Source organism: Tetrao urogallus (genome assembly GCF_951394365.1).
Source record: "Tetrao urogallus genome assembly, chromosome: 15".
NCBI lineage: Eukaryota > Metazoa > Chordata > Aves > Galliformes > Phasianidae > Tetrao > Tetrao urogallus.
This window is the reverse complement of record NC_136828.1, coordinates 2,482,124-2,603,351: the sequence shown is the minus strand read 5'-3', so window position 1 is coordinate 2,603,351 and position 121,228 is coordinate 2,482,124. Positions and strand designations below refer to the sequence as shown.

The 121,228-nt window shown below is 47.5% G+C and overlaps 2 protein-coding genes across 2 annotated transcripts; both read right to left on the bottom strand.

The window, feature by feature from the left end:
* Positions 1-8,690: 8,690 nt before the first annotated feature.
* Positions 8,691-26,893, bottom strand: TRAP1 (TNF receptor associated protein 1; the record flags this gene model as incomplete). Its single annotated transcript, XM_079542665.1, has 18 exons — positions 8,691-8,792; positions 9,074-9,146; positions 9,531-9,676; positions 10,245-10,330; positions 10,642-10,780; positions 11,317-11,502; positions 12,012-12,159; positions 12,518-12,587; positions 12,717-12,837; positions 13,143-13,298; positions 15,299-15,372; positions 15,553-15,662; positions 16,688-16,848; positions 17,412-17,483; positions 22,660-22,800; positions 23,200-23,282; positions 24,282-24,449; positions 26,815-26,893. 18 exons carry the CDS (start codon positions 26,891-26,893, stop codon positions 8,691-8,693), a joined length of 2,115 nt encoding a protein of 704 aa, XP_079398791.1.
* Positions 26,894-30,405: 3,512 nt separating this feature from the next.
* Positions 30,406-106,804, bottom strand: CREBBP (CREB binding lysine acetyltransferase; the record flags this gene model as incomplete). Its single annotated transcript, XM_079543076.1, has 31 exons — positions 30,406-32,580; positions 34,088-34,369; positions 34,638-34,799; positions 38,161-38,328; positions 38,929-39,094; positions 39,502-39,615; positions 40,118-40,264; positions 41,067-41,217; positions 44,928-44,995; positions 45,457-45,534; positions 47,423-47,479; positions 48,201-48,281; positions 53,471-53,559; positions 54,032-54,271; positions 54,397-54,515; positions 58,506-58,692; positions 58,924-59,103; positions 59,735-60,148; positions 61,320-61,508; positions 62,076-62,200; positions 63,306-63,359; positions 63,534-63,726; positions 65,867-65,984; positions 66,432-66,578; positions 67,056-67,155; positions 67,764-68,006; positions 74,175-74,288; positions 74,802-75,051; positions 82,335-82,511; positions 97,676-98,388; positions 106,720-106,804. 31 exons carry the CDS (start codon positions 106,802-106,804, stop codon positions 30,406-30,408), a joined length of 7,386 nt encoding a protein of 2,461 aa, XP_079399202.1.
* Between the last annotated feature and the right edge of the window lie 14,424 nt (positions 106,805-121,228).

Genomic DNA, 121,228 nt, shown 5'->3' with positions numbered 1-121,228 from the left:
TATATAAGCAAGAAAATGATAGCTAGGAACAGGTTGTAACAAGCAACCTTAGCACTGGCCAGTGTCCACGTCTGCCTGCCACCACCCCTTACATTACTTTAGATCCCATCAGGGCCCTGTGCTCACACTTCTCAAGTCTCTGCCTCCCCCTGCTAGTGCCTGCTACATATGGTAAAGCACTTCAGACCCAATAAAAACTCCATCACACGTTAATTTAAGTCGCTACTTACATGACAAAATGTCCCTCTACATTTTGGACGCTGTAGAAACCAACCCGAGTTTATAAAAGCCTTCGCCAAGAACAGGTTTTTATTTTATACCTCCTAAGGAAGGATAAAGGGGAAGTAACGTAAAAATAAAGAGTAACGGTTGCTCAGGTGCAAATGCCCTCTGCTTGTATGCAAACACAGCAGCACGCCAATCAGCGGCACACGCAGCTGGGGCTCCAGAAACGGGTACTGATAGGACTGAAATCAACAGGAAAGTTATTGATTTAAACAGAACCCAAACCAAAGGACTTGACAACAACATACCGCGGAGGTTCCAGCAAAGGGAACGGTACTGAGTAAGCAGTAAAATTACATAAAATAAACATTCTGCTTAGAAAAGGGCTTTCAAGAAGAGTCCTTGCTGTGCATGAAAACAAGGAATTAAAAAAAAAAAAGGGTATTTCTATTGGCAGGGTCGGAGCTTTTGGAAGCAGAAGTCACGGCTCCTCACACTGTTAACTGGGAGTCCTCAGAGGGACGGCTGGGGGGTGAGCGCCCTTCCTTCCAACACGGGACCGTTAAAAGAGGAGCCGACGACTCGGGACCGACAGCCGCAGCTCCGCACATCGCGCTCGGATCTGTTCCCGCCGCCCGGCCGGGTGACGTCACCCCCCGCACCGCAGTCACCCCAAAGGCCGACACCGCCGCCTCCCCGCCGGCAGGTGGCGCCGCGCCGACGGTGGCGCCTCAATGACGTCATGACGTCGCGCCGTCCGCCCGCCCGCCCGCCGCCACCGCTGAAGCGCGGTTCGGTCAGCCCTGCCCGCACGGCCCGCCGCCCCTGCCCGGCCCGCCGCTGACCTCCTCGCCGCGGCACGGCGAGCTCCCGCCGATCCTCGCGCCCCACCGCCACGGCGGGCAGCACCGCCGCCCAGCCGCAGCGCATGCGCGGGGCGCCAACCGTCGCCCTTACTCCGCGCCGGGCGCGGTGCGCATGAGCGCGGCGCATGTCAGGATGCCGCTGGCGGTGCTGCGCATGCGCAAATGATTAAAATTCCGCACTGCGCGCATGCGCGTGGCCTTCCCGCCACTGCTTGCTGCGGTGTCGAGCGGCCCTCTGCCCCCCACAAACAGCCCTCCTGAGGCGAATTGGGGCTGCGGCGGGCAGCGCCCTACGTGTGTACGTGTTTCTACACTGGCTTTGGATTTTATTCCATTATGGGGGCAGAAAGAACCAAAATCACTCCCGTACCACCTCTTAGGCGCAGAAGCAGGGCTGGAGGTCACAGGCTGTCAGTTACAGTCAGCTATCCTGAAAGCCACCACCACACAGCACTGCTGGCTGCGCGCGGTACCGTGACTCCTTCATGCATTACAGATGAGCAGCTGTACCTCGCTCCCTAATTTGACATAAAATAAATGGACAACATCATAGCGTTGCCTGTTTAGAAACCTTACAGCGCACACACAACAAAACTGCATAAAAGTTAAAGCAGAACACGCAGCTGGGACACCATGCTTTTTCACTTCCAGCAAAGCAATTTCTTTTTTAAGCTGTATTAAATACAATACTAGCTAGAAACCTTTGAATTCTGAGCGAAGGACTGGTGGTTATTTTGGAAATACTCATCAGTGTGCTTTACGCAGTGCCAGGAGGTGCCGTCTGCCCACACCAGCACAAGAACCCAGAAATGAGATGAAGAAATCCTTTGGTTTGTGTCTTCTGACACTTCCGCTGGTTTATTCAGGTTCTTTCTCAAGTTACTGCACCGTATGGGAATTAGAAGCACTCTTCAGAGAACTCTGCAAGAACTTGCAAGCAAACATTGCACAAACACTGAAGAATAGTCCATGTCTGGTGCAGGGGGGCACTGTGAGAACCGCTGAGCTGAGGTGACATTGATTGCACAGTACCATAAATGTAAAAGCACTAAATATGTAAAATGATAACCCTAACTAATCAGTAGAGAAGCAGAAAACTTAATTTAGGCAAGAAAGCTCAACTATTCCAAGCAACTCAAGCTTTGCCTGGTGTTTCCAAAGAGGTGATGCAAAGCAGGGACCAGATGGGTTCATTGAACTTGCTGAGCAGCCCACAGAAACTTCAGAGCCTCCTGCAAGCCTCAGCGCACATTCCTGTCCCCCAGCTATGGTGCAGCACTGCTGGCATTGGAACTGAGTGGCCACGGCCTGGAGGGTGCCACAGAGTAGGAACACTTGTGGGAGGAACTCTGTGGGCTGTAGGCCCTGTCACATGGATGGGGGAACAACACACACAGCTCCAGCAAAAGCAGCCTCAGCACCACAGCTGCCAGGCAACGCTGCAGCCTCCTCTCCTCTATTGCATTTCCTGTAGACAAACACAATTTTCTATTCCAGAATTGATGAGCACCAAAGAACAGGGCTCCTCAAAGGTGTGAAACATGTAACATGTGCAAGCACTTTTTTCCACTATTTGAATCCTTTCAAGCTTATTGTGTTCAGTGCAAGGAATGCAAACACCTTGAGCCTTGGTGATGTACATAGTGCAGACTTACACAGTCTACACTGCACAGAACAACGTGAATTGTGCTATTTCTAATATAGACCCGTCCAAAGGCACAAATGTTTACCAGTATGTGCCAGCTACCAAACTGGTATCTATTTACAGGACATTTCCAGGCCTCTCGCTATTCCTAAGGGCAACAAGGACATGGTTTCTGCCACCAACTCTGTCTGCTACTTGTACCAAACATCACTCAAAAACCAAAAAGGCATGGAGAGCACGGCCTGGGTGAAGTAAAGCTGCTTTGACAGACACATCTGAAGTATGAGCATAGGGCCTCGGTGCCTTAAACTTAAGTATGAAAACCTCAGCTTCACTGAATATGGGAGATTGGTATTGGGTGAGTTACAGCCATTGGACACATCCGTGAATCAGCAGCACTTATGATACATGTTGCATGTACTACTGCACTGTGGCATGGAGTTTTCCTTGTAGAAAACTACTACTATGGAATTCGTGGGCACTCTACTACAATTATTCTGAAATTCTGTGGAGTCAGAGGGCAAACACACGCATCTGTGCTAAGACCTGTAACACTGGTAGCTCTTTAGCAGCTGCAGATTAACTTCGTAAAGCTTTCAACACAAATTGGTTCAACCTAAGTCAACAGTGATCAGAGAAGCAGCCAACAGAGCCAATTCCAACAGCAGAGGTAGAGCAGGACAGAGTACAGTTTAGGTTTTGCACTGATGTATCACATTAATCTGCCCCTCACAGAATCTGATGGACTTTGGTCGTGCTGGCTGGCAGAGCTCAGCATGGGACTCAATGCACCGATGGTCTTGAAAGGGAAGGGCAAAGCACTCAGCAGAGCAGCACTGACCTCCAGAGGAGTTATTTTTTGCAGTTATTAAATGCAAATTTGGGGATGGAGCATGCCATCGTATCCATCGCCACTTTCAAACCTGCCAAAACATAGGTATGTTTCCATGCAGTAAGTCAGACAGCACAAGTTAAGAGCGTGCATTTCAGATTGATTTGTTATTAACCAAAATCTGCCTTGTATTTGACTTTACCTCTCAGGAGAATAGTTTCCAAGAAGAATCAGTCTCATCTGGTAAGGGAGCACTAACCGTATGCTAAGGATCTCTACAATTGAAAATAGAACGTCAAAGTGAAAAAGAAACAAGCGAAAAAAGCCCTTATGTTTTGGTTTCTAGAAGCAAGTTGCAAGATAATGTAGAATACTTGTTTTCTTGAAATATCTGCCAAACCACTTTGGAAAGAACAAATCCAGAGATTGAAATACATAAGTGAGACAACACTCAAGCTGGATCTCCCTCTGCCTCCAGTCACAGCTGTGACTTCCCAAGTTTCTACCAGTTCAATGTGGGGCAGTTCCACTACAGCTTTACTTATTAATTTATTTCTGGAGCAGGTTTTTACCCCAATTACCCCTCATTCACTTGGGCTGCAAAAGGAGAACCAAGTTTTGCTTGGCTTCACAGACTGCTTCTTCGTTAACTGCTATTACCTGACCCCAAATCCCTTGCAGATAACATCCTAACATTTGGAGCAGTACTGTATAGATATGATTAATGGGCAATTCAGTATGATACTTTTGGCAACACGGATTTAAAAAGAGGAGGAAACTGCTTCTTTCACCAATTCGTCATCCTTCCTGCTGCATGTAGATATATTAATGGCAAAGAGACAACCAGGAGTCCTTACAAGTTTAAGTACTTCCAGAAGCCTGTGGTCCTTGCACTCCTGCCAACCATTCCATTTGGACCAGGGCTGATAGAATCATTTTCTTCTTACCCATTCCCACCTGTTCACAATCCAGGCTGTTTCCAGAAGCAGTGGACACAGACGAACTTGTGATTTGACACAAATTTCCTGCTAGAACGGGCTCCGGTTTTGACAGTGGGAGGCAGCACCAAGGAACATCCTTCTGTTATGGATGAGAATGGGGAAATGACATGGCCCGTGTGGCAGAAAAGCTGCCCTCTGGCTATTGCTGTGTTGCACACTAAGTGCTCTAGAGAAGATGGAGTAGAAGTGTAAAACAAGAGGTAAAGAAGAAACAAAACTATTCTGAGAGTGAAGGGAGAAGCAATGAGTGTCTGGAAAAGCTTCCTGTAGATGAAAGAAAAGCAAAACCTGTGTTCAGCCTGGCCCAGGACAGCTAGGAGGCGAGGTATTCTGGGTGCAAAAAGATAGCAGGACAGAATAGGAAGGTCTGCATGGCATCCTCTTCTTCCTGAGAAAACAGGAGAGACGACCAGCTGGAAACGACTTTGTACAGGCAATGCCAGCAGCAGCTGGACTTCCAGGTCTTCTCTGAAATCCCAGGAGTTCTGAACCCAGGGATTACTGAGAAAGAACATGACCTCAGTGGCTAAGGTTTGGGCAGACCCACGGGCGCCCTGGGGATTTTCAAATGAACAGTGCATTGCTCAGGAGTGCTCTCAAAGCTCTCACTGCATTCGTGTTGACTGCCTCATCCAAACCCAGCAGGTACTTGTCTTTAAAGCCTTTGGATCTTGGAGGTTTGTTTCACTTTGGGCTGAGATTCTTAAGTCCCTAACTCAGGCTGACTGTGTTCTTAGGGAAATTTATTTAAACTCTATGCAGATCTTATCTGCACAATAAGAACATTTCTGAATTATTTCACAAGGAGAATGAGAAGATTAATTCACAACTGTAAAGCACTACAGTAGTGCTGAATGTTATTAATGGCTCCCAAGTTTTCTTCTTTTGGAAACAGTGACCATTTCTTCTCATAATGTTTTAAACAGTTGCTGCTCAAGAAGCTTAGATTGCAGATTCCTGGCTTGTGGTTTGCCCATAAATCACAGACCTGGAGCCTGCCCAAGACACTCTCGATGGTCTCAACAGGAAGTCTGGACAAGAAAAAACTCCAGTTCTCAATCTGGCCCAATGAACTGCTTTATGGGCCGGTCCAGTTTCAACGTCCTGAGCCAGACGTGAGAGGGATCCTATCCAAATTTGAAAACACAAGGTCTCAGGAATGTCCTTTCAAACTGGATTTCACTGCCCATAAATATTTTCCATCTTCTGCCCTGGAGTATAGGTTTGACACAGCTGATGAGCCTGGGCAGAGCAGGAGTTGCGGCCACGCTGTTTATCACCAGAGGTTTGTCAGCACACAAAAATTAACTTGCAGATTTTTTTTTAAATAAATAAGAACCCAATCCACACTTCTGGAAAACAAAAAAACAACACACAGCAGTTTAATAAAGTCCTTGTAAAAATCAAAGTTAAAAGACTAATCTTTCAGACTGAGCAGGGCTCAGCACTGTTTATAGCCAGGAGCCCAAATAAACTCCATGAGATTCTTCCTGTGGTAGAGCAGACAGAAGCAAAGGACACAACCAGCCCATGCTGGTGGCTTCACAGCACCGTTCTCATGTTTTGCCTCAATATGCCAGAAAAATCAGGGTCTCTGCTCTCACTGCAGCAAGAGCACAAGCCTGACAGAAGCTTGCTAATACAGTGCTTCTGAGGATGGGTAGCTCAGCATCTACGTGGAGAAGATGTGACTGGAGGGGCAAAACTCCAGTTTCACCTCTACAACCAGCACTGAAGTTCTGATGTAAGATCCATGCAGACCTTATCTGCTTGCACAGCACATTCTGAGGAAATGAATAAACGGGCCCTAAATAGCTTCCCGTGCTTCCTTCTTACCTGTCACGTTTGAAACAATTCATCCTTTCCATTACTCTTTTATAAAAGAGCCTCTTTTACATTCCACATGGAGGCCCTTTCACAGCCAGTAATCTACAGACTAGCACTCAAGCACTCTGCCAGTATTCCTAACAGCTCTTCCATTTATGTTCACCAGCATGACACCTCTACAACTCCCTTTTCTGCTAGGATCTGTTCTGTTAGCCAGCGTAATAACTTCATATACTTGCAATCTCCTCAGGTCTTTGAAAAGCAATGGTGAAAGAATGGAGGCAGAGGCAAGGACCTAGAGAGACTGCTGGTGAACTGAACTGTAAAGCCTAGAAAAAGCATTAGAAACATCAGTGTGATTGAGAACATGAGATTTGGGTCAAAGAACCATCCTGACTGTGCTGCTACCACTTCTTGCCGCATACCAGCTCCCAGGACCATCACTGCCCCTCACTGTTTGATAGGCACTGCCACAGAGGGTTGGTTTGCATTCCAGTAGCAGAAATTCTTTGATATTTCATTCACAAATCTCTCAGGGAAAACTATTAACACCTCAAGGGCTGCTGATATCCCCAGAGTACTGCCAGGACTGGAGAGCTTAAACACAAGTCAAAGAGACTGTGCCCATTTTTGAAGTAAGCATGCTCTGCTGCTGACTGAATCATATTTCATGAGCATCCAGCTTCAGCATGCCAACAGATGCTACGTTTAGCTGCTTTGTCAATAAGCACCAGGTGAGCAGCCTGCAGGCTGATGCACTCACCTGCAGTACTGTTAGCATTAGAAAACCAAGGGTTTCCATTTCATCAGTCTGTTCTCAGGAAACACGCTGCAGCACAGAGGGCCAGATGTGTGGCAACACCATATGGCTTCTTTCATGTGCCCTACAGAGCTCTGATGAGAATCTACAACCAATATTTTTTCCTGTGTACTGGCATTAATTTTGACAGCGAAGGATCTTACATCTTCTGGAGAAAAAAGAATGCTGCCCCATCTCCAAAGTCTATACCTGAACTCTACGTATGTTGTCTACTTTCAGGAGCAAAACCTTGTGTGTATTTACCCGTACCAGCTTAGCTGCTGGCTTTCAGTACAGAGTCCCAACACTTAACCAAATTCAGTTCCAGGATCTTAATGTGGCAACTTAAGGATAAGCCAAAGAAATATCACAGCTGCCTCAGAGGCCCTGGTGAACATGGAAAAGAATTCCTGTGAAGCAGTTTGCATGGTGTGAACCAGACACAGCGGGAAATCTCGTAGGGTGTTTCCCGTTACGAACATCTCTTCTACCAAGCAGCCACTGCTTCTCAGAAAAAAAAAATAAAAATCAAAGAGAGAACCTCAATTTTTCCAAGCACATGGCTCACACCTTATAGCTGGAGTGTCTCTTTTCCTTCCACACTCTGCTACAACCTACTATTTTCACGGCACTCTCTTTCCACCACTGTCCAACACCTAACGTTCTGCAGAACCACGTAGCTTCAGAAGAGAGAACTGTGAAATCACCAGCTCTAAGACACAAAGACCAACAGAGTAAGGGGAAACCAGAAGAGCTTTGGAATAGAAGCAGCATTTATTTACCATAAATACAGGCCAGCCAGACATGCAATTTATCCCAAGAAGAGATAAAAAAAAACCTTGGAGAGCCTCCAGAAAGCCATACCCTGGAAAGCTGTTTCCCAGTTACTTCCCATTCTCTGCAGCAAGACAAGGATGAACTCAACTATCCAGCAGCTTGGTGATCTTTCCTGCCATGGGATTGTACCAACACGTTCAACCACCAGTACCTGCCTGCTAATGACAGCAATCAATCTCTGTGCCTGGTTAGAGGTGGAAGCCTCTTGACAAATTAATGGATTCTGCCAGTGCTAGTGTACAGCACAGTGGTGCACAGAAATTCATTCTTCAGTGGACAGAAGGTGTACTAACCAGGATTTAACCAGGACTCTTGCTGCCAATACCTGTTTTGGGAAAGGCCATTTCTAGAAACAGGATGAAATGAGATTCTCAAGGGTTGCGTCAGAATTTTATGCATATTGTTTTAGCTGTCACTGCTGCATTTTGCTCCCACTGAGAACAGTGCACTTTCAGCAGGCTGATAACACAACCCAGGAATTATAACTGGCTCCTACCTGTGCAGTGGTGGCTGGAAGTCCCCTGCACTGGCCGTCTGCTAAGTGAACCCCTCACTGTACAGTGCGTGCAAGCAGATGCTGCAATAGCTGACACAGCACAGTGACTGTACTTGAGGAAAGAGATATCAGCACAGAGTTCGTCCTTAAATCTTCTAGAACTTAGTTCTTCTCTAGGATTTTGGTGAGGAGTTCATTCAGCCGGCTCACCATCGGTCTGGGATCTTCATTCAGTCCTGCTGCTATCATGGCATTCTCATAAATCTGAGAAAAAGAAGAAGAGCGTTAAATAGTCAGGAAGAACGAGGTGAATGAATGCTGAGGGATGGCACACTCCAGGACTTGCACGTTGAGACCAAGCAGAATTTCTAGGCAATCTGCTAGGAACACACCCGGACCACAAGCAGCAGAAATAGCAGAGTGGTGACCATAGAAGAGTGATAATCCAGCTCTGCTACAAGGGCTCCACCCCACTCCCTTCCACACTGCCTGCAAGGTGGCTCTGGGGAGGATGGCGGTGCCTTTGGAGAAGGCCTGGCTCTCACCTGATCAAGCAACATCTGGGCCAGATCAGGCTGACTGTCCTTCAGCTCATTCAGCTTCTTAATCAGAGTGTGACTGTAACAATAAGAGATCAATATTGAGACTGAGCATTTTTTGGACACGTAAGAAATTTCTTTCCAGAATGAGCACCTAAGCCAAAGTGGGACAGAAAATGTTCTACCAAAAGGACAAAACAGCTCCATCTTCCTTGCTCCTGTTCCAGGGGTTTCTCTCTTCTCTCCCATCCTGACCCTGTAACCCTGACAGTCCTTGAAGGCTGAATACAGTGAGGGAGGGTGCCTCACATCCATCATGCCATACAGCCTCACAGGCTAAGGAGCTGTAACACCCCGCACTTAATGGAGAGAGTTCTGCTACCTGGGGGCTTTACTTTGTCCTCTTCTCTACCTCCAGCCCAGCAGGAAGGCAGTGCTTAGCAGTGTTACTGCAATCCCTTACCCCGTGTTGATCTCCAGCGTGGGCTGGAGGAGCTGGGCACGCTCCTCCTGGGTCTTGGCCAGCTGCTGCATGCGAAGAAAATGGCGGGCAGCCCCCATCTCCAGCACAGTGATCATGGCAGGGTGGGTGTCCAGCCGTGTGGTCACCTGTGACAAAAACAGCAGTTGAGATGGAAAATGTGGGTTAGAAGTAGGGGATGGTAAGGGATTGAGGGTCTCCTCAGTGCAGACCCACACCAAGACTGCACAGTTTGTCCCCATCCCACAGAGCTGCCTAAACAGGCAAGGCAGCTGGCATCCCAAGTGGCTCCACTAGTCCATAAGCAGTATCTCACAGCTGGATCCAAAACATTCCTTGCCAATAAGCCTTTCTAGTCCGCAGGCAGGACAGTCAACAGCACGTTCTGCTAACTTCAGTATGAGTGACTAAAAGGGGCTCTGCATATCACACATGAAGAAGTCACTCTTCCCACTCCCACAGGGACCACCTAAATAACAAATACCAGCATTCACATCACTTATAGAAAGGGGGCAGAGAAAAGAATAATTTCTCTCAGGTTCCAAAAAACAAAAAAACAAAACAAAACAAAAAAAACACAAAAAAAACAACCAACAAATCTGTAGCAGCAGATCCCCAGCCAACCTCTGCCTCTTCTTCCTAGAATGTGCTCTCTGTGGATCTTCTGTACTCAGCTACCCAGTGAAGAATACCTACCTTAACACCAGTGACTCGAGTGCCTAAGACATTTCTCATCCAGGCCATCAGGTCCTCAGCTTCCACATCTGTCAGACGTTCTGCAGCTAGCAGAGGAAAGAGGGCACATTTGCTCATGCACCTTCTGTATGTCAACAGACACTGAGTCAATTTCACACTCCCATTTACAGGCTCTCTTGTAGAAACGGGAATGCAGCACCACTCAGCAGACGCCTGTGTGCACCTCCCTGTCCATAACTGTGCCATGAGAGAAGACAAGCTCTTGTCCTGCCTATGCTTGCCTCCCTCTTTCAAAGTGCCAGGTGTGCATACTCATATAGTCAGGAATTGCAGTGTACCCTCAGCGCCTGACACAGGACAGCATGCAGTGGGACAGGACAGGGGAACCCCACCGTACCTGGGCGACTCTCTTCAAACTTCTCTTCCTTATAGTGATCAACAACAATGTCCGTCTCCACTGAGATGAGCTTCTTCTTGTCAAACTCCCGAAGGTGCAAGAGTGTCAGCTCATCAAATTGCTCATAGCAGAACAGGACCTGTGCCAAAAAAAGACATGCAGTTTGAGACCTAACAGCACTTCCCTTTTCCAGAGGCAACTCTGCACTAAATGGCACAAACATCACAAAGGAAACCAGCAGGTTCAACCACTACTCAGAGCTTCAAATAAAAGCAAACCCTTGAGGGGCTTTGTTACCATGGATGGCTGGGCTGCAGCTGCCTCCCAGGGAAGCACCATCCTGAAAGGGCCGCCTGCCCGCAGAGGACACCTCTAACAGCACTGCACAGCAGCTCCTTCAGCAGGGTTCAGTGAAGGTAAATGACAGATGTCAGAATGAGCAGAAATACCCAGGTGCCTGTGTGAGTAGCAGCCCACCTGCACATGTGCCATAGGTCCCTCGCCTATAACCTGACCCCAGGCTGCAGTAGCCAGCCCAAGTGGAGACAGAGGGATGAAAAGAGGGCAACTATCGCAAGCCTCACTGCTCTGCTCAGCTCCAAACCTAGCTGAGCCCTGAGCACACATGCAGGAGCTCAGCCAGTCCTCCCTGGCCACAGCAAACCGCTCACCTACCTCCGTGTCCTTTTTCTTCATGGCCTCGAAGTAGGGCGAGTGTTCGGCCAGGTGCCGGTTGGGTGCACACAGGTAATAGATGTTCCTGCTGCCCGCCTTCATGCGCGAGGCGTATTCGGTCAGGCTGCTCAGCTGGCCTGCAGGCAGGGCGGACGATTCGTAACGCAGCAGCTTCGCAATGTCCTCCTGGAAGAAGTGTGATCTTGTGAGCCGAGGGCAGCCCACAGAAGCTCTGCCTGACCACTCCCAGTCCCAGGGCATCTCTCTGCAGTGGGTACTGCTGCAAAAAGGCTCAGAGGATTCTGAGTTTCCCCCCTTCCTGATCCAGATATTATGGAAGCAGAAAAGCGACCTAGACATGATGTAGGCCACGCTCTCCTGGAAACGGGAATCCAGGCTGAAGACAACACTAGAGGGAAAGCTCTACTTTATGGTGGGCTGTAGTTCAAATTACAACAACAAGGGCTGACAGTGTGTGGATACAAAGATTCTGCATTGTCTCAACGTAAGTGAGAAGCACTACTTAGCCAGAAAAAGCCAGAGTTAGGATAAGGTGCACTAGGGAAGCCTCAGGCCATATTAGATCCATGAACAAGAGTTATGAGCACGTAAGATTCACAGAGAAGTAGCTATCCCCCTCATCCCAGGCAGCAGCCAACACTTTCTCAGCTTCAGCGCATCAGGACAGCTGGTACCTTGACATCCTGCTCTGCTATCGTGACAGTTCCCTCTCTCATGAATACTCCGTAGTCCTCAAAGAATTTTGCGTATTTCTCAGGGTCCTTCTTGCTCTGGTCAATGAAGAATTTGATCAGCCTCTTCTGCAAAACATCTCGGAGCTTCCTGCAGCAGGAACAAGCCTTTCTGAAGGTGGCTGCTAGACCAGGGTGAGACTCTAAGTGAACGTCTCTCTCCCCGTGCAGTGTTTCAGGGACGTATTTGGAAACATAAGACCAAAGAAGAAACTCTAGGGCCACTGTCTCCTTTCCCTCATGGTTCTACATCTGTTCTTTGTATTTCAGTCAAGAGTAGCTCGCGTGCTGGAGATACAGCCAGGGCTGTGGCACAACTGCACTGCTGAAGCTGACATTTTCAACATGAACATAACCAACCACACACGGGACATTCAGCACACTCCCACAGCTACCCAGCAGGAAGCCAGAAGAGCCTCACCAGTACACAGGATCTACCTCTTGCTTACCTGATGAGGGCACTTTCCTGCAGCAGCTCCCTGCTGAGGTTCAGGGGTATATCCTCACTGTCTACAACACCTGGAACACAGAGCAACCCTTGAACAGTGAGGCACACACGAGCGCCAGGCTCAGGCAGGAAGCAGCCCCCCCCCAAGCCCCAGTGGAAGCCCTGCTCTACAGGCTGCTATTCCTGCTCCCAGCACACACCTCGAAGGAAGCGCAGCCACTTGGGCAGGATGTCTGCAGCTTTGGTTTGAATGAGAATTTTGCGGCTGTAGAGGGCAACGCTGGAACCCAGTTCCCTGCTGATGTCAAACATGGATGGTTTCTGCAGGAAGAAGAGACAGAAAGGTAACACCAGCTCAGCGTGCCCAGTCATTAACTGCACACCACGCTGCACCAATCGGTACTGAATGCAACAGGAGCTTAAACCGTGGCTGTCTCCCCCGGGGACCTGAGTCACCTTCAGCTCCTGCCACGGCTCACTACCCCTACCATCTCCCCGTGACACCCAGCCCACCACAAAGATGCTACGCTGGATATTCTTTGCAATTCTGCAGCCTCAGCTGCCTCCTCTCCATACAGAGCACTGCTCTCATCTCCAGAGGAGCTGCACAGTTCCTGGACACATACTTGCTCAGGCACGTAGAAGATGCTGCGGATGTTGAGGGGTGCATCGGTTTTGTAGTGCAGGACGTAGCGGGGCTTGTCGTAAGCCTGTGCTATGAAGCGGTAGAACTCCTCATGCTGCCACTCCCCGATGTCCTTCGGGTCCAGCATCCACAGTGCCTGTGGAGGAGCAGGGAGATGAGTTCCCATCAGCTCTCATCCCCGTGAGGTTTCATAGCACAGGGCTCCTCTTTCAGAAAATGAGCTACATTTTCTCTCAGGGCAACAAAGCAAAGCAATATCATCTTCCAAACAGTCACACTCCTCTGCACAGCATGAAGGCAGTGGGATGTAGCAGGGTTCACACACTGACAAATTACTGACCCTCAGTTGATCTCTTACCACCTTCCAAGCAGGCACTCTTGCCCTACAGCAGACATAAGGCAGATTTGTCTAGCCCAAAACAAAAGGGATTTGGCTAACTTCCATCCTTCCATCGCTTCACATTTGCCAAAAGCATCCTGAACAGTTAGCACAGCTCAGCTGACTAGCAGTGCTGGTCAAGCATCTCAAGGCTCAGACCAACAATGAAAAGAAAATTGAAGTTCAGCGGGAGGAGGTTCTGTCTATTTAACAAACACTGGGACCAATTAAGAAACTCTTGCTTCCAGACAGATGAGCCCTCTACACTTAGTGCCACTTTCACCATTCGAGCTCTAATGAGTGGCAGGAGTAATCACTGGTGGCAATACAAACATCCAGCAGATTAGTCCAAAGGATGCAATTCGTGGCAATCCTGCTGCTTTTGCCTCAAAACCTCATTACACAAATGGCTTCCTAACATTTCCAGCATCCAGGTCCCCTGGAGGCTTTGCAGGATCACAGGTAGGACTACAGACTCAAGTGGGTACTAAGGTGCTTCACAGCAGCTCTTAGATAAAGTCCTGCTTTCCTAGAGCCCTACTTGTAGCTACAGTTACCACAGTTAAGACCATAAAAGCCTCTAAATCTACAGTGTCAGCTACATGGCAGGCATTCAAAATCTTATCTAGGAAAACCCATGCTAGGGATCTATGGCTTTGTTTGCAGTGAACTGATGTCGATGTGTGGAAAAATGGGGAAAAAAACAAAACAAAACAAAACCTGGGTAAAGAGGTCTGAAATAGGAATGTGATGAGAATGAAGCTGCTGCCACCTCCCAGTGTGAAAACACACTTTCTGATAAGACGACAGAATTACTCCATTAAGCAATTTCACCCCTTGCTCCAGTACAGCTCTTCTCTAGGGAGTGTGCTCTATTGATTGTCAGGCAGGAAGACCAAACAGCTGTCTACATCTATTTCTACTTTTGTAATTCAAGGGAAACAGCTAGAAAGCCTTCGAAACAGAAACATTATAATTGTAGGAATCCAAACAAACATCAGACACTAATCACAGCAATTACAGAGCATTAAATAAATTAACATGATAAAATGTTTCAGTACATCTTAGCGACTTGTCAGCGTCACATTTTATGAAAAAGCAAACAAATACACACCCTCCACCTACTCTCTTACACGAGGAAGATTGAACCCACCAGAGAAAGAAATGCTGGAAGAAAATGATACATAGGTGGCTTTTTCTTTAAATTTATTTTAAAGATATAAGATTTCAAGTAGCAGACTCCTGCAATTGGGCCAAGAACTCCTGCCTAAGGTGGGCCTGGCTGTATGATTACGTGGTCAGTCAAAGAGCTAAGCAGAAAATGAGGTGGTGAGCTAAACCACCAGGAAAACCAACCATTCACCAATGTTGGCTAACCCAAGAAGGGCAGAAAAAACAACAGCAAGAGGTGTCAGCACACACTGACATGCTATCTGGCTTCAACAGTTAAAAGTAGTATTATAAAGCATTGACATAATCACGTAGACTGGGAAAGAACCTGGAAGTTACCTGTAAATAAAAACTGCTTTGCCAATCTACAAACGTTCTCTCAAATACAAAATAGCAGCATCAGGCATGGCTTGCATCAGATTGCCTCCTCTTGCTTTAATTAACTTGTCACTGCGTGGCCTGCGGTGCTCAGGACAGCCCTCCCCTGACTGCCAGGGACAGCAGCAGCAGCGGCTTTGTGTTTCCTGCCTCCAGCAGAGGATTACAATGGACTCCATGAGCAAGCTGCCCATAGCCATCCTGCTCACCTGCAATGTGTTCATTCGTCTCCCGTTGAGATACAGAGGGAAGCTGATGAAGTTGCTGTATTTTGTCACCACCTCTGGAACGGAAAAAAAAGAGACACTGAAGAGTCACGTTGGTGAAAACAACAGAGTAAGAATTCCTTCAGTGAACAGTGCTGCAGGAGAGGAATAACACTGTGAGTTCACCTCCCACCCATCGAGAACCAGCAGGTCCCACACATCCATAGCACACAGCAGCACTTCCCTCCTCCGCTCACCCTTGACTCGGTCTTCATTTGCAAACTCCTTGCAGTCTTCTTTGAGGTGTATAATAATCTTAGTCCCGGTTCTGACACCAGATGCTTCTGCGATCTCAAACATTCCTGAGCTAGGATTAGAAACAGAACCCGTGTCAGCCTGTGCCTCAGCCACATCCACTGCGGGACGTGTAATTAAACTGGCAGCTCGCACAACACTTCAGCACCAAGAGGAAAAGGGAAAAAAAATTATCTTGGACGTCAGAATGTTCTCTGTGCCTGTCAGAGAACTCCCCAGAGAGCGTAGCTGTCTTTCTATGGAGAACCTGGGCCCCAGGACACAGCTCTTTGCAGACCAGTAGCCTCTACAGAAAAGGAAACAAACTTCAAGCAAACTGCAGCTTGCACAGGCCTAACCTTCAGCCACAGCTTGTTGCAATGAAAAGAAGCTGTGCTTTAGTAGAGACAGCATGTTCTGGGTGACCATTCCTACCATTCTGCCAAGTGAATGCCATGCAAGAATGACAACAGACAAGCTTTCAGATCGTACAGAAATACAGACTGCAGTGCACATCAGCTTGCTCATACCCCAAAGCAGTCTGCAGTCTCAGTTACAACTGATATATTTTCAATAATTTAAATAACTCGGTAAATACTTTATTTCTAGGAGATGGTAAAGATGCAGAGCTCCAATTTCAACTCGGTGCAGCACTGCACAGCTCTGCTGTCACAAACGTTTGCAACTTGTGAGCAAGAAGCAAAGGCTGAGCACACGGACCCAACCGTGCCTGCAGAGCATTGCATGAGCCCTGCCTGCTGCCCTCAAGCAAAAAGCCAAGGATCAGCCAGCCTAAAGACAGTACATTTGTCTCTGGTTTGGAGCACTGCAAAGCCTCCCGCCTGCCAGAAGGGAAGGCACTGGAGAGGCAAGTACTCGCTTTGTCCATACACACCTACTGTAACAAAGCAAGTTTGTCCCTGTTCACCCTGGCACGTTTGGCCACGCTTTCTTGCCATGTGCAACCTGAGCAGGATCTAAGGCAGTAAACCCAGCCATGGAAGAACACACAAGCCCCATCTTGCTTTGCACAGCTTTCAGCTTGTGCCTGATCCGGACTCAGCCCCTGAATGCTTCCATCCCACCCTGCAGCCTTACCCATCTGAAGACCAGTGGTAGCCCAGGCTCCCCGGCTCTGCAGACTGTGAGAACACCTCCACTTTATCAGCCACCATGAAGGCTGAGTAAAAGCCTACTCCAAACTGGCCAATTATTTTACTGCTGGCTTCAGCTTGGCTCTGCAGTGCATCCAGAAATGCCTGAAGGAACAAAGGAGGACACATAAACCACCATGCAATGACTGCATTGACTGAAAAGGGGGGCAACGTGCACTGCAACTAGCAGGAAAGGAAAACGAGCAAGGGCTCGGTGAATGAGGAGCAAACAATCTCAGAGTGGTGACTCCAGAGATGGGAAAAAAAAAGTATCAGCTAAATGCATACAACAATTTGCCAGCACAAGGACACAGCTGGTGCCCTCACGGATGCAATGGGAACGCCAAATGAGCCTGTCTCCCTGCACAGACATGGCTCGTGGATGAAGGCAGTTACCTCTGGGAGCGAGGGCAGCCAGGTGCAGCAGCATCGCACACAGGGCCCATTAGAGCAGCTTTGGTACCACAGGCCTCCCTGGTACACAGCAGAGACCATTGTGGGCTAGAAGACTCCATGGGAAGGTTTCACCTTCCAGGAGGGTTGTAATTTCCCAGCTGGGCTGGGGGCCAAGGGAAGAGACAGAGTGAGAAATTACTGGGAGAACAAATGTGGCTGTAAGTGGAGAAGCCTTTTCTAAGGGGAAGAAGGGGCACCTCACCCTGAATTACCTTTGAGCCTGATCGAGCAATGGTACCAAGGTTAGAAACAAGCTCCTCCTGGGTCATCCCAATGCCTGTGTCCTGAAAAGAAACAGCAACAGCCGCTGAAATAACAGTAGAGAATTGTTGTAGCAAACAGAACCCAAGCAACTTCTCCTTCTGATCAACAGTCTCTTCCAGCCAGTCAAGCAGTAAATGCAACAGCAGCTTTCAGCTGTGACAACACCTGCACCAGGGCAGGACAGCAGACTCAAAAGGCTCAGAGCAGGGGCCACAGCTGCTTTGTGGCCATAAACCACCAAGACGTTTAGAAACTCAAGTATTCTATGGAGACAACACGAAAGCCTGTCAAGACAGGCTGGTTTCTGCACCACTAACAACACTGCATGCCGGTGTTGGAAAGCAACCTCAGCCCAGGTCTCAGCCTCCCTGCACAAGTGCACGAACACTCCGTCGCATTCCTGTGCCAATACACAGGAGAGGTGAGGAGCAATGAGATGCAGCTTACTTCCAGCCAGCGGCGGCAGAGCAGCGAATCCCTCAGACCTCAGGCAATTGCAGGCTCCTGGCTACAAGGACCACATTCATTCATCTTCATACAGTCCCTGTCTTTTCCTGCCCCCCCTTTTGCCCGTGCTCCAAAAACATGAGAACGAACCTGTCAGCATTCAGGTCCCCAAGCCTGAGAGCTGCAGTGCTGCATCCCAGCTGGAAGCTCCTCACCTTGCGGTGCTCTGTGCCACGTTCTCTGAGCTCAGTAAGATGGCAGCAGCACAACTGGCTGAGTGAAAGGTGATTCCTATCGATGGGAAGAGCTCAGCTCTCCTCACGTACCTGCAAGCAGCTGTCAAAGCTGGCAGCACCGTGTGCATCCCAAATACTGACACACTCACACTTCACTGATGCAGGGGTGGCAGTTTGGTGTGCTGGACTCAGCAAAATGAGTTTGCCTGGAACCAACTACTGTGAGATGGCTTGGGGTGGGATGCGGGGAGATCTCATGCACAGCATGCCTCTACCACCCATATGGGGCACTCAGTGGACCTATTTACCAGTAAAGTAAGGTGGCGTAATTAATACTATTATAAACATTTTAATCTGGTGCTTAAGACCACCAAATGCCCAAACAGTGGACAACCTGAGAGATTACCAAGCGAGGTGCTGTGTGAGCAGACATTGCTCTGCATCCCCCCACCTTGCAGCCCAGCAGTACCTTCCACAGGATTACACACAGTGAGGGCAACCACACTCATCTTGTTTGATAGGATGAATGATGCCAGGTAACAGCACAGGAGATGAAAAGCCAGGACAAACAAACAGAGTACGGCACAACCTCAGGAATTTGACACGGTTCCTTTCCCCCGGAAAAAAATAGAAGCGCAGAAAAAAAATGTTTTCAGCATCTGGTTCAGGTTTGGTTTGTGCCAGACCCTGAGCAGAACACACTTAACTCCTCTGATCCGCTCCTATTTATAGCGCAGCACGTCATTCCCAAATTCCACTGTGTTAAAAAAAAAAAAAAAAAAATACCCCATGAATATATTTGGCTATTTAATTCCCAGCCAAACTTACTGCAAAATGCTTAAGGACAAAAACTGGAGTCCAAGCTGATGAGGGTGAATGCAACGAGCAAAGAGCAACGCTGGGCTGCTCATAGGGGAAGCAGAAAGCATGTGCTGAGGTGGCCAAGCAGGGATGTTGGCGTTTCCTAAGGCAGGAGAACTCCTGAGTGGATTCAGAGGGGAACCCCACCGAGATTCACACCGCTCCTGCAGCACCTGTGCTTCCTGCAGCCAGGTTCAGCGCTGCGCTGCACAGCTGCCTTCAGCAGATGGAGCTGCTCCCAGTGCTGGGCTGTCTGTAGCTCTGCAAATACCTCTGAGCTGTGATCAGGCAGCAGAACTGAGCTCCACCACCATTACAGCTTCATTCCCACATAGATGGCTTCAAGTCCTCCCTTCAGGCTCCAGGAAAGTTTTACCTTCCTAAGAACGGCGGTGGGTGCAGAGCTGGTCGTACAACCACAGAGCCGACTGGCTGCAGACCTCCACAAGTCACCAAACATGAGGGATACGTTCAGAGTTCAAAGTGTGCAGCTTTGCACACGGCTTCACAGCTGAGAACCAGCTGCTGAGCAGCACAGCACAGGACTCAGGGCACGGACACCTCATTAGCTGGCAGCTAATTACAGAAGCCCACCTGCTGCTCTGCTGAGCTGCAACCTACCCACCTGGTTGAACTGTCCTCCTGGGACTTCTCAGGGCACAGAGCACACAGCCAGCCCCAGTGCCACCCTACAGCACTGCTCCTCTGCACTGCACCTCTGTGCTTTCCCTGCGCTTTGTTCCAACCTTCCTGCTGTGGGTGGTGGAAGTTTGCAGAGACCATTCTGTGTGGTTTCAGCTGGATGGCTGCATTCATCACCTGCTTTGTTTGCCTCACAGCCCTGAGGACTCCCCTGTCCTCCTCAAAAGAACATCCTCGGCCCCAGTACCAGTCTCATCACAGTTCTTGCTTTTGCATTGTAATATTTGGTAAATTAGAAAACTGTACACAATCACAGCAACAAATCGAGTTCAAATTAACAAATTAACAAATTGCTCAGTTTAGCTGGTAAACAAGAACCTGGGTTAACTACCATTATCTCTGCTCATCACCTGAGACCAACCTAAGGAATTGCAGAGCCTAGTTACACAAAACAATCAATTAACTCAACAGCCTGCTGCCTTGGCCACAGCTGTACCTAAAAGAATGCTTGTAGTTAGAGATGCACGTTGAAGCCCAGAACATGGCAGCAGTCTAAAGGAAGAGCCCCAGGTTTTGCTTCTTTTCCAACGCCATCTCATAACACTGCAACTTCATCCACAACAACACTGAGTGCTGCAGCAGACTCAGCTTCCATCCATCCAGGTCCAAATGCCTGCTGTTCAGTAAAGCATTTCCTTTCACGCACGCTAAATTCCCCCTATTTAAATGTGACATGCTCTTATTCTTGCACAAAGAGGAAGAAAACAGAAGATTCTGCACTTCTTTAGCCACAGCTTATTCGAGATGCACGTGTATGTGCAGACCCCTGCCTTTTTGGTTAAAGACAATGCAACACCTGGAAGCTCTAATCCAGCCCTGCAATCAGAGGCACGCATCTCTAAGCTTCACCCCAAGCTCAGCTAAGCACAGAGAGCCTCACCCCTCCACCTCCACTTCTACTCACCCTGCTCCCCCACACCCAAGCAGCAGATGGATGCTGCATGCAGCTAAGGACCCTGCAGGGCTCCCTGCTGCAGCCTGGTAGCACAGCATGGCTGCACAGACCCAGCTTCCACCCGCACCAAACCCTGGGGACGGGTGGCTGCCCCTGCACTGAACTGCTGAAGACCCACACACAGCACTCCCCTCTTAGCAGACACAACGATGGCAATGCTTAGGGAGGATATCCCTCAACGAGGACATTTAATTAAATCTCTGAGTCCTGCAATGCTTACAGCTGAGGTCCTGGCAGAGAAGCAAGCAGAACCGCAGTCACTTAACAGAAATGAATGTTGTCCTTCACTGGAACTAAACGATCACCCCCCCAGAGATGGTCCTGTCACAGAGGCTAAAGTGGGTCACAGAGATCCCACACGGCTTGGAATGGGAGAGGAGGCAAGATTCACCAGCTCCATGGGCACAGAACAGCACAAAAACCTGAGAACAAGGACTGGGGGGTCAGTGTGAGACAACAGGAACCTTCCCAGAGAAAAGAGGGACACCAGACCTCCTGCTTCTGCCCTAGCGAGTCCAAATGTGTGCAGCAAACAAAATGGTGACTATGAGGCACATCCAGCTCTGTCTCAACCACTGCAGGCAAATTCTTTTGCACCTTCACATTCCTGGAAGGTAGGGAACTGTTCTGAATGAGGCTTGGTCCAAGCAATCTTTATATATTCTGTACATTTCTTCAAGAGGTTATAAATAGAGCCCTTGCTGGAGATAAGGAGCTTTAGGCACTACTGAGAAGGCAAATCTATTAAATGAGATTGGAGCAGTGCTGTTCTCTCTCTCGAAGCACGGTGTTTCTGCAGTTAAAGGCTTGCTAGTTAAGACTCATTTAGTCGCATTAGAGATGCACAGACAGCCAGATAGGGGGTTATAAAAAGACAAATCCCTAGCAGCTCTAATTGGGTATGATGTCAAACACATCCCATCTGAAAGGTGGGCAAACAGGCCTCCCAGCCAAAAAAGAGGACAGCTTGCACAGCCACAAGCTGTAAACATGTCTGGATGGGGTCAGAAGTGATGTGTGCACTACGATGGCAGAAGGGAAAGACAAGAGCAAGATGACTTCAAGCAGGGAATCATCCCTAAGTGAGAGCTCCTTAATGAATCAGCGTTACACAGCAGCCAGAGGAATGCAGGAGCCAGGTGTGAGAGGGGAAGCAAAGCTTCTGCATTGTGATTTGAGAATCTTTGGGTTGACAACCACGTTGCCCACTAACAATCACCAGCATCCCCATGGCAACCACAGCTGCTTGTTTGGCAAAGAGACAGAAGTACAAAATAACTGAGCAGCCTCTAACAGTGACTGCTTTTGTCACACATGAAAAACACTGCATCGCGTGCTTTGTCTGTGCCACATCTCTTCTGGACTGCTCCCGCCACCCCTCACTGCTGTCTGCTTCATTCTCTGTTCTCCTGAGAATAGAACAAAGCTGCACTCCCACAGCTGACACCGTCCACGAGGAAAGCTGATGGCTTGCCTTCTTTGCATTAACATCTTTGCCACAAAAACACCAGACACAAAATCACCTGAAGCAGGAACATGCGGAGATGATGAGCAGTGAAGGTTCTGACCACCACTCTGGCTTCTTTCCCAGCGACCCATGTGGGAGGTAAGGAGCTGCCATGCAACACCTCAGCCTTGAGGAGAATTCCTACCAAAGGTCACAGTGAAATCAGGCTCCCGGCTTTTCTACCAGTAAGAAGTGCACATATAACCCAGGAAGTGCACCAGAAAAGATACTGGGAGAAACACTACTGGGAGTTTCTAATTGTGTTCTATTCAGGAACAAATTTTTCCACAGGGACAAGTGAGGAAACAGATAAACTGATCCAGAAGTTACAGCCCCATGAAGCATCGTCCAGCTGAGGACAGAACTCTGCTTCAGGCAGGCTTGAGAATCCAAGGGACCGCACTGCCACTCAGCTTCCACCAGTCTCCCACCAAACCCAGAGGTAAGAGCAGCGAGGAATAGCACTCTCCTGTTACCAAAGAAGGTACCTGGATGGTGATGGTTCCCTTCCCACTGTCCGTCTGCAGGTGAATCTCCATCTCTGGCAAGGCCTTCCCTTCTGCCATGAGCCGATGACGCAGCTTCTCCAGCGCATCGCTGCCATTGGAGATCAGCTCCCGGATGAACACCTGAGGAAGACCCAACCTGACAGCACAGCCCAGCTTTGCTCACTGCACAGAGCTCCCAGCAGCTGTGGAACTCAATGCCCACCCACAAACTAACTCCCAGCCCGCTGAAAGGCAACAGCCTTTCTTACCCCATTATCTGCCAGGAGAACGGCTGCTCTGAGCTCACTGGTGAAGGGCTGAGGTTCTGAGGACCACAGAGGCACCCCGGCCATACTTAGAGCTCCTTTTCAAAACACATTCTGAAGGTGTCTTAAGAAAACCACATTCAAGAAAATGTGGGATGCGAATAGCACAGGATTTGCTGGGAAACTGAGTGAGTATGGGGGATATAACTCGTGACACAGACAGGGCTTCAACAACAGAAAGTCTGCCAGCTCTGGGCAGGTAGAGGTGCCCTACCTCCTTCTCCGAGTACAAGGAACGGGCAACAATATCCAGCAGTTTCTTTGTTTCAGCCTGAAACTCATGCTTGGAGGCTGTGCCTAGAATAAAATCACAAACACACACGTAAGGTGCTTGACCACTTCCCTGTGTGGGAAGAAAGGCAAAACTGCCTTCTCACCATGTGCTTCGGCTGCCATGAAGCAGGACTGAACACAGGCAGCCGTGGCTTCAAAGGGGTGACACCAAAGCTGCTGTTCACACACCCCTAACGAGGCAGCACGCTTGCCAAGCAGACACTTGGCCTCTGCACCTCAGCTCCTTTCAGGCAGACCTCAAGACTCACTGCATATTGGTCACAAACTCCAGACTGCAATCAGTAAAGCCGAAGTGAAAACTGATTCCTATTCCCCTTGCTCCTAACGTGTGCCTCCTTGCAACCCCACACACTTTCTGAAGCATCTCCTGTAGCTTACAGCCCACCTTCCATACACTTCCCAGACTTCACCTGCATGTGCCCTGCTCTGAGAGCTTCTACAGCTCTAAGCTGGCATTTCTCATGCCCAAACAGCACTCTAAGCCTTAAACAGAAACATCCAGATTCTCCAATGTCTCTGTGGGGCATGCTTGGGAGTCACTTATGCAGGTAGGGACCCAGAAAGAGACAAACACAACACAATACCTCAGCAGATAAACCATCCCTGGCTTTTTAAAAACAGCATTTCTCCTGCTAGAGGCATCAGAGAACCTCAGAGCCACACAGGGAAAGCCATGATCCACCCACCACACGTCCGTAGCGCCTTGCTGGTGAGCACCTATGTTCCCCTGTGATGGGGACTAAGCTGGGCTGTGGGCAGCAGTAGGAGCAGCACACGAATCCTACTGGGGCTCCGCAGCCTGGAAGCTGCAGAAATACTTGCAAGATAAAACAATGGGAGCACGGAGCCAAGATGGTGTTTCTGTGCTCAAATAACTCACGTGGCTTTGCTTTAAAGCACCTCCCTGCAGCGCACAGTTACACCCAGGCAATGTTTTCACACTGCTCTGGCTCTGCCTGCAGCTCAGGAATGCTCCCACAGGACAGCAGCATTCATGCCCACCTTTCACATTCTCCGTGTTGCTGATGATGGTGTGCAGAGGCTCTTCTTCCTTGCTCTCTGCCGTCTGCGTGCTGTACGTCCGGCAAGCAGAAATGCAGGCAGCAGGAATGTGGTGTGGGAGCCTCCGAGAACAGAGTCCTTCTCTTTGGAGGCATGCTGGTCCTTTTGCTAGAACACACAATTCAAGATATTTCAGTATGAATCAGAAGCAGAAGCAGCAGCAGCAGCAGCAGCAGCACCCTCTGAATGAAAATCCTCGTCAGAAGATGCAATTTCTAACTTCCACCATAAATTAAATGGGGAGGAAGAGGCATTCTGCAACCTCCATTGTTATCTTCTCTGGATACCAAGCTAACAAAATTCATTTCCTTTTGCTCATTTTCATCCCTCCAACAGCACTCAGTTCCTCTGCAAGCTCTCAAACCTCAGGGCAACTCCAGCCAGCCCCGCTTTGCCACTGAGAGTCAGCTGAGCAGCTCCTTCGTTGCAACAAACACTGGGTCTGTGACCATCAGAGCACAGCTAACCGCACTGGGATTACATCTTCCAACCAAGCCAGCTCTGGGATAAGCAGACATGGAAAACAAGAAGTCAGGAAACAGCACAAGTCTCATTAAGAAGTGGGATTCCCTTTTCTCCTACTTCTAGCCCTCACTTCACGATGCCCAGGTGAAGTGAAGTCTTCTCTGTGCTGGGAGATGGAACTAGAGCCAGAGCAGGACACAAGAAAACCATTCACAGCACTACAGAGCTGCCCAATGCCAAGTACTGGGGGTTGTTTCTAAAGTGCCCAAGTGCCGGCTGCAGCACTCAGCTGTGCTGGGCCCAGGGCAGGACGGGAGGAGTGAGTGTGGGCCTTCCACAGCCAAACCCAGAGCACTGAGGAGCTGGGCTCTGTCAGGAAGAGAGGCATGAGAAAAGAGCACACCAGTAGTCCTTCATGCATCTGAGCACCTCCCACACAAACTGCTCGCTCTCGGCACCACAAACCTGTCCCAGTACCACAGGACTCATCCTTATCCCTCCCTGGCTGCCTTTGCTAGGTCCATGCAGAGCACAGAGAGCAGCTCGTGTGGCTGCAGCTGTGGGACACACAGAGCTGTGGCTGTGCTGCAGAGAGAAAGGCCTGAGGCAGCTCGGCGCTTGCAGATTTTATGCCCACACCAGATGCTGTAGAACATCAGGAAACACAGCACTTGTATGTATGCACACATGCAAGACAAGCTCCCTGGTGAGCAGATAACACAGAAATGCTGCTTCCTCACCTACATCCAGAGGAGCAGCAAACCACGAGCAGCTCCACACCAACCTCAGGGTGCTTTCTGTCGTCAGAGCTAAAGCAGCAAGGCCCCGGGGCTGAGCAGTGCACCCCCAGCCCACAAACACCAGCTGTCTCCAGAAACTATCTATACTATCTATACTTTTTCATGTATTTATGTTCTTTTTTTGCCTCCCCACCTCTAAAGCGCAATAACAAATCACCACTCATCAGTTTAGAAGTTACTCTGGGATCTGTGCAACATCTGGTCTTATCACCCTTAATTAACAGCCTGTCCCGTGTCAGGCAGCCAAGGCTCATTAAGTGCAAGCTGCAAGGCTTTCAAACCATTTCTCTCCTGCGAAGCCTTCACCTGGCAGCAGGAAAAAGCTCCAGGTGCTTCTGGAGACAAATTCACAATTAGCAGCTCAGAAAAGCTGACGAGAAAGCATCCTGAGTTACCAGGGTAAAGCAACACACGGAATGAGGAGCAGGGGATGGATGGAAGGCCCGGCTCACACCTTGGCTGAGCACTGAGGGCAGCTCAGACCTCTGGGTGCAATTCATCAGATGCTGAGCGCTGCCACATTCTCACAGCTTCCCGTGAGCCCCATCACCGCCCCACCTGTGTGTCAGTGGGGCAGGCACCTCTCTGAGCCTCGTGCACGGCGCCGTGCAGCACAAAGGGAAGGAGCCTCCAGATCCCTGTGTCTCCTGAGCTCAGCCGTACCCCAGGAAGCGGCCCCCGCACCGGGCACGCAGCCAACCCAACAACGGCAGCTCGAAATGCACGGCGGGTCACTGAGCGCCAGGCAGCGCTCAGCTCAGACCGCACAGAATTGAGGCCAGGGGCGCTATTACCACAATAACTTCATCCCCGTGCAGCCACGAGCCCGAAGGCGCTCCTGCAAAGAGGACGAGGCGCTCACACAGAACAGAGGAGCGCGGCTGCGTCCCGCACAGCCCCGGGGAGGAGGCTCCGCTCCCGGCCTGTCCGCTCCTCCAGTGCCCGTTTCCACCCCGCACGGCCCAGAAGCGCCGCACGAGGACGCCCCACAGCAGCCCGACGCGCCGCACGGTTTCCTTCGCCGCGTCTCCCCGCAGCCCACACAGACGCGCTCCCGCGGAACGGCCCGGACGGCACGCGGAGCCCCGCCGCTGGGCGTGAGTGCTTCGTGCGAACGGGGCTCCGCCGCCCCAGCAGCGGGCAAGGCCCGGGGCCGCAGCTGCGAACGGGCCCGGGAGCGGAGCGGTACGGCACGGCGCCCCGCTCACCTATGGGCACTCGCGGCCCGGTCCCGGCACGCAGCAGAGCCGCGAGGCGCCGCCCACTCCGCACCACAGCCGCCGCCATGCCGCGCTCCCGCCTCACGCGGCGCCGCTGCCCCCGGCGCGTGGTGATGACGTCACGGGTCACAGCGTGACACGCCACTGACGTCACCTCCCGCTGCGCCTTCCCGTCCCGCGGCGGGGCGGCGTTCGTCCGAGCCTCGCCGAGGCGGCGCGGCGCTGCTCGGCACCCGCGATCCCTTCGCGAGGGAACGGCGAGCGCGTAGCAGAGGCAGCGCTGCGAGTCCGAAGCCGCGCGCGCAGGGCCTCGTGCCTGCAGCCCGTCCTCCGCTCTGGCTGGCGCCGCTGTCGCACGTGGCGCTGCCGGCTGTTAGCGGCGGCTGCAGCCATCCCGGTGCAGCCTCTGCATCGCTGCCGGCGCCTTCCGCTGGGCTGCGCTTCCTCCTGGAACAAACCCCCTGCTCTCCTCGGAACCCCCGCGTTGTGCCCAAGTCCCGAATGACTTCCGAGCCCGTTCGAACCGTTTCCCCCCACCTGCTCTCCTCGTCCCCGCCTCCGTCTGATCGCAGACACGGGCCCCGCGTGTGGAACGCTGCACCCCGCCCTCCTGCTTTGGTTCCGTTCTGACATTGAGCCACAAACTGCCCTCCTGCAGGAAGCCTGCGGCCCCAGGTGATCTGGCGGGGATCCTCTGCTCTGTTGAGGCTCGTTTCAGTTCCCTGCGTGCTGACCTAAAGGCACATGGAGCTGCCGCAGCCATGGGCCGCTCCTGGCTCCAGCAAGGGATTCCTGTCCTGTCCCCAACCGTTCTGTACCTGCTGCGTGCCCTGCAGGACGGCTCTTCCTCCTGCCTGCTGCCACCGGCAGCCCCTCAGCCCCCTGCTCTGAAGTATGCAGGAGAAGCAGCAGCAAAAAGCATGGAGATAAAACCTCAGCTGCTGTTATCTGCCACAAGAAACACGCTCACAGCTCCTTGCTATCACAGTGGCAAGCTGGGTCAGCAGCAGAAAGCAGAGCGCATTGGAAAGGTAGAAACAAGGAGCTGCGGCTCAACGTTCAGATTTGAGCCCTTTTCCCTCCAGAATTCAGCAGTCTGTAAGGCAGGAGGCCTCAGCCGCCACCTGCAGCCATGAGGACCCAGCACCAAACACATCCTCGCACTGTAGATGCTCGTGTTCCCGTGGTGCCGTTCCTTACCAGCAGCACAGCCCCATCAAAAGAAGGACCTGAACAAGCCCAACTTGAGACACGCTGAGTCAGAACTCAGCTCCAAGCAGGCCAAGCCTCCCTTCGTCTGCAACCCGAGCTCTGCATCTGCACGGTGCACTTCAACTCTGTGCCTCCCTGCTCACACCTGCTGCTCTGATCCAAAATCAAGGAGCCTGGGTTGGGTCAGGCTCTGCAGGGCAACAGCCAGGTGGAAGCATCCTTCAATCCAAGCAGTTTTACCAGCTTTTATTAGAAACACCAGCACATTCAAAGCTTCCTCTCTTTAATCACAAATATAGTATTTTCCCTCTTTTTGAGTACACAGCACGAAACACAGCATCAGGGCTTCCCAGCTCGTTTCCTTTTAATCAGTGATTGCTTTTGGATTAGCTTCGGGTTGGCGCTCGCTGACCTCACCCAGCCCCACGTTCTGACATACAGAACTGCTTTAGACAGCCGTGTGGGCAGACGAACCCAGCGGTGGCGATGAAGGTCCAACAGCTGAAGGTTTGCAAGAAAGACTTCAGCAGAGCCTCGCTGTAGTTCAGGAGGGAGCAGCGCAGCCGTGTGCGGCACGGGGATAAAAGAGCTTTCAAGAGAAAGCAGCGCTGCTCCCCCATCCTCGCCCAGCAGTGCTGCAGGGGATGCTGACCCGCTGCGAGCCGGGCTGGAGGAGCCCTGGGCCACGCGTGGGCTTTGTCACAACTCTGGCCTGGGGGGGAAGCGGCCCTGGGTTGGAACTCGAAGGAAGGAATGCGGTGGGAAGGGGGGGGGGCAGCGGCCCAGGAGCGTGAGCTGACGGGATATGAAAGGGAACATGTACATGATTTGTTATTTTTTATTCCACAGAAAACCCTCAAATCTAGACTCAGAGTTAACAGCAGAAAAATAGTGTTAAAGTCAATAGGTTCATATTTTACCGTAGACTAAATAAATTAGCCTAGAATTAACTCCATACTCTATTCTTTTTTCTCCTTTCGCCGGTGATCCTTCTCTCCATTAACGCGGTTTTTAGAAAGCAATGGCTGTTAATAATTTATTCCAGTTGCCCCTCGTGGATGAAGGCCTGTCAGCATTAAAGGTTTGGGGCACCGATCCCCTGCGCTCCCCTCCCGGCCCTGCAGCCATGGCAGCAGGCAGCGCTCCCCGCAGCCCCGCCGCTCCTCCGCAGCCCCGTCGTACAAAGAACATGATCCAAAAATAGATAAATAAATAAAAACCTTCCACATTCTTACATGGATTTTTCTTTTTTTTTTTTTTTTAAAGAACAGAATACATGTTAAAAACTTCAGTAATTTATATCAATTTTTTTTTTTTTAAGCAATACTTTATATACAATGGAAAAAAAAGACATGCATAGTCCAAATACAATGTTGAAAACAGCATTTTCATAACAAAAAACCCAAACACTAAGTGTTAATACCATGTACATGGATTCAAGAAGGACCACCCTTTTTGTTTTTCTGTTGCACACAGTTTATTTAACAATATGATATTATAAGTAAGAAATGAGTTTTTTTTGTATTTTTTTTTGTATTTTTTGTTTTTTACCATTCTATACAGTGATTGAATCTTCTCGGATTTTCTTATTTATAGTAATTATAGCGCTTGCATGATTTACACTAGAATTGCTTTTCCTCATTTCAAGTTTCACATAGAAGAAAGAAAGAAAAGAATGCTTCTTCTCTATTCAAATCAGCACGGGCTAAGAGTGATCATCCCTATTTTCACCTAAAACCAGTTTTATCAGAGAAACAAAGCAACGATTTCTACATCTGCGAGCCCAGGGTCGTGGCTCCGGGCGCTGGGAGTCCGTCCCATCTCCCACATGACACCTCCAACGCCTGCACAGTTTGCTGTAGAAAAGAAGGAGCCGTTCCCAGGGCGGCCGCCCCGCCTCAGCCAACAGTTTGTGAATATTCTTCTTTTTTTCTTCTTTGAGACGCGACGTCTTGGAAATACAAATAAAAAATATGAATATAATGAACTTGCTTTCACCCCCCCGCCCCCCGTTTAAAAAAAAGGTATGAGTCAACAGCAACAAAAAAATAAAAACCAAATAAACCCACAAAAAAGACCAGATACCTGTAACTGCCTGGCGTTAACAAAAAATATATTCTTTGTATTGTTTTCTTCTTGTTGTTTGTGGTTTTTTTTCCACGCTTTGTTGGTTTTTTTGTGTGTGTGTTTTTCTTTTAAACAGCAATTCGTCCTTCCCCGTGTAAGGAAGCAGCAGTTCCATCCGGGATCCAAAACAGCCCGGATGTCTGAATTCTCAGTACAAAATGTCCAAGAACACCAAAGGAAAAATAAAAGAAAACCAACCCCCAAGAACCCCCCAAAAATAAAAGTGATGCTCCCATAATGCTACAAACCCTCCACAAATTTTTCTAGCGTGTCCCCGGTGGTGTCACCGACCAGAGACAATTCGTTTGACAACGCACTCCTGTTGGGGGTGTTTAGTTGTGGAAGCATTGCACTCTGTTCCGGGTTGCCCAAGTGTCCCTGATCCATGGAGCTAGCCATAGTAACTGCGAGTCCCGGGTGGGGGGAACCAGTCTGGGGCGAGACGTGGTGCGGCGACGGCTGGGGCTGAATCCGCGGGGACGGGCTGGAATGTGGCGGCTGGGACTGGGGGCGGGGAGACTGAACGGGCGCCGGGGAGCGCACCTGGCTGCCGAGGGAGGAGGCGATCTGCTGGCCGGGGAGATGAGACGCCTGCGGTTGTCCTGAGAGCATGTGCTGCTGTGGGCTCATGGGGTTGGGCTGGCCCGGAGAGCCTATCTGCTGCTTCATCTGCTGCTGCTGCAGGATCCTCTGCTGCAGCGCCTGCTGGATGTTGGGAGTGCCGTCCGCCCCCAGGCCGGGCTGGCCCATCTGGTTCAGCTGTCCCATCTGAGCCATCTGTCCCATGGACCCCCCCTGTATGGATATGTGCTGCTGCATCCGCTGCTGCTGCATGGCTTGAGGGTAACCTCCCGGCCCTTGGGGCTGCTGGAACTGGCTGTGGCCGGCCATCCCCGCCGCCATGCCAGCCCCTCCTTGCTGCTGCTGCTGCTGCTGTTGCTGCTGCTGCAGCAGTTGCCTCCTCAGGATTTCTCGGTACTGCGGATGATTCATGCTCGCCATGCTAGTGTTGTGGCCGGGGTTCATGATGTTGATTCCTTGTGCCTGCGGATTCATAGCTCCTATCCCTTGCTGCTGGGGAGGAACGCTCGGTCTCTGCACTCCTGCTTGCATCGCGTTCATGTTCTGCAATCCTGGCTGAGCGTGCATGCCCGGCTGTTGCATGCCGGTCTGCGGCTGCTGCATGCCGGCCTGGGGCTGTATCCCCGCTTGCGGCTGCATCCCGGGCTGGTTAGCCACGTATTTGGCCGTTCTTTGCTTTATAAAAGCTGCCATAAGCTGAGGGTTGGACTTAAGGATATTAAGAACCTGTTGTTGCTGCTGCGGAGAACTCGGCGATTTCAAGGTCCTCAGCAAGTCCTGAAGTGCATTTGGAGGGATGCTCCGCGGCGGCTGCTGCACGCCCGGCATCCTCGGCCCGGCCACTGCTTGCGCCGTCGCCATCGGGATGACCGGCCTCGCCATCCCCGGCTGCATCGCCTGCTGCTGCGGCATCGGAGGCGACTGCCACTGCCCGGCCTGCATGTTGGACATCACCGCGCCGCCGACGGGGCCGGGCCGCGCCACGTTCATGCCGACCTGCTGCATCTGGCTCACCGAACCCACCGTCGGGTTTACCAGCCCCGGGCGACCGGGAGGCAAACCGTTGTTGATGTTGTTGACCCTGTAGAGCTGCTGCTGCTGCTGGGCGGCCTCTCTCTCGATCTGCCGAGCCGCTTCCACAGCGGCTGGCGGCGGCTGAGCCGGAGGTGGAGGTGCGGCGACCGGGTTGGTGGGTTTTCCTGTTGAAACGGTGGTGGGGGGCTGAGTTCTGGACACGTTGGGAAAGCCAGCCGGTGACATACTTACGGGGGAAGGCTGGGGCTGGGGAGGAGGCTGCGGCGTCTGCGGCGTACTCGGCTGCTGAGTGGGGGTACCAGGCGTTGCTGAGGTAGGAGAAGGCAAACTTTGCTGAGGCACGTTTCGGGTGTTCATGGTAGCCATCCTTCTGCGCATGAGCTGAGCCTGCTGCAGGCGGTGCTGGATCTGCTGCTGCCGGAGCTTGTGTTTGATGTTGAGACAGAATGGCACAGGGCATTTGTTCTCTTGGCAGTGTTTGGCATGGTAGCAGCAAAGAGCTATGAGCTGTTTGCACACCGGGCAGCCGCCGTTGGTCTTGCGCTTGCAGCCCTTGGTGTGCTGGACAACCCGCTTCATCTTCTGGCAGGATGGCAAGGAGCAGTTTGCGTTGCGGCACTGACAGGCGTGGACAAGGGACTGAATGCAGCGCTGGATGCTCAGCCGTCGCGACTCCTGGGGGCTCTTCGACTGCTGCTCCCCTTGGCTGTTGCTCTCGTCATCCAGACCCAGGCCCCACTTAACCATCTTGTGGTCATGGCTCTTAGTGTTGTAGCAGTTAATGCACAGGTCGTAGTCCTGAAAGCAAAGAAAATCCAGAGCTCAGTTGTCTGCAAAGCTCCGCCTGCAGCACTGGGAGGGGAGAGCAACACCACCCTGGCGTGGAAGCACACTTGGTTTCAGCGGGCACAAACACAGCCCAACAGAGGCAAGACAGCCACCCTGTGCTGTGAAGAGCTGCTGGTTTCCACTTATGCTGGGTGCACTGAGGTGCAGAGGTGGCTGCACAGCCCACACACAGCACTGGGATCGACTGGGAGAGCTGGGCATGAGGGCAGAAGCACCATCAGCTGCCTCAGCAAAGCCAGCTCCAGTCCCGGGCCCCATGGAGGGCAATATTGCAATCAGGCACTGCTACCGTGCCTTCACTTTCATACACTGCAGGTTTGGTTGTTCTGCTGTAGGTTTGGTGGGTTTTTCCCCCTTTTTGAGGATGGCAACTTTACGTCTCTGGAACGTCTACCAGAGCAGTTACACAAGGAGAGCCAGAACAGTGCAAGCAGCTCTGAAGTGCTAAGAACCAGGGGTTTGTCTCCATTTAACTATTCTTGCTGTAATTACTGACTAATAATTACTGACCTGAAATATGTTTTTTAATCTCTAAAACAGCCCCCGAAGCAAGTGCAAGTTTCATGGCAAGACAGACATCCGAAAGCCCGCCCAAACACCCACGTTTTCACTGCCCTGCATGCTTTTTTTTTCTGCTAGAGAAAGATAATCCTCCTTATGCACAAGTAGCCAGAAGAAACCTAATGGCCACACTTCCTTTCACTGCTTAACTCCAGCCTTGCCTCAAGAAGCCCTCTTCAGCGCTCTCCTCAGAGGGATTAATTAAGACTCTTCAACCAGGAGGCTGGCAATAACTTCCAGTGTGAAAACGAGGTTGCACTTATTCAACAGTTTTTAGTTCAGCTACAGCCAGAGGTCACCAGCAGCCCTCTGGAGGATACCTGCCCCTCACGCCCACCCGTGTGACTGCACACGTAATTAATTGCTCTCTAACACAGCTCAGTAGAAGTGATCTATACTGTGACAGGGCCAGACATCAGAAGTATAGAGCCAGGTTAGGGAGCAATTATTTGGGTTGATCCAAAGAGCAAGCAACCTCTAATGCTGGGCAGAATTGAAAAGCCTCCTTGCCCAGCTGCATTTGCCTGGCTGCACTCAATGCAAGGCCAAGTACCACATGCAATGCGGCGCCAACTGCTCTCATGGTCATCAATTTAACATGGATGAGCCAGCCCTGCAGATTCAGGTTACTCTGACACTATCACTGCCCTGAAATTCTGTCACAATAAGCTGAAGCCTGCCTATGCAGAGGAGTTTGATAACACGGGAAGCAATTCCCCTGCAGCCATTCTAGCACACTACAGCTTCCCACGTAGAAAAACAAAGGCACCTATTCTAGAAGAGATTAATCACAGTGGCAGTCGCCTTCCCTTAAAGCTTCACACTGCTTACATCAGGACAGGGTTAATTTTGAGGAAATCCAGGTGAGAAGTCGTCCCAGGGGATCTACACATACCTCACAGACAGTGCAGTGCCACCTGGTCTCCACGTGATGCTTGCACTCATTGCACGTGTAGACAAAGCGGTCCTGGCCCTGGGTGTGCAGCTCCACCAGCATGCAGAGCGTGGACCACTTGGATCGGCGCAGCGAGGAGAACTCCCAGTGCTTATCTCTGGCTAAGGTGAGGAAGGCATCCCTCCCATCCATCAGATCACAGCTCAGCAGTGGGTCGGGGTCCACAATGGGAGGCAGAGTGTTAATTACGGGCCCGGCATGTAAATGAATCACAAAAAAGACCTGCAGATAAACGGGAGGGGGGGGAAAACGAATCAGTGATGTTAGGTGATCTCGCAGGAAAAGCTCGTGTTCTGCTGCAGAAACACAATGCTGCAAACGTGATCTAACTGACTTGGTTTACAGTAATCTCTCCAATACGTCGTTACACAACTACAAGAAACCTTCAGCATAATCAAAAGCTTTACTGCCCCTAATTTTCCAGTTCTATCATCATGCCTCTATTTCCAGGAATCGAGTTTCCCCTGCACGCAGCACGTTTTGACAGTACCTCTTTATGCTTCTCCATGGTGGCATACAGCTTCTGAGACAGATCGTTGGACACGTTTGGCATGCTGGGTTTCTTCTTGTTAGCTCTGCTGATGCTACTCTTATTCTTGTTGGTTTTTTTGTTGTTCTTTTTCTTGGCGTTTTTGCTGTCACCCTGGCTTCCCTGCAAGAAACACACGGGGAAGATGTTCGACTTTATCGAGCTCTCTCCCATTCACTGCAGCTGAAAGCAAAGCACAGCTGCTGTCAGTAACAGAGCTTTGGTCCAAAGCCTGCAGATCAGCATACTGTGCAAAATGCATCCCATCTTCAGGACAAATATCAAAAACCAACCCAGCAGGAAACAGATTTCAAACGTGCTTTAAAAACAGTCTAGATTTTTTTAAGTGTACACATACAGTAATTTGTGTCTTCTCTTCTTCCTTCTCACCGTACTTCAGCTTCCAAGTCTCATACAGAATAAAATGTGTTAAAAATAAAGCATACTTTCACAGATTCTGCAAGTGCAGCACTTTGCTTTGTTGTGCATTCGGGACTTCACACACTTGCTCAAGTTTTAATTCATTTAAATCCAACAAACCGAGAGACAACGCACAGAAAAGGAAGCACAGGACTTGAATCTACCAGAACACATCTGTCCCCGCCCTGAAGACGTGCTACTGCATAGCAACTCCAAAAAAAACCCCAAATTCAAAACACTCCATGCCTTCACTTGTGTCTAAGTCACAACACAGGTCCCAGTGAACGCAGACTGAATGCTAAATATAAGCAGGGTGAAAAATAGCAGATGGTGCTGTTTGGGTGACCTGGGAAAACAGAGATTAATGTGCCTGAAGAATTAAATAGAAATAAAATAAAGAAGCCTCCTGTCCTCGCAACACAGCACTCACCACCAGTGCAAACCCTACCTGCTACCATGCTGGTTGGCATAATGTGAAAACAATCCTCCCATACATCTATATATGTATGTATACACAGACACACACACACAGGAAAGTCTCCTGAACACTCTGTACAGGACAACAGGTTTTATTTGCAAGGGTGTTTATTCACACAAAGCAAAAATATTCCAACTGAGGAAACAATTCTGCACTAAGACTGCATGCCTCACTGCCACCCTTCCCTCTATGCGCTGGGTTTAGACACAACTTCCCTGCCAAACCTCAGGCTTTCAGTAACTGGTTTTAATGGCTTTCTGATCAAACCTGGTTGGAAATTAAAGCCATTCTACTTCACAGGGAGCCAAAGCTCCGTGCCATTTGAAGGCATTTAGCACTGAATTCAGTGCTGAATTCAGAACTGTGGTACATTCCCACGATTTCTCCTCCCCAACATTTCCTACCACTTTGATGGAATTATGGTTTCTCTTCATCATCTCTTCATTCTGAAGCACCAACACAGATTTTAAAATTAAAACACCAAACTGAAGAACACAGGGATAGAAACTTAGCTGACACTGTAATTCTAAGTCTCCTTTCTGCTACAGAGCTCCTGGGGTGGGTCCAGAGGAGGGCCACTAAGATGATCAGAAGGCTGGAGCACCTCTCCTAAGGAGAAAGGTTGTAGGGAGCTGTGACTGTTCAGCTTGGACAACAGAAGGCTCTGGGGAGACCTCATGGGCCTTCCGGTACTTGAATGGAGGGGGAATGGCTGTTTATGAGGGTGGTTGGTGATAGGACAAGGGGGAATGGTTTTAAACTGAGACAGGGGAGGTTTAGGTTGGATATTAGGAGGAAGTTTTTCACCCAGAGGGTGGGGAGGCACTGGCACAGGTTGCCCAAGGAGGCTGTGGATGCCCCATCCCTGCAGGCATTCAAGGCCAGGCTGGATGTGGCTCTGGGCAGCCTGGGCTGCTGGTTGGTGACCTGCACACAGCAGGGCTTGGAGCTGGGTGAGCATTGTGCTCCTTTGCAACCCAGGCCATTCTGTGATTCTATGACACTATGATTTTATATCTTTAATTTATACTTTAGTCAATAACACTATTCAGCAGCTCGGCCTGGTACTTTCGGTACCTGGAGAACAGATCCCTTCAGGTACCATTGCACAGATCCAGCCAGCTCTGGCAGAGAAGCCGCCAGCAGGCCGGTCAGGGGGCCTTGTGCCTTCAGAGCCTTTCCCAAGCTATGTCCCACCCCTCAAACCTCTTCTACCTGCTCCCTGCAGCAGCGTCACACCAATTCCTCCCCTCCCAGGGGTCACATTTCCCTCCACAAAGCGATGCTGCTTTAGGTGACGGCGTGGAGAGCTTCTCCTGTTTTCCTTACTGCTTTTCCTGAGCCAAGGGCCAAAAGCATGCTGCTGCTTTTCTGGGTGACACCTTCAGACATTTGGATGCAGACTTTATCCCCCCCCACCCCAAGCAGCATCAGTGCATGATGTGGAATGTACAGACAGTAACAGTCAAGGCTGTGTCCTCCCACGTGAGGCAGACAACTCACATGAGTCTAACAGCTGTTTCTGACTTCTTAAAGCCACTTTTTTCCCCATCCCCTTAGATGTACCTGTGTACACTCGTTCCCCCCCCAGAAGGACCATGCTATGATTTATTGAAAGCAATACTGTGAACAAGAGGACTGCAACGTGCATTTCAGGCCTCGCCTTTCAGTTCCTTCTATGCTGCTCTTTGTTAAAATATCTCAACATTTTAAATTACGTTCAGAATAAAAAGGTGAAAGCCATTAACTTTACAGCTCCATAAAAACAGCAGCAAACTAGAGCAGCTTTGAGGGAGCTGCTAAGGTTTAATAGAAGGAACTTTCTGACACAGCTCCACATCAATCACACGTAACACACACAGTCACAGCACAGGAGCAGAGCACAGCTTCTCCCCAGTTAAACCTTTGGGTTCCACCTTCAGTTCAGATCTTCCTACTCTATTTTCAAAATATCTGGCTGTAAATCACAAGCAAAAAGCACCTTTTGCTTGTAGATAAAAGCACTGTGACCGTTTGGTTGCAGATCCAAACAAATATAAGTAATGAAATTCTGGCCAGGAATTAAGAAAAGACTTTTTTCTTTAAGTTACTCAGAGATGCTGATGAAGGGAAATCACCAGCAGGATCAACACTTTGCACCAGTGCAAAGATTACAAACAAAAGAACTGTTTGTAATTTAGATGTGAAAGAATTTTCTCCAAGGGAGTGCAAAGTACCTCAAATAAAGGTAAAATTCAATTCAACTCTGAAAAATATTGCATCTTTCAGTAATCACCTTTGCAAAGGTGTGAACCAGGAGCTCAACCGAATGACTGCAAGCAAATACAGCAGTTGTGGTGTGATCCCAAAGTGGCTCAACACACTTCTCTGAGAACATAAATGCTAAACTACACAACTCACTTCAAATCCTCACAAAAACGACAACAATCCATCAGTGTATTTCTATCCAAGAAAAAGTTCCAAAATACTGGCAAAGGAACCCCAGATGTAAGAATGACCTCTTCAGCTGATTAGCCAGTAAGCCAGAAAAGTATAACTATCAGCTTTATGATCCAGAAGCAAGTACAGCACATGAAGCTAACTCACCTCTGTTGTTTCACTAGCTGCAGTGCTTTCTTCCTTCTTCCTTTCCTCCTCCTCCTGCTCCAGCTCTTTAATGCTTTCTTCCAGCACATTGGGCCAGAAATCACCTTCAAAGTAAGGCAGCTCCTTGGCACTCGTCAGCCTGTCTTCAGTTGCTTGTTTGAAGATGTCCTGTTAAGAGAATCACAGAACATCAAGAATAAATACATGGAGACCACTTTGAAGAGATGGGAGAACCAGAGACATGACTCAGTGCTGCACGGAGCAGTGCTTTGCTTCTCCTTATTTTCTGCTCTGGGAACTCCCGCCATGTTTTCCTACAGCGTGCTCTGAACTGATGATGAGCCCAACCTGTACAACTTAGAACCACGTACCACGACTCTCAATGATGCACAGCTTCCCCAGATCCTATTTTCAACGCACTGACAGTCCAAAAGGACTGCACCTCCCTGCATTTCTATCCCAGCTATTCTCTAACACTGGTGCTCAAAAGCTTGTAAGAAGATTCCCCGGGGTGAAACATTCCCCTCGGGGTGAAATTTGGTTCTGGTGGATTTGTTAGTAAGAAATTCTCCTAGGACAGAAGGCATACCTTGGGAAATTTCAATCTGAAAGGCAGAACTTCCAGAAAATTTAATGAAAAGACAACACTGGCTGACAGTAAGAATGCCTGCACAACACCGTGACCGTTCTGCATCCGATGAGACAGTATTGGCCATCTTGAGGTGAACAAGTGGTAAGAATTAATACAGCGAATGAACAGCAGCAAACCTTGTAGTCATGAATGATTCTCTCAGCAAAGGCCTTGTCCAGCATCTTCTTATACCATTCCTGTAAGCGTTTGGGCTTGGGAATTTTCTGATCAGGTGGATGGCAATGAAAAATATAGTCATCTCCTTCACTCGGGGGACAGGCCCAGATGTGTCCTGTCACATACCTGCAATTTACACACAAAAAGATCCTTAACAGTACTGCCCATCACCTTACAAGCTGAAAACAAACCGAGATGTGCATTCAGAACGTTTTTTGTTTCTCTTTTCTTTTTAAACAAAGGTGTTGAGGCAACGACCTGTGTTTATGCAAGAGATGGGAAAGGGTGAGGGATACGAACGTGAAGCTTCAAAGCTCTGAGTAACCAGTGAGAGGAATAATGAGCCTAAGCAGTGAAATATCTAGGAACCCTTACTGACAAAATCCAAACTCCCTCCTCACTGCAGAAAAGTGTTCCACGTGTGTCAGTGGGCAGAAGGAAAGAGCCTACTGCTAAGTGTGAGGCTACTCGGCCTTCTGGACGAACAAAATGCTACGTGAGAAGACTGTTTTCTTTGAAAAGCTTTCACTTACCCAAGTTTCTTCACGTACTCCAAGTATCCAATGAGGATTTCATGATAAACTGCAGTTCGGAGACAACGGGGGCGGAAGAAATGAATACTATCTAGATACGATATGTACACACGTCTACAACAGTGAGAGAAGAACGACAGAAAGCATCAGGTACAGCTGAACTCCTGTGCTGCCCACCGAAAACTGACTTGTACAGTAGATAAATCTACAGCCACACCAAAGACAAGGGATGATCAGGGATTGTTTGACTGAACAAGTGAGCGTCTTGCTATAGTTAAAACAGTCCTCAAAAGCAGAAGGTTGGCAATGCTTTTGGGACAGCAGGAATATATCTCAAAAAGCAAAATTAAACAATAATAATAATAAAATATTGTTGATATTGTAATGTTTTTTGCTGTGATATTTGATTTCCCCTTTGAAGCCATCTGCAGTCACACAGCAGAACTGAGGGAATTATCACAGAATCACTGTTTGAGCTGCAGGGGATCTCTAAAGGTCACCCAGTCCAAAATCTGAGCCTCTCTCCCACTCTTCCGTATTTCAAAGTGAGCTCCCAGTGAACGTAGCTCAATATCCTCCATATCTATATGCCACTGATACAGAAATGAAGCAGTACCTTGTGTTTGGAGGGGGGCAGTCCGAGCCATACTCCTGCACATGCATGCCAAAGAAGCAGACATCTACTCCATCTATCTCCTCAAATGCAAACAGAGCTTTGGTACGGTAAGGGAAGGATTCTGACATCTCACCAGAATCCACAAATCTGAAGAAAAGGATGATAGGAAGGAAAAAGAAATCAAATAAAGCCAGTGATAAACCACTATCCTTCCAGCAGAAGGAAACTCTTATTTTTAACTTCCTCTTAACTCATTAGAAGCATTTATACAGAAGTTAAACTAGGGTCAAACCGGAACTGTATTAAAATAGAGAGCTGTCAATGCAAGGCCTGTTGCTGTAACACTCATGAAGAGAATTTCCATACAGTTAACACATGACTGAATAGGGAAGCACCGAGCAGAAGAGCACCCTCAGAAACCACCAGCCTTTAAACATACTGCAGAGCGAAAGACCTGATGCCCTCTGATGACGTGATGTCAATGCTGGCTTTATGAATTAAATCCAGCATACTTCACAGAATAAACATTTCAAGCTCCTCGTTTATTAAGTAGATTAAAAATAACTTCTGAAAACTCAAGTATTTATAAATAAATTGAAGGAACAGTGAGGACCAAACCGTTCCAAACTAAACTTGAATTCAGTAACACCACCAAAGCCTGCTCAGATTCTCTCTCTTGATTCAATTCAATGAAGCTGCAGTACCATAACCAAACCCAGCACATCCCTCCACACGCCCAGCAAACAGTTCACACACAACTGTCAACCTCCTCCAGGTTCAGCTGCTACAAACTGCTCTTCCTTACCCTTCATAAGCTGCCTGCTCATGCAGCACTCTCCAGTATGTGCAGAGGGATTAAGGTGCAAATTGCCACAGCTTTGCCACATATATGCAGGAAAACATCGGAATGAACATTTAAGACACCATTCATTGCAGCTAATAAACCAACCTGGATTTCATCCCTGGTTTAACTTCTACTGTCTTATCTGAACTTGCTACCACTCTGACAAAGACCTCTCCAGCTTCAGGATGATTCTGTCGCCTCAGAAACTTGTTCACTCTGTCTTCCAAATGGTTTCCTAAGCGGGTGGTCTGCAGCCCTGGAATTGAAAAGAGAAAAGACAACAGCACACATGAATTGCTGTGAAGCTCATGTCAGTCACCACGCCTGTTAGGTGCCTCGTTCCGCCCTGACGCGTTTACGAGAGCTGTTTCTTCCTCTGCTTTACCTCCGCATGACAACAATCACGTTTTTATTCCTACAGCCAAAATGGGTTGCTTTGCTTTCTTCAGTGTTTTTAACCAAAGCTCAAACGTTCATACCCTCATGTGGAAACTCAAACCGCAATAGTGGAACAGTTCCTCACTAAGTGCACTAACAAAGGCGGCTTCACGTCGCATTTTTAAATCTGTGGGCTTATTTTACCAGTGCTGCACATGTTTCCTCCTAACACCACCACAATCTGGCTGCTTGACAGAGATGACATCACTGTACAGATCTGGCTCGACGCCACACCTTTTCAAGCAAAACGAAGCGAAGCAAAGCAAAGCAAGGGAAACGAAAATGTGACTTCAATGGAGATTTCACTGCACTTTCTTTTATTTCCAAGAGAGCTTTTGGATGGAAAAGTTACAGTAACCTGCACAGAAAGCTTAAAGGGCTCTTGCACAGCGGCAGAGGTTTGTACAGCTCAAGTCGACGTGCTGCCCAATGCAGTCTCCAACCCTGCACACACACAGTTCCCTTCTGTGAGCACAGCTGCTTTGGCAGCACTGCAGGATGCGACCACTTTCAAGCAAACCCACCACAAATTACAGAAATTAAGATGAGAATTTCAACTTCAGTTGCAAAAGGAAAAGCAGCACGCTGTTCTGACTTGAAGATTAATGACCATTTCTCTTATTCTACTGTTTGCACATATTTCACCAGTGAGTGTTTCTGCTTCATACTACGGTCCACCTCCTGCCTTTGTGAAACAGGTGGTTCAATCTCCAGGTGTTCATTCCATTTCACTAACATGCTTTTAACTCTCAGATCTCCAGTGCTCCTTTTTGCAGGCATTCCCAAGCCACCAACACAAGGTTGTTGGTGCTCCTGACCACTGAGCTCGCACACGAATGCTGCAGAGAAATGCCTCTGCTGGAAGTGATGCTTGGATACCAATCCTGGAAATGAGCTCTTCCTCTGAACACACCTGGCTCCCTTTTTAAGGAAGCCATACAGCTAAGTGCTTACTTTGCAGTCAGTTTACACAAGCTGTAGAGCACAACAACCTTGTTTTACACCTTCTTACCTTGCCCAGTTCTACCATTAACAGTTATACTGCCAGCAACCACAACATAAATTGAAAGAGGCCCGGAGTGAAAAGACACTTATTCCCTTAAGCATTTTCTATATGCTGACGGGAGATATTGGGCTTTCTACATGTAACAGAAGGTGGCTGATTTAAAGGAAATTAAGCTATGCTCCAAAGAAATGATTTGGTTTTGTTGATTTCTCTCAGAACAAACAGGAGAAAACAGAAACAGCTCCGTTTCAGCTAACAAGCTGGTACAATTTCAGAAAGCTCTTTCAGTTGAATCTACAGTCTTACTGTGTTTTCATCCTACCACCTCCCTAACGCTGAGAACCAAAGGCTATCTCCCTCCTCCTTATGCTGTAACGCATAAAGATGTGAAAAAAATGAGAAAAAAGGCCAAATAGGATAGGTTTTAAAAGCAGCATTAAGATTATACACACTGTAAAGCATGGATCCAAACCCCAGGTTTGGATGGTTTTAATGTCAGAACATGAGAAAGCCTTTTAAAAGCACCTGCATTTTACTTGTTAAACACGTCTAACATCAACTACCAATGAAAACTCAGCGCCCAATTCAAACTGTAGCTCAAATCTGAAGAAGGTGACCACACCAACAACAACATGGCAGGCTTCCAGGCAGCCTGCTACAGAATTTTTGCTGTTGTAGCAATGGTGAACATTTGTTACTGGGTGAGCAACAGGACAGACAGGAATCCAGTCCCATTTCCAGCTTACTGGGACTTTTGTAAGGATGCCTCAAGTGCCTTTCATTTAATACACGTTAGGAACAGCTCTCAGCTGACTGATGTGCTTTCGTGAGTGTTAGCAGTGGTGCCAAGCTTGAAAGACTACAGAAATCTTGGTGGTGAGTTGGTAGGGGTTTTTATGAGGAGTGACAGGAAGGGGAAGAAAACGAGTTAATGCTTCCAGCATTCATCACCCGTTTGCTTTTAGGTCAGCAGACCAAGTTTTGACAAGAGGAAGCTTTCCTTCCCTGTTCTTGTATTTCCATCAGAGGTCCCAGAGCTGAGCCCACCAATGGGCTACACGTCATCGTGGGACAAAGAAAAGATGGTAGGCAAGGAGTAGGGAAAGGAGATAAAGGGAGAAGCTTTCCATTCCTTCCCTGTCCTAATGCCCCAAGAACAGAACTACTTCAAACTACATGTTGGTTACTCAGACATTTCCAAGCTTTGTTACAGGAAAACTGCACACTTGTAAGAAATTGCACATGTAAGAATTTCAATCGATACACTCTGTAAAGTCAGCACATAAAAGGAAAGGCAGCTATTTAAAATGGTTACCTACAATGACATTTTTATTTCTTCACTTCATTAATGTTCTCTTACAATCTTCATCTGTCTTTAATGAGAGTAATTTTCATCTTTTCAGCAATACCATTTCACATGTCAGGTTACCCCAGAGATGGCTCTGATTACTGTAACCTGATAATGCTGTATGAGCCACATTTCCCCCCACCCCCAATATCCTGCTTCAAATCTTCTATGGTGCTGAAAATGCAATCAACACATGCAATCATATCAAAAACTTAGCTTAATGCAAAACCACTCCTTTATTAGAAGGAATTTGGAAGAGTCAGGCTTGCAAACTTTCAGTACAACAAAGTAACCCAGGAATTCAAAGCACCGAAGAACAAGGGAGAAAGAAGTGCATCCACAAGTGCTTGTCAATGAAGTTTGTGTCCATTTCTTCTAAGTGCACCTGAATGACTCTATTTCTAAACTCAGTCATTTTCCACTCTAGGCTGTTGATGCTGCATTTCCAATGCCAGCCCCTACCCCTTTTTTGTTGTTGCTTTTGCCCTCCACTACAAATAGAAGTCATTAAGATGTGCTCTGATGCAAAGAGTGTCTGTGTTAGGATTGCTCAGGAGATGGAGACAAGTTGACCCAGAAGCTTTTGGCACACTTCTCAGTGACATTTCCAACAGGTTATAACACAGGTACTTGTAAGATGTAGATATATAACACTACAGCTTACTTATTCTACTGGACAGTTCTATCACAGTCCAGTCAAAGAGCAAGAAAAGCTCTTCAAACACATCAGTGTTTGGCACCACCACAGTGCACCTGAAATGCAGCACAACCTGTTACTACTCGTTACTTCCAGGGCACAAAGGTGATGGTGATTTACTGTTACTTCAACACTACATGGAAACGTGTCTAAATACAGCCTGTAAGTGCATGCAGCCTGTTTCTGTTTCCTTTTTTCCCCCTTTTTACCTCCTCCGTCTTCTTGTTTCTTTTGCTTTCTTTTTGTCTTGGAAAAACAGGCACACAGATGCCAAAGGCCTCAGGCAGCAAGTCTTTAAAATACTGACAGCCAGCAAAACCTCAGGTCATGCCATTCCCCATTTTGCAAATGCTCCTGTACTACCTATCATGGCAAGTCTCAATCAGAAAGCTAATATTTGACAAATACTTGCAAAGGAAGAAATCCTTTGGCAGAGAGAGTGAAAATCAAACAAAGAAATAGAAACATCAGACTTACTTTTAGCACTGAACTTGTTTTCTTTACGTGTTCTACCAGTTTTCTTCAGACAATTATCACACACAAACCTGAAGAGAAAAAACAGAAGTGCCACAAACTTGACGAATCCAATCCTGGCTGCATGCAGCTCAAAGTCTCAACCCCCAATTTTAACCATCAACGTACAGTGTATTTTCCTCTGGATTTGACCTTTCCATTTGAGGGACTTTAAGCCCTTCTGTGTCAGTTTAGGTCTGTCAAACAGCTACACCTGCATCTGTGTTTTTTAGTACACAAATCTATTGTCAATCAGGTCCCATCGCTTAGAACCACAGAAATCTGAGTATGTAACAAATCTGTTTCATGTACTTTTTCATCTGTACGTACTGAAATGAGACCAGACATGCAAAAATTTAGAAATGCTTTGTCCATTTGTACTCAGCTATTAAAAGACAGCATTGCATATTAAAAAGCAAAAGCAGAAAATCTTAATTATGAAAACAACATCAGTCTTATCATACAAGGCTTAGAAAACTAAGAAACATCTTACCCTGAAGGCCAAATAATATCATAATGTAACACACAAATCTGGTGCATCTTCCGACCACACTCTTTGCAGTCTACAAACCTGAGAAGGAAAAGGAACAGCCTGTCACTTCTGTTGCTAGGCAGGTAATATTCCAGAATTCAGCAGAAAGAACAACAGCCAACCCTCCACTACTCTTCATACACATAGAAGACCTGCAAATTTAGTAGTTACAAGTGTCAGATGTGAGCTCCTGAGTTCTTCTTGTGGTGCTCAAAAACCTTTAGATGTTGTATTGTGGGACAAGGTTTAGTGGGAAATATTGGTGATGGGTGAATGGCTGGACTGGATGATCTGAGAGGCCTTTTCCAACCTCGGTGATTCTGTGAGTCTACGATCCTATCTTTTTCTAAGCTGAGCTCTGAATTTTCCCAGCTTCACAGAATTCTGCTTAACAAAACCTCTACAGACTTAGCTGTCAGTTTCTGCATCAACCACAAGCTGACTAAATGGTTGCTCAACTTACTGTAGATGTACAAGGGAGTCACTCATGAATAAGCACGCCAAGAGGACGTGTATTAACATGCCTCTGCCTGCACGGGTCTGCAGTGGAGTTTTCTGATTTTTTCTTTTTAAGATACTTCAAAATAAATGTCTCTTTTGCCTGGGCTGCCACAGTGTTTATGGACTGCACCGCAATGGTGAGCTCAGCAGCCTGCCTGTAAAAGCAGAGCAGCTCTACCAAGTACCTGCAAGCATGAGAAAAGAGGAACAAACTGCCAGAGAACAAACGAGCAGTGATTAAATCTTGCAGCAGCCACTTAGGGACAGCAGGAAGCGTAACACTGCTGCTACAGAAATATCCCATGTGACTTTTCCAAGGCTAACAAACTCACGAGAAGGATGCCCCTTCCAGTGCCTAAGTGCTCCAGTGAAGTGAGAAAGGAGTTCCAGGAGTCTAGCTAAATGGGGAGAGAACAGCAAACTGCCAGGTGCTTGGGATGAAATGCTCACTATGATGGAGGGCAAGGCTGTGCAGCACAGGGCAGAACACACCTTAGGAATTACTTCAATAAAACCAGCAAGTAAGTTGCAAGAAAGGAAGTTACTTCAAACACTTGCCAGCTTTTTGCTTCACACAACCTTAAATTCTTTCAAGCTTTCTACCCCACCTCTTTTTTCCTCAGCATTCAGCATGTATAGCTGGGTTACAGGAGGGACAAGTTCCCCGTGGGGTTATGGCAAGGCAGCAGGTCAACACCAGGAAAAGGGATCGTGCTCTTCTGTCACTCCCTTGGCAATGCCATTCTGGTGCTTGCTGGAGCTTTACTGAGCCAATTCAGCACTGCAAGGATGGAATTCCTCCTGCTTATTTTGTTTGTCCCAGGTTAGTTTGTCACTTTATGATGCGGGCATCCACCAGTCTCCAAATAAGCTCCAAGGGACAGAGCAGCACAGAGTGCTGGGGCAGAACCACGCAGTGCAGAGCATGACCTTTTTCAGCAGTGGCAGCCATTGGAAAGGTCCACATTTAAAAAAACAAATGTGTAAATTTGCCCTTTATTTGTAGGATACTAACAATTATTCTAAACTAAGGCACAAAACAGCCCTCTTAAATTGAAGGCTTAAACAAATTAATCTCTTCTGCTAGAAGCACCCGTATCTCTAACCTCCTCCTTTTTGGCTACCTGTAGATACCCAAACATTGAGGGGAAGAGCATGGCACTCAGATGTTAAGGCTTCTATTTCAGCCAAACAGAAAGAGGAATGGCCACTGAAACAGGGTCACGCTTAGGTCTTGGTAGCAAAGGCAGACACCAAGATCACATGTGGTGCTGTGAACTCTGGAGAAAGATTTCACCGTCTGCTTGGGCAGAGATAGAAAAAAAAGGAAGAGTTCTTTATTCTCTCTCTCATTTCTGAAGTGCTGGTTAGAGGAGAAATGAAAGCTGTGAGTGATCTGAGCAGCAAGAGTGGCCTGGTTACTTACGGCTCAGGATCTAGCGTGTCGTTCTTCTTCTTCTCAAACTGATCTTTAGAGATGGTTCTAGAGACAAAGAGTTAACATGAAAGCTCAGTAGCACTGTTTTATCAGAGGCTGACACTATATCATGCTATTCTGAACTGCAGCAAACAAGCAAACCAAATCTGAAGGAACTGTATCAGCTTTTGTTTTCTATTCAGAGAATGCAATTCATTTTAAGCTATAGAAAATACTTTCCCCATTTCATTTTCTGTGGTAAATTAAAACCAAAATAATAAACAGCATATATGTAAATTTAAAATATCAAGAAGGAGGCAAGGTACAGCCAGTAAAGCAGCCACCCTCCAAAGCAGCTTGTGCTGCTCATGTATCTCACAGCATCCTTCTGGCTGGGTTAAAGGCAAGCCATTGGTTTCATAAAGAAAAGCTGTGCTTTGCAAGGTGAGGCGCCAGGACTGGCAGAAACCTTTCATGTGAGAAGAGGCCCAGGGACAGTCACAGCACAGCCCCCTTCTCCCCCTGAGCGTGCTGCTCAGTGCCAGCCCTGCAGCCTGGGGCAGCTCTCAGGCAGCACAACCGGGCACCAATGGCACCTGGGCACCTGCACACCAGGCACTGGAACAGCCATCAATTATCAGTTACTGCAAAAAATCACCCACTACTGAGAAACACAGCATTTCCCCACGGACACAAGTGGCCACAGTGCCAAGCTAGGCATCAGAACCACCCACTGCCCCTCGTTTAAGAATAAAACAAAGCGTGAAGAAGAAAGGGAACTACTTACGTTTGAGGCTGGGAAGGGTCATCACCCAGGGTGACATTCTCCCCCTGGATTTCAGTGAAACACTTCTCACAGAAGTGATACCTGTCAGCAAGAAGGCCATATTTGGGTGAACTGGTCCAGCCCAACACACAGCCACCCGAGCACGGAGGCAGCAACCAGAGCAGGGCAGATCGCACGCCGAGGGGGGTTTGTTGGTTGATTGGTGGGTCAGTGTGCACAATGAGGAGGAACAGGGGACGGCAGGGTTAGAGAACAGGGGAGGGAACAAACAGCACAGACGTAAGAGGTAAGACGCAAACACCAAGACAACACAGAGCAGAAAGCCAAGGCAAAGCACAGATTAGCATTCGGTCTCATTTTATACATTTCGGCCATCATTACTAACAGAGTGGAGGGTCAGATTCCAAATTTGGGCAGGATTAATGCAGTAGCTACCAAGCGCTACGTTTACAGAGGCCTCAAATTGAAGAATTTGGATTTGATTTGCATTGCTTAAGGAAAAAAAAACATTGTGATTGCAGGCTTGAGACTGATTGGGTTTCCTTTGGTTAAAAAAAGCAGCCTGTCAAGAAGCCTTAGGAACACACTTGTACAGGTTTAAGCAATTAGAAAATATGCTGAAAGCATTTACTGGCTGTCAGTAAAAACTATAAAAGCAGAAACACTTGGTATTGAAAAAAAATAGCTATTAAAATATTCAATTCAAAAGTTATTTGACTGTAAGAATAAATGTGACCAATTGCTCAGCTTTTATTATTTAATATAAATGAAACCAAATCCATACTCTAGACAAACATTTAACAGAAATGCAATTATGGGTCAGAGTTTCCAGCCATTTATCTATATAAATACAATATATGTATATATGTGAACAACATCAAATATTGTACATACATACAATATATTTATGGGTACGTTAACGATGTGCAATTAAACTTTACAAATTGAATACGAGACTGGAGAGAATTTCTGGTCCCCAGACCAAGAGCCAATCCCGCTACACTCAGCAAACCAATGGTTTCACAAACCAAGCTGAGTACATTGGAAGGCGACTCCACAAAAATACAATCTGCATTTGAAAAAAAAAAATATCTACGTTTCACAGATTATTTTTTTTTTATTTATTTTTAAATTGTTCGTTTTGTTTTGCTTCTGATGAACTGGAACCAACGTTGTCCGGGTCATTAAAAACGAAAGGCTAAATGTTTGGAAAGGATATGAATTCACACATGAACAAAGGTAACAAAGAGAGGCCACAGCTGTAAAATGCAGGAAGGCCACGAAGGATCATCAAAATAAGGGAGCTTTATGGAGGTTCAAGAGTGAGAGAGTATAAGCAGCAATGGCAGCACAGCAAATGCAGTTTTAGTACTCAAACACTACAACCGTACGAACGGTGAGCATCAGAGGCATCAAACGAGACTCAGTGTCACAAGGAACCGACAACTGAAGGGATGGAGGTCAGCAGGCAGCTCTGTCCCTTACAACACATCCTCACACGCCTGAACTGCTGTGAGCCGGGGGCAGATCCCAGCACTGCGCTTCCCAGGAGCCAACCAAAGCCAGCGAGTGGCCTTTGCTGAAATGCACAGGCTGGGACTTCTTGCTGTGGCAGAGGCAGGCCGTGACACCAGCGCCGTGTGCCGTGAAGCACCAGGTGAGCAGCGCCCGGTCCTTGGGCAGCACCCAGCACATCGAGGGAAGGAGTTCTGAAGAGTGCAAAGCCAGGGCCGCGTTAAGGCAGCCCGGTTTTAGGAGCCTTCCAACCCCTGCAGCCCTGCCAGCTTGGCTCTGGCTCCAAGAGCCGCCCAGCTTGCCAGGAACCACTGAAACACAGCAGCACGCTCAGAGCTCCTTCCACACGGGGCTGGGCGTGCAGTGACACTAAGAGGAAGGAGGGTTGGGTTCCTTCTACTTCACACAGCACATACTGACCGAGCCGTGTAATAACTTCACCAGCGGGGCAGCTGCAGTTTTGATAGCAACCACGTGAGCTCAGATGTCTGCTCCCTGCTCACAGCCAACCGCACGCTAACTGCCCGTGCCTCATCTCCTGCAGGTCAGCTCAGCTGGGATTAAACACATCATCCTCTCAAGCAAAACCAGGAGCTGCTAATGCAACTGAACGAGGCCAGGAGAACAAAAAAAGATCGATTCTGTTCATTTGTAGTCTTTGGGAGTGATGAGTGAGTGCCTCATGATGAGCACAGAGCAATTCCACAGCAGAGCTTTTGAGGAGTGGGCAGCGATGCTGCACCTCCCTCGTGCTGAGCCCACACTGCCCAGGTGACAGAGCCACAGCAGGGCCGGGGCTTACCTGCTTTTTACATACTGCCAATCCATTCTTGTTTCTTACTACGTCATTCTATACACTTTAATTAAAACAACAACAAAAACCCCATGAACTCACAAACGCTGACTCTCAGGGTTGATCATTTTAGGTGTCAAAGGGAGAAGCAACGAATCACAGGATGACCCAAACGAAGGGGCTTGTAACCAGAAAAGCCCACCAGCACAGCTTCCATTCATATTTGGTTCAATTTCAGCAAACCCAGACGTAGTTAATTACCACTCATGTTCAGAACAACTGACACAACCACCCCAGCTCACACAGCAGCCACCCTGGGCTGCTCCGTGCTGCAGAGCCAGGCCTAAAGTTAGCTAGAGTTCAGCCTTCATATGTGGTATTAAGATGGAGAAAGAAAAACTGAGATAGAGTGAAAATGAATCACCTGAAGATCGTGAATGCTGGTCCGTAAGATAACTCAGGTGAAATAATAACTAAGTTATTATGAATATGGACCCGCAGAAATGGAGACCTTCTTGTAATTTATTGGTTTTTTTGCATGCTGCTGCAAATATTCACCAAACACTTGGGGAAGCATACGACATTCTAGCTCTAACAGTCAGATAATTCACGGAAGGTGCTCACTGCAACACATGAAAAATGGAGAGCTTTTCCAAATGCAGACTGTTCAGGTGACTGATTCCCATCTATCAGAGACAAGTCACATTACGGCTCATTATCAAAGTCCTGAGAAGGCTCATCTGTGTCAGCACACCAATTTCCAACTGCAACTGAAGTGTATTTGAAGGAACTTCTAGATCAGCAATTGGACACTAGGACTCACCTGAAATACCCACTGCTTTACCCACAGGAAAAGCGTGTTCTCTGAACCCTTGCTCTAACCCAAGCTTCTGTGTTATTTGTGGAAGCCAAACGGTTCTGTTCTAAATGATTAATTTTCAATCCCTGAATTGCAGGGGCAGAGTTCATTTATTGAACGGTGCCTAGTTATTCTTAGCTGCAAATACACCTGGTTTCCAGTAAGCCCAATGCTGTCTGCTCCGTATGCTGAAGAAGTCAGAACATTCAAACAATTACAGTTTTGTTGGAATGACAGATTTTCTTTCCACTAATTTCTTTGTTAAGAAAAAGTTAAGATGTGAAAACCACTGTCACAGGAAACAAACTGACTGTTTCAGAGTGATAGAGCTGACGAATGAGAGGTCTCTATGATCCCATCAGCCAAACACACGCTTCAGAATACAGTGACTGAGCACCAGAAATACCTTGTTAAACAAACCTATAAAAAGATTTCTCTCTTGATTTCAGCAGCCTGAAATACAAACCTCAAAAACAAGCCAGAAAAGCCCAAATCCAAAAGCACCCTACTCTTTCTCAATACACCTGTGCCCATTCCATCTCTGTTACTGCACACTGACACTGCAGTGAACTCCCCTTTCACAGCGTCCCTTTCCGACCTGCCACCACCACCCTTTAATTCTAAACCTTACATGAGGGACCTGCCTCACCCCTAAGAGATGGGAGCTGCCACGGTGCATCCCTGAGCCCCGAGGAACCCAGTGCAGCACCAACCACGTGCTTCACATCAGCACCAACGCAGCCCTCCATTGATCAACCGGGGTGATTTAGCACCCAAACAGCTTGAAAGAGAAATGACTTCTCCAATTATTTTTGAAGTTGCTATTCTTTTTATGTACCACACTACCCGGATGTATAACATGACAAGCATTTTAAATCCTATCACAAAGCACCGGTATTTAAGGACCGCAGTGGCCACTGAAGTACTATCCATTTAAATGCATTTTATTGCTGTACTTCTCTTCAGACTTTTTTGATAGTTCAGAGCAGCTGTGTGAAACCTTTTATGAGAGCTCGTGAATCGACATTCCTCCATAACAACACTATCTGCATTGCTCTGTAACACTGCAATCTACCTCAGTCCCAACACACAGTGCAAAGCAACACCTTTTCATCTCCCACATCTGTGCTGCTCCAGCTCAGTGGTACACAACAGTCTTACACCATCTTACAGTGCATTTGGTGACGTAGGGACGGCCTGCAGGGAGACTAAATGCAGGCACTGACTGCCTGGATTCATTCCATAACTTTGCTCAGACAACAGCCTGCTGCACACTTCAAAGCTGGCATGGCTTGCGGACTGTGAAACCCTCAGAAAGAAATCTTTTAAACAGGGAAATGGAAGCTGGTGCCACAGCACATCTATAGTTTGTCATTTTTTTCTTTTTTGGGGGAAAAAATAAATCAAAGAAGGCAAAGTGAGAACAAAGCCATGTTCTAAGTTCGCTTTGTTATTCAGTACAGCATTGTTGATTTACGTATCAAATGGAAAATATTACAATGCTACTGGTTAACAATCATACATCAAATCCTAACAGTAACAAGGAAAAAAATTCAGCATCAAGTATTATTTTCTGATATTTCCATGGAGTCCGAGAAGTTTGTAAACATAAGTCCAAGATAGTTTGAAGAGAATTAAGTACTGAGAAGATAAAAGAGAGACTGCTAAACTTTATTACTGTACCATATACTTTCTAAACTCTGACAGTAACTCAAAAACAAAGCTGCACGTTTTTGTAATTCTCCAGACCAAGGCAATTCAGCCATCTCTGTCCCTCTCGGCAGTTCCACCTTTCTCCCTTCAGCGTGCCCTGCTATTGGTACTGAGGAGAACACAGCACTCGCACTTCAGCAGCACGGCCTCGCCAACAGCAAGCAGCTAAGCATCACGTCTATCTACCTGCAGTACAGCAAACTAGAGGGGCACCTGCAAAAGGACAGCATGCAAGGGTAAGAAACAACTTTCTCCTGACTCAGCAGACAAAGGAAAGAGAAGGTTAATAATCCTCCTCCACGCTTGCAGACAACACAAACAGTACTGCTTTCCTGAGTAAGGCAAAAGAAAAGGAAAAAAGAAAAACAAGAAAAGCAGCCAAGGACTTACCTATTCTGGTAGCTGTAATAGGCAGCATCACGAGGGATAGTACACAGCTGCTTGCCATAGCAGCACAAGGTCTGTGGAGAAAACTCATACTGCAAAAAAAATGGTGAGAAAGGAAATGTTAAGACGTAATTTTTTATTAATCAAATATCTATTAGGCTAACTTGAGGATATCACAATACATTGTTATTACACTTTCTTAAGCTACTGTAAATATACTAGCAAAGCTCTCTTAATAGAATTATAGTAATTGGCTTTATGAAGTGAAGAGCTGACTTCTCTAACCACCTACTTGATTGCAATGGACAATGGAAGCAAAGACTTTTAGTACTGCTTTGATCAGAAAAGGCCTTCTCTCTCTGAGGGAGATACACACAATGACAGACTAACAGCAAGAAGGATACTACTAATGCTTTTTTTTTAACTCATAGTGTGGTGAAGAAAAGTCCAACTCTTACAAGCCCGTCCATTTCTTATTTCAATTAGAAAAGCTAAGAGACGGCACAAAGCACACGTCTCATCAGTTCAGTCAGCTCTCTGGAAAAGCGTCCCTGGCAGACCTACCTTGCGCCCACAGCAGTAGCCAAGGGATTGCATAACGGGATCAATTTCTTGTTCAAACACCTCTGCAAGTTTAGTGCAAAACTTATAGACCCTGGAAGTCTTGCGATTGTAAAGCCAGGCGTTGTTGAACATCAGCCAGACATCGTCCACATACTGCCAGGGCTCCTGGTACTGCCCCGTATCTAATTTACGTTTGATGGTTGAGAGGTCCATGGGATTCTTCACAATGTCAAAGTAGTCCTTCAAACAAACACACAACGTTTCTCAGATACCGACTGTTCACACCGTGTTGCGCAGAAACAATGAAACGTTTGTGTGAGCAAAGGCACAGCAGTGCAGCACTTGGTGTTTCACTGCCAACTCACCGGAATCCCTAAGAGCTGGGGATCCACGGGCTGCCTGAAAGGCAGAGACTCCGGGTCCTGCCGGTACAGGGCTTCCAGCGTAGGCATCAGCGCCTGGCGCAGCTCCTCGGGTTTGAAAACTGTTAATGAAAGATGGAAAGATTAGGAAAATTCCTGCTGGGTATCCTATCCACTTAATTCCCCTAGAAAAATAAAGAGTTGCTGTAACAAAAAAATCCTACAAGTGATTTTCTCATCTACATTGCTGATTAAAAGCAACATGTATCATCAAGAGACGACTGAGCAGCTTTTGCATTTAATTGAATCATACTAGATTACATTCTCAGTACAGGGGGATAAGAACAATTCAGTGATGCATCTTCCAGAGGATGCGAGATTTATCCAGAAGCAAATTAACCATCAACATGGATGAAGCTTCACCATTCACAGAGGAGATCAACAGCGTATTTTCTCTTTCCCTTCTGACACCGTTAGCTGCTCCTGTGTCAAGATTCTTCCAGTACAGGAATCCCGAAGAGCCAGCTCTTCAGAAGGTAACCAGATGTCTTGAGAGCTGGCACAGGGATTTTCTGGCCATGGCACCCAAACAGTCCCAGTCCAACGGACCGTTAATTGGTTTTGAAAGTGTCAATACCTCCAAGATTTATATGCATCATTACAACCACTTGGCAACAGTGGCATGGCAACAGCCATGTTTCTTTCAATAGTGGATGACAAGGACAAGAAAGGCAATGCATTTTCTGAAAAATAATGATAACTTGGAGAGCTCTTAGAACATCTCAGCAGTGTAATTACATTTATTTCCTTAGGAACAGGGGCTTTAAATAGGGAAGAATGCCTATTATTCAGGAAAAAAAGACGACAACTTAGAAGAGCAGGATGGCATTTAATATTTATCTACCTGGCTGAAATGAGAACAAAACCAATAAAAGGGAGCAATTAGGAGTTCTCTTGAAAGCACTTAAATCAATAGGGCTACAGTGACCCCTTTGAGGCTGATCATTGCTTGTGTTGTTCAGACGGTGCTTTATTAAGATATAAATTGGCTCTGGGAAGGGAAATTTCTGGTAAAAAAAACAATGGATTTTTTAAAATTTACTTATTTTTTTCTTTTTTTATTAGTGTTTTATTTCTGAGAGGATTTCTTCTCATCTCAAAACACTGAAATAAAGCACTGGAAGTTGATGCAACTCAACAGTTTCTGTAGCATTAAGGTCTCAACGCTTTCAGGCACCTGTGGATGCCGAAGCTCCTAGAAATTGTTAGGCAGGATGAAAACTGTCCCTGCAGGGCAAAGGGAAGCTGGAAGACAGTTTGAATGCGCTGCCTGTAACTGGGAGAGGATTGCTGCTTGTTACAAGCGGCAACTAGCAGAGCTCAGCCAGCTAAATCATGGCAAGGGCGATGCAAGCTGCCCGAGGAGCTGCAGCAAGGCCCTGCTGTACGCCTGCATTGAGCCCTCACCAGCTCTGCTCTTATGGCACCAAGCAATACGGCCGTCACTTCAGCTGTTCCACCACCTCACTCCCGACAACAGTGATTTGCTTCCGCTGCACAGACACTTTCCCATGGAAAGAATCCTAATACGTACTCTCAAAACTGTATAAACAAAGTTGTACTCCAGAATTTGAGAACAGTGGGAAATACAGTCTAAGTATTCTGTCTTGTTTCTGCAACTGTTCATTCATGTACTTTATAGATTTGATAATCCAAATGACCTCATTTATTTGAAAGTCAGAAAGTCTCTTTAATGATCTATTCTGGACATCTGTTTGACTCTGCTGTACGAAGTTTCCCTGCACTGACCCACACAGCAACACACCACTAGCTCGAGCATCCCTCCAAGCACATCTGATCTCACTTTAAATCGGAACAACAGAGCTTCAGCAGAACTTCTGTTCAGTTCCTTAAAGACTGATGATCGTTCCTGAGAACATTTATCATCTACTTTCATTTTGGTTTAAAATACAGATGTATTCAAAATCCAGTTATTCAGAGCTATGACTTCACCTAAGAATATAAAGAAAAGTCGCCTTCATCTTTAGCTCCTAAGGTGGTGACTAATAACATAGCATTGGAACACAGCTTCTTTCTATAGGCAGATCTTACAGGAAAGTCACCGTTCTCTCCTCTTCCTCAATTATATGCCCTTGGTTCTCCTCCTGCAGTACATCTCTGTGAGGAGCTGGCACACCCAGTTATCCCAATTTTGTCTGGGGTGTGTAGGTGGTAAGAAGAAAGAGGGATCTCTGCCTGCACCATGATGTGCTACCTGCCACAGAAGAGCAAGATGCTCCCTTTTTTAACTTTTAAAAAAAGTTTCATTTCCACAAATAGGAAATTCTGCTTATAATTACTAAGGAGAAAATTCTGAAAGGAAGACGAAGACATCTTCAAAATACACCCGGGAAGCTTCACTCAAACCAGGCCTTGCATCATTATGACTTATAATAAAGGAAAAAAACAATAAAATTCATCTTGCAGGCCATCAAGCTGTAAGGCAGGCAGCTACGATGAGAAGAGGTGACAGGATCACTTTTTCTTTTGAGAAAACTGCAAGGGAAGAGGCAAGCGAACAAAAGCCTTCCCTTCAATCTCCAGTGCTCAATACAACTGGTTGTGTGGGGTACTGATAGACTCCAACTGCACAGCAGAAGCCACTCAAAAAGACACTCCTTTAAAGGCACAGGTGAATCTGTTCAAACACAAACACACCTGGTGACTGTTTGCTAAATCTCACAGCACACACCCTACAACCACTTCCAGCTCTGAGACTCTGCCCATAGCAGCTGCAGCATCAATCTGCATCCCAGGTCACTCTGGAGTGCAGCTCTTCATCCCTCCCATGCTATCAGGAGCCTCAAATACCAATGGAAAATGAAACCAATGTAACAAATGAAAAAGCATGAGACGAGTCTCATAAGCAGTTTTAAGATACCATAAAACCTTTAAGCACACTTCACTGTATTTGCTCTTGAATACCTCTTGGTTTATTTTGTGTTTAAATGCAAACGCTCCGTTAAAGTTGGATGAACTACTTGGTGAGAAAATGGCTCAGCTTAAAATTGTGCATGCAGCTGTACCTGCCAGGGCTGCACATAAATTACTCTATATGGCTACTTAGCGACAGTATTTCTAAGACAAGAACTGTGTTACTAAATGAGGTGCTGGAAACACACAGTAACCCAGCCTGAATCACCAGAATGACAAGGTACTGCTCTGCAAGAAATCTTCTCCCAGCTACTGCCTCCATTTACTTGCAAGAATACTGAAGGAGAAGCAATGATTCTTTCCACTGGGACTCAACTTGTTTATAATTGTTAGTTTGAAACGGGCTCTACAGCTCACTCTAGTTTGGCTGGCACACTGTGCTACAAACAGAAATGAACACCTACAGGAAAACGTGCTTTATTATAAGACTATGTCTAATAATTAAATACGATACAAGGTATATTTGTAAGAGATCAAGATTCAAGCTGTACAAACTAAAACTATGTTTTCTTGATCACATTCACACATCTGTAAAGTTCTTCTAATGTAATCACATGTAGTTTCCTTTGAAAGTAAGGACAAAATGAAATAGAATGCAACTTCCCATTTTCTTTTTTTTGACATTTACATTATGTTGAAAGCTTACCTTTGGTCAAAAACTGAACACAGAAACAGTCATCTCAAAAAAACAAGTGTCGAGACAGCTAAGGTTTTGAGTTTGAGTCCAAAAAACCTTATCTTGCCTTTGTTACAAAAAGAAGTAATTTATTTTTGGCCGTTTTCTTTAGTAATGGATATTTCTTGTTTTTCCGCATCTACACTGAGCTACTGGGAAAGAGTTCTGGCCCAGACGTAGAGGGAGAGATTCATGCACGTCACCCAAGCAGCAACCACTGCCTTACCTCCTTGGTCCTTCTGGGCAGAAAGTGGAACAGCGAGGACACTGCTGGCATTAAGAACACAACACGCTACTCTCACCTCTGATTTGAGTAACATTAGAGGAATTCTACTTTCAGAAATAAACAAACCCCTCCCAGCAGGAACAAAGACCGCAGAAAACGGAAGGGCCGCATCAAACAAAGTATGCAAGAAAAAAGAATCAGTTTTCATACACGTACTTTTCTTGCGGGGCTGAGACGGTGATGTGGATTGTGAACTGGTTCCATTAGTGCCACTTTCCTCTTCCTCCTTGGCATCTACTTTTATTTCAGGCTTCTTTTCTTCTATTTCCATTGGCTCTTGTTTCAGCTCAGTTCCATCTGTTTCCTCTTTTGTTTGTGAAGATCCTTGTAAATCCTCCTCCACCTTAAGAAAGGAGGCAACAAGGTGCATTGTTACATCTGTGACTCAGGCCTCAGTCATTCAAATATTAGCTTATGAGATTGTCAAAGCACTCTCCATCCATGGCTTTCCTCAGGACAGTTACTTTCCAGTAACTACCCTCTTCTCGCCCCTTAGCTCATCAATTCAGACATATCATCAAGTGCTTTTATATCTATCACTGCTTTCAGTTAAGCTGTATAGAATCTCATTTACCTCAGTCTTAGCTTCCACTTGTGTCTCACTAGTCTCTGGCTCAGTTTCTTCAGTTTTAACTTCTGATTTGCTTTCTAGCATTGGTGCATCTGGTCCTAGTTGCTGGGAATTCGTATCAGCACTAGCAACTGAGGCAGGGGTGGGGACCCTGTTATCAATACTAGCTGCTGCCTGGGATAGCTGTTGTAAAAACAGTACAAAAGAAAGACACTGCATATATAGAAATATTTTCCTTTACTAAAAAATGAACAGCACAAAAAAGAGACATGAGATGATATTCCAAAACAGTGCAGAACATGGATATAGGAGCTCACTGTAGTCAAGTTTCCACAGAACACATTCAGTAACTCTGCTTTACAGAGTAAGAGCAAAGGAAGATCTCTGCTCCAAACAAAGAGGCTTCTTTTACAGAGAAAACACCTGCCCAGTAAAACATGGTATATTCCTCCTCACTACAAAGCTTAAAAGAAAAAAGCCTACGCAAATTTTATGATCAGAAAAGACTGATTCTGATTAAGGCCAAATATTATATTAGGCCAGATATTCCTCATCTTTCTAAACACTGCTGCCATTTTTACTTTGAGCAGATTGAAGTCATTCATTATGCCCCCCCTCCTTCAAACAATGCTGAGATAATCTGAACACACGTTTTTACATATCTGTACAAGGAATCCTTTGCTCTGAAGTAGAAGCTAGAATCGACAGCCATACAACGTAGGGACTCTACACATTGGCCATGCGGTGCTATACATAGGGAGGACTTCTGTGGAACGCCACGACACAAGAGGAAACACAAGTGGCTGATACTTACTGGAGTGCCAGGTGGCTGTGCCTGCACAGATGTTGGCTGTTGCTGGGATGGCTGTGGGGTTGGCACAGACTGGGGCTGAACCGGGGTCTGAGGCTGCGGTGTGACTTGAGCCTGCGCTGCAGTCTGCCCCGTAGGCGTGCTTTGTGTTTGGGTCGCGTTGGGAACAGAACCCGGGGTCGGTGTAGGGGTTTGTCCTGAAGATGAGACTGGTGTGGATGGCTGAGTGGGTGCTGCTGGCTGAGGAGGAGTCATTCCAGTCGGTGTTTGGTGCTGAATAGGCGGCATCCCAGCAGCAGTGGACACGGGAGGTGTAGTCTGATGCAGAGGTGGCTGGGTCACTGGTGGGCATAGCTGACCACCCTGTGGTCCTAGCATGTTCATGGAGTTGGGAAGAGCAGCACTGGGAACCTGCCCCTGCTGGAGGGAAAGAGATCTTCTTACAGACACATCACTCCCAAAACTCTGGGAATCACAATCAACGTTTAAGCACTGACATAATCCTTAAAACACATCTAACTGTGCCATGCAGATGACTGTTCTCTCATTTTCCTAATCATTTCTGTCAGCTTTTATTCAAAGACCTTGATGCTAAACTTAGTTGTGCCTCACGCATCACTTTCCACAAACACTACCAGTGCACAGAAGGAATCCTCACAGTCTCTGAGTAACACAAATCTGCAGACAGTCTCTAAATCATGTCATTAGCTGGGCAAAGGTCTCACTTTGCATACAAAACAGTTTCATGCGAATACACACTCTAGCTCAGGACTAGCAGCCCTGCTCTGGAAAAGAACTCAACACATTTAACGGCTGCCCTATTGCAAAACACAAGGCTTAAGATGCTTTTTTTGCTTTTAATTTAAATTAAAACTTACTTCTATATTGCCTATGTAAAGTCAGTTGTAAGAAACAAAAGTTCAGGATTCTGTTGTTTGTTTTTCCCTGACGAAGTTGGTCAAGTAACTGAACCAGGGTCCAAGAATTTACAGGTGCTTCATTGTGAGGCTGTTCAAAACTTGCCTTGAGCTAAGTCTCACGATCTAAGTTTCCTCTCATTCGATGATGGACCACAGAACCTCAGAGATCTCAGCTAACCTACTTTACTCGTAAACCAGGCAAAAAACAAACAAGAAAAATACAACACCCAACAAATCTCTTCCTCTGACATCATCCATGATCATCCATGAGCCCTTACTCCACAGCAGCAACAAAAGATCTACTCGTTGGAAAATGTTTTCTGCTTGGAAGTAGGGAGGTTACAAAAGATTTCAGAAGACCTTTCCCAGCCACTTCACTGTAATTCTTGATTTAAAGTGGGCTAATAAAGCCCAAGCAAACCCAGAGGTGTGTGTTCATATGTGCCCCACAAACAATTTCTAATATTCTCCTGAGCATCTCAAACAGCATATTTTTTAGAATTTACATTGGGAATTACAGGACATTGCCCAGTTAGCATATGGAGGTAATGCTCCTGGAAGTAATGAATTACTGCAATAAACAACGATGCACAGAGATACGCAAATAAAATACATCAGACCAAAATTATGAAGAGCATTTAATGCAGGTATTAGAAAATACATCGTACCTGTGCCACCCCTGCCTGGGCTGCTGACTGACCCATGCCAACATTGTTCACATTCATAGCCCCTGTGGAAGCTGGAAACTGATTCTGAGGCAGGAATTGGTTCTGGGTAGGAGCCTGACCCATCATGTTGTTGGAATGGGCTCCCATCATGTTCTGTGGCTGAGGCATTCGGGAAGGAGACATTGCCATCTAGAAGTCAACACCAAAATAAAGATGTTAACATTTTTTATCATGCAGCAAGACGAAGGAAAATACCATCAAAGTAATGAGGCAAAAGATGTGACAAAAAATAAAACGAAAAATGCCTTCAGTAAACCAAATGGAAGTGGGCATATGCACATAATGTTAGCATTTGTTTCATGGTATTCAAGAGGGCGTTACTTTGATACAATCTAATATTCAAATTATACTAACACTTTAAATGTATAGGTGTTTTTTTTTTTCCCTGAAGAATAAAAACATGTTTTCTTGGAGGAATAAAGTACACGTACTGCAGCGAAACAGCTCCTGAAAGGACTCTGCTCTTCCACAGACCTGCAGAATATTGCAACTCTGCTATTTACCTCTCCAAAGACATTCTTTTAAGACACGTAAATAGTGAAAACAAATGCCTCAACAGAAGCTTGACAGACTCGGTGCATGTTCATGAAATTATCCTACAATTTACTGTGTGACACGGCCTTTTCAGAACAGCGTTAACGCTGTTAAAGATCATCAACCAATTCTGAGAAGAGCTGGGTAACAACAAGTACGAACCGCAGGAACAGCGCCCATGTTGTTCATCTGTACAGGATGGTTCATTGGAGAAGCTGCACGGGGTCCCATGGGTGCTTGTGACATCTGTACATTCCCCATGGACATGGGGTTAAACTGATTCATTCCTGCAAATGCACCCCCAAAACAACTCATTAGGAACAAGTCATCACAAATCACCTATTATTTATGACACTACTATAAAATTCGCATTTCTTATGGCTAAAATTTAACTGCCCTCCACATCACCTTTTTCCTTGAATGTTGCTTAAATTACTTGGCTTAAGAAAGAAAGCAAGATGCAAAAAATGTTTAGAAGAATGCCAGTTAAGGAGTGTATAATTAATGGTGGCTTAATGGTGAGCAGTGTGGATGATCTGTAAAGACACAATGCTGTATATAATAATATAGGATGGTTTACTGATATAAAGTAATTGGGGATACTCTTCTGAGGGAAGCTGAAACGTCTGTAAGTCTGAGGCTTGGACTCTTTGGGAGAAAGCTACCCACAATCCCATAGCCCTAAATTAGTGATGGCAAACATCAGTTGCACAAAAAAGACAAGAATGCCTTTTTAAATCTACTTTCTCACCAGAAACCAAGACAGAATACTGTCAGTTACACACATTCCAGGATGTGCAGGACTAAAGTGATAAGTTTCCAGCCACAGGTGCATTTGGGGCTTATTCAGTGATAAAAACATACCGAAGCTCTCCTGCTCTGCAGTTAACATATCTCTCCGTGCCCTCTCCTCTTTTTGAAACAACTGAACTACTTCTCAGTCACTAGCAAAGTACTGAGCATCTACTGACTTAGATTTACCTTGGATATAAAGAAAAAATATATTACAGTGAGGGTGGCAAGGCAGTGGAGCAGACTGCCCAGAGATTTGGTTGGTGTGGTTGATGTCTCATCCCTACAGACTTTCAAGGCAAGGCTGGATCAGGCCCTGAGCAACCTGACCTAGCTGTGCTGTCCTGGCTCACTGCGGGGGAGTTGGACCAGATGGCCCTCAGAGGTCCCTTCCAACTCTAAGGATTCCATGATTCTATGACTGCACTGAGACTGTTGCTGTCTCAGAGCAACAACAAAGAACAGTGCTGAAAAAGGGAGACCCAGTAGTTCCCCCCCCACTCCCAAGTGCAATTCCAAGATCAAAAGAGACGATCAGCATTCCCCCTAATGCTTTATATTGCACCCACAAAGCGTTGTTAGAGAAGAAAACACAGATACCTTGAGAAACCTGCATACGACTTATAGGCACAGTTGTCATGGACATCGGCCCATCTGCAACAGAAACAGATACATGGTCAGAGAAAAGACTCAGTGTCTGAACACGAGATTAGTCCGAAAAGCACAGGGGCACAAACCCTGCAAGGCTGCAGCCGAAGCGTAAGAGCCAAAACCCCTGTTGCCCCACTTTGCTTTCCCTGGTGCCTACCCCGATGCAGAAGCACTTACTGGGAGGCCTCACAGGCTGTGCCTGGCCCATGGCAGCAGCCACCTGTGGGATGCCAGGGGGCTGAGGCCCTGGCGTCTGTAAGGCTGGCTGCGTTCCCAAGATCCCTTGTTTATGCAGACGAGACCTCCGCTTCTCTTCGAGCTCCTTTTGTATCTTGTAGATTTTTTCTGCTAATAAGTGATAATATTCATCCTAAAAAAGAAAAATAGCACTCGACGTCAAGTACCAGAAAGCAGTGACAGAAACCATGCAAGTCTACCTGAATAGTCAGCTGATTTGCTTTTGTTTCAGTTTTTAATTCATGCACCTGCCAAGCTGAACAGGAACTACTTCTTTTCAGAATTGTCAAATCAAGACAGTCTCATCCCTGCTTTAACCCAGATAAGCAAAACCAAGCTCCCAGGAAACACTTAGGAGACTCGGCTTCATGACTATTCACTGCACCTACTTTGTGCAGATTAGCAGACAAAGGAGGAGACTACAGGGCCTCTGTTGCTTGTAGAAAGCAAGATTCAGTTTCTACATGTTAATGATTTTTAAACAATATTTTCCTAACAAGCATTTCCACTAACGCACAGACAAAACAAAAAGATGTCCCTGGAAACACAGTTATGCAAAACAAACTTCTGGAGATAGGTGTTAAGGACAGATCAGTTCTTAAATAAAGATGGGAACTGCTTTTCCTAAAGGGTCTGATTACCGACAGGCATTGCAGGGAATAAGCAAAACCAAACAAAACCTCAGAGGAATGGAGAAAAATCAGTGAAAAATAATCCTCAGGCACAGACAGCTAAGCACTACATCTGCACAAGACAAAAAAGAAATCCATTTTACTGAATCTACCCTGACAACAGATCAAATAAGGCACTCACACTGCACAGCAAGGGACACAATTTTGCCTGCCAGCAATTGCTGGACACATCTGCCAAGCGTGAGATCACACACCTGTTAAAGGCAAAAATAATGCCACAAAGCCCTAAGAGCACGTTTATTCTGTGGGACACCCCTGCCTGTGAACCCAGTGTTACACGGAGCCAAGGCTCAGCAATGTATTTGTCTCAGAATCGTTTTATCCGTATCAAACTGAACTAGAATTGGTTATTACAGCAGGATCCAGCTCACTTCAGAAAATCAGGATGAGATGAGTACCCCTCATGAGCCTTGTTAAGAAAGCCCAGCCTGCTGTCCACTCCAAAAGCACAAGGAGCCCCTTTTTCTGCTGAACGCTTCACCTTCCTACTTGTGCATTTAAGACTGTGCTACTTTCATATCACAAAGACTCCTGAAAAGGGATGTATTTACAGGGAGCACATATTAGTATGCAGTTTGACACCTAATACTGACCCATTTTTCAATGTCAAAGCAAAACTAATGCTCCTCAAGAAGAAAGATCGAATTCCCCATGCAATCACGCAGAATGTCTTAACTATTCCCTTCTTCCAAATTCACTGCTTTGGAGCCAAGTTAAACAAGTTCCCATAAAGGAGTCTTGTGCCTACAAGGCTCTGACAGCTGTTCTACGTGATGAAGAGAAGATACTTCTGGGTATGTGCCTCTTATCTAATGACAATACCCCAGCATTCTAAACAGGTAAGATTTCATTAGCTATCAGTACAGCACTACTGTTTTTACCTGATGAAAACTTTCAGGGAGTGGTTCCTTTAAGGTGGCAAAACTGCACTGACATAAAGAAATACCATGTTCACTGTGAACCAACAGGGTTTTGTTTTCTGAGTAATACAGATTTGAGCTGACACCTCACTGGAGACAAAGAATTCATGAACAGGTAATTCTGACTTGCTTCCCATGCACAGGACAAACACAGGCAAACTGATCTCTTATTCCGTTAGCTGAAACTGCTAGTTGTCTTCGCCAAATCACCCTCAATGCTGCTGAGTAGCAGAGAAATTAATACAACACTGTAGGTAAAAGGTAAGCAGCTTAACATGACTGGGTCCTAAACAAAAGCTCCAATGGTAAAGAGGCATCAGAATTCTTATCTACAGAGACTTCCATAAAATGGAACGTCAGCAAGGGAGGCATCAAGAACTGTAAGCTGTGCTCAAGTTTTCTTGTGCATCAGTCAGACTTTCAGGGGAATGGAAAATGGCCAGCACAATGTTGTTTTCACAGACCTGCAGGAGGTCAATTAGTTTGGAGTGATGTTAATCAGAGAGCAAGGTGCCACACAAACACTGCCACAGACAGAAAGCATGACTCCACTCATCAACACAACGTTGAAATTATTTTCTGTGGGTTTCCTTATGCTTCTAAGATTGGCAATACAACAGCCCTTGAACACATTATGGATACCCAGACTGAAGCAACCTACCCTACTGTTGGCAGATTCATACATATCTCCTTCAACTTTCCTTGCATAAGCCACCAAGTTCTCCATGCGGCGATCCTTCAGTGCTGCCGGATCCGGAGTGGGGAAGATGGCTTGGACACTACAAGAGATGAGAGAGAATAAAAATTCCTCACAGAAAAACTGGTAATTCTATACAGCTTTATAACCTTCACTCAGCACGTTCCCTTATACATCAGAGATGTAAAAATGTATCAAAACTGATTAAAATAGAATCTATGTTGTATTATTCCCCACAAGTTTAAAGCAAATCCAGTGATAAAAGAATGCGAGGTTTGATAATCCGGAATCTAAATACTTCTGTTTATTACAGCAGAACAAATTTACTAACCATATAAACTACTTCATCCCTTAATGAGCAAGGAGAATGAACCAAGGAGGAGAGTTAAAGACAGTGGCTCACTGTCAATGGCACAGTGTCAAGAGCACCACTACTTTCTCATTAACAACTTCCCAGCTAGGAGAACTGCAATACTGAAATTACTTAAAAATATTCAGGAAAAAATCCGTGGTCTTAGTGAATACTTACAGTTTATGCACTAAATGATTGCGCAGGTCCTGAGTGACATGTTCATGCCATGCTTTCCTTACCCCGGTGCTAGAAGGAGGCGCAGCTGTTGGCATTGAGCTGAGGTTTCCAACATTGCCAGAATTTGTGCCATCATTCATGAGGGGGCTAAAGCAAAGAGAGGAAGGGGCTGTTAAAGAATGCAAGTCTCTGTAGTATGTCTGATGCAAAAGTAGTTTTTAATTGCTTTCACTTGTAGTTATTGCATCAAACATTCTGTAAGTAAAATACCGATAGCAACTCAACGAGCTACAAAGCATACAGCAGCAAAGCCCAGGAGCTTAAAAGACATGATAAAAAAAATCGTATCTGCTAAGGTATTTGTACATTTAAAAATACAACACATTCTTCCCTTCAGAATTTATTTAAAACCACTAAATGTTCTGGGGATCTCCTGGTGAACTCTTCTGGGGATCTCTAAAGTGGTAGATGTAGAACTGAAACATGAAAGAAGAGAGTAGCTATAGATGTGACTGATCACTTCAAGCAGCAATGCAATTAGTTTCTAAAGCACGCTCTTTATTTACATTCATAAAGCATGAAAATAAATATTTAAGTGAGCAAGAGTGAAAATGTGTGCATTACTTATTTGTCCCAAGGGATGTTGGAAGAGCAGTTTCAGAAATTAGACTAGCTTGCTGGTCTGTTGTTATTCCTCCTGTGGGAAGGTTCATCTGGTTGGCTCCTTTGAGACAAAATCAAACGTCATTCGTACCTGGTTCACCATTTTGACAACAGCACAAAACTACATTTAACAGACAACTGGTTAGCCAAATAAATAGTGTGCCAAACAGGCACTTTTATGTTAGTTCCCACTGTGGTGCATATGCACAGCTACTGCATATGCTAATTTCAGTTTGAACATCTTCTCCTAGAAAACAACTAGTTTATGAACATTTAAGTCATAACCTTTAAATATTAGTTCTAGAGGGCAGAAAGATGATAATAACAACTAAGTTCCTGAAAGAAGATAGCATTTGTGATCGTCTGCTAGAGCAAATAACAAACAAAAATTCTGACAGAATTCTATCTAATCATCTTAGACAGCAAAAAGCTGTGGACTGCACTTCAGAAGGAACTTAATCCACTACCATTTGGCAGAAGGAATACATACAAAGCTTTCTAATATTCAGACATAAATGAATGTTAGTGTTTAAATAGTATAATTTTTAAGTTGCTAATCAGCATTAACGGAAAGTCACCACTCTGCTCCTGTGAAATACAATTCATCCCAAAAAATCCATAGTTTGGTTTATTTAAACGCCTTCGTTTCTTGGTATTTTTTCCACCTACCCAATGCATTAATGGTCCTCATTTGCTGGTGAGCCTGAGGCTGTGCTGGCTGTTGGCCTTGTACCTGGGGCTGCAACTGTGTCTGAGGCTGGTTGCCATATGGGAGTCCAAGAGCAGCATAGGCTCGTTGCATGGAGCTGGGGTCAATCGGATTAGGATTACTTAGCGATGGATTATTCTGCTGGCCTGTTCCAACTGAACCAATGGAATTCTGCATTCCACCAGCTGGAGACCCTAAGAGGGCTATAAAAAGAATAATAGAAAATTGAAACATCAGTGAGGACAATCAAAAACACGATCCCATGAATCAGCAGAATACATGCAGTTACATGCTATATATTTTTGTTCCAAAGGCCTGAATGACGCCCGAGATGCCAAGAGGGAAACTGACTCTGAATCCACAGGACAGAAATTACCAAAGCAACTGATGCACACAGGCTAAAGAAGTGCTGTAAGGTTTAGGAGACAAGCCCATAATTACCATACTACACATGAAGCACAGACTCTAAGGTGAAGTTGAATAGCCTACTTGGAAGGGTAGACCAAAGAAAAAAAAATCCTCTACTACTTTCCTTCTAACCAATTCTACTTTAGGTCAAAATATTTGGCACCAGAAAAGAGATCCTGAATTAAGGATCAGCACGTTGGACACAAAGCTAGTATTGAACACCTGCTGGTAGGAATTTTCATTCTCAACAATCATTGGATGAATTGGCTGAAGGATGAAGAAGTTAGTCTATAACCAAAAGTTTTTCAGAGTGACAAAAAGCCCTGGTACGTTTCAGACCGTAGTTATAGAATCTAAATCAATGTGGAGAGTCAAAGCCTGCTGCAGGTTTTGGTAAGCAACTTCTGTCATAGTATTTAGGTACTCAGTAATCTGTACGACCACCACAACCAACTGACTACTCTCACCACAACGATGTATGAAAGAGCCATTTTCCACGTTAGACAGGAAATTGAAACTACAAGGAAAAGCAGTTTAATACTAAAGCAGAACTGAACAAATATCTGTATTCCAGCCCCACTCCAGCTGCCATTCCAAGCACTATTGTGTTTCTCAGGAGGGTCCTTCACTCTGGAGACATTGCACAGTGGTAACTGGGGCTCTGGTAAAGGAAAATATACTCCACGTTTTCCCCCTCAAGTAATTAAGGATGTAATATATGCAAAAAATTGTGATCCAAACATAGCAACAATTAGAGCTTTTAATACAGCAACAACTGAAGCACCGAGAGGCACGTGGTTAGGGAAAAAAAGAAGTAAATCTGGAAAACAGACCTGAGACATTAACTGCACCCTAGGCTTTCTTAAATCCTTACCACTATGGAAACAGAGAATCACTGAAAAGGACACACACACTTCCATCTTCTGCCCGAGAGAGAAAAAAGGCAAAAATATAACAACACCAGAACTGCCACACGTATCACAGATCCACGGTTTGCCCTCTCCAGATGGGAATTCAGTTCCATCACCTTCCTAAGAAACGCAGATAGGCACTGACCCCCCTCTCTGCCCTCGGTCCCACAGACCCTCAGTGAGGGCAGAGGGGAGACTCCAGCTCTTCAGACAAACGTTCCTGACGAAGGAGCACAGTGCAGCACTTCCAAAGGGCATTCTGCCAGGAAATCCTGCACCTCCCCAGGATTCCTCCATCTCTGAAATCCTCAGAATGCACAAGATGTTTAAGAGACTCACGCCACCTAAGAGAAAGATGCCTTTGCTCTAGCGTAAGCCAACAAATAGGAAGTCCCAAAGAGGTTAAACCACACACTGCTTGTGGCACTTCGGAACTCCAGAGGCTTCGGAGGCTGCTGTGACTGCAGAGGACCAATTTGGGACCTAACGAATGAGATTGTAAAGAAAAGCAGAAGAAAGGATGGTATTTCTTGAGGAAGCTATGACAAAAACCCACGTGCTTTCAGTGTTGGTTGTAAATCCAGGGCCCATCTCCACAGATGCGGCACAGTGACCACAGGTGAAGCTTAAGTTTGCGAGCAGGAAGAAGGCATCCAGTCACTGCACTGAGGTCAGCCAAGTGCCTCCCCCCTCCTCGTGCTCTTTCATGGGATTAAAAAACAGAACAAAAAAAGTTTTCTTGGAAAACTGATACCACTTAAAGAAAGACGTCCTGGCAACCTGACAGACATCCATGTTGTGGGAGATGAGTACAGGCAGCACACAATTGAAACAGTGGTGATTTGCAAGAAGTTCCATGAGTGTGCACGTCCTACTGAAGCATGCAAAACTCCCAACACTCAGCCAAATGTTGCTCCAGTGCTTCAAACTGGAAGAGCTTCTTACAGGACAGCCTGTGTTCTTCCAGCTGCTGGTACACTTATAATGCTGAGATGAGGGCTCCGACTGCTTGAGGTCAGAGCTTCTGTCTTTTATAGCTCAATGCAAAATGTATTAAGTCTTTTCACAACAGAAGGAATCTGATTTTCAATGTTTTCTTTATTTTCACTGCCTTTTTTTTTTTTTTTTTTAATATAAATATATATATGAATGCATGACATCATCTCAATCTGTCCAACAAGATGGAGGAAGACAGTATTAAATTCCACACTGGACAGATCAAGTGCAAATGCAGTCCTCTGCGACCTATGCCAGAGGAAATTGAGCCAATTAAAATAAATACAAAGAGTTAAACAGACAGGAGTTATCAAATTAGCTTACTTACTACACAGAGCAATGTCTACTGTGATTTTTCATTAACTGATGCTTCAGACCTTGTTAAGTTCAACACAACTCCATTCACACTCAAATACTTTACAGACAACCAAGCTTCTGTTACAAACTCCCATGTTCATGGACCTTAGCACTGGAGGTGCAGACAAGCAGAAGTGAAGCAGCAGTTGCTGAGGCCTCCTTGGGCATTTGCATTAGGATGTAATCTAAACGACCAAGCACTCCTGCCTGCAGGATTCCTGCATCAGTGTGCAAAGGGGATAACACTACCTTAATGTAACTAATGCATGTTTTCTAGAGGCAGCATTCCATCCCACACTGACAAATTTTAAATTCAGAATCCAAATGCCATTCTAACTATGAATGTCCAGCACTTCCCTAACCTGGCCATCTCACCAAAGGGAAAACGTCAATAAACTTGTGATGTCTGCTCTAAAATGTTTGTTTTACTTCCATGTTCTGGAATTAAAACTCATTCAGTGCTGAAGTGCTCTGTCCTGCAGCTTCACACTCTCATCATTGTAGCCCTTCTTAGAGGCTGGAGCAAAGCCTCTGCTGGGAACCTTGACTCACCTCAGCCTGTCCTGCACCCAAAATGAGGCAGGTGTACACAATGTAAGCATACATGACTGCTGGACTGAAGGTTGTATCATGAATCAAATCCTGGGTGAATAAAGAGGACATGTGCAACCTAAAGTATCAGCATTACGTTTTATCAACGATGCCATTTAAACTTTTTTTTTTTTTTTTTTTTTTTTTTTTTTTTAAGTTAAGCATTAAACTAAAAGCCTTCACATTATATTGTCATTAGTCAACAGATGGAACTTCAATGAATAACTTCTAGCTGGTAGGTCACCATTCCACATGATTTCCAGCATTACAAGTTGGGGGAGGAGGGCTGAAATGGCCATTTTGTTTGCAGAACTTGTAGTTACTGACACTAGGACTCGAGCAAACGGCATTTAACCCCCAGTTTCCACAGGAAACAGTGAACAAGCTGCTGCTCATCACCTCTCAGCAGACGTGTTTCCCTAATACCTTCCTTCTCCTCCACAGGTCAGCTCCTGGATATCTGACATCCACAACTTCCTTTTTTTGTCCCTGCTCCGTAACTTCCTCCCTCAGCCCTCTAATACTGAATTCCTTTTCCCCCATCCCATTCCTCTTCCATCTTCATTCCTCAGTCCATATCTTCTGAGTTTCAGGCCCTGCATGCTCTAAAATGGCGTTTTCAGATGATCGGTCATCTCTCATTTACTCTCTTAATTAATCTCTTTCCATCCTCCTTATATTTTTTTCCATGTTCAATAATGCCTCATTAATGCTTCAATAATAAAGAAGTACTTCTGGTCAAAACCAATCCTCTAAACCCCAAACACCTGTACCAAATTTCAGGTCATTGCTTGCAAACACAGCAGCCTTTAGCCTGTTCCAAAGAAAAGCTTAAATTTAGCGTATGCAAAAAAAAATATAACAATAAAAAAGTTATTCTGCAGTTTCTCCCTAGACCCTACCAGACAGATACACGGTACACGTGAAAAGTGCCATTAGGAACAGGAAAAACATTCCAAACTTGTCTTTTGCACTGCAGCTCATAATGGCACAAATGTGCCTTGAAAGAATCTGACATGGAGTGGAGTGAGATACCTCTAAAGAAACAGCTCTGTTCTAACAAACTGCAGATCAGCAGCAGGCATAATGTTCCCAACTTATTCTGCCATACGTAGATCCCCCTCTCTTCTCTCAATTCATAGATGCTGTAATTATTTGTTCCTAAGAGAACACACATTTTCTTCAGTTCTTACACTAAGATAACTTAGGTTAGGTTTCACCTGGTCAAGCAGAGCATTTTCAAATGCACCTGTTAATGTAAATTACTTAAACTTCCTTGGATGTCTCAGAAGTGTTACACCTCATAGCACAATTAAACCAGCAGTTTCAGCATTGATCTTTAGCCTTCAAACAACCCATGAGGTCTCACAGGTATGACTGACACAACTCAGGGTAACCAGACTTACACACTGCACAGCACAGATTCACGCCAAGTGCTGCTGGATTATCAACTACTTGAACAGAGGCAGATTTTGTATGTATTTTATCCTGCCTACAACAGGAGCACCAAAGACTGTTTTTATTTATCCACTGTAATTCTACTGCAGTCAAAACACGACACATTCTATTACATCTCACAACCAAGTTACCTTTAAAGGACTGCTTTCTGATTAAATTGCCAACTCTTTTGCTAGGTTCTGTGAATGATGTAAAAGCAAACACTACCCAAAACAGTTTTCTACTGAAGCTTGTATTAAAACAAAACCAAAAACACCAACCAACAACAGAACAACACAAACAATTCTACTGTGTTTGATAATAACTGTGCTGCCTGGGTATGTTATGCACAGACTGTGCCATACTGGAAAGCAAAGCTCTTTTTCAGAGACCAAACATAACAAATCAGGTGCAACAAATTGGTTTTCACACACAAGAAATATTTTTTTGTGAAAGAGAAGTGGTAAAACAAAAACAAAATCCTTACTTCCAAAGCAGCTCTATGACTTAATTTTTTAAAAAATTAATATTTTTTGAGGGAAAAAACTCCTGGAATTACAATGACAGCATCTTCACTGGTTAATGTGGGCAGACTTAACAGCTGTTCTCCCCTTTGCCTTCATCTCACCAAACCTAACAGCTCTTCTCCATCCTCCAAGGTTTATTAGCTTTCCTCACTGTAGCCTCCACCTAAATGGAAATTAGCAGAGCACTTCCAATACAAATCTAATGTACAAGCTGCACAAGTCCTTCAGCTATTCCCCACTTCTTAACCCTTGTTTAAAGAGCCTTAGGGTGCAACACTACTTAGACTTCTAAAACTGCTGCATCTCTGCAGTCAGATGTTCTACCTCAGCACAGTTCAAAAGGAATCTACCAGCCTAAGTTCAGTATTTTCTGTTTCAGAGCAAGAGGGAAGAAACACCCTAGGAACTGACTGTCCCTAAACATCAGTAACAGCTAAGCCATAATGAAAAATAGGCATGGGCAAAAACATGATGGTTTGCAGACTAGTCAATACCAACGTCACATAAGCTCACCAATTAAGATGCCCAGACCTTATCTTTTTCCTGTGTAAGAATACAGTCCTACAAACATTTTTAATTACTGTTAAATCAACACAGTGATATTCAGAGAGCTAGAGCACCTCTCCTATGAAGAAAGGTTGAGGGAACTGGGCTTGTTTAGTTCGGAGAAGAGAAGGTTCTGGGGAAACCTCATTGTGACTTTCCAATATTTGAAGGGAACATATAAACAGGAGGGGGAATGATTGTTTACATGAGTGCATAGCGATAGGACAAAGAGGAATGGATTTAAATTGAGATGGGACATTTAGGTTGGATATCAGAAGGAAGTTTTTCCCCCAGAGGGTGGTGAGGCACTGGAACAGGTTGCCCAAGGAGGCTGTGGATGCCCCAGCCCTGCAGGCATTCAAGGCCAGGCTGGATGTGGCTCTGGGCAGCCTGGGCTGCTGGTTGGTGACCTGCACACAGCAGGGCTTGGGGCTGGGTGAGCGTTGTGCTCCTTTGCAACCCAGACCATTCTATGATTTAAGTTATCTCTGGCAGCATGAAAAAAAAAAAAAAAAATCACTTCATTTATTCTTACACTGCACATGTGATTAACTCCATTTTAACAGTATAACTTCATTGTGACAGAACAACTACTCACGCTGTTGGTTTCTCTTGTCACTGGCATTTTTCAAGGGAAGGCACACAGGACAGTCGTGCCGAGTACAATTCTTCCAGTGGGAGATGATTTGTCTCGAAGAAGCACAATGAGCAACTGTGACAAGGAAAGCAGTAAGATTAAGGTCACTTCCTAGATAACTGGTTTGAATAAACTCTTCTTTTTCAGAGCCATTCTACTTCCTCCTCTACAAGCAATTATTTAAATACAACTAAACACAGCTAAATGCAACTAAGCATTTTTGGAACTCACAACAATGTCATAACAAGTGTAGGAAGCAAGTGCTAACATTTAAGACATTCTATATATGACTGAGTTATAGGCAATTCCATGTGAATATTGCATCCTCTTTATACAAAGATGACGAAAGGCTCTCAAGCCTACTGTTGGTGATATCTTACTTCTGGAAGGCAAATACTGCATTCTGTTTTCTAAACAGAAAAACGCAGAGATCAGGAATTGAAACCAGGGTAAAGGTAATGAAAAAGGGAGTTGTGTAATTAAGAACTAGTTATTCCAACTCATCTGCGTTGAGCACAGGGGTCTTCTTGAGAAAAGAGAAACACTGCTGACAGCTGCCCAAGGAACAGCAGTTTCGTCAGCCCTCACCTTGACAGGCCTTCCCAGCCTGGCAGTGCGTCATGTGGTTGAGGACATTCTTCATGGTTCGGCAGTGCGGCAGGGCACAGGCTCGCACCTCTCCGTTGGCCTGCTCACGCCTCTGACATTTGTGGGCATGAAGCAGCAAAACCAACTGCTGCTGGATCAGTTTGCGCTTCTCCGGGTCTGCTGTGGGCCCAGTTGCCATGGCCTGCGTTGGTACAATCCCCACTTGCTGCACTTGACTTTGCATCTGGGACTAAGAAAAAAAAAAGTCAGCTTAGCATCAGGTCTCCAAATCTTAATTCTGACCTTCATCTCCTATAGTAATTTGAGCATCACAAGACTTTTTCCCTTACATGACAGGCTCCAAGGATTATCACGGCGTTCTGCAGCATTCTCAAGTATTTGGTATTCTCATTTCAGAACATTAGAAATACTTTGAGGAATTCTTCTGTTAAAACATCTGCATTCAATATTTTAATTAAAAAGCCAACTACGAATCTTCCGTTTATTAGATAGATTGTAACTGCAACAGGTAGGAGCTCCTGTATTATGTTTTACTATTATTGGCAGTACAAACACAGTATGAGACACTTCAACCCCAGTTTACTCTACATGAAAGAGGTCAATAGAAGAAGACCACAACATTTACACGACTGTCTCTATATGGTACAGTGACAAACAGTGGATTTTCCAAGCCTAAATTAGCATTTCTGCTCTTCACAAACGAGCACTGACATTCCTTTCATAGCGAAAATGTCCAAGGTTACGTGCATACAGTTTACTTCCAGGAAGGGTCAACTAAATCTGGACTGCATTACGTCTCCCCAAGTGCTCTAGAGTTTACTACGGAGCAATGCTAGGTTGTGTCAGCTCTTCAACTCTGCTGCTTTCTATATCTAGCATCCATTCCTCACAGCCACACTTCTGCAGCAATGCTCACGTCCTGCCTGACAGATCCAGCACACACACACTCAGATCTGAAGCCCACGACATGGCTCCTAAAGGACTGGCAATGCTTCCTCGACACGTCCTTCCTTCAGCACACACCTGGGAGTTTCTAAATTACCTACCTTCTTCTGAAGGACAACAGATGCAGAAACCCTATCTTTAGGATGTTCTTATCCCAGAGATTATTCCACTACACTGAACACACTCACCTGCAACAGCTTCACTAGGAGCAGCAGATATGACAGAAATGCTTAAACCTTCACGACTCAGAGCCTGAGTTAATCTCATGGATAAAGACAGAACTACACCAAGGAACACCTTGATTACATGTTGTTACCAGAATAATATGTTTTAAAATCAGGTTACCAGAAAAAAAACTTCACCAATTCCCAAGCTACCTAAGAAAAGCTGCTGTTTAAAACACACAAGTACAAAATAACTACAGGATTACACTGAGAAGGCAGCAGGTGAAACACTTCAGCACTTTCTACACAGCTACTGACCAAAGCCTGCTTCCTACCAGAGAAATCAGCCTTACATGACAGAACACGCCGTTGGCAGCCCTCCTACTTCTGACCTTTGAGACATTTTTCTGGTAGGACTCCCCAGAAAATACAGTAAGAAAAAAAAAGAGGCTGAGGCAAAGCTATCTGCTTATGCTCCTGGGGCACGCAGATCTAATTTTTAAGCCTTCAGTTTCTGCTGTGAACAAATGCATGTGAGCAGACAGGTTTTGCTGAAACAGTCTGTAGGTCACAAATAGGAAATAATTAGTTCAGCCAATCTGCAGAAAAATACGAGACCGTGCCAAAGAAAATCCTGTTGGAAGTGATGTTTTCATCCCAGTCGAAGAATTGCTTCCCTAGCCAAAATCCAACTTCTGTTACAGCTCTACCAGCTAACAGGCACCATCACCGCTTTGTCAGCACCAACACAACGCCCAGAGCCAAAGGGGTTTTCTGAGCAAAGAACAAGCAATCTTGATCAAGCTGAGAACGTCTGCAGATAGGAACAACCACAGAACACAGAGTACTACTGAAACTCAACAGGGTTCTGTCAGTCACTATTTCAACCCTGCTAAGTCCTACACTGCAAATACCATGATTTCTTTACCATCTCACTTCCAATGCATGGCTGCTTGAGCAAGTTGGTCTCTTCCCTTTTGCCTTTCAAGAACAGCAATCTGCAGGACCAGTGCAAAATGGGAGATGCCAGGAAGTTACCCCCAAGGGACACAAACCCTGCAGAACAAGCAGGAGCCTTCACACAGTTCACCCAAATAACAAACACCCCCCTTGAGTAAGCAGGAAATTCAGGCGCTGCTGCTCCTGCAGTGCTTCAGCTCTCAGATGTACAGGCAGGAGACAGTTTTGTTTCTTTTGCCACCTTGCTGATCTCCACCACAAATCAAACATATCAGTAACTGAAAATCTGCCAACGGCCTCTGACTGACAAAAGCTTTGTTGACCAGATTTCTAGAAACACATTAATGTGACCCTTCTATAGCGTACAGTAATGATTAAAACCATTTAAAATTATGGAAGCTCTACATTCTGCGAGATAGCACTGCCCTGTGCCTGCCCCAAGGAGCAGAAACAGCCTGTGCTTCTGGGTAGTGCAGGCACACAGGTATCTCTTGTTCACGGATGTGGAAGGATGGAAAGTGCCCTGGCAGCCTCACCAAGATGACCACTAACCCTCTGAGTTTTGGTAAGCTTGTATTCAAAAGCATCAACACCCTTTCTTGATAACAAGCACCAGCTACTATCCCTCTGAGAAAAGCCAGCACTAATTTCAGTAGCACTGGCAACCTCTCAACAGGTAAACAGCTTCACACATAAGTCAGTGCCTGTCAGTCATACTTTCATATAGCACTGAATTTTAACAATAGACTTCCATAAATTCTTCTTATACACGTGCTCTACCCTTCTCCCTGATAACTACTAGAAAACTACTTCCCACAATCACTCTATTAGATTAAATTCTGCATTAAAAAGTCTGTTAGTTCTTTAAGACAGGTTTGTGATCAAAGTGAGTCCAGAGTGAGATGATAAAGGAGGTGCAGTCACAGCAGATGCCCATTTGGATAGACACAATTTGCTCTGCAGACCTTTCACTGCCCTAACCAGAAGACACCAGCAAATCAGTTAGCACTAACAATAGTTGGGAATCTCTCAGTCTGTTGATATCCACAGCTACGAAAAGACGGTTATTTACCATTCACAAAAGCTTTGTTACATGTCATCCACATGTGCATTCTATCAATTAAGCCTTTAAAAACACCAAGCCTCACAGTGTCTGCAGGAAGCAAGGCTGCGTTCCACCTCTGCTCACATGTCACAGAGACAAAGGCAAAGCATACCTGAAAGAGAACCTGAACCAAACACAGCCTCACAAAGTAGCTGTCTTCTCTGGTGAGAGATCAGCTTTGGTAGCACATCGGCCTGCCAACAGAACGAACCTGAGAGCCTGCAATGCAGCTTGCAAGTGAGAAGAGAGGCAGGATGCCACTTCTCAGCTCCCACACCCAAAGCCGACACGATGCACCCTAATATGATCAATGTGTTTGGAATCCAATACTTATTTCTCTATTTTAACAGCTTTAGCAGTGCTGTGGCTGGAGGCAGGGCTTTCACGTCAAGAGTAAAGAGCAAGATTTCCATCTTTCAACTTTACACCAGCCAACTTCCACCTCTGAAGCTGGTACTGGGGAATGAGTCTTTTAAGACCTCATAGTAGCCACAGAAACGAGAAGGCTCCTACAGTCCTGCCACAGAAGGAACCTGAACAGTTTGTCCTCAGTGGCTTTTAACCCCTGAAAGAGTTTTCTTCCAAAAGCAGGAAGTACCTCACTGTTATGCAGTTGAGTGTGCTGGGAATCAATGTCTGTCATATGGGTTCACTTTTGGAGTTTTATTTCCTCGTCCCTGCAAGCTGTTTGAAGAGCAAATGGCAAGAAGTGCACATCAAATACGTGTTTCAAAGCAACAAAAAAGGAAAAAAAACACACAAAAAAATTTGCAAAGTCCAGCTCTTACAGCCAGGCAGTGACCTGAACAAGATTTTAAGAAAGATTTATACAGGCTTCACTGGGTGATAAAACAAACTGAGGAGTGATTAATATTACACCCCCAAGTAGCAAGTCCATGGACAGCAGATGAAAGAGAAGTCGTTAAGTGAAGGAAAGCTACGTTCATCAAAGTTCTGATCACCTCATCTGGTGGAACAGCACAGGGGTGGCACTGGACATTCTCCGCTATGCTTCTCCTCCTCTTCAGCTCTTTGTCAGCCAGGCATTGTACCTACAGATGGTACAAGAGCTAGGAGGTCCCATAGCTCCACTTGTGTTAATTAAACCTGGCTTTGGAGTCTAAAAGCTTTCTTCCTCTATTTAGCAGGCCCACAGCAAGACAGCTATTACACCCTCATCCCCATCTTCGCTAAAGATCCTTGTTTTCCTCTCCTCTGATCAAAACCATTAACAAAGAAATCCAAAGGACACAAAAAGAAACAGAACTAACTGAGAACTCAACCCGACATTCAAGGCATGCAGCCCAATAAGAGATCAGGAAAAAAAGAGCAACAGACGACAAGCTGCTCAAATTCTAAGTAGAGCGAACTGAGGATACATTATTTTGTTAGCTTTTAAAAAGTAATATTCTCTCAACTCCATCTGCTGGTCAGGAGGGTAACGGTGAAACCACGCTGGTGGCAACCAAACTTCATCCACTGCACCCCTAACCCTCAACAAAACACCAGATTCACTGTGATGGCCACGAGGAAGCTGCCCATCCCCATCCCTGGAATACACCATGCTGCACACACTGCAGAACTGCAGCCAATTCGATGGGAGAGCCCAGCGGGGCTCCCCTCACTGACTGTGTGCCCCAGAGCTCGAGCACCCTGCAAACAGCAGGCTGTACCAAGTGCAGGCACGGCTCACTTCCTCCATCCAGAAAGCCTGGATCGCCTCACTGCAGCCAAGTATGGCCAAGCTGGTATCAAACAAGTTAGTTACACAATCTCCATTTGTTGTTTTCTTTGGAAAGGAGCCATCTGCTCAAGCCTTCAAGCTGCACATCCTGTAAGGAGTCTGAGCGTTCTTCCAGCAGCCTGACAGAGCAGTAACTACAGCTGCCCACTCCAGGAAGCTTCCAAAAGTCAGAAACATGCAATGAAAATCTAAGTTGGGAGTTTTGGAACTTCAGGAGCTATTCTATACGTTGATTTTTTTTTGTCCCTTACCTGGTAAAATGGGCCATCAATTCAGTAAAAAAAATCCAGGCAATCAGCCCATAAGAAAAACTGACACAATCCCAGATCCACTACTATACTGTTCGGCCCCACAACCAAGAAAACAAAAAACAACAACACCCAATCCACCCTGCTGGCACTGAATATGAATACCTTAAAGCTGACCCCTTAATCATTTTAATACCGTAAGGTTTGTTACTTCTTTCCTAATTAGATTATACCAAATGTGCTTCTCAGGGCCCAGAGTAAGGCCACAGAGCAAAGCTTCACCATTCCTTAACTCCTCTCTCTGATTCACACGCTCTTGTTGGTAATCAAACTATTTAATGCCTGCTGGAATCTGGTTTCTCAACCCAGACATGCCATATATAACCAATGGTTTCATTCACATGGGATTGTTTCTCACACAGGATATTATTGTGGGGGCCCTTTAAGATAAGGGCAGCACAGGGAGCTGGTTGGCAAGATAACAGTTCCTGTCAATTAAGAAAAACTGGAGGTCCTTTAAACAGAAGTGACATAGCAAGGGGATTGCAGCGAGAAGATGGGGTGCTGCACCGCTCCTACCGTATGCTGAATAACACAACGGCCCTTGGAAGGAACAGCATATGGCCATGTAAGCACCATGACCAAACAGTTACACTGCTGCCAAGGAAAGGTTAAATTTTAACGTGTCTGGCATTTATTTGTTTTAAATTCTTGGCTTTACAATAAAACATTCAGATGGAAACTTCTGGTATTTTAAGCTGAAAGTTCCACCCCCATGAGGAACAAGCTCTGAGCCTGTGCCACCAGTAAGTGGGGCTGGGACTGCTCAGCCACAATGGCTCTCTCTCTCTCTCTCTCTCTCTCTCTCTCTCCCCCCATGCTGGACGGAGGAGGAAAGAGATTGGACATACGAAGCTTTTTGACACCCAAGACGGTTTTGTTTGCTCCCTTGGAAATCTCGTATTTTCTACATTTTAAAGAAAAAATGCAATTGAAAATACTAAAAAAGTTTCCTTCATTTCCCTCTGTCTCTTGGTAAAAGAGGGAGAAAGGAAGCAAAGTTTCTTCTTTTACTTCCTCCCCCATCAACAGAGAGCCTCGATGGCAACTGCCTTTCCTTCACTTCGTCTGAGTATCTGCCACTTCCCCTGAGCCAAGATGTGTGTGCATTAGGAATAAGGTTTCCCCAGAACCAGCTGTTCAAAAGAGCACACAAGCAGGCTTCAGAACCATCCAACCACCCAAATACCAAACTCTGGGCAGAACTTCAGATTCTCTGCCGGATCAGGGAGTAATTCATTTGCTTCACACTTGATCCTAACTTAAAATATTTTTAAAACAACATCATTAGAGCCATGCAGCTATTTGTCTTCTACAAACATTCTGCACGAGTGCAAGTGGCACTCTGAACTCATCTCAATTCTAGTTGGCAGCTCCTTTCCATAATCAGAAGCAGTAAATTACAGATGATGAATTACACAAAGATGTTACAGAGCAGCTGAAGGAGAATTAGGAACTGCTCCTCTAAAATTCAGGAGAAAAGAAGTTTACCACATGCTCATAGATTGCCTTAGCAGCTGCAGGCAGGTAGCAAATTCACTGGTAGAAGATCAAGCATGGCTTGTGCCAAAAAATAGCTGGTTTTCGAGTTAGATTAAAAAATAAGCAATTTGCATCTTATGGAAGGTTTTACGAGTTTCTATAGTAACTGCTACCATGTTTAAGAATATAAAATGCAACAAGCCAGAGTTTCCATAGAAACAACACAAGCAGTTTGATTAATACACAGACATACTGAGACAAATGGGAATATTTAATTTTGTTTTATAAAGCAAACTCTAGTAAACAGGATACTACAAACTTGGGCAAGATATCCTAATAACTATCTTCATATGCTTGGGTGCTGCAAGTCATGCACAATATAAACTGAAAAGCATACAGTGTGCTTACTATAATACAGACTGAAAGGATATGAAAGCCACTATTTGGCTTCCAGAGAAGTTCATGGTGTAACCAGCACACATTTTAATTGACTGAGGAATTTAAACCTACAAGCAGTACTTGCAGGGAAACAGTTTTCATCCAGTTTGGAAACAAACACACCAAACAAAATGAAAGGATGTAATGCAATCTCATAACAAAACACAGTGTTTGCTTTGGAAGTTAACTTACAATAGGAAAACAGACAAACTTCCCATGTGCTCCACAGAGCAGCAGTGAAGAACCGTAGGGGCAACCTGTGTTTAAATGACCATGTCCATAATGCTGCAGAAGCCATTACACCCCAGAATTCAGGATGTACAACGAGGACACAGCCACTGAGGGAAGCAGTAAGGTACAACTCACCATATTGGGCACACTGGTGACTGGAGTACTCTTGATGTCAGCAGGGAAGGCAGACAAACTGTTGGCCATGCCCGGCTTGTTTGGTAACTGAGGATTCACCCCCGTTGCTCCCATCTGTTGCCCTCCAGTTTGACTGAAAGGCTGCCCAAAGGGGCTGGTGTTACCTGCCATTCCCATCTGCAAAAGAATGACATTATTGTAACTTTATAGATTCTGAAGGAACATTAAAAAAAAAAAAACCCAACATGTCAAATACTCATTTTTGTATTCACAAAGGCCAAATTCTGGTTTAAATTGTTCAAAATTAGATTTTCAACTTCAAAACTTTAAATAAATAACAATAATTTTAAAATATATATCAACATTTGGCTTTATGCAATCTCCCTGCGTGCATCTGAAGATATGCAATTTAACTAACAAAAACACTGTACAAATGCAAAGGAGACAGTAAGATTACTCCTCCTAATCTGCATAGAGGAAAAACCCTACTTTTTCCAATGCTGTAACAGCTCTTGAAAACCACACAAACCTCAAAAGCACTTTGCTGCATTCTGAGCACAAAGCATGACTTTGTGTGCAGAGGGGAAGGGAACACACCGAGCTATCAAGTAAATGCTTATCTGCTTGTTTGAGCAGTTGAGGGAAAAGGTCTAAACAAAAGGCCATCTATGGCTGATATCCTCCACAGCTCACAGCCCCCAGACCCTGAGGAACAGCAAGCTGAAATACAGCTCGTGCTGAACCACTAAGGAGAACAGCGTCCATCCCAAGGAGCCATTTTGTCTCAGCAACAGCTTCCAAGCGGTGACATCTCCATCAGCTGAGCCACTCAGTATCACACCGGACAAAAGGTCCCCAGAAGACAGGAATGACTGCAGCTGAGCACCCACCCCTCAAAGGAACGCAGCGTAGAGAGTGGAGCAGACAGCGCGCGTGTGTTCTTTACGTCGGGAAGAACCCTGGATGACTTTGTCACCTGTCAGAGCGCCCTGAACGGAAACCAAGCAAGCCTTTGTTTGAAAGGCTAAATCCCATTTCTCCCTCCCTTTGACCTCCGCAGCCCTCCCATGCACCACACGCCGCGCTTCTGATCCGCTCCCACTTCCCAGGGCAGCTCCTGGGGCAGCAGGCCCCGCAGCCCCGGCACCGCCAGCAGCTCTGACAGCAGGGGCAGAGTCCAACACACAGCTCAGCACTGCCCTTTGGCCCGGGCCTGAAGCCTGGTGTCAGGATGCACAGCACCCGCTGCTGCTTTTGCACCAGGAAAGACCGCAATTCCAGCTCAGCTCTTACACTGAAGGCACTACAAAGCCCGACACGTGCAAAAACAGAAATACAGAAGTGCTTCTGAAAAAAACCCCACCGTTCTGACTGAGGTACCTATAGCAGAAGCCTGGACAATATCACCTGCTTTCTATACAAACGGTTTTCTTTTCTGGACTTGCAAATGAGCCGTAAGTACAGACAGCCTGCAGTATCACCTGAAAGTTAAATCGGTGCTGGGAACACACCGCTGCATGTCCAAAGCCACCTTCATTTGTTATATTTATCCATTAAGGCTGTCTCTGAAGTATTAACAGCAAAGCATTTAATAAAGATACCCACTTGTCTCAGCCCACTATTTCACACCAGGTACGAGAAAGGACCGCGCAATACCCAGAGCTGCACACTTGTACCCTGACAGCCTACCAGGTTCTTCTGGGTGAGCACAGAACATTTCATTTTAAATTTGCTAAAATTTGAACCACTGAGACTATCCCAAAGCTGTGCGGCCTTGCAACCCTAGCAGGTAACATCATCCTTGCTTTACCATTTCGTAATGTTTCATTTTCAATAGATTTTGTTATGAATTATATCAGAACTAAGCAGAACAGCAACAAAGCAGCCCTTCAAGTTACCTAAATCGAGCGCTTAATACAACGAGGATAATAATTGCCTTTCTAGCTGATTGCTGAGGCACAGATATCTGATCACAATTCTAAGGCATTCCTTGCTGCTCATTCAGCCCGAGCTGGGAGCAGACTCCCTGCACAAGGAAGGGAACCCATGGCTACAGTTACACCAGCCTAAAACCAATGTACCTATCTGATAACACTGCAAACCGTCAGACATCCCCTTTCACCTTAGCTTCGCTTCTGAGCACTACTGCCTCAACACTGCAATTAAAAAAAGGTATCTCAGGAGCGGAAACTCTTATGTGGCAATCTGTGAAGTAAATATGGAGACAAAAGCCATGAGACCACGCACCAGACAAGTTCATTAGAACTCACAGATGTTCCCAGGCTCACCAGCTGTGACACTTTTCAATCCCATTTCATGTGGGAGGAGCTGAGCTTCTCAAAGGAGACCAGGAGAAGTGCACAACGCAAGAACAAACTCCCACCTGTCTGTAACAGCATTCAGCTGAGGCCACGATGGAGGAGGAGCTCTAGCAAAAGCAGCTGCCAAAGAGCATCAGCTCCCAGCACTTCGGAACCACTGGAGGAGGAGCAGGGCACACAGTGCAGCTGCAACCTCCCCAGCAAACAGCTGGGCAGCAGCTCGGCACAGGAAAAGGAAGAGTCAGATCCTCTCTGTAACAGGCAGTGAAAACACGGCCAGGCATCAGCTGGCACTTCCCAGTTAACAAACCCAACATGAGTTCTATCTAGAGCAGCAGCAGTTAGTTGAAATCACACAGACAGCAAGCAAACACAGCCGTACAACTGCACACGTGCAGCCAGGGTTTCACACTGCTCATTTGTTCTGCAAAGCAAAAGCAGCAGCTCACAACAAAAGCACCAGAAGGCACACAGTGCCACGGCACCCTGCCCTGCCCCGGGAAATGAGGGAGGAGAGGGGGACAGCGAGCCTCTGCATCTGTGCTTCTCAAACACAGCTCTGGTCCTGGTTTGTTGGCTCACACGGAGACGCACAGATAACTACCAGCCATCCATAAAGCTAAGGCAGCACTGAGGGGCTGGTAAGCCAGGCAGCAGAGCCACCCTGTAGGGCTACAAGAGCCTCAGATGCACTGAGCATAGCGCAGGCAATCCCAAACACATTACTTCTACTAAAAACTAATTCTTCTCAAAAATACAATAAATGCTCTTCTCCTTTAAGGTGGAAGCTGCATTTAATTGGATAACCTTGCTATCCCAGAAAGACAGGCAGATTCTGCTCCCCTTTTTCATCACTATGGAAACTCCCTAAGATGCTGCGACCTATTACTGAGGACGGATTGGAAACCAGAGCATATCACCCGACTCACACAAACCAAGGAATTCACCAACTTCCAAGCTGAAAAATGGTAAAGCCTGTGTTTGGCCAATGTGGACAGCACAGGACACCTCACGCTGCAATGCACTGGGCAGCGGGTGAGGGAGGTTCTTCTCCTTGTTTTGCTTTATAGCTATTTCGACAGCAGAACTGAGTTCCATTCCCTCTGGTTCCTGGAGCTGTCACAGATGATGTCTGAGACCAAATCTGCATACTCAGAGTGGATGGGACAGAAACGCGCGCTCAGGAACTTAACTCCAAGCTACACCAGCACCAGATTGCATCTGAATGCTGCACCACTTCTATTTTTAAAGCTTACTCGCTTCCTCCCTTTATTACTGCTGACAAACCACAGTATTTCCTCCCGCCAGCACCAGGAGTTCCTCCCCCTTTGTATCTGAGTGTCTGGGCCATCAATAAATCCCATCCTTTCCTCCCACTCCGAGTTTTTATTAACTGTCCCCTCACCTCTGCCTCTGCCGCCAGCTCTCATCCAGGCAGTTACTTCATTACCACTCACTCCTCGGAGGTTTCCAAGACATGCAACCAATACAACATGCTGCAAAATCCATTCACAGTTATAAGCACAATTTCCTAGTCAAAATCCACGGGTTTTCTGCCTTTTTTTTTTTATTATTATTATTTTTTTTTTTTTATTCTATTACTACTTAAATTTCCCCTCCAACACGCTATCATAAACTACAGAGCCATATATAAAGTTTGCTCCTCACTACCCTTTTTCCTTGGGGAAGAACTGTGCTCCCTCTTCTGCTACCCCTAACCCATCTTTCACACCAGGGCTTCCAAAATTCATAAAAGCTCTGGCAGGACAGACAGAAGTTGCTGTTAGCTTTCCTGCAAGAGAGAAAGCCATCCTCATTTGCACACAAGAGATGTGCCAAGCAGCAGCACCTACCGCTGACAACACTCCTGCTTTTGTATCTTGCACCACTGTTGCCCACTTGCAGCTATTTCTTTAATTATTGGTCCTGCCAGATAATTAAAGAAAAGCTTCCAAGTTGAAATAATTTCAAACTTTCATTAAGTTCTGAATCTCTGACTCTTCTGCACAAGAATGGAAGAAGGTTACGATGGTCCAGTAGTAAGAAAAAAAACAAGAAACCCAACCAGACACAGACTAACTTGACATCAGGAAAAACACAGAAAGGTTGGCATGAAAAAAAAAACCTCAAAGAACTCAAAGCAATTTGGGTTCAGTGAAAAATACGCTTGGCTGAAATAATCTCATTATGATCTAATCCAGTAAACTAAAAATAAAGTTATCATTAACTTATAATGTAGTATCTTCTTGATTTTTATCTAGAAAACAGTCTGAGAAAGAAAGGAAGTCGGCTGGAGGGTTTGGTTGGACCGGCTCTGAAAGTAAAGCTGCAAAGGAGTCCAGCTGCACACGTGAGCTGTCAGTGTGACAGCAGGGGGATGACAAGAAGGCTGGCGGAGCACACAGTGACATCCCTGTGCTCCCGGCCTGACCAGAACACTTCTGCAGCAGCAACAGTCGGGCTGCATCAACTCCTCACAAAGGATACACGAAAATGACAGGATTCTGAAAGGCCTCAAGAAGTATTCAAAGGACTAATAGGCCTGGCTACAATACGTAGTCTAATTGCAGTCTAACAGCCTAATTTACTTAGCTTATTATTTAAGCTTATTAATTAGCTTATAACATCAAGTAATGATCCTGAAGTACCAATTCTGGGAATAGAAAGGTATAAATATGTACCACCTAGCAAACACGTATCAACAGGCAAAATGTGAGGTCCTACACCTTCCAACCAAAAAAAAGAGAAAGGGTAAATGACCAAATACCACTGAAACTCTGAAGATTATGCAGACTTTTTAAGAAATTTTTCTACTTAAAAACAGGGATTAGCTGACAAAAGCCACACAGCTTTCAGTAAAAGGTGTGATTTTGTATTGCTGTTGTTATATGCTCAGTTCTTTATAATGTGGGACCTACTGATAGAAAGGGAATTAGAAGTTCTGTTCTGCTTGCCTAGACACAAAGCAGAAAGGTGAGAAGAAAACGTCCTGGCAAGCAAAAACAATGTAAGAACGTGACCATACTGCCACCTCCATTAACCACCAAAGCCCAGGAGAGCAACGCTGCAGAACAGAAACCCAAAGCTGCACCACAGCAGAGCACCATCCTCTGCCCCACAGAGCAGAGGTGGCTAAGCACAGCTTCAAGGCACTGCTCCTCCCAGCAGCAGGGCGGCCCATGGAGCTGACTTTCATGCATGCGCTCACTCAGCCCAGCAGCAGGAAAGCAGCTTCTCCACACTGACTGCTGTGAGGCCGGCCAGGGCCCCTGCTCCTCCCCTTCCCCAAATCCATGCTTCACTCACCGCTTTGGAATTCACCAGTCAATTTGACCCATTTTCATTAAAGGCCTCACAGATAAAATTGATTTCCTAAGCTTGCTGCGTAAACAGATGGACAGGTGAGCTACGGTGCTCCAATCAGCATCACCACGAAGAGAAGGCACAAAGATTCTGCCGCTTCCCCCAGTGCTCACCAGGCAGTGTCTGCAGGCGCTGAATGAGCCCCGTTAGTGCTGCCAGCACAGCAGAGAGGTAATGTGAGGATGGGGCAGGGAGCATGATGGTGCATGCAGGGGATCAGGAAGGACTCGGGCCCGTATAGTAGCAGCATGAAGGCACTCAGCCCACACCACACTTAGATCTGGTCTGCCCGTGTTCTTGGCAATAGGAAAAGAAGAACGGGAGAGCCTCTATTCTGCCAATTTGCTCCTGTACCCCTCACTCTGACAGAACAGCTGCAGCAGGAAGACAAAGATGCCTTTTAGCAACCAGCACCATCCTTATATCTCTCTGAATTTAGTCTGTGAGAGAAAAGCTAAAAATGATCTCTAAGCTCAGATTAATCATTTACATTATTATGCCTGCAAATAGAACATACATGTCAGAATTCAGGAGTGAAGAGGGAAATCGGGCATCCTAGATGTGACCTGGTTTGACAAGAGGCCAGGTCACAAACTAAGGGCAGTGTCACCAAGCGGGGCACGTGAGAACTGTGTGTTCAGCAGCAGGAATGGCTCCAGGAAGACAGAGCTGTCACTGCTTTGCCCTACATCTTGTGCATCTGCAAGGAGAGATGCTCCCCGTTTCCTCCTATTTATCCCTGGAAGAACCTGACATGAAACACTATGCTAAATGCTAAGCAGATAATAAGTGTTTCCACCTTTCAAGAGCTACTTGTGAACGATGATTCAGTTTTCTGAACATTTAATCTACAGCTTTAAGGTTATGCCATAATCAAGAGCCTTAGGTTGACTGAACAGCCGTGCATCACATATGAGCATCTCAGAGAAAATGAACCAAATCTTTCACAGCCATTGCTACTCAGCATCTCACACGCCTCATCCAAAATCCCCTATTACATCACAGGCATACGGGGAATGTTATTTTTCCCTTGTATTTTTTTGAAGAAACAACTAGCATGACATAAGAATCCTGCACTTCGTATTTTGACCCAGAGATTCAAAAAGCATCCTTTGGGCTTGGCACGCAAGGAACAATTTCACACAGAGGAACAGCTGAGCACTTCTGCCCTGAGCTCTGCTGCTGGCAGTTGCCACAGGAGCAGGGATGGTCCGAGTTCTTGTGCCTGCTGCCACCAGGTCACACACCTGCACACTCTTTATCCCACCCTTCTGTAGGTGGCATCACCAAAACCAGTCTCTTAACACTCTACCATTGCACTAAGCCTTCAGGTTCTTTGCCATCACTGAATGTGCTTAAAACGCGGGCTTTCAACAGGTGGTTACAAAGCTCAGCACTGTGACCCCCTTCTCCCTTCCCACCCACTGACGCCTTTTTGCTCCCAGAAACAATATCACCTTGCTTTGTTCAAATCATTTTAACTTACCTACGATTTTCCTCACTTTGACAGAAAGGTAAGGAAATGGAGCACTGAGGTGTCCTGGTGTTCACCAATGACAACTGGCAGCACGCAAAGCACTGGCAACGCAGGAGCGATGTGCCGTAACGTAATGGAGGAGCACCAGGAATGCAGGCTGACAGCAGCCGCTTTCAGCACTGTCAGTCAGCAGCAGGACAGAGCTGCGCACGGTGCCCTCCTGCCTTCCAGCGGTCACCCAGTGGGAGGCAGGCAGCCCCAGCTCCGTGCTGCCATCCGCAGCGCCCCAGCCAGCAGGACAGCCGCCAGCTCCCGGCTCGGCCCCTGCAGCCGATCCCTCCTGGTGCCTGCGAGCTGCAGCCCCGCACTTTGGACTCTTATCTCCCTCTGGAATGAAACACAAAGCTATGGTGCGAGGCAAGGTCCACCTGGCTGATCATGGCTACCAGGGAAGCGTGACAGAGAGGGCCGGTGGGGATTTGTGCACGCTGGTGAGGAGGGAAGGACAGGCTTTCTTCACTACGCTGGCACCATCTTCTATCTGTTTGCTGACAAAAATGATGTCAGCCTTTACTAATTGCTGTTATATCCTATAGGAACACGTTCCAAAAGAAAGTCACCACGGTGCTTGCAATGTAAATGCCAGAGGGACAGATGGAGAAGCGAGGAAAAAATTAATCATTTTGTGGCAAAGAGCCAACAGCAACACCAAAAAAAAGAAAAGGAATTCAGTTTAAGTGCAAGAATGGAGACAAGGCCACTGCCTGCACTGGAGGAACGCTCCTCACCCTCACCAACGTGGCAGGTTGACAAGAACAGCACTTCAAAAATACTCACTTTTAAAGTCAATTAACAACAAGGATGCCTTAAATAAATACACAGGAACATAATTTTTAACTGTTCAAGAATTAGTTCTGAGAATTCCATTGTGAGCTGCCTAGCAGCACCCAAAAGATGCCTGTGTTGTGCCACTTCTGCTGCCTTTGCTCATAGGCTGCTCTACTGAAAGCCCAGAAACAGATCCATGAGGTTCTACAGCATCTTCTCTTCAGTACCAAAGAAATGTAAAAAAACAAAAAACAAACAAAACAGAACAAAAAAAACCCAACAAAAACAAAAAAACAGAAAAAACAAACCCAAAAAACCAAACCTCGCAGATGCAGGAACCATTGTCATTTGCAGCACCTGTTATTATAGCAGGAAAAACTGAGTAGAGCCAGAACTAAAGTCTAAGAAATGCCATTACGAGGAAGCCAGGTGCTTTATTGCCACTTGTAGTACGACTTAACCTCTTCCAAGAACTTCTCAGAGGTGAAAGACAAATTTAAGCATTCCAAGGCAACAAAATGTCTTAAAAACCTACAAATATTCCAGCATTATTACTGACACAGAAAGGTCAGAATTTTGTGGAAAAGAGCTCTTTAGGGATGTCTATACAGAGAAAAAAAAGCTCTTAATGCGTTTAAGTTGACACTTTCAAAAAAAAAAACAAAACCAAAAACCAACAAAACACGCTTACTCTGTATGCATGCATGCATAAAACACTTTCAAACTTCCTTCTGAGAAGGCCAGCACGAGCTGATAAAATGGGATACACCACAGGAAGAACTAAAGCCATTTCTGCACTGAGCATCATTGCTGTACATCAGGAAAGCACAGCTCCGAAGGCTCACTGAGTGCTGTAACCTCAGCAAATAAGAATTCTAAGCTTTAATGAACAATTAGCAGCAAGTGACCATGCATTCTAATCACTACAAGAGCTTTCATGGCTGCCAATCAGAAAAAGGCACCAGCAGCCCTACAGAGTGTCTCAAACACCGTGAGGAGAGGAGCTCAGCTTCCTTTCCTTCCCTACGTGAGCTCCTCAGCAGACACAAATCCTGCAGGAAATTGGTTACAATGAAGGAAAAAAAAACCACAGTGCTTCTAAAAGACATAGGTAATTATTGTATTTCAACCCAGAACCAGAGGAAAACAGAAATCAAACCGACAAGGAACAAGTTTCCACTCCAGGTTACAATGCATACACAAAAAAGAGTCAATATGGTTTACTGAAAACAACCACTTAGCTTAAATATCATAGCGTGACATTAACAGTAACCAGAGAGAAACCTAAATATAAATATTTTATACCATTGAAATAATTTGCAAGCAGTAATTTTAAGATCCAACTGTGTTTATTTGGAAACACCACACAGCACGCAGAGCTGCCCTGAGATCTCCGGAATGCTCCTCTCGGAGGACTTCACAACTCACGTGAAGCAGCCCACAGAGCTCTCAGGACGTTTTAAAGCCAGGTGAAGATCTGACGGTCATGTGGAATGCATGTGTTTAAGCTGGGTGGTGAGAACAGCCCAGGGCTGCAGACAGGGCTTGCAACGGAGCAGGAGGTGCTCAGAGCGAAGGGCTCAGCACCAGCCGCGCACTTGGGCACACAGCACAGAACCCCAGCGTTAGTCTTGCTGAGTTCTCCAGCCCTTCCAGGGTACAAAGATCCTCTCACCGTAAAGGGGTTATTTCATTTATCCTAATTGCCAAAAGTTTCAAAGGGCATTTGTTCTAGTTTGTTTGTGTTTAAGGCCTGTTTGAGAAGGGACAGGACGCGGCCGGGCCTGCACCGGGCTGCAGCTGTTCTGAGAGCTCCTCTGCTTCACACAGGGATCTTTCTGTCAGTGGGCCCCAATATTTAGTGTGCCTTGCCTCCATTACGATTCACTGCAAACCAGTTCATGCTGTGGCACTGTATGTGGCAAAGCTAAAGCACATACACGTGCTCAGCAAAGAAACAAAAAATGCGGTTCAGTGCAACTACGGCTCTGGGCCTGAAGCAGCACCAGCACGCAGAGCAGCACACGTTTCCAAGTGCTGGTCCCAGGCAGCTCTTCTAAGCAGCACAACTTCCAGAAAAAACACCCAAATCCTCATCCATCTAAATCTCAATTCTACCAACTATTTCCAATCTCAAAACCACGACTGGGATTACACAGGAACACTGACAACACAAGCAACAAGCATGGCACGCTGCTCCCTTCAGCAGCTGCAGCAACTCCCCAAACAGGCACGCCTTCCTGCCATAGTATGCCATGCCATACATGTCATTCGCAAAGTTTCTTCCCTTCTCTTTGTTTCTAAGAAAAAAGGACACCAGCACATTGGTCCCAGGCCATACCACAGGCTCTTTGACACATTTCTCTACATACTTACGACCATGCGATTCACAGTGCCATCACAGCTCACTGTCACACACAAATGATCAGTGCATTATGACATAAGGAAAAGGTTTTCAGACCTCTTAAGAGATCTCGTCACCAAAAATGCTCCTGCACAATAGGATCTGTATGTACAATTGGGATTTATTAGAAGAATTACTACAGAACAGACAATTCCTTCTGCAAGAAGCAACCTGCAACCTCTACACAGGCACACATCAATAGGCAGGCTGCCCTCTCTCAGAGAATCTTATCTCTGTGCATTAGAAAAAAAAAATTGAAATGCAGCAGCGAGAAGAGACGTGGAATCAGCCTAAAAATCAGAAAGAAATCATAATGAGGATCTGAAGGTTTGTCATCTTCATAAAGCTTTGGAGACAATATCACTTTCAGTCTGTGGGTTCCAAAGAACTGGTGGCTCTCTTGATTTTACTACCAAAGTCTTCCTTCCCATACACTACTGAGAAACGAACTCAACTCCAACACCAGAAACAGAAGCACTACATAACGCTAACCTAAGTGACTGAGAGTTGGTGGCAAGATCCTTAATGTCAGTGCTGCGTTACTGCAGCAGAACACAGCAGCACAACTCTGCTCTAAGAAGACACCGAAATATTTCATTTTCGTCAGCTGGATGACTTGATGCAGACCGGCTCCTCCAGCCCGAGCTGGAAGCAGAGCAGAGGAAACCAAGCTGTGGTTTCCCATGAAGGCTGACTGCTCCGTTTCGCACATTCTTTCAGCCTGCAGCATTAGTCAGACACGGCACGGGTACCGGCGTGAGCGTAAGAAGCAGGCAGAAGCCAAGCGGCTATCGCTTCAAGGATCTTCAATGACATTGCACAACTGCAAAGGCAATTTAGCTCGCGTACTAGAAATAGGAAACAACTCGATTCCAGGTGCCAGGAGGGACTGCTGTGGCAGGAGAGCATTTTAAGTTACCAAATCTGGTGTATCAAGTGCCAAGTCACCCACCAAGCACCGCTTTACATGGCCATGTTTCAAACCAGAGCTGCGTTACAGATATCTTCATTTTACTATAGGTGAGTTTTGCTGTTAGGCACTTCTATATATTTATATCCTCCTCCTGCTTGTACTACGATAAAGGCACTGTAAAAAAAAACGTAAAAACACTGCTTTGGTCATCACAATATTGACTAGGGAGCCGAGCAGCTGGTCCAGTCGGTGAGCACACAGCAGCAGGGCTGGGTGGGATGCGGCTCGCGTGGCTACTCGTGCTTGCCAGAGGCTCTGCTTGCAGCCAGCCTGCTTGGCAGCCTGCTATGGACAACGTCGAGGATAAGCTGCAAATTAAGCGCAAGTCATGGTAAAACAATTCAGGCAGATCCAGACAGATTGAGAGTCACCAGAGAAACAAACGGCAGCAGCAGGCTGCGAAAACAAACACGGCGACCACGGAATGCGAACGTCTTCGGCTGACTTAATTCACAATCAGCGAGTGCATCTCAATCTGCTACTCAGCAATAGCAGCCAGCTAATCTCTTCAAATCTTTTTTTCTCTCTTATTTGCCTTACCTCAGATTCCTCAAAACACAGAGTCAAACATTAGGACGCATACAGAAGTCTTGCTCTTGTTCTTCAGAGAAGTTCACTGCGCCATTAGATGTCCTGAAGATTACTATCCAACAGCAAACCACTGCTCAGCGAACTACAGGGAGCAAAACCGTGACTGCGCACTGCTCCGAAGAACACACACACACACACACACACACACACACACACACACAGCCTGGAAACAGCAAAGAGCAGAATCCAGTTTTTACACAGCTCAGCACCAAACCACGACACAACCGGTTGTCCTGTTGGCAGACATTACAAGGGATGTGACTGTGTTCTGAGTTCCTCCTACTCTTTCATCTCAAAATTCTGCTGCAAAGTGCAATGCCATGTGGCTATTTTGATTAAAATAAAGTTAAAGCCACAAAGAACATGAATTAATTAGGTCAATAAAGTTAAGAGACAAGACTACACTGAATTCATAGAGAAATCTAGCACACTAGATCTGGTTTTTGCCCATTAGTGCCGTTTTGAACAGCTAAGATTTGGGTACCAGAACTCTATTACACGTGCCACATTCCCAGAGGCAATGGGGCTTAAACACAGTGCACACAAGCAAGGAAAACACAACCAATCATTTTCCCGTGATTGATGTGCTTACAGGCTCAGACTAAGATCTGACCAAACAGTGACATCCGTGCACACCATACAGAGCCCCAAAAATTAGACCAACCTGCGAAGGAAACCAATCTCAACGTAGGTTTAGTAGTGCTGAGATCCACGCAGAATAAAAGGAAACTTCCCAGAGCTTTCACGGCAGCAATAGGAAGAAAGGAACGCAGCACAGCAAGAGGCTGTGTGACATCTAACCTATAAGAACAACTTCCAGCTCCAGTGCCAGCCACCAGGAACCACACAGAGGTTGAATCTCCCTCATTTAATAAAGATGAACTCAATGACGACGGCAACAGAAGAGCGTGAGGCACAGAGCACGTCTGCAACGAAGCGCTGGTTTCTAGGGAAGCAATAAACCATCTGCTGAGCTTTGTTGCTACATAAGACGTTCAAAAGCCGACAACCTTCAATCTTCCACACCACCTCTAACTTAAGATGATTCTCTAGATGGTCTGAACACATTTTCTAGACCTAATGGACTTTGCAAAAGCGATTACAACAAAAAGGAACAATTTCACCAGTGCTGGAAATGACTGTGACTAAACAACCTGTTCCTCTACCCCCCACCCTGTGATATTTGTTCAGAGAAGAAGAATCCTTCCGATCTTTTAATCAGATTTCTTAAAGAACTTCAACCCAAATGAAAACTATCCTTGCAGCACTGTCCATGTCCCACAGTTAGAAGCAGAACTGTTCCAGGAGAGGAGTCTGGCAATGGCTTGCATGAAGAAAGACACAGCAGTGTACACAGCTTTCCTCAGAGGCTTCCGTAACATCTCAGGTCAAAATCACAAGGCAAGCACTCCATATAAACCCACAAACCACAGTTACGGCCAATAAAGCATTCAGATCCTTGCTATACTAATCTGGTGTATCTGTAAATAACTCACACAATCTTTTCAGCAGAAACATCAGTTTCAGAAGAACAGACAAACCTGCTGAACTGTTTATTTACATTCCTTGAAAGCCTTCATCACAACTGGCTGACACACATCACCGTTAGGACCCTACTAGGATAACAGACTCAGCGATGGGAAGAGACTGCAGTAGGATGCCAAACTGAAATGCCTATTCCAAAAAGAAAACAACAAAACCAAAAAAAATGGAGAACACCTCTGTTTGTGAGATGGAAATCCAGGGAGCAAGCCGTTCGGAAATGCACTACACAGCAGGAGAAGCCAATGATGTAAGTAACAGGGATCTTCTCACTACTCTTTTCCAAAGTAATTCTTGCTCAATCTAACTTACTCCTTGAACTAATGCTGAGAACACCCAGATCATCTTCCTCAGCTCAAGCATCCCACTTGCAGCTGGCTCCAGACTATGGCTCACGTCCATGCATTTGCACTGGCCTATTCCTTACCGGGGTGGACAGGCTTACAAGAAACCATAGGACCACAGAACCTCTCCCACCAGTTTCATACTTGGTCAGATAAGACCTTAGGCAAGACCCTTTGTTCCTGCGTAATTCAACTTGGATTAGTTTGCATCAAAAATCAGTAGCTTAACCACATAACTATGTTGTGGCTAGGGAAAATCTGCTCCATAAATTTATGGGAAAAAGAGATAGGGTTAAAAAAAAAAAAAAAAAGAAAAAAAGAAGAAAGCAGCTCCTTTCTTTCTGTTCAGCCCAATCCCTCCCCATGGCCAAATTAATTGATTTGGGGCTGGAAATGGATGCACTCATTTTTCTGCGCTCTGACCTTCACTCAGATCACAAGCATCTCTGCCTTCAGCAGCGGGATCCCTTTTGGTGGCATCAGAATGCTCTTTGTACTTTTATGTTCGAGAACCAAACCACCCAGTACTCCACCATCCATATTTCTTAAGAAAACACCATTCCCAACTGGGCTTTCTTTTGTCAGGCAGTGCAATTTTTTCCAGAATTCTTAACACAATGAATTAACACACGCACACCAATAAATTACAATGACGAGTGGTGTGCGGATGGATGAAAGATTAGAGATGGAATTCCTTTCCAATAACAGAATGTTTCAGCATCAGAATCCAAGGGAGGAGCTGCACCAACGCCACACAAGAGATGAGGCCCAGTGCTACCCAGCTGAGACAGAAGGAGCAGCACTCTTCACCTCTAATCACATCTCTGAGCTTAGACAAGTGAAGTCAAGGGCTAAAAAGCAATGACTGTATCAAGCAGGGACCACAGCAGTGCCCCAAGACACAGGTGGAAGCTTCCACAGGTATGCACACTCCCTGTCCCAGTCTGCAAAGGCCACTAAGCTGCTTCTTGCCAATACTGTCCTTCCCTTTTGTAGAGTTCAGATTAGCTTTGCAACCCATGTAAAATTTCATGTTTCCAGATTAGTGCTCCTGTATGTGAGAAACATTCAGTGCACAGCTACTGACTGCAGCCCTTGACAAGAGGACAAGTGCTATACCTCTCCCTCTTCAAACTCCTTAAGATCTCACACTGCTTTACAGCACATTGCTGTCTGGCAGATATAACGAGATCCTGCACAGAAATAATTACTTGTCCCCTTTTTTTGCAAAATTAAGCTGTTCTTTTCTAATCCACACTTCTAAGACAAAATCCAACGTTTAACTCTCAGGATGTGTTTTCACACGATCACATTGCTGATCACACGACAAACCAGCTTCAATATTTCGTATCATTGCTCTCCAAAACAGGTAACTACAGACTCAAGAAAGCACATTATTTTGTTCTGCTCCTCAAAAATGGGCTACTAATTTTTTCAAAACACCTGAGTGGGAAAAATGCAAGTGCAAAACACGGAATACGTTAAATTGTGTACATACTTTTGTAATTGCTCCTGTCTGTGCTGTGTTCAGCCCGGTGTGACCAGCCATCTGTGGAGACACTTGGGTTAAAGTCTCTGCCAGCACACTGCCTGCATTCCCCTGCATGGCAGGGGCAGAATATTGCATTCCTGCTCCCCTTCCTCTTCCAGCTGCCCCAAGAGATCCATTCATTACCTGCCCTTGTCCTTGCTGAGGCTGATTCATTAAACTGTGACCAGAATTACTGTTGAGAAGGCTCTGGTGTGTCTGACTGAAATTAGTATTCATACATATTCCAGGTCCAGTCTGTGATGTTGCAGGGCTGCTCGTCACCATCCCCACTTGTTTTTGTGCTTGAGAGTTCAGTGTTTGTGATGCAGGTGTGGTAGGTCCAGAGGTGCTGGCAACTTGCTTTGCCAGGCCTGAAGCAGAAGAGTCTCCCTGGTTTAATGGGCTCTTACCCATAGCACCCAGGTTGCCGATGCTCGCACTGTTCGGCTGCCCCTGCACTTGACTCCCGACTCCCTGCTGGACAGGGCTATTTGAGTTCACATTTCCAATTCCTGGGTTTAAGGAAGAGCCGCTGCCTCCCCTCAGAAGTTCAGAAAGTTGCTTGTGTTTGGAAGCTGCATCTGGAACGAGGTTCCCACTGCTATTCAAAAGGCCCAACTCGCCATTGGGGATCAGCTCATCAGGAAGATCATTTTCCAAGTCAAACAAAGATCCAAAATCTGCAAGTTAAAACAGAAACACAAGTAAGGAAAACATAACAGGTAAGTGACTAAAACATTCATCTACAGTACTTTGTACTGGTCTGAAACAGCTGTGCATTGAGGAATATCTTCACCCAAGACAATCAATGCTGTCGGCAAGTGAGAGAGTGCTCCCATGACAGGAAGTTCAGGGCCCTTCAGAAAGCAGACAGTAATACTTACTATGTACACGCAGAAATAAAGGGTAAAACATAAATCATTAAGTATTAGTTTTATTGCACAACTTGGCGAAACATTTTACTATGCTTAAGAAACTGAGGTGGCGGCATCTTACCCAGGTCCCAAGTCTCTTGTGCCTACGCTGAAAGAACAATACAGAAGTATCAGGGGAGGTTTTCTGATTGACTTACTCTCTCCAAACAGCTATTACATCACGTCTCCAGCCTCCTGACTAATCCCAGGCCACTGCATTCCACCCCAAAATCCTACCACAACACTGCCACTTGGGTTTGCATATGACCTTCCAGCAAGGCCTCAAAGCTTAACCAAAGGGAACTATGCCTCTTGGAAGTGCTGATCCCAGCCTCACACATCAACGTGTTCAATATCAGTCGCTAAGTTCTTTCTGTTCATTTGTATAAACTATGATGTGCTACATCTCAAAGGCTCCTGAATGACACGCTCAGCATGTTCTTCTCACAGTGCCTCACTTCTCACACCCTCAACAGCTCCAATCACTCAAATTGCTCTCTAAGTGCCCATCCCTCATTTATCATATCCCGTATTGACAGAGGTAATCCACATATGCTCCAGATGGGCAAAATAAATCAATCAAGTCTTCATTACAGCCCTTGAAGGAGCTGCTTTGCCATGCTGCAACACCCGAAGTGAAAATACCCAAACACACACCACACAACTCAGTTGTTTTCATTTATTTAAAACAAACAGCTCAAGTTCACCAAAATGTTTTACTGCACATTGTCAGCAGTGTCTGTGCAACGATGTTATTTCAGTATGCAACTAAAATATGAAGTTATTTGATTGGTATGAAGGTACTTACTACATATTTGTAGACATAAGCAGCGTGTACATCCATATTAAGAAAGGAAACACACAAGCAAACTACCCCAGCTCACCAGTTCAAACACAAAACATCTCTGCAAAGCTTCCCAATCCGAGGACAGTGGTTCTAAAGCAACCACTCATTACTATTATCTAACAGGACTGTACGAAGGACTGCATGCCTCTCCAAAGCCAGCCCTGAGCAATCCTCGTCCCTCGCAGCGAAACTAAACCAAAACACTCCCAGGTTAGAGTAAACGGGAGTTATTTTCTCAAGACAGGAATCCCTAATGCTGTATAATGTTAAAGTTCAACTCGGTGCTCCACCACGAGCAATCAGTGCACGGCTCAGGCTGCAGAACTGCCCTAAGAACACCCCATGTGCATTTAGGAACTGAAACAGCAAAACTTGCAGCACATTTAACCTGTACGAAGAAGCCAGGATGCCCTACTAATAACTTTCAGTCCATTGAAACACAGTGCAGGCCATCAGCACTCAAATTTTCAGTTCATCCTGGAGAACAAGCGTTTAGCTGTGCTGCAAAACGACCACAGAGTGACATAAACCATCACAGAAAGGCGCACCCAGGTTCGACCCCTGCCTCTCCTGAGCAGCACGTCCTTCACAGCCCTGCCCCTGTGCCAAGCCCATAAGCCCTGACACAACGCTGTCCCTCCTGCTCTCTTCCAAGCAGGGAAGCAGTAAGCCAACATTTTCTGAAGCCAATTTTGTGCACTGAAGTATTCGTCCTCCTTTTCTTATGGAAGTAACCCTCCATTCGTTCAGTTCTCCTTTTCCACCTGCCTTTCACAGGAGCTCCTGGAGCACTGCGTATCTTGGCGATCGCTTCACCACCTCTCCCCCTCTTTCACACACAAGCCTGTGATGCTACTTACACTGCAGTTTGTGCCTCTCGCAGTGCATTTTATCGACCTTTCTTCTTACAAGCCAAACTCATGTCAAGCTCTCCCCCCACAGCTGTGTCTCTAAGCCCCAGCACCCACTCCCAGTGGCTCTGCTTGGGCTGTCCCCACAGGGGCTCTGCAGAGCAGCTCCATGGATGGAGACACAGCACTGAGGATCCGGGCACCTTGAGGCTCGCCTCACTTCTCCAGGGAACCTGTGTAAACCCCACTGCAGCATCCTTACACTCTGCTGCAGTAAAACTGCTCGTGCTTCAGGAACAAAAGGTGGTGCGTGAGTATGCATGGCTGGGGGAGACAAGAAACAAGATGTGAAGACATTGCTATAGCTCAAAAAAAAAAAAAAGGAAGAAGAAAGTTTTTTTCCAGTCCCATTTCCAAACTGAACACTGCACTCCAGCATCCTAGTTTTTTTTTTTTCGTTCTGCTGCCTGGACGCTTCACCATGCAGTCAGAGCCAAGGGCTGGAAATGTTTTTGCAGCTTATGAGAAGAGTGAAGAAAGCATTTGGGAATACCGCCTCTTAAATCCCGACACATCCCGCCCCTCTTCAGCTCCTGTAAGAAGTCTGTACATTCGTGTCAGGCACGGAAAGTTTACTGCTCTGCCAGCAGGAAAACACAGAACAGGTAAACAGCTTTGCATGGCAGCTGTGTAAAAACTCACTGTTCAGATGTTCAGGCAGGAATTAAGCATTCTGCTTTTATACTGCAATCAGAACTGCACATGTTACATCAACACGAGGTGTATTTTACAGCAGTTATACGACAGAAAACAAAAGCCCACCTAAGCATGTCCACCAATCTATGAAGACACAAGACTGTCTTGGCAGTTACAGGTACACGTATGCACACAAAAATCTGCCCTAACAGAACACGACCCATTTCTGCAGCAGCCAAATGAGCAATAACCTCCAGCACAAAGGCAGAAGGTCTCCCCTGACACAGAACCAAACCCTCGTCCGTCAGGAGGGAGGGAGAAGCACCGAGCAATTCAAACTCTGCCACTTTTCCCAAAGGCCTCCTTTTCCAAGCTGAGAATTCACTGCTCTCTGAGCATCCATTTGCACACAGGAGATAACACGCTTGAGACGCACTCTCTCCTGATTTCAGACTCACGGGCTGCAATGTTGCTTTACTTTCCTGGACAGCACTTTCAGCAACCGCTACAAAAATAAAACAAGTTTCCTCCCAGATGTTTTCAGAACTGTCACACTCTCAGGTAGAACACTGCCATCCATACAACTACTTGCAACTGTTACCAGATTCTTTCCTATCATTTCAAAGTCACCGCTGTCCCGTCAGCTGTCTGGAGCGGTGGCACATCCTGAAGTATTCCCTTCCCTGCTCTCTGCCTGGTATGTGGAAGACATTAAAGCAGGTGGTCAGCTGCTTCAATCCAGTCTCAGCTTTGTGGCATGACTGCTGCTTGCAACATGACAGGGCACCTTCCCATGCATGGGGCCACGGCTGAAGCTGCATGCAGGTCCTGGCAGGCAGGCTGTATTCTCACCACGCCGTTCCTTCCATACCAGCAGAGCTGTTACACTGCAACGAGCTTGGGTTTGTTTTGTGAGGCTGCTTTCAGACCCCAGCAGACAAAGCCCCAACAGTTCAGGGCTCAGCGGCTCCGCAGGCCCCTGGCAGGTACCCTGCTCAATGGGCACACTGTTTGGGGCGGGCAGCAGCTCCCACACCCAACCCACCCCATTTCAACAGGCAAAGATTCTGTGATTTATTGTTTCACAATAGACAGTTAGCACATTTGAAGTTCTAAGAGCAATTAAAAATACCTTTTTTTGGGAAAAAAAAAAAAAAAAAAAGATTTCCAGTAAGGAAGTTTTCCATTAATGCCCTCACCTGATGAGGCAAACATACACCAATCTGATGTGCCCAACCTGGTGTTCAGCCACCAGGCTGGGACAGACAGCAGTGGGGTATGTGGGGCAGGTAAAGAAGCCCAAAAGGCTGGAGGGGGGAGGAGGGAGGGATTTACAGCCAAATACTTCTCCACAACTGAATGCCACGTAGGGCACAGACAAGAAGCAACGCGGTGGTAAGTTCCTAAATTGGATCTGTTTGGTCCACTAACCAGAAGGGACACTATCAGCTTAGAACCCAGCTCATTTCATGAACAAGGTAAAGTAGTTTCAAACTCACAGAAAAATCTCTCCACCTGTTTTCGTAAGACTTCAGCAACTAAGTGACTTTTCAAACCTGAAGCTCATTACACTAAGCAAACAAATCAGGAAGAGAAAGAATCCGTCCTCTGCTAGCCTCTATGCCTCCTCCACCAGCACTCAGCTTTAGAACTGCTCCTGACAGCAGGCTGCCAGCCTGACTTCTTGGGACACAAAAAAAACCACATAGCTGGATCCTCTAAGCCACATCCAATGGGCAGCACCAAAAAGCTGCCTGACCCCGGGATGTCCAGCTGCCTTCTGTCCCCAGCTCTGCCCTGCTGCCTTCTCACCACCCTGAAAAACAGAACAGAATAAGCTGAAACACACACTGATAACTGAGTTTAATTCCTTGCCTCTTCCCACCTGCACTCTGTGTGTCATCAAGTCATAAACCCAAGTTTGTCCTTCTACTGTATTCATTCAAATCATCTTCATCTTTTCATGCTCACAATGAAGACACAACGTGCTAAAGGTCCCCAAAAACACGACACTAGCTTCTGTCAGATCTGCTTCTACACGGGGGAAAAAAGTCATCAATTACTGGAATGTTCTGCTATTAACACAAAGTAATACGTAAGGGCACGTTAAATGTCCCTGGTACCAAAATGAACATACAGAAGAAAATTAAAAAAAACCACATTCAGGTAAGTGAGCATCTTATCTCTTCCTGGATGCCAGAGGGGAAAAAGAACACATAGAAAAGAAAAACGAAACCACAAAAAATGCGTGGCAGAAGAAACGCAACGTGGTCTGTTCTGGAAGCATCGGACGGCAAGCGCTGGATCCGCTCTGCTTTCCTCCAGTCCTGCACAGCCCCTTTGTAACTATTCTTCCCCTCAATTGCTTCCCAAGGTGTCGCCACTGTTTTGACAGTGCCGCTATGCCTGCTCTCATGAGCAGCTTCCAACCCTACCCGGCAGCACCAACAGCAGCCTGTGAGCCGGCACAGCACACGCAGCTCTCGGGCTGCGCAGCACAGCACGGCTTGTCGGCCCGCCTTGCTGCAGGAGCAGAGCTGCAGGCAGGAGTTAGCTTTGCTTTCAGATCACCCTGGCGAAGATTAAATATTTTAGGGTTCTCGAAGCACATTACTGGAACTGAGGCCTCGCTTTTTCATCCTACCACAAACACATGAATCTTTCCCGGCATCCTAATTTAACAGCTGACAAAACGTTGAAGTTCGAGGTGACCATTTCAAGCAAAATCACGTGAGATGCCAGTAATAAACGGCAGGCACTTGCTTAAGGCAGCACGAAACGCACAGCGAACCAATGCCAGCACGGGAATGCCCTCAGCCATCCCACACAATGACGGATCTACACCGTGCCACCCTCACCACACATCTGGAGAAGACCCAGCCACAGCTCCCCAAGATGTGCATTATCTCGACAGCCTAACGGTGACTGTGACGCTCTGACACTCCCTGCCTACCGGCTTCTTATCAAAGACACGGGTCGACACGAGGTGCTGCACATTTTAAACGGCTCAGTCCTCCATCCTCCTCAGTGTGAGTGACGGCACCGGCAGGGAGAGCTCCGTCCTTCCATCAGCCCGTGGAAGGGCTCACCTCTGTGCAGGGCTGTCACACGGCAGGCCTACCTCTGCCCGGAACAGAACAGCGAGGATTAACGTGCACTTACAAGTGTGTCACAAACCAGAAGCAGTATGCAACATTACAGTAAAAAAACAAGTTTTGTGTCTCCTTGTGGCTGCTGCAAATCACGAACTGATGGATGTTTCCTTTCTCTTTCCTTTAAAGCTTTTCCCTCCCGACTTCTGGGACCAAATGATAAGTGAGGGCAGTCTGTCAGCAATTGCAATTAGGCTGTGCGAAAGCACAAATCGCAAATGCGCCGAGCACACAGAAGGAACCAACAGCACGCAGGCACTTGAAACTTTTTTCTTTTTAGAATACATCTGACTCTCAAGAAAGCTTCCAACTACAACTGACTGAATACAAAACCGGCATCTGCTCAAATCTGCCTTACTGCAAAGCACTGATTTCAGCGAGCAGAGGCTGTTCTGAATCACTCTCATTAACGCCTTCCTCAAGGAGTCCATGAAACTTAGGAAATGACCTCGCAGCCACCACAAGGCAGATTTCCACATCAGATTTCCAGCTTTCTTTGCCCCATTAGAGAAAACTACACCGGAGATGACACAGAAGTCGTGCCACCCGCACAGCAACACCCACTACAGCACTCATCACACACGGACTCTCAGGTGCAGCACAGGCAGGCAGGGCTGCAGCCTGCAGCGGTGTGGCACTGGGAAGCCTGCCCCGCTGACAGCAGCTCTTACTGACAGCACGGCCATTCCCAGCGAGCTCCCACAGCTGTAGGGATACCCTCAGAGAAGCAATTATCTTTGTATGTGGATATGAACATTATCGCAAATCAAAGGGACCGGACCTACCCGGATAATAATGGGAAAGTCTCTTCTCAGTGAGGATTTTGAAGAGCGTGTGTGCCTGGGTTAAAGATTTAGATTCTGAGCTCCCAGTGGCTGAATTAGCACTGATAATATAGTTCCAGATTCCTTTTGATTCACACCCTGGCTCTACGCAATAGTAGTTGTTTGAGACATCTCTATTAAGGACAGCATTCCAAACGAAAGAATTAGGTTCTCTCTGCATCTCAGACATCTGAGAAGACAGATGGAAAACATAACATATGTTAAAAGGAAGATTTACAAAGCAAAAATTCTTGAAAGTGTAAATCAAATTAGGATGGAAGTGTCAAATTTCTAAGTCGTCCCACATGTTTTTTCATTGTATAAAAGACAAACTGCAGAATTTTTCCAATCCCAAATTCTCAGTTCCCTCTGATTCCTCATTAAACAGCACTGCGATAACACAGCCGTGCTTCCGCACGTGTTATTCTGCTAGCAGGTAACGACAGAGAGCAAAACCTCCACTAAAAAAAGACACCAACAAGCGGTGAAGTTTTTAACGTGAAGTTACAGACACAAAATCTGAACACAGCACATCGCCACAGCAATAATCAGCAGCGCTGGACTGGACTCATAACTTCCAGGAGCACCCGGACAGAACAGAAAGTGAATAACCTGCATCAGACAACTGGGAATTATCTCACAGGAGATCTGCATGGTCCAGCAGGGCTGACCCCCCAAGCGCTGCCTTATTTATTGCTGTCTGCTGTTGGCCCAGCGTCTCCAGCAGCTCTATTGCTACTGGCCAAGGCAGCACGTTCATTTGCGGTGTTAATTTCAAGCATTTAAAGACAAAAAAAGGAACCAACATAATAAAATCCCAGGCATACACACAGCTATCACTCTAAGCATGAATTGAAAGAGAAAAAGCAGAGGGGGACGAGCATAACACTACGGACTGCCACACAAAACGAGCCCGGCGGGTTATCTGCTCTGCTCCTTCACCTCGTGCAGACGCCGGTGTCAAACTCCTCGGAGACACGCAGGAAATCCCACCCTGCACACAGACCAACGGTACAGAGAGGTGCTGCGCGCAGGGTTTGTGTCGGGAGGAAGGAGCAGCGTGAGGCTGAGCAGAGGAAGCAATGTGCAGCGTGAGGCTGCGCTGGCTGTGCCGGCGCAGATGACAACAGCTGGAGCGGAGTTACGCCGCTCGAGTGCAAAAAGCCCGAGCCGTATCTGAATCGGGGCAGCTCGCAGCGGCGTCAGGCTCTCATCCACCATTACACACACCGGGCAAGTCCCGAGTAACAATACAGCCATTAAGCACCGGGCTGCACGCGTCCCGTCAGCGCGAGCACCACGAGACAAAGGGAAACCCCGTGAAATAATCACGGCCGCAAGCGCCCCTGGAAAGAAGCGGGCGACGAGAAAACGCTTCCTTGCCGACCCGGGTCCGCTCGCCGACCGGGATTACCCTCCTCATCCCGGAAAAGGCCCGCGTGCCGAAGCGCTCCTCGCCGCTACGCCGCGCCGACGCCAAACTTTCGCACGCAACGCGACCGAAGGCCTGCGCCAAACTTTCCGGCTACGCAGCAACGCGCGCCTCCGCAACGCGCGGCCGGCGGCGGCCCGGCGGACGGCAGCCGGCGCGGATCGCCCGCCCGAGCGCCGGTCCGGCCGCGGGCTCGCCGCTCTCAGGCCTCGGCCGGCCCGGCCCCGCCGCTCGGCGCTCCCCGGTCCCGCCCGGCCCCGCCCGCCCCCCCGCCGCCCTCGCCCCGCGGCCTCACCTGTGCTGTCGCTGGCGGAGAAGCCCGGCGAGTTGAGCTTGGCTCGCTTGGGGTTGGGCGGCCCGTCCAGTAAGTTCTCCGCCATGCTTTAACCGCTCGCGGCCCGTCCGAGGCGCTCGGGCGCTCCCGGAGCTCGGCGAGAAGGGAGGAGGAGGAAACCGAACAACAGCGCCGCTCAGTGCCCGGCCGGCGGCGGCCCCCTCCGCTCCCCCATGGCCGGGGCCGCCGCCGCAGCAGGCCGCAGGGAGGAGGGCTCGGGGCGGGCTGGGGGGAAGAGCCCAAGCGCCCCCTCCCTGCCGGCCCGGCTCCTCCCGGCCGCTCCCCCGCCCTGCCGCCGCGGTGCCCGGATGGCGGCCCGGCGCTCACTCGGGGAGCATAGCCGGCCCCCCCCCTCCGCCGCTCCGAGCCCCGTCCCCTCCCCTCCGCGCCGGGGTTGGAGGGGGGGGGGGAAGAGAACGCTCGGCCTCGGCCCCGGCCCCCGCCCGCCGCCGCCCCCACCCCGCGGGGCGAGCCGCGGCCGAGGAGGGCGGGGGTGGAGGGGGGGATTGAGAGGGGGAAGGAGGGAGGGGGAAAAAAAAAAATTAAAAAAAAATTAAAAAATTTCGGGGGGGGAGGGGGAAAAAAAAAAAAAAAAAAGCCCCAAAACAATGAGCCCGCCGCCGCCGCTCCCGGTCCCGCTGGCGGCGCCCGTTCGGCCCCGGCCGGCGCTGCCCCGCCGCCCCGAGCCCCGCTGCCCGTTGGCGGCGCTCCGCGCGGCTGCCCCGTGTCCCTGCGGGCGGCCCCCGCTGCCCCGGCCCGGCCCGGCCCGGCCCCGCTCCTCTCGCGCCGCGCTCCGGCTCCGCGACAAGATGGCGGCTGTTGATTCCTCAATTAAAAAAAAAAGTTTTTTTTTCTCTTCTCTTTTCCAGAGACCATGGAGGCGGGGCCGGGGCGGGGACTGCGCGCTGCGTCACCGCGCACGGGGCACGCCTCCCGCCCCCGCCCCCGCCGCCGCCGGAAAGGCGCGAGCGGCGCCGGAAAGAGCCGAGCTCGTCCTCAGTTGCTCCGCCGCGTCCTCGGGGCGGGCGGCCTCGGCCCCTCGTAACGCCCGTCCGTCACCTCCGCGCCCTCCCCGCTCACCTCGGTCTGACCCCGCCGTCGCTCGGCACCGCCGCGGCCGCCCGGTCCCTCACGGTCCCCCTCAGCGTCACCGTCGGCGTCCTGAGCCCGCGGTCCTTCTCCGTTCCGCGGCGGCTCCCCTCGCGGTGCCCTCTCGGTCCCTCCGCGCCGTCGGCCCGACCCACCCCCGCCCCGTTTCCCCTCGATGTTCCCCTCGGCCCCGCGCAGCAGCCCTCCGTGCCCCTCTCGGCCCCCCGCGCGCAGCGGTGCGGCTCCGCCTGCTCCTCCCGGTGCGGGCCGTTGGGGCCGTGCCCGGCTGCGCCCTGCCTCTCCCGCACGGCCTTCAAACGGCGCCGAGGCCGCAGGGCCGGGGCCGCGCGGTGTCCTCGCCGTCCCCCCGCTGCGCCCGACTTCCTTCGGCCTATCCTCCCTGCTGCCCGGGCGGTGAATCCCCTGCGGCAGCCCCTCGTGCCCTGTCAGAGCACCCGCTCCAGGTGTGGGTTAAGCAGCCCGCACGAAGCCGTGGCCACGCCGAGGGGTTTCTCCCTGCGGATCCAACGTGCCCAGTCCTCTGCGGCACAGCCGTGCACCGGGGCTGCTCTCATGCACCGCAGCCATGGCGCCAGGCAGTAGAGGCTCCTGGCTTCAGAAACACCTGCATTCTGTCTAGACAGACTTCCCTGGCCGAAACAGGTTTGTAGGACTGGAGCTCATGTGCTTCAGCAGATTTCCATACTGGTTCCCAACCTGAGAAGCAGGTCCTATAAGCCCCGGTGATGTGCCGTGCCAAAGCAGCAGAGCGCCTCATACCCAAACGAGATGCTCAGGGCTGTTCTCAACACCGATATATCCACATGTTCCCAAAGACCACACACCATGGGAGGACGGACTGAAGGGTGGCACTGACACAGTGCTGAGGATGCTGATGAAATCCATAAGCTGGGACAAATCAATCAACAGCTCTACATTGGTTTAAAGGGGATCGATAATGACACCTTTAGCAAAGGGCAAGGCTGTCTTTTGTTTACGACTCAACTCATATTCATTACATTTACTTCTGCATTTACATGCGTTTCATTACATTTACTTGCAAATTCTGTATTTATTTACATGGTTCCTGAGCAAGATGAGGTCTGATTATCGTCACACCAGAAGTCTCTCACAGGCCTCTGCTCCTATCACCCGTCGCTTACATGGGCAGTGCTCTCTGGTTGCCTGCCTTACCGACGTTTCCTTCAAAGGCAGAGCATTCCCATGTGCTTTACGGCTATGTGGGACAGGGCTTTGGAGGCTCACAGTTCTTCTAGACATGAGAGCGCAGGTTCTGAACTCGGTCCTGCACCAGGGCACCAGTCCTTTGAGTGGAAAGCTCCAGGTGCCTGCTAGCTGCTGGTGGGCATGGTCTGTGATAGCACAATGGGACACGAGCTGTTGGCTTCAGGTCTCAGCTACTGCCCTGGCTGTTTCAAATCAAGGAGCAGAAAAATGCCTGCTTGTCCGTCATCTTAAAAATGGGAGCAACACAACCACAGAGGAACACTTCACCCCTTTGGTGAGTAGTGCATCTAATACACAGAAATGAAGATCTGCAACAGCTCCCGTCCAGCAGTGTTTTGCTGTAATGTAAGGCATCTTCTTGTTACTGGAGGTGGGTGGATGGAATTCAGGCCAGCCTGTCCGTCAGGCACAACAAAAGACAGCCGTGCCCTTTGCTGTCCACTACCTGAAATTTTAAAAGTGTGGTCAGTGCGTTCTGAGCTGCTGCTGGGTGACTTTGTGCCCCTTCTTTGCCCATTATATCACTTGTGGCCTCGTAAAAAAAAGGGTTTGCTGGAGCAGCCCAGGAGATCCCCATGACGCTCTGCTTCCCTCTAGCCCCCTTCTGTGCTGCTGCAACGACTCTTCAGCCCTGGCATGATGTCAGGATGGGGACTCAGTGGGGACAGGTGTGGGTGGATACACAGCTTACCTCCAGGAAGGTATTTGTGCTGCCTGGCTATGGGCTATGTGCTGCTATTGTACCAGTACAGAGATCTGGCTGTAAAGTTGCTGAGCAGAGGGCTCGGACACTGCCATCACTACCACCATCACCACCACCACCACAACCATAAGAGCAGCTTGCATACCAGTGTGCCTGCCAGGGCAATGCTACCACCTCAGTGCTGGGCATGGGGAGCAGGTGGAAGCAGGCTGCGAGTCCTCTCCCCTTAGCTGGGAGAGCTCCTTCAGCCTCACAGAAATACCACAGAGATGTCAGAGGGGGCTGCGAGTCCTGGGGAGCGTAAGGAGGTGCTTTGGAGGGAGGGAATCCCACATCCCAGGGCAGCAGAGGAGGGAGAGGGTCCTATTGCTGCTGTGTTGAGGTCTGCTTAGGGTGGCCCCAAATGCCTCCTGCCATGGGATCACAATAGTGTGGTGTACTGTCAGGAGGAAAGGGAAGGCCTTGACCCTTAACCATAGCCGCCCCTAGAAATAGTGTAATGATTACTCGCCCAACAGGCTGCCCAAATAGTACAGGAGCACTCAGGGGAAGAAAGGTACAGCAGAGCATGGCACTGCAGACTCACACCCAGTGCTACCAGTCGTGGCTCCCTGCTCCCTCAGCCGAGAATGAAGCATGGATTCCTAAGGACCTCACAGGCAGTGCTCAGGAGCAGGTGCTTAATGGATAACCCCTTTATTCAGGGACTGGATCCAAGAGAAATTGCATAATGAACTCTGCACTGCTGCAGCCCATTTCCAGACTTCCTGTCTCCAAAACGAAGCTGCTTAAACACACAGTTCCCGCGATCCTATCTTCCTGCCCATAGCCAAAACAGGGAAGTATCATTTCTATAGCAGGTGACCCCAGATCCTTAGAGCCAAACAGTTAGTGATGTCTGAATAACTGCTGAGGAGCTCCGCTCTGTAACTTGTAATCACTGTGGGATCATCAGTTCTCAGAGGGAAACAGAGTCTGCTTTTCCTGGCAACGTTGTCTCAGCAGTTGATGGCCTTACCTGCCGTGTTTGCTGCCCGGTGGGGCTGTCCCAGCAAATGGAAAGCCCAGCATCCACTGCCTCCCCTCCTCCCAGCTGCTGAAGGAGGTGCTGCCCATCTTGCCCAGCACATCCATCCGCATGGACGCCACCTGCGCTCACAGGACTGTGGAGCAGCTTCATGCCATCTAACTGTTGTTTCTGGCTCCTGATGTTCATTGCACGTGTGAATTCTTGTCGTGTTCAGGAAGTGGTGGTAACCCCCAGGACCGCAGTCGTCGTGCTGCTTTGTGTGTAGCTGCATCCCTGTGCACTTCTGCAAACCCTCCGTCAGGCTCTGCAGCCCAAGGAATTAACACCTCAAAGCCTGCCTCCTTCATTTCTGTGGAAGAAAATATCTGCGGGTGGCAACCCCTGCTTCACAGGTGCCATCCAGTAACGTCACGCTGCCAAGCATCAGCCAGATGCCATCCTTGTCTGTAGGCATTTATCATTTTAAAGCAATAACATCAAATCCAAGTGTTTAATAGAGCCATGTGGGGATGGGATGCAAACCGGGGCATTACTGTGAGCTGCTCAGAACTCTGCCCATCATCTGCCAAGAGCCCTGCTGTGATTCCAGCGCAGAGGAATCATCCGTTTAACAAGCACAGATCTCACAGAAGTGCAAACAGCTCAGGGTGTCGTGCGGTCTTCTGTCACCAGCACAAACAAGTCCTTCCCTAGGAGTGGTTCTTTCTCCTCACATCCCACATGTGAAGCCCTTCTGGGCTGGCGCTGGCCTGTAATTTGGCCATGCCTAACAAACTGTTAGGAAAAATGTGTATAAATCTGTCTTTAGGTTCTTATTCTGGGTTGCTGCTCTCAGAAATCATGGTTTGCACTTTGTCTGAGAGACAATAGTCCATTTGCTTTTTGAAAAAATAAGTCACTTAATAAGTCAAAGTGCTATGAAAAATATCTGTCTTTGGGCTCCGCCACACTACAGCTTTGTCTGCCTGCCACCAGCTCTCGCCCAGCTTCACAATCCATCTGAACATCGTATTTCTGTCCATAAAATAGTAATCTGTGTAATCTCAGCAAGTTCCATGTCTGCCAGCTTCCTCTTAGCAGTTGCAATTAGTGGTTTATGTGTGGCTGAAGCCTCCCGGGCCAAAATAATGACACGGAACCCTTTTTTCCACGCTTATCACAGTGACAGATCCCTTCCACGAGCACAGTGAAACGCAGGGGCCCCCAGGTACACTTGGCCATTCAAGATGGATGATTTTGGAAGTTCTCTGCCACGAAGACCTCACCCTTCCCTCCCACCTTTCCCACCACAGCTGGTGCCTCGGCCCCTTCTTTCTTCTATCCACTGCACAGCGCTTGGAGCAGTGACACATTAACATTCCCATGAACGTGGGGGGTTGGGAAACTGCCTGACTTCTTAACAGGACTCTTCAGATTCTTCCTCACCTGTTTCATTCCTCTGCCCTTTCCACGAGCCCTTCTACAGGGCCAGGATCAAGGGCTCAGCACATCTTACCCCACTAAGCGTAGCCCCATCAAGTGCAATCCCAGTGTTTATTAACCGACTTGGGCAGACTGCGTATGTCTTCGGCTCTTTTCCCTCCCTGTGCAAAGGTTTCTGTGTGGATTGGTAGCTGTGCTCGCAGCAGTGCTGTGGCTTCCATGCAAGTGTCCAAGATGGCATTTGGAAATCGTAGAATCACAGAATCCCTGGAGTTGGAAGAGTCGCTAAAGGTCATCCAGACCCACTGCCCTGCAATGAATTTGGACACCCACAGCTCCATCAGGGCTCAGAGCCCACCAGCCTGAGTGTGGGGGTCTCCAGGGATGGGGCCCCACCACCTCTCTGCGTAACCTGTGCCAGTGCTTCACCGCTCGTATTGTGGAGAGCTTCTTCCTTACACCTAGCATAAATCTCCCCTCTTCTAGGCTGAAACCATTCCCCCTTCTCCTATCACAGCAGACCCTGCTGAAGAGTCTTGCTCGCTTTGTGTTCTAGCTGACAGCCCTGGTTTTCTGCTGCAAAAAATATGGGATGGTCCCACGAAAACTCCACCTGAGCCCTTAGTGTCACCGCCATGCCGCGAGTCACCTCTGTGCACAACTCTGGGGAGCCTCAGCCCTCTGAGCACAGCCCAGCTGCTCTCCTGTCATGGAGGGATGGGCCCCCCAGGACCAGGAAGCCTTCCTGGGCTGGCTCTCTGGCTGTCCTGCTGAACCAGTTCCAATTTGTATAAAATCCTTCAATATTCATCAAGGCACGGAACCCATGGAGCTGGGTTGACAAGGTGAATACATTAACTGCCTGTTTGTTCCTCCGGTCTGCTCTTCCTCTAGCACAAGGGTTCTTTCCATGTTTTAGACCAAAACTTCCCTGGTAGAGAGGATCCTGGGTCCTCTCTCTGGTCCGGAGTCAGGAACTGGATTTCCCAGGGAAAATGAGAATGACCTCTGGTCTCCTCCTCAGCCGTTTTTGGGCACTGAAGAATTGGTTGATGCTTTTCTTCACTTCTTTCTAGCCAACAACACACTGCAGAAAGAAGTGCTTTCCTGCAGGTAGACAGCCCTCACGTGTTCAGGTGTTCAGTGATTATTCAGAAGACCCCCTGAGGTTCCATCTCTGGGAATTTGGGGAGCACTGACACATTTTAATCTGCTCACTGACAAACAACTCGTCTCTGCGCTGCGTGAGCAAAGTTTTCAAACAGCTTTGGAGCCGAGCAAATAAAAGGAGCGAGCAATGACAAATTAACCAAATGGCATCACTTCACCAGCTCTCTCCTCTCTGATTTTTTCATTTCAGTTTGACTCAAACCAATTCCACTGTTTTGTTGTTTCTTTTCTTTCTTTTCTTCCAGATACGGCAACAACCAGTTCGAAGTTTCTCTACTCGGCTCTTGTGAGGCCCCATCTGGAGTACTGTGTCCAGGTGTGGAGCCCTCAGTACAAGAAAGACATGGAGATTTTGGAAAGGGTCCAGAGGAGGGCGACTAAGATGATCAGGGGGCTAGAGCACCTCCCCTATGAGGACAGGCTGAGGGAGTTGGGCTTGTTCAGCCTGGAGAAGAGAAGGCTGCGGGGCGACCTCATTGCAGCCTATCAATACCTGAAGGGAACCTACACCCAGGAGGGGAGTAAACTCTTCATAAGGGCTGACAATAGCAGGACTAGGGGAAATGGATCCAAGTTGAAGGAGGGAAGATTTAGGTTGGATGTTAGGGGGAAGTTCTTTACGAGGAGAGTGGTTAGGCCCTGGAACGGGCTGCCCAGGGAGGTTGTGGATGCCCCGTCCTTGGACGTGTTCAAGGCCAGGTTGGACGGGGTCCTGGGCAACCTGATCTAAATGTGTATGTTTGGTGGCCCTGCTAGGCAGGGGGGTTGGAACTACATGATCCTTGAGGTCCCTTCCAACCCGGGTGATTCTGTGATTCTGTGATTCTGTGAAAGCATCCACTGCCTCTCCAGTGCCGTGCTTCCTCTGGAGAGCTTCCCAGGTAACGCCTGGCTCTCACGCATTCACATGGCTGTGTCCCATTTCCCTCTGACCTGACCACCCGAGTTCCCCCATGTATGGCAGAGCCAAACCCAGCCCCGTTCTGCCCACTCAGCCCTGCATTCCTCCCAAACACAGAAGGAGGCTTCAGCTGCAGAAAATTTTCAGCAGAAACTCTTGGAATGGGTGGATAACAGCAGGACAAGGGGAAATGGTTTGAAGTTGAGGGGGGGAAGATTGAGGTTGGATGTCAGGGGGAAGTTCTTTACAGAGAGAGTGGTGAGGTGCTGGAACAGCTGCCCAGAGAGGCTGTGGATGCCCCGTCCATCCCTGGAGGTGTTCAAGGCCAGGTTGGATGGGGCCCTGGGCAGCCTGGGCTGGGATGAAATGGGGAGGTTGGTGGTCCTGTATGTAGCAGGGGGTTGGAGATTCATGATCCTTGAGGTCCCTTCCAACCCTGGCCATTCTGTGATTCTGTGAAATCACCTTTAGCTGCGGATTTGCACAGCAGTAACGGGTTCAGGCAAACATAGAAATAATTGCAATTACTGCCTATAGCTCAAGTGAAGGGTATTGGAGAGGGGCAGCAAAGCCGACTGTGGGAGTGTGATAACCAGCACTGGAAAATCCGGGGTAATTTCCACTGGAAAACCTATGTGAGAGCACCTTTGATGAGGTTCTCTGTTGCTTTCAAGGTTATCAGAAAAAACGATCGCCCTCTCAGCGGCGATGTCCCATCCTGTGACATTAATGGCAGGAAAATTTAAAGCCAAAGGAATCTCTCGGCACAATATGTAATTTGCCTGGGGAAATTAGTTTCAAAAAGGATCAGAAAGTTAAATACTATTGCAGGGCTTAAAACGAAGGCGAATAATTTTACAGCCAAAATAATGTTTTTCTATGATAAATTATGTAGAAGGCAAGAGTAATAAAATGCTGTGCTCCAGGGGATAACGCCGTCCCAGCAAAGGTCAGGAAGTGCTTTCAGTGCACACGCACATCGCCGTGCCTTAGTCCAGGTGCTCTGCATTTTGTGTGGGCTTTGTGTCCTTGATTGTCACCCCATTCCTCGAGGCCCAACGCCTCGTTGGCGGCGCCAGGAGCCGACGTCCCTTCACGTGTGAGCCTGCAGCGCGCTCCCTGTGTGCTGCTCCCATCCTGTTTGTGCACGACAGCCTTCGTGGCGCCTCACCCTCCTCCGATTTGCCACTCCGTCGTTCTGCTGTTACCACCCTGCCTCTACTGACAGCAGGATTAACTCCTCAAACCCACCCTGCCACCCTACGCCACCGCTTGTTTCCTGCGCTGAACTCAACAGCTCATCTTCCAACGCGTGCGGCCATGTGCTCTCCAATACAAGAAGGTGCCTGGTGCTCATTTGGGGCAATTTCCCAGGCTGATACGAGTTTAAGAGCTCTGAAATGCTCTTGTGAAATAAAAAAAGACCCAACATTTTTACAATGGCTTTCACTGACATGCACGGCATCCAGAAATGCTCGGGTGGAATTTGCTTGTGAGCTTTGTAAAATTACCCTCTAAGAGAGAGCAAATAGGGAAGGATTGAAGCTAGGAAAGCCCATTCACATTGCTGAAGTGCTAAAACAGGACAGAGCTGTTATCTTGAATCCGTACTACCAAAGCAGCTGAGGACAGCATCAGATAGAGGATTTTGCAAGGGGGACTCTTCCAGGAAGACTTTATAGTGTAAAATACCACAAAGCATACCGAAGCCAGCATCAGCACATTCTTAGAACCACAGAGTCATTCAGGTTGGAGAAGACCTCTCAGATCCCCAGCTCCAACCCCAGCCCACCCCCCCATGCCCACATCCCTCAGTGCCACATCCCCACAGTTCTGGAGCACCTCCATGGACGGTGACCCCATCACTCCTGTGCAGCAGTGCCACTGCAGCACCGCTCTTTCTGAGCAGGAACATTTCCTAACGCCCAACCTGAACCTCCCCTGGTGCAATTTGAGGCCATCATCTCTTGTCCAGGTATTGTTGTTACCTGGCAGCAGAGTCCTTAGAGCAAGTTCATTGCACGAACCCAGCCTACATGGGGAGAGGCACTAATTAATTAACAGGCTACTAATTAAAACTGAATAGTATCAGATTCAGAGCCCAATCTGAAATCTCCGCTTGTTGCCGTGGTTGGTATGAACAGCCCTTCTTTTCATGCAGTTTGCAATCTCTTTTCAGATGGCTTTAACCCAACGCCAATCTGTTGTGTTGGCCATAGGGCTGGGAAGGGGTTCGTGCTGAAGACCCCTATGAAGTCAGTTTGCTTCCCTGCTCTTTCAAGAAGGGAGCTAGGTTGGCTAGAAATAATTAACCTGCTGTTTCTTCAATCGTATCCCTATGAAACGCACCCCGATGAGCCCCTTTGGGTTCTTTGTGTTTGCCCTTCCCAGATCTCAGCTGTTGTCCCCATGTCCTGGAAAGCAATAGCTAGATGTGTCCTAGGGACAGATCCTGGACCACTGCTTGTCCTGCTGCTCACAGAGCTCCGTACACAGTCTGGCATCCAGGGCTGCTCCCTCCACAGCTTCTCCTCCTACCAAGGCCAGGACACATCCCTGCAGGTCCAGCAGCGGCTGGGCAGCTCCGGGCACACAGACCCCATCCCTCCTGCTGCACATCCTGAGCTTTTTGGAGGAAAGAAGTCTCATTCTGCTCCTCTCTGGATCTGTAAGTAGCTGCTCTCAAGACATAGCCTTGGTATTCTCTTCACCTTCAATGCCTCAAATCTCTCTGCTTCTTCTAGAGCAAAGACCCCATCTCCCCCCTCCTCTGCATCTCTCCCTGTGCCAGCAGGGACCCTTTGCTGTCCTGTGCCAGCTGTGACCTCCCACTGCAACCCCGGGACACCTCTATACCTTTGGTGATGAGTTCAAACCATTGCCCATTCGCACTCCAAGCATCAAGCCCCACTCCTGGCTCTGTATTTCCCTGCAGTCCAGCTGACACCAATGGATGAGCTCTTGGTGAGGCGCCTGTTTCCCCAGAAACTGCATTAAAATGTGTGCTGATGGTCCCTGCTCACACCCTGGAAGCACAGCTACAGTCAGAGCTGGTTTCCAGCACCCGATGTTGCTGTACGCCCGCTCTCCCCATATTCTCTGCTTTTTTTTCCTTAACATTTGAGAGGGCACATTTTATTTTTCCAGCTTTTCTTTGCAACTGCAAAGGATAGATGCATTCCCAGCGATGACAGCTGCGCATCTCATGCGTTTGTGTGGCCACAACCGGCGGCTTTAAAAGCAGCTTCAGCTCAGCCACTGCCCAGGATCCACGTGAGGCTCACGGGGCTGATGCACATCAGAGCTGCCGAAACACGGCACGGAACACACAGGCCTAAAGTCCCTAAAATTATCCCCTGTTGTCTTTTGAAAACGTCTCCACCCTCCATTCGGAATGACAACTTTTGGCAACAACGGGAAAACAGAAATGACAGATGGTGACAAAATCTGGTACACAAACATGGCAGAGAAATAAAATGAACGTCACCCACTCTCCCGTTTGTGCTCATCGCCGCTTCCGAGCCACCGGAGTCGTTAGGACACACAGCACGGCCCGAAGCACGGCGCGCTGGGGGCCAACGGGGCACCGACTGGAGAGCAGAGCAAAGCCCCCACCGGGGGGACGCAGCTGAGGGGTCCCTCAGCAACAGCCCGCCCTGCAGCCGCTGCAAATCCTGCCCTGAAAGCACCGCGTCCGCTGCCGCTGGGAGCCCACCTGCATCTCACCGACATTCTCAGCAGAAGGTGCTGCGTCACCCACAGAACTCCTGTTATTTCCCATAGAAACAAATTGGCCCTTTTTCCCCCCGCTGCCTTCTGCAGTGACCAGCATTGCTGCTCTGTTACACGTTTCGTGTGGAGGCCCGTGAGGCTGAGGCCGTTCCTCCCCTTCATTCCCTGACAGCTCCATGCTTGCCTGCTGATGCAGAGCTGTGCTGATGTTCCTGGGGTGGGTTTTGGACCTAAAAACATTGCAGAGGGCCACAACAACACCCTTATTCTCCCGAGGGAATACAACGCATTTTCCCCAAATAAATCATCAGTGTTTCCTGCGAAAAGAAGTACTTTTGAGCCACTGCCCCCAGAGCTGGCCGAGCTAATTGTATAGATCTGCATACATTTGTAATTATAAGTGAGGCCAGCCCTCCTAAATGAAGATTTCCAGACTCCTCCCTTTATATGCCCCGGTGTTGATTTGCTTACAACACTGTCAGATACCACCTATGTGTGATGAAACGCATTTGCAGGGCCAGAACCAGCAGAAATTCACATGAAAAAACCCCTAAATTTCAGCCAGAACATTTCAGCTGCTTACAAGGAACAAAACGTGTGCGCTCTCAGAGCATTTCCATAAAGCACGAACCGCTTCTGCAAGTCCTGCACTCAGCCCAGCAGAAGGCAGCAAGGCTGTGCTGGGCACCACGCGCATCTCCTGTGCAGGTGTGCCCTGGGTGGAAGCTGCTCCATTGCTCTGACCATCCCTGTCATCCAGCTCTACTTCTTCCAGCCCTTTATGCAGGGTACTGCATGTTCCAGCCCTTCATCCAGCCCTTCATCACTATTTTTGATGCTTGGATCAGATCATCTTATCAGTCTTTCCAACCTTAAGGTTTCTGTGATTTGTTGGGGAATCCAGCAGCAAGGAGCAGCCAAGCCCAAGCCCTCCATGAAGACCAGGGCTTTCTGTTCTGCCCTCTGCATTTCTAAAAGCAATGCCCCAGCCCAACCTGCAGCCTCGGCCATGCTGTGGGGCGAACACCAGCCATAGGGCTGGGGCCTTTCACAGGTGCTCACACAGTCAGATCTACAGCCTTTTGGAAGCATCCATCCAAGCTCGCTCTAGACATCATCTCTGAGTCACCGCTCATCCTCCCTCCTTTCCCTTGCTCTTAGTCAGACCAGCTTTGCACACGCTGCTGGTGTCCGTGCAAACCAGCAACTCATGGCCCATCTGTGGGCTGCAGACAGTGCTGCACATTTCCAATGGGAATCACGGGACGGAGATCACGGTGTCAACGAAAGCACAGAATCATCCGGGTTGGAAAAGACCATCGGGATCCCCAAATCCAACCACCCACCTGGCCTGACCTCCACACCTCCCTGCAACGCCTCCAGGGTTGGGGATGTTGGGACTGGGAGCCTCCTGCCCAGCCAAGTCCTGCCCGTGTTCCAGCCCAGGCTCTGCCCGCCCGCTGGACATGCTCAAAGTTCACAGTGCTATAAATACCCTGCGCAGGGCTTGGTGGGGCCGCCCGGCCGGGGGGGTTAGCATTAGCGGCTGCTAAACTGGGGTTTAATTGCAATTAACCCTTTGGCTGCGTGGCTCCACATAAGCAGATGGAAATAAGAGGAATCCTCTGATTCCAAGCTGTTTCTAAAGCTACAAGAGTGCAGCAGACTCTTACATTGGGTCGGTTCTTGCCTGAAGCCGCCCAGGGCTCCTTTCCCCCCAGTGGCATCAGGGACATGCAGGCTTTGGCCCTGCTGGGGCTGGGGGCAATGCTGGGGAGTGGGGCATGAGGTGGTGGAGTTGGGGTCTGCCCTATGGGATGGTGACAGGGGGCCAGCACCACTCACATTCACATCACCCCAAACCCTATACGGTCCCACAAGACCCAGCCCAAACCCCTGAGGGCAACAGAGACACATCCAGGTAGGACAAGGCCATGATTTGGGTCCCTCCCCATCAAGGGGCACTTCGACCCCGTGTCCAGCACATCCCCATGCTTTGTCTCAAGTTGGGGACAACTCAAAATGCAGAGCCTGGGGTGTTTCCTGCAGCGGGGTGAGAGGAGGTGAACCACCACGATGCTCCCATTGCCCACAACCACACAGATCCACTTTCTGGTGCCTGCTGACCCACTGCCCCGCCATGCACCTCAGCTGAGCACAGTCACAGATTGGAATCCTCATGCTGCTCTTATCCTGCTCCCAGCACGAGGGGTGGCGGCAGCGAAGGGCTGGGGGTGACCCTGCAGCTCTGCTGAGGCCGAGCACCATTTGGTGCACATGTGGGCTCAGGTCCCCGTCCCCAAAGACACAGAGACCCAGTGGGGTCATGGCCTGGGTCCGAGCTCTCCTTTCAGCCGGCTGCACAGGGACTGCACTGAAAAAGCCATATATCCCACCTTCAATTTTGCACTTTTTGGGTACCTTTGGACCAAGCATTGGTGCCGTCACTGCACGGCTCTGCTCAGCTCCCTCTGCTGAATGCCTCCTCGCCTCCATTGGCTATGGAGCAATGTCAGGTGCTCAGCTGGCCCAGTTTGGGGGTTTGGGTTGTGGTTGCTGCCACCAGCATGTGGGGGTGCTGGGCAGGGTGCTGCAGGGCTCCAGCTGCGCCCAGCTCTGCTCCCCGGGGCGGCACTAGGGGGAGGTAAAGGCCGGGACATGCGGGTGCTGCTGGCTCCCCAGAGCCACCCTGCCCAGAGCTGCAGCCACCTGTGGGCAGCTCGGCAGCATCTGCCCCGGTGCTTTGGCAATCGACCCCAGGGCTTTTCTGCCTTCCTGCTGCAGGTGGCACAGGGGCTCCTAAAAACACCCCCTGCAGAAGGAAAGCAATGCATGGCACACAAAGCAGGGTCCAGTGGGTAAAAAACGCAAAACACTTCCATTCTCCAGGAGAGGTTCAGAGCCCAGTGGCACACTCCCTCCTCTAACACGAGACAGAGAGCTATAACCACACACCACGCCGGTAAAGCTCCGCACGATGCTGCCGACCACAGAGCAGTGCCCCGTCTCTGCACATCCCCCAGCCCCCACGAGCCCTGCAGACTCCCCTGCTTTGGCCGTGAGCACCCACAGCCATCCCCGGGCAGCGCTGCCCTCCCCGCAGTCACATCTCCGTGCCGAGGGAGCAGAGGTTTGGCTCTGTCCTCCTCACTCCTCGCTAACGTACGAGAGTTTC